This window comes from Oncorhynchus nerka, linkage group LG20, assembly GCF_034236695.1.
Source record: "Oncorhynchus nerka isolate Pitt River linkage group LG20, Oner_Uvic_2.0, whole genome shotgun sequence".
Classification (NCBI taxonomy): domain Eukaryota; kingdom Metazoa; phylum Chordata; class Actinopteri; order Salmoniformes; family Salmonidae; genus Oncorhynchus; species Oncorhynchus nerka.
Window position 1 is genome coordinate 54,751,009 of NC_088415.1, and position 118,061 is coordinate 54,869,069.

Here is a 118,061-nt window from a genome sequence, read left to right on the forward strand (position 1 = left end):
CAAGTCAAAATACATTTCTACGTAATTATCAGGTACCCTAAAATGTAATTAATCTATAATATTTCATAAGTAAAGAAGTATGTTCAATAGGAAAGTAAAATTAGCAGGTCTGTGTCCTCTTTGGCACGCGGGTACAGACTGATTTCCAACTCTGACTCCCAGTACCAAAACTCAAAATTCTTCCTCTTTTGGGAAGAAACAGGCCTGAAACCTTGAACAAAGACTGTTGACATCTATAGGAAGCCATAGGAATTGCAATCTGGGAGCTGGAATTGCATATGACCCATAGCTTTCTCAAAAAAAACGATTTTCTTTGGATGTTTTCCTCCCATAACAATTGACTTATAGTCTCATACATTATTTTAACATTTCTACAAACTTCAGCATGTTTTCTATACAATGGTACCAATTATATGCATATCCTGGCTTCTGGGCCTGAGTAACAGGCAGTTTACTTTGGGGAAGTCAGTCAGGCGGAAATTGGGGAAAAAGGACCCTATCCCATAACAAGTTTTAATCAGGACAACAGTTTTCAGGTGTGCTAACATAATTGCATAAGGGTTTTCTAATGATCAATTAGCCTTTTAAAATGACATACTTGTATTAGCTAAAACAACGTGCCATTGGAACACAGGAGTGATGGTTACTGTTAATAAATGGGCCTCTGTACCCCTATGCAGATGTTCCATAAAGAATCTGCCATTTAGCCATTTACAACATTAACCATGTCTAAACTGTATTTCTGATCAATTTGATGTAATTTTAAAGGACAAAAAAAATGGTTTTCTTTCAAATACAAGGAAATTACGAAGTGATCACAAACGTTTCAACGATAGTGTATATATATCTACAATATATACAGTTGAAGTCTGCATACTCTTAAGTTGGAGTCATTAGAACTCGTTTTTCAACCACCACAAATTTCTTGTTAACAAACTATAGTTTTGGAAAGTCGGTTAGGACATCTACTTTGCGCATGACACAAGTAATTTTCCAACAATTGTTTACAGACATATTATTTAACTTATAATTCACTGTATCACAATTCCAGTGGGTCAGAAGTTTACATACACTAAGTTGACTCTGCCTTTAAACAGCTTTGAAAATTCCAGAAAATTATGTCATGGCTTTAGAAGCGTCTGATAGGCTAATTGACATCATTTTATTTAATTGGAGGTGTACCTGTGAATGTATTTCAAGGCCTACCTTCAAACTCTGTGCCTCTTTGCTTGACATCATGGGAAAATCAAAAGAAATCAGCCAAGACCTCAGAAAAAAAATGTAGACCTCCACAAGTCTGGTTCATCCTTGGGAGCAATTTCCAAATGCCTGAAGGTACCACGTTCATCTGTACAAACAAGTGTACGCAAGTATAAACACCATGACCACGCAGTCGTCATACCGCTCAGGAAGAGACGCGTTCTGTCTCCTAGAGATTAAGGTATTTTGGTGCGAAAAGTGCATATCAATCCCAGAAAAACAGCAAATGACCTTGTGAAGATGCTGGAGGAAACAGGAACAAAATTATTTATATCCACAGTCAAAATGAGTCTTATATCGACATAACCTGAAAGGCCGCTCAGCAAGGAAGAAGCCACTACTTCAAAGCCACCATAAAAAAGCCAGACTACGGTTTGCAATTGCACATGGGGACAAAGATCTTATTTTTTGGAGAAATGTCCTCTGGTTTGATGAAACAAAAATAAAACTGTTTGGCCATAATGACCATCGTCATGTTTGGAGGAAAAAGGGGGAGGCTTGCAAGCCGAAGAACACCATTCCTACCTTGAAGCACAGGGGTGGCAGCATCATGTTGTGGGGGTGCTTTGCTGCAGGAGGGACTGGTGCACTTCACAAAATCGATGGCATCATGAGGTAGGAAAATGATGTGGATATATTGAGAAACATCTCAAGACATCAGTCAGGAAGTTAAAGCTTGGTCGCAAATGGGTCTTCCAAATGGACAATGACCCCAAGCATACATCCAAAGTTGTGGCAAAATGGCTTAAGGACAACAAAGTCAAGGTATTGGAGTGGCCATGACAAAGCCCTGACCTCAATCATATAGAACATTTGTGGGCAGAACTGAAAAAGCGTCTGCGAGCAAGGAGGCCTTCAACCCTGACTCAGTTACACCAGCTCTGTCAGGAGGAATGGGCCAAAATTCACCCAACTTATTGTGGTAATCTTGTGGAAGGCTACCCAAAATGTTTGACCCAAGTTAAACAATTTAAAGGCAATGCTACCAAATACTTTTGAGTGCATGTAAACTTCTGACCCACTGGGAATGTGATGAAAGAAATGAAAGCTGAAATAAATCGTTCTCTCTTCTTTTTTTCTGACATTTCACATTCTTACCTGACCTAAGACAGGGAATATTTACGAGTACTAAATGTCAGGAATTGTGAAAAACTGAGTTTAAATGTATTTGGCTAAGGTGTATATAAACATCCGACTTCAACTGTATATATTTGTTTATTTTGCTAAAAATGTGGGGCTCAAAACAGGTGCCCTGAATGATGGGTTGCCACTGATACGAATATACGTTGTCACAATACAATTGATTGGATCAAACACATTTAGAAGGAAAGAAATCCCACAAATTAATTTAAGGCACACCTGTTAATTGACATGCATTCCAGGTGACTACCCCATGAAGCTGGTTGAGAGAATGCGAAGAGTGTGCAAAGCTGTCATCAAAGCAAAGGGTGGCTACTTTGAAGATTCTCAAATATAAAATATATTTTAATTTGTTTAACACTGTTTTGCTTACTTCATGATTCCATATGTCCTATTTCATAGTTTTGATGACTTCAATATTATTCTACAATGTTGAAAATAGTAAAAAAATAAAGAAAAACCCTTGAATGAGTAGGTGACTGGTTCTGTATATCCAGTTCATTTGAAAAGTATTCAGACCCCTTGACTTTTTCCACGTTTTGTTACGTTAAAGCCTTATTCTAAAAATTATTAAATTGTAGTCCCCCCCATCAATCTACAAACAATACCCTATAATGACAAAGCAAAAACTGTTCGACATTTTTGCTAACTGATTTTAAATAAAAAACGGAAATATTCCATTTGAATAAGTATTCAGACCCTTTACTCAGTACTTTGTTGAAGTACCTTTGGCAGCGATTACAGCATTGAGTCTTCTCAGGTATGATGCCACAAGCTTGGCACACCTGAATTTTGGGAGTTCCTCTCCTTCTTCTCTGCGGATCCTCTCAAGATCTGTCAGGTTGGATGGGTAGCATCACTGCACAGCTATTTTCAGGTCTCTCCAGAGATCGACCGGGTTCAAGCCCAGGCTCTGGCTGTCCCAAAGCCACTCCTGCGTTGTCTTGACGGTGGGCTTAGGGTCGTTGTCCTGTTGGAAGGTGAAACTTTGCCCCAGTCTAAGGTCCAGAGGGCTCTGGAACAGGTTTTCATCAAGGATCTCTCTGTACTTTGCTCCTTTCCCTTGATCCTGACTATTCTCCCAGTCCCTGCTGCTGAAAATCATTCCCACAGCATAATGCTGCCACCACCATGCTTCACTGTAGGAATGGTGCCAGGTTTCCTCCAGACGTGACGCTTGGCATTCAGGCCAAAGAGTTCAATTTTGGTTTCATCAGACCAGAGAACCTTGTTTCTCGTGGTCTGAGAGTCCTTAAGGTGCCTTTTGGCAAACTCCAAGTGGGATAATCCTGCCTAACGGGCGGGCGGGTCGTCCTTGGGAAGGAGTGCTCAGTGCTGATGACCACGCCCACTGTATGTGCTTCCGGTGATGAGTTGGGCAGACCGCACCACCCTCTGGAGAGCCCTACCGTTGCGGACGATGCAGTTACTGTCCCAGGCCGTGATACAGCCCGACAGGATACTCTCAATGGTGCATCTGTAAAAGTTGTTGAGGGTCTCAGGGGCCCTCCGCCACTGCTGTGATGCCCACCAGACCACCCTGTGACCCAAACCTCTGACTCCTGCACATCCATCCCGGTAGCCATTTTGAATGCCTTGATGCCCTCATCTTCGTTATCTGCGTCCCACTTTACGGACAACACCCTTTTTAGCAGCAACGGAGTTACACGCTTGGCCCTAACCACTGCTCCATAATTGTTGGCTGTCAACCTCGATCTCGTCATGGTGTGCCAGTTGGGGTTTGTGCGCTGTCCAACTGTTGTCTGCCATAAAGCCTCCTTCTGCTCCACCGACAGCACCATGCCAGCCAGGATGCCTGCATGCCCCAGGTGCCCTTGTTTTTTAACAATGTTTGGTACAGACAGGGATTACAGTGAGGGTAGCAGTTGTTCTGGCTCAGGTTCAAGGAGACATACCATCCCACTGAACGTGCCCCGGAGACAGATCCTTAGACACTGAAGATTCTTCTCTCTGGGCTCTTCTGGACAGGTCCTCCACTGACTCAACCTGGTTGGGCACGGCTGGCTTCCTCCACTCGCATTCCACATCCGTATGGCCGATATTGTGAACAACCAAAATAGGCTGCATGGCTACACTTCTGAGCTCCACGGAGGCATTCGCATGTGGTAGAGAGAATCTGCCAACAGGAAGGATGTTAAGTGCCTTTCAATGCATGACTTTGAACACCTTCAAATGCATTTGTTGTAAGAAACGTGCTGTATAAATGCAGTTTGATTTAACTGATGACATTACAGCTGTAGAATATTTAATCAACTATCATTTTCAAATGAGGAAAACTTGACATATGTCAAGTGATAAAATCCTATTGTATTCAATTCAAAGTTTATGGAAAAACTGCAGTTTTCCTCATGTGAAAATGACAGTGTTATAGTGGGAAGGATCCTATAAATCAAGACTGTTTGAATGCATGTACCACTCCAAATAAATACATACTGTGCCTTTGAAGATTGATCTTTGGTCATGAAACTACAATGCAGGCTGGATGTCTAAAAAAAGTCAATTCAGACTGTTAATATATTTTTAGATTAATTCTCATCAATGACAACATTCTCGTACTGAGTTGTCACTCATCTAAGTCTGGTATCCGGTGTGATCTGGTTAAAGATTTTTAAATGGATTAAGTGTCTCTTTCCTTGTAGAATGTTGACAGCAGTATAGAACACGTTGTATTGCTAAGATGATTAACTTAATAGCTACACTCACCAACACAGGAATTCACTTTATCCCTCATGCTCGCCCTGACCAGACTGGTAAGTTGCCCCTCACTATAGCTGCACTTCTCCACATGGCCAGACTTATAGGGGTCTTCTCCCCTTTTAAATGCGCTTATGCTCATCCTTGAAAAATACCATAAGGTCTGAAATAGACACCAAAGTCGACATAGTGTACAAACAATTATCTAGGCAAAGTAATACAAAATGATTTTTGGATCTACTGCTCTGCTAACAAGCTAGCTAAAGAGTAGTCAGTGGCTAGCTAAGACGGAGAAATGGGACGGAAGAAGTTCAACACTTTACTCAATTCATTTCAGCACAGCACATGGATTCATCATGGATTGGGCAAGGGTCTTTGATCGTGCCGGTGAACGGTAGCTGACAGTGTCGGCTAAAAATGATGTCGGAACCATTCCGACTTCTGCCGGACCATACAGTTTGACGCGGCGTTAAAAGAGGCGTTAAAATAAGGCGTTGGCGGGACATATTACCGCATTCATGACTACTTTGGTCGGTTGAAAATAAAAGTACAGGCTTTGTTACCTGCAATACCTTTCAGATATTAAGAAAAGGCAGAAAAAATAGTTGGTGGCTTTTCGTCCTTGTTTGAAAGGGCTAATACTGCCATGCTACATACAGTCTAATCCCCTCTTGGCAACATTGAGAGCATTACATGAACCTCTCTTTTTATCCCACCACTCTTTCCTGATAAAGAAAATAGATCCCTCCTCTCCTCATTATCTCCTGGACTTCAGTTCAGTGTTAGAAACAGCTCTCTGGTAAGGATCAGAACAAAAACATAATTCCAGTTGTCTGTTTGTGTAGTGAGACCTCACATTAATATTCTTCCTCCTTTCCCCCAGGGCATCACACTCCTTTTGGACTGATACGTTGAAGGAGATGGTGTGTGTGGACAACTCCGGGGCAATGAACACTATAGCAGATCTCCTTCTTAGAGGCATGCATGTCCAGTCATTCATGTCAATGTACAGACAGACTGAGAGATTACATAGTCATTATACTGTCCTTTGTTGACCAGGCGGCAGTGAAAATGATGAACCTGTCTAAGTTCCCGTCTTTGTGTCTAATTATGTGAAAAGCTAACAATGTGTTGGCTTTAGTGGTGATGATGATGCTGTGTATACTTTCAGGTGCAACTTGACCTGGTGGTGGGGGACTTTTCTCTGTCAGAATTGGCCAGTCAGAAGGAGAGGGGAGATGCCATACTCACTCTGTGGAGAAAGACCAGCTCCTCCTGTATACAATCAGTAATATTACCAAGAATTACCCCAACCTCTTTTCTTTGAACTCTGTTCATGTTGAAGGTGTTGTTTGAAAATGAGACGAAAGAGGGCCTCCAGATACTTATGGATACCAGAAACGCACAACTTAAGGTCTCACTCTCTTTAACATATACAGTACAGTCACCCCCAAAATGATTGGCACCCTTGATAATTGTGTATAAAGTAAATAATACAAATACAGAGCTATATTGTATGCAAAAAAAAATGTGGGAACTATATTATGTTATACTAGCTAATACAACTGCTAAAAAAACTACTATCAAAAAGATAAGTGTCAAAATTTTTGCCACCAGAGACTCTGGGTTCGAGTCCAGGCTCTGTCGCAGCCGGCCGCGACTGGGAGGTCCATGGGGTGACGCACAATTGGTCTAGCGTCGTCCGGGTTAGGGAGGGTTTGGCCGGTAGGGATATCCTTGTCTCATCGCGCATCAGCGACTCCTGTGGTGGGCCGGGAGCAGTGCATGCTAACCAGGTCGCCAGGTGCACAGTGTTTCCTCTGACACGTTGGTGCGGCTGGCTTGGGTTGGATGCGCGCTGTGTTAAGAAGCAGTGCGGCTTGGTTGGGTTGTGTTTCGGAGGATGCATGGCTTTCGACCTTCGTCTCTCCCGAATCCCGTACGGGAGTTGTAGCGATGAGACAAGATAGTAACTACTAACAATTGGATATCACGAAATTGGGGAGAAAAGGGGGTAAAAAATAAAAACACATTTAAAAAAATGATTGGCACCTATAAAAATTATTTGAAATAAAAATCTGACAAAATAAAATCTGCATTAACATTGTACTTTTATAAATTATTCTAAGTTTAAGGAACTGTACTGTGGACTTCCATGGCTTCTTGTTTCACTGGTGTATAAAAATGAGGTAACACGCAAGTAAAATCCCTTTGTCATACATCACCATGGGAAAGGAAATTTACTCACAAATGAAGAGAGAAATGGTTGTTGACTTTCATAAATATGGCTATGGGTAGAGAAACCCACTGAAATGACCAAATATTCCACTTACCTTTATTCGGGCAACAATTTCAGAAGTTTAAAGTCCCTGGAACAGCAGAAAACTTGCCTGGTAGAGGACCCAAATAAAGGTAGTTGGGGAAGCAAAGAAAAGTCCACGGGCCACAGAGAATTACAGAAGAGAATTACAGAACTTGGTCGCATCTTGGGGACACCAAGTCTCATAAATCTACAATTACACACCACCTCCATGCCAATAAAAAAGCCTCTATTGACATCAACCAACAAATGTAAACATCTGAAGTTTGCTCAACGGCATTGGCACTTGGATTGGAACAGAGTGCTATGGTCAGATGAGACGAAAGTTGAGCTCTTTGGCCTCGCACACCAGCGGGTGGGATTGGTATCGAAAGAAGTATGCATATGCAGAAAGAAACTCAAAACTACATTCAAATATGGTGGTGGAACTGATGTTATGGGACTGTTTTGCTGTCACTGCTCCTGGGGCCCTTATTAACCTCTACGTGATCGGTGTGGTTGTTGCTAACGTGCGCTAGAATGACGTTGTTAGTAACATCCAACTTTCCCGGCCATAGACCTGTCTTATATGTGCGGAAAGCTTAAATTCGTGTTAATCTAACTGCACTGTCCAATTTACAGTAGCTATTGCAGTGAAAACATACCGTGCTATTGTTTGAGAGTGCACAACAACAAAACACTTTTATCACAGCACTTGGTTTGATACATTCACCTCTGAAGGTAAATAATGTACTTACATTCAGTAATCCTGCTCTGATTTGTCATCCTGAGGGTCCCAGAGATAACATGAATCATAGTTTTGTTTGATAAAAATCTATTTTAATATTCAAATGTAGGAACTGGGTTCTATAGTTTGAACCCCTGCTGTTTCAAGTTACATCAAGAATAAGCATGTCCTTGCTTCAGGTCCTGAGCTACAGGCAGTTAGATTTGAGTTTGTCATTTTACTCAAATTTTTAAACATAAAAAAAAAAAGGATCTAATCCTTAAGAGGTTTTAAGGTCAATAGCATCATGAACTCTACCAAGAACATTTTAGCCAGGAGGCTGAAACTTGAATAAAACTTGAATACAAGTTAATCTTCCAGCAAGACAATGACCCCAAGCACACATAAACATCCACATAGAAATGGTTTTGACCACAAAATCAAACTTTTGTAATGGCCATCTTAGTCTCCGGACTTGAATCCCATTGAAAGCCTGTGGTTTAAATTAAAGAGTCCATAAGTGAAGACTGAAGGATATCAAGGATCTGGAAATATTCTATATGGAGGAATGGTCTAAGATCTCTCCCAATGTGGTCTTCAATCTCATAAAGCATTATAGAAAAAGGCTAGGTGCCATTATCCGCGTAAATTATTATTATTACTTGTTATTATTTTTTGGGGTACTTTTTACCCATTGTTCTCCCAAATTGGGAGTTACAGTCTTGTTCCATCTCTGCAACTCCCATACGGACTCGGAAGAGATCTATGCGTCCTCGAAACTCGACACCGCCAAGCCACACTGCTTCTTCACACACTGCTCGCTTAACCCGGAAGCCAGCCGCACCAATGTGTTGGAGGAAACACAGTACAGCTGGCGACCGAAGTCAACATGCATGCGCCCGGCCCTAGAGCTCGATGGGACAAGGACATCCCGGCCGACCAAACCGTCCCCTAACCCGGACAACGCTGGGCCAATTGTGCGCCGCCACATGGGGCTCCCTGTTGCGGCCAGCTGCCACACAGCCTGGGATCAAACCAGGGTCTTTAGTGACGCCTCTAGCACTGCGATGCAGTGCCTTAGACCGCTGCGCCAGTCGAGAGGTCCCAATTATTATTACTTGTTAAACTGAATATTGTATTAGTATAAAATAATATAATTTTCCCAAAATGTTTTGCATACATTATAGCTCGGTAATTGTATTACTTATTATATACAGTCTTTTTTGCTCATCTTCATCAAGGGTGCAAATCAATTTGGAGGTGACTGTGCCTAGCCACGTACTTTTAATATCTAAATACATGATAGACATTGAAATTACTCTGTCTTATCCCAGAAACAAGAAAAGGCAGCCAATGACCCCAGAAGACTGCAGTATGTTATTACACATTTTATTACCACGTTTGAACACATTCTGATGTCTCATTTGCTAGTGTATTTCACCCAGTATTTCCACTTCTCTCAAACCTACAGCCCACAATCTATGCATACAAACACAAAAATGTATACGATTTATATATACTAAGTGTACAAAACATTAGGACCACCTTACTAATATTTGTTGCCTAACCCTTCGTCTACACTGATATTGCATGGGGCTACAGAGGGTTGTGTGGACAGCCCAGTACTTTCCGGTGGCCGAGCCCCCTGCCATTCAGGACCTCTATATCAGCGGTGTGAAAAGAAGGCCCGGAACATTGTCAAAGAGCCCAACCACCCAAGCCGTAGACTATTTTATCTGCTGTCGCACGGCATTCTTGTCAAGTCAAGTCTGACACCAACAGCTTCCATCCCCAAGCAATACGACTGATAAATACCTAACTAAATAGTTACACAGACCGAGTTTACCTGTCACGCCCTGACCTTAGTTTGATCTTTGTTTTCTTTATTATTTTGGTTAGGTCAGGGTGTGACGAGGGTGATATATGTGTTTTTTCCTGTCTAGGGGATTTGTTTGTTTATGGGGTTTTTCCAGTCTAGGTGTTTTTATGTCTATGGTTGCCTAGATTGGTTCTCAATCAGAGGCAGCTGTTTATCGTTGTCTCTGATTGGGGACCATATTTAGGTAGCCATATGCCTTGGATAGTTTGTGGGTTATTGTCTATGTGTAGTTAGTTGCCTGTCAGCACTTGTGTGATATAGTGGCACATTCGTTTTTGTTTCTTTGTTAGTTTGTTTAGTGTTTTTCCTTCATTAAAAGAAGAATGTATGCTTATCACGCTGCGCCTTGGTCTCATCAATATGACGAACGTGACAGAATAACCCACCAAACCAGGACCAAGCAGCGTGAAAAGGAGGAACAGCGATTAATGGGGAAATGGACCTGGGAGGAGGTATTAGATGGAGCAGGACCCTGGACACAGTCGGAAGAGTATCGCTGTCCTAAGGAGGAGTTAGAGGCAGCGAAAGCGGAACGGCGATACTACGAGGAGAAATACAGGAGAATAGAGGGACAGCGACGATATGATGGTACACGGCTAGCACGGAAGCTCGAGAGGCAGCCCCAAGATTTGTTTTGGGGGGGGTGGCACACGAGAAGATTGGCTGAGTCAGGTAGGAGACCTGAGCCAACTCCTCGTGTTTACCGTGGGGAGCATGTAACTGGTCAGGCACCGTGTTATGCAGAGATGCGCATGGTGTCTCCAGTGCGCTATTCTAATCTGGTGCACTCTAGTCCAGCTCCTCGCATTTGCCGGGCTAGAATGGGCATCCAGCCAGGATGCATTGTGCCAGGTCTATGTTCTGAATCTCCAATGCGTCTCCACGATCCAGTTTATCCTGCGCCTCCTCCCCGCTACTCGCCCTGAGGTGCGTGTCACCAGCCCAGTACCACTAGTGCCAACACCACGCACCAGGCTTCCTGTGCGCCTCCAGAGACCAGTACGCCCTGTTCCTCCTCCCCGCACTCGCCCTGAGGTGCGTGTCCCCAGCCCGGTACCACCAGTGCCGGCACCACGCACCAGGCCTACAGTGCGCCTCGGCAGTCCAGAGTGTCCGGCGACAGTACCCAGTCCAGAGTGTCCGGCGACAGTACCCAGTCCATAGCGTCCGGCGACAGTTCACAGACCGTAACCTCCAGCGACGGGACCCAGCCCGGGGTCTCCAGCGACGGGCCTCTGGTGATGATCCATGCAGTGAAGGTCCCCAGCCCGGGGTCTCCAGCGACGGTCCCCAGTAATGAGCCTCCGGCGATGATCCACGGGTCAGTGCTTCAAGGGCAGAGGGCTCAATGTAAAGAAGGGGGGCGGCGTCCAGAGCCGCCACCAAAGTTAGATGCCCACCCAGACCCTCCCATATAGGTTTAGGTTTGCGACCAGGAGTCCACACCTTTGGGGGGGGGGGGGGGGGTGCAGCTGTTTATCGTTGTCTCTGATTGAGAACCATCTTTAGGTAGCCATCTGCCTTGGATAGTTTGTGGGTTATTGTCTATGTGTAGTTGCCTGTCAGCACTCGTGTGATATAGCTTCACATTCGTTTTGTTTGTTTAGTGTTTTTCCTTCATTAAAAGAAGAATGTATGCTTATCACGCTGCGCCTTGGTCTCATCAATTTGACGAACGTGACATTTCCTTGTATCTCTATTGACCTTTTATTTCAGTTTTCTCTATGCAATCCCACAGGGCCCTACACACTCACACACTGTCTCCAATACACACGCAAACACCCACTCCATCATTTGCTCACTCACACATAATATGCACATTTATACTGACTCTACACACCCGCACACCAACTCACATGCAAGCTGCTGCTACTCTGTTTATCTTATATCCTGTTGCCTAGTCACCTTACCCTTATACATATCTACCTCCATCACTCCAGTGTCCCTGTACATGTAAATAGTATTGTAACTGACTTTTTAAACATTTCCTGTCTATATTATGCTTACTTTATTGTGTATTTCATATTTTTTTCACATTGATCGATATGGGAATCTGACTAGCATCTTCCAGAAAAAGTGTAGTTCGTCAGCCAGCTGGTTTATAATAATTTATTGTCCCGCTATAGAAATACCTTGTACAGGACTATTCTTAACAGAATTTGTAAGAAGTTGGGTGACTAAAAACAGATACGGAGGGAAGCTAAAGTCATTCCGCTACCCAAAAATAGTAAAGTCCCTTTTTCTGGCTCAAATAGCTGACCAAAAAAATGGTGTTTGACCAGATACAATGCTATTTCACAGTAAACAAATTGACAACAGAATTTCAGCATGCTTATAGGGAAGGACACTCAACAAGCACAGCACTTACACAAATGGCTGAGAGAAATTGATGATAAAATGATTGTGGGGGCTGTCTTGTTAGACTTCAGTGCAGCATTTGACATTGTCGATCATAGTCTGCTGCTGGAAAAACATATTTGTTATGACTTTACACCCCCTGCTATAATGTGAATAAAGAGTTACTTGTCTAACAGAACACAGAGGGTATTCTTTAATGGAATGCTCTCAAATATAATCCAGTTAGAATCAGGAATTCCCCGGGGTAGCTGTTTAGGCCCCTTGCTTTTTTCAATTTTTACTAACGACATGCCACTGTGTCACGACTTTTCCCGAAGTCGAAGCCTCTCCTTGTTGGGGCGGTGCTCGGCGGTCGACGTCACCGGTCTTCTAGCCATCATTGATCCATGTTTCATTTTCCATTGATTTTGTCTTGTCTTCCTTACACACCTGATTTCAAATCCCATTCATTACCTGTTGTGTATTTAACCCTCTGTTTCACCTCATGTCTTTGTCAGAGATTGTTTGTTATTCAGTGTTGTGTTTTTGTACTGGTGCGTGTCGGGTCCTCGTACCCACTTTGTTTATTGTTACATTTAGTGTTTGGAGTATGTTTCCTTTATTGTCATTAAATAACTCCATTACACAGTTTAATTCTCCTGCGCCTGACTTCCCTGCCACCTATACACAGGACTCTGACAGAATGACCCAACATGAAGTCAGCAGGAGAAGGTACTCCGGCCATGGAGGTGGAGGAGCGAGTCATGGAACACACGGAGATGATTGACAATCTGAGCGCCGCCATGGATCACGTTGTCCAGAATATGGACCGCTGGGAGAGACTGCGTTTTTTTCAGCGCCTCCACCAGTACAACCGGGGTCTCCCCTGAGCGCCCTTTCCCCGCCTGAACCTAGCAGGATCCATTTATCCCTGCCTTAGGGGTACGATGTTTTCTCCTCCAACTAAGCTTGTATCTGGCCACAGTCCACCCAGCTCCATAAGACCGTGAGAAGAGTTACGCCCTCGCCTCATGCCTCACCAGGAAAGGCCTGGAGTGGGCCAGCGCTGTGTGTGGAGAAGAGGATGCGGCGTTGGACCATTTTGAGGAGTTCACCCACCATTTCAGGACAGTATTCGACCACCCACCCAAAGGCAGAGCGGCGGATGAGCACCTCTACCATCTGAGGCAGGAGTCGAGGAGCGCACAGGAGTTTGCTCTGGAGTTTAGGACCCTGGCTGCCGGCGCTGGATGGAGAGACAGGGCCCTGATCAACCATTACCGCTGTAGTCTACGCGAGGACGTCCGTCGGGAGCTGGTCTGTAGAGACACCACCCTCACCTTCGACCAGCTGGTGGACATGTCCATCAGGCTGGACAACATGCTGGCTACTCTAGATCGGGGTCTGGTTGTTCCATCCTCCCGCACCTTCTCTCCTGTACCTATGGAGTTGGGAGGGATGGTGCGCAGGGAGACCGGAGGGGGTTCCCCCTCGAGCACCATATATGGTCGCAGAGGTCACACTGCTGGTCGGTGCCGTGTTGGTTCCTCTGGGAATCAAGGCAGCAGGCAGGGCATTCAGGCGTCACCCCAGCTGAGTAGGCACCATTCTCATCCAGAGCCCTCTGTTGCACATATGTCTGTCTCTGTCACTTTTCCTGAATTTTCCCTGCGTTCCCAGTATAAGGCGCTAGTAGATTCAGGCGCGGCTGGGAATTTCATTAATAAAAGTTTAGCTCATAGTTTAGGGATCCCCATTGTTCCTGTGGATATGCCTTTCCCCGTTCATGCCTTAGATAGTCGTCCATTAGGGTCAGGGTTTATCAGGGAGGCCACCGCTCCTTTGTGTATAGTAAAGCAGGGGGGTCATTGGTGCTAGGCCTACCTTGGTTAGCTTGTCATAACCCCAGTGTTTCTTGTTCACAGAGGGCTCTCACGGGGTGGTCGCGAGAGTGCTCAGGTAGGTGTTTAGGGGTTTCCGTTGGTGCTGCTACGGTGGAAAGTCCAGACCAGGTCTCCACCATGGGCATTCCCCTAGAATATGCCGATTTGGCTCTCGCCTTCTGTAAAAAGAAGGCGACTCAATTACCACCCGATTGACGGGGGGGATTGTGCGATAGATCTCCGGGTAGACGCTGCATTTCCCAGGAGTCACGTGTATCCCCTGTCCAAGCGGAGACGGTGGCTATGGAGGCATATGTCTCCGAATCCCTGCGTCAGGGGTACATTCAGCCCTCCATTTCACCCGTCTCCTTGAGTTTCTTTTTTGTGAAGAAGAAGGATGGCGGTTTGCGCCCGTGCATTGATCATCGAGGTCTCAATAAAATCACGGTGAGATATAGTTACCCGCTACCTCTTATCACTACAGTGATTGAGTGCTGCGATCCGGGTCGTCCCCGAGGCCGGTGTCGACCCGCGCATCGGGGGGGTACTATCACGACTTCTATCGAAGTCGTAGCCTCTCCTTGTTCGGGCGGTCGACGTCATCGGTCTTCTAGCCATCATTGATCCATTTTTCATTTTCCATTGGTTTTGTCTTATCTTCCTACACACCTGGTTTCAATCCCATTTATTACCTGTTGTGTATTTAACTCTCTGTTTCCCCTCATGTCTTTGTCAGATTGTTTGTTATTCAGTGTTGTGTTGTTTTTGTATTGGTGCGTGACCTGTCCTCGTACCCACTTTGTTTATTGTTACATTTAGTGTTGGAGTTATGTTTCCTTTATTGTTATTAAATAACTCCATTACACTCAGTTTAATTCTCCTGCGCCTGACTTCCCTGCCACCTATACACACGACTCTGACACACTGACTTTGAATAAAGCCAGAGTGTCTATGTATGCGGATGACTCAACACAATACACATCAGCTACTACAGCGACTGAAATGACTGCAACACTCAACAAAGAGCTGCAGTTAGTTTCAGAGTGGGTGGCAAGGAATAAGTTACCATAAATATTTCTAAAACTTAAAGCATTGTATTTGGAACAAACACTCACTAAACCCTAAACCTCAACTACATCTTGGAATAAATAATGTGGAAATTGAGCAAGTTGAGATGACTAAACTGCTTGGAGTAACCCTAGATTGTTGACTGTCATGGTCAAAACATATTGATGCAGTAGTAGCTAAGGGGAGAAGTCTGTCTATAATAAAGCAATGCTCTGCCTTCTTAACAGCACTATCAACAAGGCGGGTCCTACAGGCCCTAGTTTTGTCGCACCTTGACTACTGTTCAGTCTAGTGGTCAGGTGTCACAAAAAATGACTTTGCAATTGGCTCAGAACAGGGCAGCACGACTGGCCCTTGGATGTACACAGAGGTAATATTAATCATATGCCTGTCAATCTCTCCTGGCTGAAAGTGGAGGAGAGATTGACTTCAGCATTACTTTTATTTATGAGAGGTATTGACACTGAGCTGTTTGTCTAAACTACTGGCACACAGCTCGGACACCTATGCATGACCCACAAGACATACCACAAGAGGTCTCTTCACAGTCCCCAAGTCCAGAACAGACTATGGAAGGCACACAGTACTACATAGAGCCATGACTACATCCACATCAAGTAACTGACGCAAACAGTAAAACTTGATCTAAAAAAACAGATTAAAAATACACCTTATGGAACAGCGGGGACTCTGAAGCAACACAAACATTGGCACAGACACACGCAGGCGATAACATACGCACTATACATACACATGGATTTAGTACTGTAGATATGTGGTAGTCGTGGAGCAGGGGCCTGAGGGCACACAGAGTGTTGTGAAATCTGAATGTATTGTAATGTTTTTAAAATTGTATAAACTGCCTTAATTTTGCTGGACCCCAGGAAAAGTAGCTGCTTTGGCAGCAGCTAATGGGGATCCATAATAAATACAAATACAAATACTGTGGTATTCCAGTGAAAGAAGAACTTGCATATTTAGGGGTAACCATTACTAAGGATCAAAAGTCTAGAGGCTTCCTAAATTTGAACCCTGTTGGTTCCAAAATAATCTCCTATTGGTGAGCCAACTTGTAAATGCTGTTTTTTAAAACGTATTTATGAGGAATTCTTATCACTCTACAAGATCCCTGTAACACCTAAAGATTTTGCAATCGTTTTTGATCCCATTCCCAGGGGTGATGCTTTATTATTCAGGAACGTGTCCAGACCTGACCCTCAGAACGTACCTTTGATTACCCCTGTTGACTCACCACCAATAGGAAATATGTATTTTTCTTTTGGTTCATACAAAAACAATAGAGCCATACATGCATTGTTTCAACAGGATGTAATCTATCTATACCTCATGTCATGCATTACTGAAATCTTTTTATTGATAACATCTGTTGGAACATCTGTTGGAAACAAATGTTTGGATGTTGCCTCACACATACCTACTTATTAACAAAATCAAGGAAGTTTCTTTTAAATGATTCATACATATTATTCTGCCAACCACTATATGAAAAAGACAAACTCAAATTGTACCTTTTGTAACGACCACCCAGAGACAGTGTTAGATCTATTTTGGATTTGTATTCATGTAAAGAATCTGTGGCAAGACATCAGTCGATTTATAATTTATTATTTTTAGGAGATGTTACCCTATTATGGAGAGAGTTACTGCTTGGATTCTTTGACCTACAATAGAAATCATTTGTAAAAATCTTTTGGCCAAATGTAATATTCACAAAGGTACATTTACAGAAAAAAGTTGTCTTACTTTACAAAAATAAATGTAACAATATTTTAAGGCAATTTAATACTCTACCAACAAAAAAGCTGTTGAAATTATGAACGTGTATATATCCCTTATGTTAAACTCTGAGCGGCTGTTTTTGGCCCTGTACAGTGCCTGGTGAGTTTGGGTGGTACCAAACATATAACTTTAAAGCTACAGGCTACAGCTATAGTGACATAGCATTTCAAAGCTACAGGCCTTTGTCTTTTTGAAAATCGAACTCAAAACTTACTGCTGGCAATGTCAGAAGAATCACCCCCACCCTCCCAAAAGTGCAAACATTTAGTATGTGTCACGTTCTGACCATAGTTCTTTTGTGTTTTCCTTGTTTTAGTGTTGGTCAAGACGTGAGCTGGGTGGGCATTCTATGTTGTGTGTCTGGTTTGTCTATTTCTATGTTTGGCCTGATATGGTTCTCAATCAGAGGCAGGTGTTAGTCATTGTCTCTGATTGGGAACCATATTTAGGTAGCCTGTTTTGTGTTGGGTTTTGTGGGTGATTGTTTCTTGTCTTTGTGTCTATGCACCAGATAAGACTGTGTTCGGTTTTCACATTTATTGTTTTGTAGTTAGTTCATGTTAAGTGTCTCTTATTAAAGAACATGAACTCTAATCACGCTGTGTTTTGGTCCGCCTCTCCTTCCCAGGAAGAAAGCCGTTACAGAATCACCCACCACAACAGGACCAAGCGGCGTGGTGACAGGCAGCGGCAGCAGGAGCAGCGCAAGGAGGAATGGATATGGGATGATGTGTTGGACGGCAAGGGTTGCTACATTTGGGAGGAGATCCTGGCGGGAAAGGATCGCCTCCCATGGGAACCGGTGGAGGCAGCTAGGAGAGCAGAGGCAGCCGGAGAGAGGAGCCGGCGATACGAGGGAACACGGCTGGCAAGGAAGCCCGAGAGTCAGCCCCAAAAATGTATTGGCGGGGGGCACACTGGAAGTGTGGTGAAGCCAGGTAGGAGACCTGCGCCAACTTCCTGTGCTTGCCGGAGGGCGAGAGAGACCGGGCAGGCACCGTGTTATGCTGTGGAGCGCACGGTGTCCCCAGTGCGAGTATATCGGCCGGGCTAGAGTGGGCATCGAGCCAGGTGCCATGAAGCCGGCTCTACGCATCTGGTCTCCAGTGCGTCTCCTTGGGCCGGCGTACATGGCACCCCGGTTCGCCTGCACAGCCCAGTGCGGGCTATTCCACCTCGCCGCACTGGCAGGGCGACCGGGAGCATTCAACCAGGTAAGGTTGAGCGGGCTCGGTGCTCAAAAGCTCCAGTGCGCCTGCATGGTCCAGTCTAACCAGTACCACCTCCACGCATCAGCCCTCCGGTGGCAGCTCCCCGCTCTCGCCCTGAGCAGGGCGCCAGATGTCAGTTCAACGTTTAGTTTTTATTTATTTATATTTTTTTTTTATTTTTATTTATGTCAACTAACGTGAATTCAACATGAAATCAACAAAATATGTCACCATGGCATTGCATTTAGGGTAAAAGTTAGGTGAAAAAAGTACGAAATTCCCTTACGTTAATTACTTTTTGCAAATCCAATCAGTTTTCCACGTTGATTCAACGTCATCACAGGGAAACAACATTTTTGCCACTTTTTGCCCATTGGGCCTTATTTTGAGAGTGTACAGTCATGGCCAAAAGCTTTGAGAATGACACAAATATAAATTTTCACAAAGTTTGCTGCTTCCGTGTCCTTAGATATGTTTTGTCAGATGTTACTGTGGAATACTGAAGTATAATTACAAGCATTTCATAAGTGTCAAAGGCTTTTATTGACAATTACATGAAGTTGATGAAAAGAGTCAACATCGTGATAGATTGTAACATTAGCAGACCATTTTATGTATTTGGGTTCATAGTGCAGCTATGACTTATTTAAACAGTAATTTGTGTATTTCCAGAACTGCTATGGATTTTTAAGAATATTCATAGAGAAGGAGGCTTTTGCATTTTTTTGTTTTACTGGTGTTCCTTCATTTTCTATCGGACTCCCAGTCAGTTGGATCTTTGGTACTACGGTACTTAGCTCCGGCTTTATCCGTTTCTCTGAACAGATGTATTAAGTCAGAGCTAACCTGGGGCAGGTGATGGCCCTTAACTTTCACTGTTCTCCAAGGTGCATGTTTATCACATACTTTTGTGAATTCAGTGAGAAAGTAATCCCATGCATTTTGGGCTGGTGGGATCAGTTGGAATCTTTGCCAGTTTATGGATATCAAGTCTTAAATGAAATAATAAATAATTACATTTTTATATTGTCTTAAATTAGTCAATTTGGGTGGTGCTTTGGGTATCTTAATTTTCCAAATGGAGTAGATGATGGAATGATCACTGAAAGAACACCTGAATGTACACTGCTCAAAAAAATAAAGGGAACACTAAAATAACATCCTAGATCTGAATGAATGAAATATTCTTATTAAATACTTTTTTCTTTACATAGTTGAATGTGCTGACAACAAAATCACACAAAAATTATCAATGGAAATCAAATTTATCAACCCATGGAGGTCTGGATTTGGAGTCACACTCAAAATTAAAGTGGAAAACCACACTACAGGCTGATCCAACTTTGATGTAATGTCCTTAAAACAAGTCAAAATGAGGCTCAGTAGTGTGTGTGGCCTCCACGTGCCTGTATGACCTCCCTACAACGCCTGGGCATGCTCCTGATGAGGTGGCGGATGGTCTCCTAAGGGATCTCCTCCCAGACCTGGACTAAAGCATCCCGCAACTCCTGGACAGTCTGTGGTGCAACGTGGCGTTGGTGGATGGAGCGCGACATGATGTCCCAGATGTGCTCAATTGGATTCAGGTCTGGGGAACGGGCAGCCAGTCCAAAGCATCAATGCCTTCCTCTTGCAGGAACTGCTGACACACTCCAGCCACATGAGGTCTAGCATTGTCTTGTATTAGGAGGAACCCAGGGCCAACCGCAGCAGCATATGGTCTCACAAGGGGTCTGAGGATCTCATCTCGGTACCTAATGGCAGTCAGGCTACCTCTGGCGAGCACATGGAGGGCTGTGCGGCCCCCCAAACAAATGCCACCCCACACCATGACTGACCCACCTCCAAACCGGTCATGCTGGAGGATGTTGCAGGCAGCAGAACGTTCTCCACTGCGTCTCCAGACTCTGTCACGTCTGTCACATGTGCTCAGTGTGAACCTGCTTTCATCTGTGAAGAGCACAGGGCGCCAGTGGCGAATTTGCCAATCTTGGTGTTCTCTGGCAAATGCCAAACGTCCTGCACGGTGTTGGGCTGTAAGCACAACCCCCACCTGTGGACGTCGGGCCCTCATACCACCCTCATGGAGTCTGTTTCTGACCGTTTGAGCAGACACATGCACATTTGTGGCCTGCTACAGGTCATTTTGCAGGGCTCTGGCAGTGCTCCTCCTGCTACTCCTTGCACAAAGGCGGAGGTAGCGGTCCTGCTGCTGGGTTGTTGCCTTCCTACGGCCTCCTCCACATCTCCTGATGTACTGGCCTGTCTCTTGGTAGCGCCTCCATGCTCTGGACACTACGCTGACAGACGAACCTTCTTGCCACAGCTCGCATTGATGTGCCATCCTGGATGAGCGGCACTACCTGAGCCACTTGTGTGGGTTGTAGACTCCGTCTCATGCTACCACTAGAGTGAAAGCACCGCCTGCATTCAAAAGTGACCAAAACGTCAGCCAGGAAGCATAGGAACTGAGAAGTGGTCTGTGGTCACCACCTGCAGAACCACTCCTTTATTGGGGGTGTCTTGCCTATAATTTCCACCTGTTGTCTATTCCATTTGCACAACAGCATGTGACATTTATTGTCAATCAGTGTTGCTTCCTAAGTGGACAGTTTGATTTCACAGAAGTGTGATTGACTTGGAGTTACATTGTGTTGTTTAAGTGTTCCCTTTATTTTTTTGAGCAGTGTATAATCCTGTCAGGACATTTCACCAAGATCCAATCCACCAAAGTCCCATTATGAGTTTGTGGATTGACTCTAGTTGGTACTTTAATTCAGTAAAGTACATATTTTTAAAATAGTTTTATAATCCTTAGCAGATTCTTATTATCTTATCTTATTCTTATAACATGATCCATCCATTTGACCAATGCATTCAATTACTGTGGTGATCATATTGTTAATGGAGTCTACTTGGGCATTGGGTGGTCTGTAAATGTTACCATTCATCAATGACAGTTACATTATTTTAATATGTAACCCTGGATTTTTAACTCAGTGTCAGAAATGTTCCTACTCAACCATGTCTCTAAAATTGTTAATAGATCAACATCAAATCAAATCACATTTTATTTGTCAGATGGACCGAATACAACAGCTGTAGACCTTACAGTGAAATGCTTACTTACAAGCCCTTAACCAACAATTTAGTATTTACTAAATTAAACTGAATAAAAAATATTAAAAAATAAACATCTTGGTCAGAGCCTTGGTTACATCCACCCTGCTTGCAGAGATTTTTCGTCCCTGTGTGAAAGATTATGTGAGTCGGTGGTCTCAGTCTCTGCTCTGCCAGGATCCCAAGGGCTGACTGCATAGTTGGGCACCAGATCTTCCTCACTCCTCTCTTTGGGAACAGCCGTCTTCCATCAAGATATTTGTCGTTGGAGTCACACAGGATGACAATGTTGTCCTCTGTGTGCTGCTCTCGCTGTGTGCTGCTCTGGCTGTGTGCTGCTCTGGCTGTGTGCTGCTCTGGCTGTGTGGTACTCTGGCTGTGTGGTGCTCTGGCTGTGTGCTGCTCTGGCTGTGCGCTGCTCTGGCTGCGTGGTGTCTGGCTGGGTGGTGCTCTGGCTGTGTGCTGCTCTGGCTGGGTGCTGCTCTGGCTGTGTGCTGCTCTGGCTGTGTGGTGCTCTGCCTGTGCGCTGCTCTGGCTGGGTGGTGCTCTGGCTGGGTGGTGTCTGGCTGGGTGGTGTCTGGCTGGGTGGTGCTCTGGCTGGGTGGTGCTCTGGCTGTGTGCTGCTCTGGCTGGATGCTGCTCTGGCTGTGTGGTGCTCTGCCTGTGTGCTTCTCTGGCTGGGTGCTGCTCTGGCTGTGTGGTGCTCTGCCTGTGCGCTGCTCTGGCTGTGCGCTGCTCTGGCTGTGTGCTGCTCTGGCTGTGTGCTGCTCTGGCTGTGTGGTACTCTGGCTGTGTGCTGCTCTGGCTGTGTGCTGCTCTGGCTGTGCGCTGCTCTGGCTGGGTGGTGTCTGGCTGGGTGGTGCTCTGGCTGGGTGGTGCTCTGGCTGGGTGGTGCTCTGGCTGTGTGCTGCTCTGGCTGGGTGGTGCTCTGGCTGGGTGGTGCTCTGGCTGTGTGCTGCTCTGGCTGGGTGCTGCTCTGGCTGTGTGGTGCTCTGATGGTGCGCTGCTCTGGCTGGGTGGTGCTCTGGCTGGGTGGTGTCTGGCTGTGTGCTGCTCTGGCTGTGTGCTACTCTGGCTGGGTGGTGCTCTGACTGGGTGGTGCTCTGGCTGGGTGGTGCTCTAGCTGGGTGGTGTCTGGCTGTGTGCTGCTCTGGCTGTGTGGTGCTCTGGCTGGGTGGTGTCTGGCTGTGTGCTGCTCCGGCTGTGTGGTGCTCCGGCTGGGTGGTGTCTGGCTGTGTGCTGTTCCGGCTGTGTGCTGCTCTGGCTGTGTGCTGCTCTGGCTGTGTGGTGCTCTGGCTGTGTGGTGTCTGGAGTGATGCTCTCCATGGGGCAGGGGTTGAGAATATGTGTTTGTGTGCTAGTACTGTGGTTGTTGGGTGTGTGGCTGTCAACGCAGGGTATTGAATGCCTGCGTGCGATTCAACAAACATTCAAGAGGCACAAGCAATGAATTAAAAGTAAAAAAGGCACATTTGACAAACACATTTACAAAAGAATTGTGGCAGAGAAGTTGGGTCTAGTGAGAAACTTGTGTCTCACATGAGGTGCACTGAATATTGTAGGGATTGTTTCAGATGGTCCCATATGCAAGTAGAGGAGCAGATCTATATAGCAATAAAAAAAAAAGTAAGAAGTCTGTGTGCAGGAGTGCATCGTCATGATGAGTGGATAGCATGTGCAATGCAACCCTGCATATGAGTGTCTATTTTCATTTCATCACAGCATTGCCCCCAGTGCTGCTGAAAGACAATGTCTCTTTGAGTCTTTTCCCCTCCCTGCCCCTGGTTGTCTGCTGGCCCTTCCTTATCCCAGTGTCCAGAGATGTCCCTTCAAAGAGGCGAGCCATGAAGGCCATGCCGTTCTCTCTGATGTAGGACTTCCCAGCGAATGTGTAGAGAATAGGGTTGGCACAGCTGCTGATGAAGGCCAGAGCGGAGGTCACAGCACGACTGGACTGCCATATCATATATAGTCTGCAGAGGGAGGGATGCAGTTCATGTTGCCATTAGTCTTTTTACTGTCATTGTATGGCGGTGCTTATGTTATATTAAAATGGAAGGGGAAATGTTGGGTCAGTTGGTGAGCACTTACCTCTTTTTTGTTGCTGAATCGTCTTTCAAATGCTCAGCCACCACCTAGGAGAAGCAACCACAGAGCAAAACCTTTCCTTCATTCCTTCACTGTAAAATAGCACAACTTCCTGTGCTGCTCACCACATTCTGAGTGAAACGTCAAAATTAACCAATCCCATATGATCACACACCTGTATTATGTTGATGACGTGATAGGGCAACCAGAAGATGGCAAACATCACAACGATGGCCAGGATGAGATTCTCACTGCGGACCTTGCGATGGAATTTGGTCTGTCTGAGGCGTCTCAGGATGCAGACGTAGCTGCTCACTATAATCCCGTACGGAACCAGGAATCCCACGACAGTCTCAAAGGTGTACTGGAACACCAACTGAACATGAAAAATGAGGTAACGATTAACTGCTCACATGTAGTGACATCATAGTGGAATACCAGGCGTATGTGAACATGAATGAGTCTGTCATAACAAGATCTCGAGCAAAAATGTAGGATTGGTTAGGATTTATGATTTTAGTAGTCATATCATGACCGTACCTGTATCAACATAAATAACAATGCACTTAAACCAGAACAATATATTATGTACCTAACTCCGCTATTAACTTAATATTCACTTATCGCTTAAACTTACATGTTGAGGCATTCTGTGATCTGAGGCACAAACCCGTTGGGTTTTGTTCAGTTCGTCACGATCATCCCTCTGCTCCCTGAACACCAGAGCTGGGATAGCCATGAAGAACACCAGGACCCAGAGCACAACTATTGCCCGAACTACCATCTTCTTGCTGGCCAGGGCCGCTACCCGCTGGGGCCAAACCACTGCCACCAGCCTGTGCAGGCTCATCAGCGTGATGAGGAAGATGGAGGCATACATGTTCGTGTTGCACAGGTAAAACACCCCCTTGCACATGTAGGTGCCAAAGTCCCAGTTCCGCCTAGCCAAATAGATGATGAAGAAGATGGTGAGGCACATGAGGGAGCCGTCGGCGCACGCCAGGTTGAGGATGAGGATGGTGGTGACGGAGCGTCGGCGGGCACGGGCCAGGATACTCCAGATGATGAAGAGGTTCCCTGGAACGCCGAGGAGGAAGACCAGGCCCAGGATGAGGGCCCCAATGGCTGTGGTGGCGTTGTTACTCACAACGCTGGGATCCTCAACAGTGCTGTTCGAGAACAGGACATTGATGTCATCTTTGATCTCTGTGTCATTGAAGACATCAAGGAAGGGGATGGATGAGTCGGAAGAACGAAGGAAGTCACTGTCATTGGCCATTGGGATTGTTATTGATTCTGAGGGAGAGAGGTGAACAGAGAGAAAGAGAAAGTCATGCATAGTACTATTTGGGTGAAATTCGACCTGTTCTTATGAAGCTTGGATTTGGGAAGTGGCATCGAGCTTGATCTTCGAACCCAAGTTAGGTGTATTGTTTTGCATATTACATATTGTTTGCACCAATTGAATCCAAGTGCCAAAGGGTTGGACTACGGTTTGATTTGGGATTGGAGATACATAGCTCTCTCTATCTCCTACTACTCTTGTCTCCTTGCGGTAGACAATGTTTTTGCAGCACACATCAAATGTGATGCCACTGAATCAGGCAAAGCAAATATTCACATTAGGCCTCCTGGCCAACAGCACACTGGCAGAGCACTGAGACGGCATGCTAAAACATGCCGAATGTTAACACTGCTCCTTCGAAAGACTCTCTCTTTCTCTCACAATACTCAACATTGGCACAATCCTATCCTCCTTTCATCAAAGGCATTGTACTTGTCTTCCTCCATGTTGTACGTTCTGTTTCTAACTTTCTGTCAAGCTATGCAGAGGAAGGACACCAAATAATGGTTCACAGAAGTGGAAATCGTGCCAATCATCACACTAGTTTGACAGGCTATTAACAGGATAACAAGTTTCCCCTCTTCCAGTTATTTTAACAAAGAAAAAGGGGGGGGGGACTAAATTGAAGCAGTTAAAATTGTACTGTATTATAATTGTACTATATGCTGGTTGAATTGCTAGAAAGAATACAACTGTTCTTTGGGAATGTGAGAACATAAAACACACCCTACTTTCCAGACTACGGCACTGTAACAGCTTTAGTGTCTTTCAAAAGCAGATCCGTGTAGAGATGTGTAAACATGAGGAACCAAGGCAGAGTTAGGTCAACAGCAAGGAACACAGAACCACACAGAGACAGGAAGGGCTCACCAACACATGGAGAAGAGGGGGAGAGAGGAGAGAGAGAGATGGAACTTGATGCAATGAGAAAATACATGAAGAAAAGAGGAAAGAAATGTAAAAGTTTTGTAAAGAAATGAAAAGAGAATGGAAAATGAATGAGGAACGATTAAAAAGAGATATGGAGAGAGAGAGAGAAAGAGAGAGAGAGAGCGAGACAGAAAATGACAATGAGCATACAATGATAATACAGTATGTGCCAGATAAAAGTTCAGGAGATTTGCAGCCACTCACCTTATTAACCAATTCAGCATTTAGAGGATGATGAAGATGATGATAAAGAGCAATGGATCTGAGTAGGGCATGTAATTATGTGGTGGGATCAATTTTCTATTTTTCTATGCTCTCTTTTTGTTTCTCTTTTCTGACAGCTCGTATCCCAATCTCTCTCTCTTTCTGACAGTCTATGTTCTTCTTTACAACTGTTTTCCCCGATATTTTCCCTAAAAAATGTGCTGCCCCACGCTGTGAGGGGCAAGAGAGGTGTGTCCTAACACACACTCTCACTCTCTCACTCTCTCTGTCTGTCTGTCTGTCTGTGTCTCTCTCTCTCTCTCTCTCTGTGTCTGTCTCTCTCTCTCTCTCTCTCTCTGTCTGTCTCTCTCTCTCTCTCTCTGGACTAAATGTGCACCGCACTATGGGACTCCCAATCATGGCCAGTTGTGATACAGCCTGGAATCAAACCAGGGTCTGTAGTCACACCTCTAGTACTCAGATGCAGTGCCTTAGACCACTGCGCCACTCGGAAACCCAAATGATACTTCATCTGCTAGTGAAATGTAATAACAATTATGTTATTATGCTTGCAAAATTTGTAAAAAAAAACAATTGCTGTACAAATTGTTACAATCTTTAAACATTTCCCATTCTCATCCATCACGGTGGATATTTCTGTATCCCCAGGGTACCTATAAGAGTGTGTTGATGACGCAAACATACAATTTTCACAACCATGATCCACCAAAACCACACAAGCGCAAACATGTACACAGAAAGAGTGTTAGACACTAATCACACACAAGCACACACTTGCTCACAGAGCTCTGACACTTACCCAGGAATGTTGGTTATTTCCGGGGTAGGGCACAAGGTAAAAGGAGGACAGCAGAAGCAGAGACGGAAAGTTAAGGAGTGAGTGAAAAATGATACTCCCTTGTCCAGGTACATAAAGACATGGACCTCACCATCACACACACATTTGATTTCTTCAGAACTGACAGTTGTCAGTTCTTGTCTAACACACTCACCACCAAAACATGCATCCAGCCACTCTCTTTTCTGATTTTAGCTCTGTCGTTGAAATATAAATGTGTTATCATAAACACTTCCTTCCCCCTGGTGTTTGGATACACTGAATATATGATATGAGTTTTTAGCAGACACTCTTATCCAGAGCAACTAGGGTTAAGTGCTTTGCTCAAGGGCACATCAACATATTTTTTTGAACCTAGATGGCTCAGGGATTAGAACCAGCGACCTTTCGGTTACTGGCCCAACTCTCTTAACCGCTAGGCTACCTGCCACACTCTTTCATCTCCTATACCTCTCAAATTCAAATCTGGAACTCGAAGTCAGTTTTTTCATTCTTCCCCTCTAATCAGAGACTAATTTAGACCTGTAACACCTGGTGGGTGCAGTTAATTATCAGGTAGAACAAAAAAACAGCCGGTTCTCCGGACCTCCAGGGTAGGATTATAATACCCCTGCCCTGTACTGTATATATTCCCTTTCTGGGAATGTTATGGAAAGACTATTCCACCTTTTTACCACATGGTGGCAACATATCCACATAATTCTATCTTCCTCCGTCAATAAGTATGACATTCAACTGTTGACATCAGCTGAAACCCAGCCTGAGGATTTGACCCACATATCACCCTTCTAATTTGTAACACTCATTTGCCTCCCAAATAAAACGCTACTGATTATATCAATTCTAAAGAGCTCTTTTTTAATTTCTTGCCAAAACTCCATGAAGGCCATAATCCTACTAAATTATCCCAATCCCCCCTAATTTCAACTATAACCCTAAATAATAAGCAGTCTTTAGGCAATGCTCAATCTTGATTGTGCAACAACATTCACCAAATTTAACTATCTTAATTTGGATAAAAGATACCAGTACCCACATCCCCAAGAGTATGAACTATAGAAAGTGAGACACAAAAAAAAAAGTATCCAACTCCTGTATAGCATAATGATTGTGAGAACTGGAGGAGGGGTGAGTGACGGAGAGAAGGGGGGGGGATAGAGAAAGAGAGGGAGGGAGCATGTTTATTTAAGCTTTTCGTCTCCCGTCTCCCGTCTCAGACAGAGTGCAGACAGACTACAGAGGATAATCAGAAACAGATCTCGCAAGGCAAGGCGAGGAAGGGAGGAAGAGAGGGGGGGGGGGGGAGCCTGGGAGAGCTGGAGGAGGGAAAAGAGAAAGGGGGAGAGGGGTAATGGGAGGAGAAAGGGAAGAAAACAGAAGAGGGGTGGAGGCTGTCATGTAAAACACCACAGGAAACAGCCTGGCCTCTTCATGCTCTCTGAGTGACAGCGAAGCATCATTGTCCTTCTTGTGACAGAGAGCACTGGGACATTCAGTGAGGCCACAGCAGGGAAGAACAGCCCACCAGCCAAACATCTGGCTCAAGAGGGCCAGTTCATTACTTGTATTACACTCCAGTTGATGCCATTTAAAAAGTTTGGTGATGGGGGAGGGAGGGAAGGCAGAAAACGCCTGGAAATACAAGGATGTGATGTCAAACTGTCAGAGGAAATGTATGCAATAATCTACAGTATATGCCACATAACTGATTCATTATTTATGAGAACTTGGTAAAAAAATCTCAAAGCAAGCAAACCTCCTCAGCTCATGGACATAGGCAGGGGGAGAGGGGAGGGGGTCTCCTTGACTGACAACCCAAATGTCCTATGGAATTCCAGTAATGGTCCAACTGTGCTGAGAAACCCACCCAAAGGCAATTAAGGGTAAAGTACTACAAAAATATTTGATACACTTTTTTACTGGTCGAATAGAAGAAAGGATGGCGAGAGAGCAATAGAATGAAACACTGATAGCCTGTGATGGAATAGATAGATAACGGTCCGATCGTTTACGAATTTCAAAGAACTCAACGATATAGGCTAGCCTGCGCATAACATTTGTCTTCTCCAAAACTTCGAATGAAATAGATGAAGCGGTGGTCCAAAAAGATGTCTTATCGGCGGAAGACATTGTAAAAAGTTACAGAGAGAGTTTCTGAGCAAGAACGACCACAAGAACGAATGTTGGACCTACCCTTGAACGTATACATTTTGCGAAAACGTCGATGTTTTTTTTTTTAAAGGACCAAGGAAAGTATTATTATTATTGGATCACACTTAGGTAGATCTCAATCTTTTCAGCCAGGGTGCTCTCTTCATCAGTCTCTCTGATTTATTCCGCGTGCTGAGGGGATGGGGGCCGCTCCGGGTTCGGGCTGGGAGGAGGGGGAGTTCGAGTTCAAGTTGGTTTTTGAGGAGGACCCGCCGCGCCAACTCCGGGGCCCATCCCCGCTGCGCAACGCGGACCAGGAGCACACCGTCGCAGGGGAGAGGACAGAGAGCTCCCTGTCGCTCCCAACGTCGAGCAATACCGGTTAGAACACTTTCTTGGATAGTGTGTGTGAATGTGTGTGACAGTGAGAGAGAGATTGACAGAGAGAGAATGACAGAAAGGGGAAAAGAAGATGGTCAATGGTTCCCAATGTTGATGTCTAATCCACACTGTAGTTATTTGTCTCTGTGTGGTGTTTGTCATGAGAATTATTTAGTTTGACTTGATCTGAGTATGTTCATCATTGGTAAAAGTATGAGGCCTCCTGTTCTCTCTGCCCCCCCCTCTCTCTCTCTCTCTCTCTCTCTCTCTCTCTCTCTCTCTCTACCTGGATATAGATAAGTTATGTGTCTGGATGTAGGCCTAGTGTGTGCTTGTCTGCGTGTGGGGGATGTGTGTGTGTTTGTGTGTATGGAGTTTGCGTGCTGTGTATTGCATGCTTGTGCTTGCCTGTATGTTGTGTGATTGTGTGTGTGTGTGTGTGTGTGTGTGTGTGTGTGTGTGTGTGTGTGTGTGTGTAAGGGCAGCATTCAATGTGGTTCTAATCAGCTGTGCGTGTGAGTGAAGTTAACAGCTGCCATCTGGATTGAAACCTCAATCTCTGTTTACCGAGCCACACCACACCTCCCTCCCTCCGTTCTCCCTCCTTTACTTTCTCCCTCCCTCTCCTTCACCCCTTTTCTTCGAACCCCCCCCTTTCAGCTTTCATACACACCCCTCTCACCCACCCACGCATCTCTTTGCCGCCCACACTGGGCATAAAATAGTCCATACCACACCCTAGCCTTAAACGTACTACAAGAGAAGTTACCACGGTGCGTACTGTTCCTCTTCACTGCTGCACTAGGCTGACCAGTGATCCATAATGGACACTGGCCAGTGGTGGACACTGTGCTTTACAGTGACCCTAACTCCCTGGTACTGTCTACTGCACCACCACACCACAGCAGGGTAATGTTTAGTGTAATGTGCAGTTAAAACATCACTAAGGGACATTTCCTTACTTATTTTATTACCATTCATGAGAGTTAGGGGATACTTTTTCTAGTAGTAGTTTCACTCTTCAACGTGAATGTATTTGGTCTCTACTCTCTTAACAGTGAACTCAGTAGGATACAACTTACCATGTCAACTGTAACTGAGAGACTCCTGACACTTGTTCCACCTTTTGTGTTTGGTCACAGACAGCCACCTGGCTGCCACTCATGTAGGCCAGCCAATCGGCATCCCTACCCCACCGTCTTCTTCAGCCAGTCAAAGGGCTGGGATGCATTCCCCGCCCCCCAGGCGTGCCTTGGTGAGGGAGTTCAGCGGGACTTATGAGAGTCTTCCGGCGCGATCTGTACAAGTGAGTGGTTAGAGATGGGCCAGTTACTCTCCTGGTCAGTGAGAGTGGGACAGAGATGCTGGAAGCCATACCTGTCCTTACAGTATGGTCCCTACTGTACATGTCTCTATTGTTAACCCTATCAGTCCCGAGACCCCGGCAAAAATCATTTTACATGACTTTCATTTATCTGCATGTCTAGCTGTTATATTTAGCCTGACAACTAAGTGTTTTACCATTTCATTCTAAGGACAACAAGGGCTACAAGTACAACACAAAAAACATTTGACATAAACTGTTGCCTTCAAATGTCAACACAAAAAAATGTCCAAAGCAAAGCAACAATTAAAAAAAATCGAAATAATGCTGTAAGTACAGAAATGATTTTCTCAGTGGGAAATGAATATCCACCTAGTCAGTGACAACCGTGTGGAGTATGTGACAGCAACGATGTGAGCTTTTTACGGTATTATAGACACTATGTCCTTCAGATCTGCTATGATCTTCTATGTAGAAATACCCCTTACCTTCCAGCGACTCCTATGTAGCTTGTGAGAGTCATAGAGCAAAACATGTCCATGTTTCTGAGAGTCTCAGCTTTTCATAGATATGTTTAATAGTTTGTAGCTCTAACCATTCGGACTCTACAGACGTTTCTGTAAAAAGACCCGTCCCTGGACCGCTTCTGGGATCTGCCCTTGTCTCACAAACACCGCTCTAGCTTAGCCCCGGTTAATCACACAGACTAATGGTTGTTACCAACAGATGCAGTAGAAATAGACACATTCATTGGTACAAGAGGTCTGTAGCTCAAACGCACAATGTTAAAGGGGTTAGAAGTCCAAATCGCACCGGCGTTGGAGTGGGACTCACTGGGTCAATGTTCTGACATATGTCTGTCTGTATGTCTGGTTTTCTCCATCTCTCTCTCTCTCCCAGGTCTCAGAGTCCCGTGTGTTGGAGTGCCCTAGCATCCAGATCACTACTATCTCTCCAGAGGATGACACTGCCCCAGCAGGAAGTAACTACTGGGACACAGGAGGTGGCTGGGAGAGGGAGCGCCTCTACCTCCCCCTACTGGACCCATTCTGCTACCGCGACGGCGGCACCGGCACTGGGTCCCTGAGCCCAAGCCCTGCCTCCAGCCCCTCTTCTCGCGGCTGGCTCAGTCCTGCGTCCAGCTGTGATTCGCTGCTAGTAGAGGAGGAGGATCTCAATGAGGTCACTTCCCATTTCTGCCTGTCGCCCTCCTCCCGGCCAACCTCCCCGGGGGGTAAGAAGCGCAGGAACTCCCCCCTGGCCTCCCCCTGCACCTCCCGCAGGAGCAGCTACTCTGAGGACCACTCCTGTAACCAGGAGGAAGGAGACTCCACCTCTCAGTCACAGGGTCCCAACAGCAGCTTTGAGCTGAGCATCCCACAGAAGACCAGGAAGACGTCACTGGAGCAGGTCAGCTGGTGGTTTGTAGATCTTAAGTTCCATAGTTTGTTTTCATGCTCAACCAGAAGTCCCTGGCTTGTGTCCTCCAGGTTTCCCCCAGGGAGGTGGAGCAAGTGCAGGCTCCAGCCCATAGCTCCCACTGCCCACTCCCAGAGCCGCTGCAGCAGAGGAGAGAGGCCCCTTCCATGGGCATGGACTACCTGTCTGTGCCCCCTGCTCTGGGCTGGGGGAGGACCAGAGCCAGCGCCCACAGCCCTCTGTTCAGGTTACACAATGTGTTTATACAGTATCCCTCAATAGTGTGTTGCCATTATTATTCTTTGGGTGGCCAGGATGTTCCCCTCAGCCCCGCCCACACATCTGACTGGTCCATTGTTCTTACAGATCCAATGCTCTGCCACCACTTGATTGGCCTCTGCCAACTCAGTTTGACCAATATGAACTGCGTATCGAGGTGCAGCCCCGCCCACACCACCGAGCCCACTACGAGACGGAGGGAAGCAGAGGAGCCGTCAAGGCATCACCAGGGGGACATCCGGTTGTTAAGGTATAATAAGTAAATTATATTATTATGGTTTCAATCCCAAAATAACACATACTGTATGAACTGAGTGTACAAAACATTAAGCACACCTGCTCTTTCCATGACATAGACTGACCAGGTGAATCCAGGTGAAAGCTATGATCCCTTATTGATGTCACTTGTTAAATCCACTTCAATCAGTGTAGACGAAGGGGAGGAGACAGGTCAAGGAAGGATTTTTAAGCCTTGAGAAGTTGAGACATGGATTGTGTATGGGTGCCATTCAGAGGGTGAATGGGCAAGACAAAATATTTAAGTGCCTTTGAACGGGGTATGGTAGTAGTTGCCAGGCAACCCTAAATCCGTAAACATGGGCACCCTCAGATATTAGCCTGACCAACTTGTCCTCCAAATACACCTCTGCTGTTTTCAATCAGGATCTCAGCGATCACTGCCTCATTGCCTGCATCCGCTATGGGTCCGCGGTCAAACGACCACCACTCATCACTGTCAAATGCTCCCTAAAACACTTCTGCGAGCAGGCCTTTCTAATCAACCTGTTCCGGGTATCCTGGAAGGATATTGACCTCATCCCGTCAGTCGAGGATGCCTGGTCGTTCTTTAAAAGTCATTTTCTCACCAGCTTAAATAAGCATGCCCCTTTCAAAAAATGTAGAACTAAGAACAGATATATATACAGTGCCTTGCGAAAGTATTCAGCCCCCTTGAACTTTGCGACCTTTTGCCACATTTCAGGCTTCAAACATAAAGATATAAAACTGTATTTTTTTGTGAAGAATCAACAACAAGTGGGACACAATCATGAAGTGGAACGACATTTATTGGATATTTCAAACTTTTTTAACAAATCAAAAACTGAAAAATTGGGCGTGCAAAATTATTCAGCCCCTTTACTTTCAGTGCAGCAAACTCTCTCCAGAAGTTCAGTGAGGATCTCTGAATGATCCAATGTTGACCTAAATGACTAATGATGATAAATACAATCCACCTGTGTGTAATCAAGTCTCTGTATAAATGCACCTGCACTGTGATAGTCTCAGAGGTCCGTTAAAAGCGCAGAGAGCATCATGAAGAACAAGGAACACACCAGGCAGGTCCGAGATACTGTTGTGAAGAAGTTTAAAGCCGGATTTGTATACAAAAAGATTTCCCAAGCTTTAAACATCCCAAGGCTGTGCAAGCGATAATATTGAAATGGAAGGAGTATCAGACCACTGCAAATCTACCAAGACCTGGCCGTCCCTCTAAACTTTCAGCTCATACAAGGAGAAGACTGATCAGAGATGCAGCCAAGAGGCCCATGATCACTCTGGATGAACTGCAGAGATCTACAGCTGAGGTGGGAGACTCTGTCCATAGGACAACAATCAGTCGTATATTGCACAAATCTGGCCTTTATGGAAGAGTGGCAAGAAGAAAGCCATTTCTTAAAGATATCCATAAAAAGTGTTGTTTAAAGTTTGCCACAAGCCACCTGGGAGACACACCAAACATGTGGAAGAAGGTGCTCTGGTCAGATGAAACCAAAATTGAACTTTTTGGCAACAATGCAAAATGTTATGTTTGGCGTAAAAGCAACACAGGTCATCACCCTGAACACACCATCCCCACTGTCAAACATGGTGGTGGCAGCATCATGGTTTGGGCCTGCTTTTCTTCAGCAGGGACAGGGAAGATGGTTAAAATTGATGGGAAGATGGATGGAGCCAAATACAGGACCATTCTGGAAGAAAACCTGATGGAGTCTGCAAAAGACCTGAGACTGGGATGGAGATTTGTCTTCCAACAAGATAATGATCCAAAACATAAAGCAAAATCTACAATTGAATGGTTCAAAAATAAACATATCCAGGTGTTAGAATGGCCAAGTCAAAGTCCAGACCTGAATCCAATCGAGAATCTGTGGAAAGAACTGAAAACTGCTGTTCACAAATGCTCTCCATCCAACCTCACTAAGCTCGAGCTGTTTTGCAAGGAGGAATGGGAAAAAAATTCAGTCTCTCGATGTGCTAAACTGATAGAGACATACCCCAAGCGACTTACTGCTGTAATCGCAGCAAAAGGTGGCGCTACAAAGTATTAACTTAAGGGGGCTGAATAATTTTGCACGCCCAATTTTTCAGTTTTTGATTTTTTTAAAAAGTTTGAAATATCCAATAAATGTCGTTCCACTTCATGATTGTGTCCCACTTGTTGTTGATTCTTCACAAAAAAATACAGTTTTATATCTTTATGTTTGAATCCTGAAATGTGGCAAAAGGTCGCAAAGTTCAAGGGGGCCGAATACTTTCGCAAGGCACTGTATATATATATAGCCCTTGGTTCACTCCAGACCTGACTGCCCTTGACCAGCAAAAAAACACCCTGTGGCGGACTGCAATAGCATCGAATAGTCCCCGCGATATGCAACTGTTCAGGGAAGTCAGGAACCAATACACACAGTCAGTCAGGAAAGCAAAGGCTGGCTTTTTCAAACAGAAATTTGCAACCTGTAAAGTCCATGGAGAACAAGAGCACCTCCTCCCAGCTGCCCACTGCAATGAGGCTAGGTAACACTGTCACCACCGATAAATCCATGATAATCTAAAATTTCAATAAGCATTTCTCTACGGCTGGCCATGCTTTCCTCCTAGCTACCCCAACCCCTGCCAACAGCTCTGGACACCCCGCAGCTACTTGCCCGAGCCTCCCCAGATTCTCCTTCACCCAAATCCAGATCGCAGATGTTCTGAAAGAGCTGCAAAACCTACAAATCAGCTGGGCTAGACAATCTGGACCCTCTCTTTCTAAAATTATCCACCGCCATTGTTGCAACCCCTATTACCAGTCTGTTCAACCTCTCTTTGGTATCGTCCAAGATCCCTAAAGATTGGAAAGCTGCCGCGGTCATTCCCCTCTTTAAAGGGGGTGATACTCTAGACCCAAACTGTTATAGACCTATATCCATCCTGCCCTGCCTTTCTAAAGTCTTTGAAAGCCAAGTTAATAAACAGATCACTGACCATTTCGAATGCCATCGTACCTTCTCCGCTGTGCAATCCGGTTTCCGAGCTGGTCATGGGTTCACCTCAGCCACGCTCAAGGTACTAAACGATATCATAACCGCCATCGATAAAAAACCTTACTGTGCAGCCGTCTTCATCGACCTGGCTAAGGCTTTCGACTCTGTCAATCAACGTATTCTTATCGCCAGACTCAATAGCCTTGGTTTCTCAAATTACTGCCTCGCCTGGTTCACCTACTTCGCAGACAGAGTTCAGTGTGTCAAATCGGAGGGCCTGTTGTCCGGACCTCTAGCAGTCTCTATGGGGGTACCACAGGGTTTAATTCTCGGGCCAACTCTTTCTTTGTATATATCAACAATGTCGCTTTTGCTGCGGGTGATTCCCTGATCCACCTCTACGCAGACGACACCATTCTGTATACATCTGGCCCTTCTTTGGACACTTTGTTAACTAACCTCCAAACAAGCTTCAATGGCATACAACACTCCTTCCGTGGCCTCCAACTGCTATTAAACACTAGTAAAACTAAATGCATGCTTTTCAACCGTTCGCTGCCCACACCCGCCTGCCCGACTAGCATCACTACTCTGGACAGTTCTGACCTAGAATACGTGGACAACTATATACAGTGGGGAAAAAAAGTATTTAGTCAGCCAGCAATTATGCACGTTCTCCCACTTAAAAAGATGAGAGAGGCCTGTAATTTTCATCATAGGTACACTTAAACTATGACAGACAAAATTATAAGAAAAAAATCCAGAAAATCACATTGTAGGATTTTTAATGAATTTATTTGCAAATTATGGTGGAAAATAAGTATTTGGTCAATAACAAACGTTTATCTCAATACTTTGTTATATACCCTTTGTTGGCAATGACAGAGGTCAAACATTTTCTGTAAGTCTTCACAAGGTTTTCACACACTGTTGCTGGTATTTTGGCCCATTCCTCCATGCAGATCTCCTCTAGAGCAGTGATGTTTTGTGGCTGTTGCTGGGCAACACGGACTTTCAACTCCCTCCAAAGATCTTCTATGGGGTTGAGATCTGGAGACTGGCTAGGCCACTCCAGGACCTTGAAATGCTTCTTACAAAGCCACTCGTTCGTTGCCCGGGCGGTGTGTTTGGGATCATTGTCATGCTGAAAGACCCAGCCACGTTTCATCTTCAATGCCCTTGCTGATGGAAGGAGGTTTTCACTCAAAATCTCACGATACATGGCCCCATTCATTCTTTCCTTTACACGGATCAGTCGTCCTGAAAAGCAGACCCAAAGCATGATGTTTCCACCCCCATGCTTCACAGTAGGTATGGTGTTCTTTGGATGCAACTCAGCATTCTTTGTCCTCCAAACACGACAAGTTGAGTTTTTACCAAAAAGTTCTATTTTGGTTTCATCTGACCATATGACATTCTCCCAATCTTCATCTGGATCATCCAAATGCTCTCTAGCAAACTTCAGACGGGCCTGGACATGTACTGGCTTAAGCAGGGGGACACATCTGGCACTGCAGGATTTGAGTCCCTGGCGGCGTAGTGTGTTACTGATGGTAGGCTTTGTTACTTCCTTTTCCTAATAATTGCTCCCACAGTTGATTTCTTCAAACCAAGCTGCTTACCTATTGCAGATTCAGTCTTCCCAGCCTGGTGCAGGTCTACAATCTTGTTTCTGGTGTCCTTTGACAGCTCTTTGGTCTTGGCCATAGTGGAGTTTGGAGTGTGACTGTTTGAGGTTGTGGACAGGTGTCTTTTATACTGATAACAAGTTCAAACAGGTGCCATTAATACAGGTAACGAGTGGAGGACAGATGAGTCTCTTAAAGAAGAAGTTACAGGTCTGTGAGAGACAGAAATCTTGCTTGTTTGTAGATGACCAAATACTTATTTTCCACCATAATTTGCAAATAAATTATATAAATTTTTAAATCCTACAATGTGATTTTCTGGATTATTTTTCCTAATTTTGTCTGTCAGAGTTGAAGTGTACCTATGATGAAAATTACAGGCCTCTCTCATTTTTTTAAAGTGGGAGAACTTGCACAATTGGTGGCTGACTAAATACTATTTTGCCCCACTGTATACCTAGGTGTCTGGCTAGACTGTAAACTCTCCTTCCAGACTCATATCAAACATCTCCAATCCAAAATCAAATCTAGAATCGGCTTTCTATTTCGCAATAAAGCCTCCTTCACTCACGCCGCCAAACTTACCCTAGTAAAACTGACTATCCTACCGATCCTCGACTTCGGCGATGTCATCTACAAAATAGCTTCCAATACTCTACTCAGCGAATTGGATGCAGTCTATCACCGTGCCATCCGTTTTGTTACCAAAGCACCTTATACCACCCACCACTGCGACCTGTATGCTCTAGTCGGCTGGCCCTCGCTACATATTCGTTGCCAGACCCGCTGGCCCCAGGTCATCTATAAGTCTATGCTAGGTAAAGCTCCGCCTTATCTCAGCTCACTGGTCACGATAGCAACACCCACCCGTAGCACGCGCTCTAGCAGGTATATCTCACTGGTCATCCCCAAAGCCAACACCTCCTTTGGTCGCCTTTCCTTCCAGTTCTCTGCTGCCAGTGACTGGAACAAATTGCAAAAATCACTGAATCTGTAGACTTACATTTCCCTCACTAACTTTAAACATCAGCTCTCTGAGCGGCTAACCGATCGCTGCAGCTGCACATAGTCCATCTGTAAATAACCCACCCAGTCTACCTACCTCATCCCCATATTGTTTTGATTTACTTTGCTGCTCTTTTGCACACCAGTATCACTATTTACACACCATCATCTGCTCATCATCATCTGCTCATCTATTACTCCAGTGTTAGTCTGCTAAATTGTAATTACTTTGCTACTATGGCCTATTTATTGCCTTACCTCCTCATGCCATTTGCACACACTGTATATAGACTTTCTTTTTTGTCTATTGTGTTATTGACTGTACGCTTGTTTAGTCCATGTGTAACTCTGTGTTGTTGTTTGTGTCGCACTGCTTTGCTTTATCTTGGCCAGGTCGCAGTTGTAAATGAGAACTTGTTCTCAACTAGCTTCGCTGGTTAAATAAAGGTGAAATAAAATTGTTTAAAAAAAGAAGCCCTGTAGAACGCTTTCGACACCTTGTAGTCCATTCCCCGACGAACTGAGGCTGTTCTGAGGGCAAAAGGGGGGTTGCAACTCAATATTAGGAAGGTGTTCTTCATGTTTTGTACCCTCAGTATATATCTAAACAATAACTCTCTTTTCTGTCTCTTCCAGCTGACTGGGTACACAGAGAGACAGCCACTCTCTTTGCAGGTGTTTGTGGGAACAGCTGATGACAGGTCCATCCGGCCTCATCCTTTCTATCAGATTCACAGGTAGGCGACCGTGCGACAATACTACAGTGAATCTGTGATTGTATGTGCCTCCTCAGTGTTTTGGTGTGTTTTGGTATTTATTGTAAAAGCGTTTCTTCTGATCCTCAGGGTGACAGGGAAGATGGTGGGCACTGCCAGTCAGGAGAGCGTCCAAGCTGGCACCAAAATACTGGACATCCCCCTCAACCCAGATACCAACATGACTGTGCTGTGAGTAACAGAGAAACAAAGAGAATGGACACAAAAGGTTTGTATGGAGTAACAGAGTAGGCAGAAAGAGTAGCTTTCCTGTGTATGTATATGTGTGTGTACTAAGTAAGTGTGTAGATGGTATTTTGTACGGTGTGAGTGTGTGTCTATGTGGCGAATAAGACAGCCTTTCTGTCTCGCAGCATTGACTGTGCTGGCATTCTGAAGTTGAGGAACTCGGACATCGAGCTGAGGAAAGGAGAGACGGACGTAGGGAGGAAGAACACGCGTGTGCGCCTCGTGTTCCGTACCCACCTCCCCCTGGCCCCTCACGTGGCCCCGCCTGGACGGGTGCTGGCCCTGCAGGTCGCCTCCCTTCCTATAGAGTGCTGTGAGTAGCCAGCCAACAAACACAGTCAACTCTCCCTGTCCTGTCACTTTCTTTGAGTTTGTATTTTGATAAGGTATCATATTTAGCAATATCCTAGCGAATCATCTGTCTTCTCGTTCTCTCTCTGTGTCTCTCTATCTCTCTCTCTCTCTCTCTCTCCTCTCAATCTCTCTCCTCAGCCCAGCGCTCTGCTCAGGAGCTGCCAGTGGTGGAGTCGGTCAGTCTTACATCCTGCTCTGTGGAAGGAGGGGAGGAGCTACTGTTGGGTGGGTCTAACTTCCTGCCCATGTCCAGAGTGCTTTTTATGGAAAGAGGGACAGGTAATGATGTGTGTGTGTGTGTGTGTGTGTGTGTGTGTGTAAGCATGATTGTGTACAATTCTTCAATGTTCAATGTGCACCATCCATTAAATAAAGTATAATTGATATCCTTATTTACCAGATGGAAAGCTACAGTGGGAAGAGGAGGCACATGTTGACCGTGACAACAGTAGTGAGGTAAATAATATGTTTCTGGGTGTATGTGTGTTTGAGTGTGCGAGCATAAGTGTTCATGCACATGTACGAGAATTGTAATGTACATTGTTCATGTTGTCCTCCCCCAGTGCTTGCTGTGTGTGCGAGTTCCAGCCTATAGTGACCTTTCAGTGAGCCGCCCAGTATCTGTGTGCCTTTACGTCTCCAACGGGAAGAGAAAAAGGAGCAGCACTCACTGTTTCAAATACCTGCCCGGTGAGTCTCGCCTCACTTCATCCATCAGCCTCTCAGCTGAGACTGGAACTATCTTTGTTGTTTTTGGTTCATTTTGAACAATTCATCTCCATGGTATTTATCTACGTGGTCAGGGACCAGACTACATATTACCACTTATTTTTCACCCTCAGTCATGTTTAAAGAGGAGGACCCTCTGCTGTCGCATCCCTCTGCCTTGCCCCTGGAGGGGGTGACACTCTGCTCCATGAGGGGGCCCAGTAGGGTGGACAGCGGTGTGCACCGGGGGAATGATCCCATGCTCGAGGAGGGAGGACTGGCCTTCCACCTTCCCCCCTACCCTTCAGCCTGCTCTCCCCCCTACCCCGGCCAGAGCTACCAGGAGTACTGCCACAAGCCGGAAGCTGTGGAGGAGAGCAGAGGTTCTCTGTCGGAGAGACACGCCAGCTTTGAGAACTTGGAGCTGGGCTTCACTGAGCTACTGCCTCCCTTTTACCCCAGAGTCCCCCAGCCTCCCTCCCCCTCCCCTTGGCTGGACTCCCCATACCTGTCCTCTTCCCCCTCTCCCTCCCACTCCTCCTCTCTGAGTCCCTTCCCCTCCAGCAGCCCCATCTCCTCCTCCCCTCGTCCCCCCATGACTACCTCTCCCTTCCCCCACTACCCGTACCCTCATGAGGTCTGCCCCTCGCCTCCTTCCAACCCTAGCCCTTATCAGGACTTCTACCCACCACCGTACTCCCACTATGAGGTATGGGACCACCAGGGCAGGGGACCTGGGGAAAGGGAAGCTCAGGCTGGACCTAAAATGCAGGAGAGCCCCCTGGAATTTGCCAGCTCATCATCCTTTCACCACATTACATTAGAGGAAGGTGAGAAGTTTGTGGGAGGTTCTCATTGGTGTTGGTCTGCATCGATACAACAGTAACAATACATTTGTACCATGTTTGTTTGTATAGATTTATTGATACAGTATACAGCATGAATTCATATATAAATGTCTGACTGGTTGCTATGTCTTTTTGCCTGCAGTGAATGAGTTCATAGGAGAAGACATCAGATCCTTCCATTCGGGCTCACAGATGGACAGCCAACCGGGATGACAAGCTCCGTACTGTCCTGTCTTGTTCTGTTTTTATAGTATGAAGTGCGTTATTGATATCATATCACACCTTTTCCTATGCACTTGGTTTCTGATGTATTGCTCAAGTATGGCAATACTGAATGGGGATTAAATAAAAGGGCACGGTTGTAAGTATGATCGAAGGTCACTGTTACAGTTTATATAAGGGAGACTAATGTTTTGAACCTGTTTTCATTATAAATTATACAAGTAAATGTCTGTTATGGGTCTGTTTGTGTATATCGCTTTAGTGTGCTTGTGTGTGCTTAAATAGATTGCCTTTCTTTTCACCTGGGAGTCTAATATCTGTTATCACTGGAGCGAAATAAATTTAGCTCTGCCCAAAGCCCCTTGGTTGAGTGGCCCGAGTGAATACAGTCTGGACAGTATGGAGGAGGGTAATTGTTTCAGAGACGCTGTAGAAGGACAGATCTCCAGCCCTGTGATCCAGGTACACCCCTACCCTACTACAGGACTCAGGGGCAGGTAGTTTAGTCTCTATGTTGTTATGTAGGAAACTACAGGCTTCTTTGGTGCAAAGTAAACCCCAGTACTTATCATTGAGGCCAAACTGGGCTTTTGGACCAAAGCCCATCTTGCTGACGTTGTTGTAAGAGACTGCTATGTAGGCCTTCTTTCCTCTCCACTCTACCTCCCAGTTAAAGTGGGCCCCAGACAGACCATTCTTACACAGCACCTGGAGAATGTGGAACCTCTCTGGATGGTTGAGGCACAGTTTGGGTCCCTTCATTGTCACTTCCTGGTCTCCCTCAGTCAGGTGGATGTTGTAGAAGCCTATGTTTGGGTTTAGTGTGAGCTGACAGGAATCTGTGGAGAGAGGGGAGAGGGAGAAAACAGCAGATATGATTAGGATGTGTGATTGGTGTAGAATAGACCTTGTGCGATAACATAAATGTACAGTCGTGGCCAAAAGTTTTGAGAATGACACAAATATACATTTTCACATAGTCTGCTGCCTCAGTTTGTATGATGGAAATTTGCATATACCCCAGAATGTTATGAAGAGTGATCAGATGAATTGCAATTAATTGCAAAGTCCCTCTTTGCCATCCAAATGAACTGAATCTCTCAAAAATATTTCCACTGCATTTCAGCCCTGCCGCAAAAGGACCAGCTGACATCATGTCAGTGATTCTCTCGTTAACACAGGTGTGTGTTGACGAGGACAAGGCTGGAGATCACTCTGTCATGCTGATTGAGTTCGAATAACAGACTGGAAGCTTCAAAAGGAGGGTGGTGCTTGGAATCATTGTTCTTCCTCTGTCAACCATGGTTACCTGCAAGGAAACACGTGCCGTCATCATTGCTTTGCACAAAAAGGGCTTCACAGGCAAGGATATTGCTGCCAGTAAGACTGCACCTAAATCAACCATTCACCAAGAACTTCAAGGAGAGCAGTTCAATTGTTGTGAAGAAGGCTTCAGGGCGCCCAAGAAAGTCCAGCAAGCGCCAGGACCGTCTCCTAAAGTTGATTCAGCTGCGGGATCGGGGCACCACCAGTACAGAGCTTGCTCAGGAATGGCAGCAGGCAGGTGTGAGTGCATCTGCATGCACAGTGAGGTGAAGACTTTTGGAGGATGGCCTGGTGTCAAGAAGGGCAGCAAAGAAGCCACTTCTCTCCAGGAAAAACATCAGGGACGAATTGATATTCTGCAACGGGTACAGGGATTGGACTGCTGGGGACTGGGGTAAAGTCATTTTCTCTGATCAATCCCCTTTCCGGAAAAAAGCTGTCCAGAGAAGACGAGGTGAGCGCTACCATCAGTCCTGTGTCATTCCAACAGTAAAGCATCCTGAGACCATTTATGTGTGGGGTTGCTTCTCAGCCAAGGGAGTGGGCTCACTCACAATTTTGTCTAAGAACACAGCCATGAATAAAGAATGGTACCAAGACATCCTCCGAGAGCAACTTCTCCCAACCATCCAGGAACAGTTTGGTGACGAACAATGCCTTGATGGAGCACCTTGCCAGAAGGCAAAAGTGATAACTAATTGACTCGGGGAACAAAACATTGATATTTTGGGTCCATGGCCAGGAAACTCCCCAGAACTTAATCCCATTGAGAACTTGTGGTCAATCCTCAAGAGGCGGGTGGACAAACAAAAACCCACTAATTCTGACAAACTCCAAGGATTGATTATGCAAGAATGGGCTGCCATCAGTCAGGATGTGGCCCAGAAGTTAATTGACAACATGGCAGGGCAGATTGCAGAGGTCTTGAAAAAGAAGGGTCAGCACTGCAAATGTTGACTATGCATCAACTTCATGTAATTGTGAATAAAAGCATTTGACACTTATGAAATGCTTGTAATTATACTCCAGTATTCCATAGTAACATCTGACAAAAAATATCTAAAGACACTGAAGCAGCAAACTTTGTGAAAATTAATATTTGTGTCATTTTCAAACTATTGGCCACAACTGTATACTTTAGCAACAATGTGTCCTGGTCACCATAAAGAAAGAAATGGATGCCCAATTGAGTGAGATAGATTTTTGATATTAGATAGATTTTTGAAGTATTGCTCTGAGAGGACAGATACATTGTAAGAATTCCGATCTTGTCTGGGGCTCTGGTGTGTGGACAATCTCCACTGTATTGACTGCATATGGGAAATGTTCAATGAATAACAACAAACGGCTATCAACAATTATGCACTAATCCATTTCATAAAACGATTGAAGAGCAATACACATTTTTGTCAGTTTGATGAAATAGGTCATATACCACCGCCAGGTGGCAGGTAGTGAAGCTCTAAGTGAAGCTCTAAGTGAAGCTCACTCTAAGTGCTGGTGTTGAATATTTTACATATCAGTGTCGGACCTGCTCTTAGAATCTGTAACCAATTCTCTTTCCAGACGTCTTCCAGTCTCTCTGTTAGTTCAGAGGTGGCTTTTGACACCGCTCCAAAACAACAGGTCTGACCCATCGGGATGCTGGATATATCTGTAGTCCCAGGACTGGGGGGTAGGAATGGGCATATCTAGAGAGGGAACAGTGAGCGAAGGATACAAAATGATAGAAATTCGAAATCCAGATCAAAAACCATATAGTTTTATGATCAAATATACTTGAGGAAGCTGAGGAAGAAAGACTGAGCTGGAGAAGCTTTTATACACACAGGATCACATCAGATTCCTCCAATAGCTTCTCCAGCTCAGTCTTTCTTCCTCAGCTAAGCTACCTCTTACTCCAGTCTCCTCCTGGACTCTGATCGGCTCTCTCACCTCACAGCACCTCTAAGGAGTGAATCAGATCCCCCTCACTTTAAAGATCCTCTCAACGTCCTCCATTGCTGTCTGTGCAGAGTGCTGGTGGGAGACACAGAGAAGAGTCACAGCGATGATTAAACCTTTGCTTTTGCCAAGAACGTTCTGTGATGAACAGAGTTTCCTCCCTACATTGTGGCTCAGTGAACAGAGATTCCAAAGCCTCCCTCAGCTCCTGAACCTTCTTCTCTCTACCTGGGATTTTCTCCTGGGATTGGTCACAAATTCTCTCCAACTGTCTCTATTGAAAATAAAAAAATAGAGATCAGGACAGGCAAGCTGTGACTATCATGTTAAAAGATTACTACTGTAGATTTTAGACAGAAATGTACTTTGGAATTCCACAAGGGTTGTAAACGATGTTCTTCAACTCATATGCTTCTTTCTCAAGTCTATTGGTAACCATATGAAACTCCCTGAGGATTGATGTCTGCGCCCCTGCGGAAATCTAATTAGCATAATAAAAACATCACCATGAAAATATGTCCGTTTAAGATGAAGATGTCCGTTTTCTTTGCATTGGAATGCGTCTCAATCCACCACATCTGCATATGTGACACTTCCACATCTGCGGTGAAAGGTGACAGAGCTAGAGCGGTGTTTGTCAGACCATGAGACATCCCGAAAATCAGTCTTCTCACAAAATCGTCAGTAGCGTCCGAACGGTTTGGCCTACAAACTATTATGGGAAGATGAGAACACCATGGTGTTCTCTGTTTGGCCCTACGACCCCCCACAAGCGTCTTTGGACTCATCTGAAGTTGGTCCAGCTGATCTGCCAACTTCTGTCCGTAGCGTCCGAACAGTTTTGGCTACACACTAATATGACCCCTCTATGCAAAGGTGAGGCTCTCACAAACACGTACATGTCGGTTTTGTTCTAGGACAGGGCTCTCAAGACTCGTCTGAAGGTCTCCCAGTACCAGTCAAAAGAATTCATGGAAGTATACAGTATATGGAGACTGTTCACTGAGAGAAATAAAGGGTTAAATACATGTATTTTAAAATAATATGTTTCCTGATCTTTCTTCTATCTCTCAGATATAGGACACACACTTCAGATCAAACTTCCTTTAGATCATTTTTTGGGGGGGTGGGGGGGACTATCTGTTGTTCCATGTAGGCAATCTGTTATTCAATGCATTTGTATGGGCTAATAGCAGTAAGGCCAAAAACATTTAATCAAATATTTTTTTAAATATATTTTTGGAATACTTCAAGGGGTCTTAAAATTCTAAATCAAATAGCAAAATGATCCTTGGTATGACCTTAAAACTATTCCAAATAGCTTAGTAGAACCCCTCCCCCAGCTTAGACAGGGCTTAGACTATTTTAGTGTAAGAAATAAGGGGTTAAATACATGTAAAATGCAAAATGATCATTGGCATGATTTTCTGAAAACAATTCCATATAGTTTAAAGACCATGCATTTGATAACAGTTCTCTGACATTACATCTGTATGGAAATGCTTCTCTGTGTCTCTTTCTCCAGTCTGATGAAGAAATAGAGGATGCATGTTGAATCATAATCGGAGGGTGATGACAAATATTTACTTTCGCACACTTAGAGAACACACCCCCTTTACAAAGTTGTGCAACTAAGAAGAATAATACAGCACTCATATCCTCTGGTCCCTATGGGGTGTGTGAATGCTATGACAAGCCCCACCTGTCGGTCTGTCCTCCCTGCTGTAGCTGAGACTGTATCGTGGCCCCTGTGTTTATCCATCACACACAGCAGACAGACACCCTCCTGATCCCTGTGTCCATTTGACTTTATCCTTAAGGTATCAAACATTGAACGTTACTGCAGCCGATAGAAACACACTGAATAACAGATTCACTGCATGGAACTCCTGATCAATATGGCAGTAGATCTCCAGTAATCTGTCATGCTGTGCTGTTGCCACTGAGGTTACCTGTGACACTTTTGATAAAAACATACCACAGTGCATGTGTTATATAAAACACAAATCATCAGTGTCATTGATATTGCCATTGATATGAACAGTCATTTCCAACCAAACATCATTCAACTAAAACCCCCACCACAAGGGGGTAGCAGCATCCTCTGCAAATGATAACAGATGTGTTTCTAACGCCATTTGTTTGGTGGCAACAGCTGATATCAGGCTTATGATAAAGAGCCGTTGGGCTAACAGTGAGGCCATTAACCCAGAACCTGAGTGAGGTTGATATAAAACAAAATCCTCATAGGACACTAACTATAGCAAATCTGTTTTTGGGCTTTGGGGATAGAGAGTCGGATAGGGTCGGATAGGGTCAAGAAGACCTAAACGTGATAATGTGTAATGGGGATGTGATAACGACAAATGAAGAGTAGAGAATGGGGAAACAGGATCCACTTTTCTTTTCGCTTCACAACGTAGCAAGAAGGTATTAGTATTTCAATGATTGTACTTGACTTGTTTAAAGGTCTTTCTCGCGTCGGCTGCGGAGAACGTGATCACACAGTCTTCCGGAACAGCTGGTGCTCTCATGCATGTTTCAGTGTTATTTGCCTCGAAGCGAGCATAGAAGTAGTTTAGCTCTTCTGGCAGGCTCGTGTCTCTGGGCAGCGCTCGGTTGTGCTTCCCTTTGTAGTCTGTAATGGTTTGCAAGCCCTGCCACATCCGATGAGCATCAGAGCCGGTATAGTACGTTTCGGTCTTAGTCCTGTATTGACGCTTAGCCTGTTTGATGGTTCGTCGGAGGGCATAGCGGGATTTCTTATAAGCTTCCGGGTTAGAGTCCCTCTCCTTGAAAGCGGCAGCTCTAGCCTTTAGCTCAGTGCGGATGTTGCCTGTAATCCATGGCTTCTGATTAGGGTATGTACGTACGGTCACTGTGGGGATGACGTCATCGATGCACTTATTGATGAAGCCAATGACTGATGTGGTGTACTCCTCAATGCTATCGGAGGAATCCCGGAACATATTCAAGTCTGTGCCAGCAAAACAGTCCTGTAGCTTAGCATCTGCTTCATCTGACCACTTTTTTTATAGATCTAGTCACTGGTGCATCCTGCTTTAATTTTAGCTTGTAAGCAGGAATCAGGAGGATAGAATTATGGTCAGATTTGCCAAATGGAGGGTGAGGGAGAGCTTTGTATGCGTCTCTGTGTGTGGAGTAAAGGTGGTCCAGAGATGTTTTCCCTCTGATTGCAAATTTAACATGCTGATAGAAATTCAGTAAAACTGTTTTAAGTTTCCCTGCATTAAAGTCACCGGCTACTAGGAGCGCCGCCTCTGGGTGAGCGTTTTCTTGTTTGGTTATGGTGGAATAAAGCTCATTCAATGCTGTCTTAGTGCTAGTGCCAGCCTCAGTCTGTGGTGGTATGTAAACATCTACGAAAAATACAGATGAAAACTCTCGAGGTAGTCAGTGTGGTTTACAGCTTATCATGAGATACTCTACCTCAGGTGAGTTATAGCTTGAGACTTCATTAGATATTGTGCATCAGCTGTTATTTACAAAAATACATAGTCCGCCGCCCCTTGTCTTACCAGACGCCGCTGTTCTATCCTGCCGGTACCGTGTATAACCAGCCAGCTGTATGTTGATAGTGTCGTCATTTAGCAATGACTCTGTGAAGCATAAGATATTACAGTTTCAAATGTCCTGTTGGTAGTTTAATCTTCTGCGTAGGTCATCGATTTTATTCTCCAAAGTTTGCATGTTTGCTTGCAGAATGGAAGGAAGTGGGGGTTTATTCGTTCACCTGCGAATTCTCAGAAGGCAGCCCGCCCTCTGGCCCCTTTTTCTCTGCCTCCTCTTCACGCAAATCACGGGGATCTGGGCCTGTTCCCGAGAAAGTAGTATATCATTCGCATCGGGCTTGTCAGACTCGTTAAAGTAAAAAAAGGATTCTGCCAGTCCGTGGTGAGTAAGAGTCATAAGAGACGATAGCGGCAACATTATGTAGAAAATACGTAGAAAATACGTTTAAAAAACAAGTTACAAGCAACGCAAATAAACTAACAAAAAAAACAGTCGATTGGGGACACGTACAATGTCAGCCTTCTTCTCCGGCGCCTAGAGGTTGGAGTGGGTATTCTAGTGGCCACATTATTGTGCCAGACTCATTACGTCCAAAGTGGGAGTTGTTGCCCTCTCCTCTCCTGGTCATCTCTTCGTACGCCACAGCCATGTTAATGCCACTACCCCTCTACTCGGCCTCCCAGTAGTAGTGCCTTGACAGAGCCTCAGTGCACAGCACTCCAGTGATCAAACCTCTCTGGGTAGTCAGGACAGGAGTGGTCCTGGCCCTCACTGGCACCACCCTGTTCTCCTCAGACATAAGCTGAGCTGACAGGAATCTACGAGCTGACAGGAATCTACGAGGGAAGAGGATGGAGGGAAGGAAAGGAAAGGAGGAGTCAGTTTAAGTACAACACTAATATGAAAGGAATGGTAACAAGAGGATGAATAGAATCAACAGAACACTGCCACGATGAAGATTTAGCCCTGAGCTAAGACCAGATGCAGCACTCTTGTCATTAATGGAGTTGAAACTGACTTAAAGTATAATACGATCTCTGGTCTGATCTGGGGCTCTGCAGGAGTTTCACTGTGCCTGCTATGAAGGAATAAGAATTGGACTTTTACAGTGAGGAGTAGTAATGTTCTATAGAAAATTTTAGAATGACAGTGAAGTGTCCATTCTCACCTGCCCTAGATTTGTTGGGCCATTCCCCTTTGAACATGTCCTTCAATCTCTACCGACGTCACACTTTACCAAAATCCCCCAGAGGAACCAATGTGATTCTGGGTGTTTCTGTGAGTTCAGTCGATGTAGAGATTGACTGGCACTTCTAGAAACCAGGAGAGAGGAACGAGAAAACAAATACACAAAACAGTACCAGTCAAAAGTTTGGGGACACACCTACTCATTCAAGGTTTGTCTAACAGTTTTTGCTTTGTCATTGTAGCATATTGTTTGTAGATTGATGGGGAGAGGGGGGAGCTACAATTTAATCCATTTTAGGATAAAGCTTTAACGTAACAAAATGTGGAAAAAGTCAAGGGGTCTGAATACTTTTCAAATGTACTGTACATACAGAACCAGTAACCTACTCCTTCAAGGGTTTTTCTTTATTTGTACTATTTTCTACATTCAAAACTATGAAATAACACATATGGAATCATGTAGTAACCAAAAAAGTGTTAAACAAATCAAAATATGTTTTTCTTTTTTGATTCTTCAAAGTAGCCACCCGTTGCCTTAATGACAGTTTTGAACACTCTTGGCATTTTCTCAACCAGCTTCATCAGGTAGTCACCTGGAATGCATTTCAATTTAACAGGTGTGCCTTGTTAAAAGTTCATTTGTGGAATTTATTTCCTTCTTAATGAGTTTGAGCCAATCAGTTGTGTTGTGACAAGGTAGGGGTGATACACAGAAGATACCCCTATTTGGTAAAAGACCAAGTCCATACTACGGCAAGAACAGCTCAAATAAGCAAGAGAAATGACAATCCATCATTACTTTAAGACATGAAGGTCAGTCAGTCCAGAAAATGTCAATAACTTTGAATGTTTCTACAAGTGCAGTCGCAAAAACCATCAAGCGCTATGATGAAGAGGACCTCCACAAGAAAGGATGACGCAGAGTTACCTCTGCTGTAGAGGATAGGTTCATGAGAGTTACCATCCTCAGAAATTTTAGCCCAAATAAATGCTTTTATTTTTTTAACTAGGCAAGTCAATTTAGAACAAATTCTTATTTACAATGACAGCCTACCCTTGGGAAACCCAGAATACGCTGGGCCAATTGTGCACTGCTCTACGGGACTCCCAATCACAGCCGGTTATGATGCAGCCTGGATTTGAACCAGGGTGTCTGTAGTGACACCTCTAGCACTGAGATGCAGTGCCTTAGACCACTGCACCACTCGGGAGCTCTGCTTCACAGAATTCAAGTACCAGACACATCTCAACGTCAACTGTTCAGAGGAGACTACGTGAATCAGCCCTTCATGGTCGAATTGCTGCAAAGAAACCACTATTAAAGGACACCAATAAGAAGAAGAGACTTGCTTGGGCCAAGAAACACGAGCAATGGACATTAGACCGGTGGAAATCTGTCCTTTGGTCTGCACAGAGTAGGTGAACGGATGATCTCTGCATGTGTTTCCCACCTTGAAGTGTGGAGGAGTAGGTGTGATGGTGTGGGGGTTCTTTGCTGGTGACATAGTCAGTGATTTATTTAGAATTCAAGGCACATTTAACCAGCATGGCTACCACAGCATTCTGCAGCGATACACCATCCCATTTGGTATGTGCTTAGTGGGACTGTAATTTGTTTTTCAACAGGACAATGACCCAACACACCTCCAGGCTGTGAAAGGACCAAGAAGGATTGCTGTCTCTGGCTCCACACCCACTCACGCCTGGCCAAAAATACAGAACTGCAGACTTGATTGTGCCTCAGAAAAAGCACAGTGGGGAGGCGTCGTTGTATTCTCTGCCACAAGAAATCTCCCATCACCTGCACTACTTGTGCTGTTACCCTCTGCTTCACATCAGAAAGAGACTGCTATGGGACTTGGCAGCAGCAGCACAATCTGGTGTGGAGGACTGTGGGTGTTATAAATACTCTAATTGTAAATAGTGTGTAAATCATTTTTTCCCCCACTTTGTGTTTGGTTTGTGGTGTGTGCACTTATGACATTAGATCAGTGTTGGCTGCTAACTTGGCCCTTATCTTAAATAGTTCACTTCTATGTTGGGAGGCATTGAATCAGCATTCTTGTCGCGTCTCCTGTTAGTGCCTTTTATGTAGGGAAGATAATGATCCATCATGTATGACATTCCTGGGAGTTTGGAAACTTAAATGTTTTATTACCATAGCATTTTTGCATGTTCTCTATAGTTATGTAGTTGAAAATGTATCAATTGACCAATTTGGCCACCTGGGTACATTTGGGCAAACCCGTGAGGGACACCTGGGAGACTTCATACTAAATATTATGTTGCTCTCTCATTCTTGAATGTATCAGTCTGAAACTTTGCACACACACTGTTTCCCTGTTGTGGACACAATCCCCAGCTTCCTACCTCAATGTATTGCCTTTCTTTTGCATTTCAAAGATGACAAAATAAAAAGAAAAATCACGTTTTTTAGTTAAAAAATATATTTAACTGTAATGTAATATTCTCCTACATTAATTTCACATCTCCACAAACTTCAATGTGTTTCCTTTCAAGTAGTGTCGAGAATATGATGTATCCTTGCTTCAGGTCCTGACACAACTGTAGTAGGCCTGATTACCAACAATGACAAGGCAACCTACAGGAAAGAGGTGAGGGCCCTATCAGAGTGGCGCCAGGAAAGTAAACTCTCCCTCAACGTCAAACTAAATGAAGGAGCTAGCAGAGGGAGCATTAAAGACACTCAGAGCCTGCAATGGCATTACCATAATCTCTAGGCTGTGCCAAGTTCAACAAGATGCCCGCTAGACCGTAGCTTGCTTGGTCTGAGCTCATAATGAAGCCTGGCCCTAAATTGCAGGTGCTTTTGGGTGACAGAGGGAGAACAGTTAGGGTTAGAAGCACAATTCGACCTCAGGAACATTCCTGAGGTCCTCCCGATCCAGTGCAAGCCTAACCTTGACCGCGTGGCATTAACCCTTAACAGTTAACTACTCCTGGATTTTTTTGCCAAAGATATTGATTATCAATGACCAATGGGACGCCAGAAATAACACCTTTTACCGGTGCCCTGCTCCGAAAATCAAAGCTGTTCACTTCATGCATCAATATTTTTTGCGAGCCACAATGCACGCTCCTTTTGCTCTTTAGATACACACGATATCAACACCATACCACTCCTGGTTACTATTATTGCATCCACTTTTCCCAACGCCTTCTTCACCATCCTTGTGACTTCCAAAGGGTTTCCCAAATACACATCTTTATCCCCCAAAAATTGCTACAACAAGGAATGATTCATTTTTCCAAAACAATTTTTTCCCTTTTTGTTCCATTCTTGGACTTTTTTCGCTAACTGTACTCTACCGCTTTCAGCTTCAAATTACACTTCTGCTTCCGCCATCTCACAGTCCTCCTCCAATGCCAGTCGTGGCCCAGCACACAACTGATTTCTGATCCCTTATTCTTCTTCTTCTTCATCTTCTTTGGACTTTATATGGCGATTGGCAACCAACTAAGAATCGGAACCCATTTTCGCCTAAAATGACATACCCAAATCTAACTGCATGTAGCTCAGGACCTGCAGTAAGGATCTGCATATTCTTGATAACATTTGAAAGGAAACACTTTGAAGTTTGTGTAAATGTGAAATGAATGTAGGAGAATATAACACAATAGATCTGGTAAAAGATAATACAAAGAAAAAAAACACGATTTTGTTTTGTTTGTACCATCATCTTTGAAATGCAAGAGAAAGGCCATAATGTATTATTCCAGCCCAGGAGCAATTTAGATTTTGGCCAATAGATGGCAGCAGTGTGTAGGCAAAGTTTTGGACTGATCCAATGAACCATTGCATATCTGTTCAAAATGTTATATCAAGACTGCCCAAATGTGCGTAATTGGTTTATTAATACATTTTCAAGTTCATAATTGTGCACTCTCCTCAAACAATAGCATGGTATTCTTTAACTGTAATAGCTACTGTAAATTGGACAGTGCAGTTAGAGTAACAAGAATTTAAGCTTTCTGCCAATATCAGATATGTCTATGTCCTGGGAAATTTTCTTGTTCCTTACAACCTCATGCTAATCGCATTAGCCTACATTAGTTCAACCGTCCCGTGGACGCGACACTGATCCTGAAGCTGACTTGCCAAGATAAATAAAGGTTAAATAAAAAATATGACTGAGCTTATGTGTGACACGGGTGCAACTTTTACTGGGGACGGAGGGTGGCATGTCCCCCCCACATTCTGAAAATGCATTTAGTATCACATTGGAATATGATACAAAACGAGGCAAGGGTGTGCTTTAGGACCATGTGGACGCCTCCGAGTGGTCGGGTAGACTGTTTGGAGTCTTTATCCTATTGGATAAAAATAATATAACAAGAAGAAGAATCATGTCCCCCCCACTTCTAAATCCAAAGTTGTCCCCCTGGTGTGACATACTGTATACTCATGCTGGCCACACCGCTCGCATTCAAAATACATTTATACATACATGTTATTCAATAATTTCATTCAAACTGCTAGCGCTTGTCAACGAGCGTCTGCATAGCCAGGTGCTAAAACAGAACATAGTTCTATTTTTGACACTTGTCACACTGCAAGTCCCTCCTCTCCCATCCCCTCATTGGTTTTTAGGAGCAAATACCCACGTGGGTGATTGGAAGATGAACTGAGTTCCACACTCCAGTCCAGTTGGTGGTGGTGGTATTGCACCTTAAGAACAAATTATTATTTACAATGACGGCCTTCCCCGGCCAAACTCTAACCCAGACGACGTTGGGCCAATTGTGTGCCACCCAATCATGGCCGGATGTGATACATAGTCAGATAGTCTGAAGAGATGGAGATGCTTTGCACGTGGAAACATAGTGCCACATTCAAAGCAACTGCCTGAACCGATGGCAGACACCTGACATTCCTTACCCCAGAATGGACAAGTCACTCAGATCCCTGATACAGAGTTCACATTTTAATATGGGAAACAAAGTTCTATAGATTTATATATATCTTTTTAGAATTGTACCCCACTTTTTCTCCCCAATTGTTAGTAGTTACTATCTTGTCTCATCGCTACAACTCCTGCTCGGGAGAGACGAAGGTCGAGAGCCAACTAAGCCACAATGCTTCTTAACACAGTGCGCATCCAACCCAGAAGCACCAATGTATCGGAGGTAACACCATGCACCTAGTGACCAGGTCAGCGTACAATGTGCCCGGCCCGCCACAGGAGTCACTAGTGCACGATGAGACAAGGATATCCCTACCGGCCAAACCCTCCCGAACCTGGATGACACTAGGCCAATTGTGCGTCGTCCCACAGACCTCCCAGTCATGGCCGGCTGCAACAGAGCCTGGGCTCGAACCCAGAGTCTCTGGTGGAACACTGCGATGCAATGCTTTAGACCACTGCACCACCCGGGAGGCCTTAGTTCTATAGATTTTGATAGAAACTTACCTTTAACCTTAGTTGAAATTTAATTTAGTTGAAATGATATCCATCAATCCCAGTCTAGAAGGTGCCAAACATATTGCTTCCTTATAGTTTTCAGTCACAGGAATGGGCATAAGTATTCTTTGTGCACATAACATGCTTTCAGAAATGGCCATATTCTGTCATGGTTAAACAACTGAGGTTGAATGGCAAGAGATGATTGTTTTTCAGTCCTTACCTGTTTCTTGGTGCTTTGCGCTGTAGCTGAGTTTGTATCATGGCTTCTGTGTTCATGCATCACACACACAGACACACTGATCAGTACAACAGTAGTTCTACAAAAGCCTGTCATGATGAGAGTAGATTCGCTCCTTCAGCTGCATGGTCACTTCAACCAGGTCTATCCTTCCTTGGGGTAGGACATTCCTTGGGAGAGTGGAGGTGAGCTGCACAGTAAAGAGGCCAGAGACACCAGACAGGATCTGACTGATTTGAGCTGACCGATGAGGCAAAGATCAGATGCCACATCTCCAGCTCCAGCATATGGGCAGCTTTGACCAGAGGGAGCAGCTTAAAGTCCTCCTGTCTTCAGTTCCTCAACCAACTCAGCTAAAATTGTGTTTCTCTTCAGAATTGGTCTTGGAGTGAAGGTCTGTCTGCACTGAGGACAGCTGAAGATCTTTGAGGAGTCATCTTCACCCCAGCACCCCCTGATACAGCCCGTACAGTAGCTGTGTCCACTGGGGATAGCTACTGGTTCCTTCAAATTGAGTAGCAGAATTGCTCTCTATCCGAGGACCTGTTTGTGCCATTCTCTACCACAGAGGCAGAGGGAGATTGCATCAACTTCTCTGGAGCAGACTGTGGCATCTCATTTATAAACCAATATATATAAGGCAGCAACCCACAACCACACCTCCTACAGCAGTTTGGGATGTGGGTGGGATGCTTGTGTGTGTGTGTGTGTGTGTGCGTGTGTGTGTGTGTTTTGAGAGAGATCAGGAGAGAGATTGAGAAATAATCTTGGTGTTAATGGTTTACTTTTATAATGAACAAGGACTGTTGCGGAAAATGATAATCAAGTGAGAGAGACTACCTTGTTTTCTTCTTGAGGCAATGAGTTGTGGGTCACTCCTCTTTTCATTTTGCTGCAGCTAGCAACTGGAAGGAGTTCAACGAACACTTAAACTGGACAGTTTTATCTCAATTTCTTAATTCAGACTCAATCATGGACACTCTTACGGACAGTTGTGGCTGCTTTGTGTGATGTATTGTTGTCTCTACCTTCTTGCCCTTTGTGCATTTGTCTGTGCCTAATAATGTTTATACCATGTTTTGCGCTGCTACCATGTTGTGTCGCTACCATTCTGTGTTGTCACGTGTTGCTGCCTTGCTATGTTAGGTCTCTTTGGTCTCTCTTTATGTAGTGTTGTGTTGTCTCTCTCGCTGTGATTTGTCCTATATGTATATTGTATTGTAGCTAGAGTGGAACCATTCCTTTAAAGAAACACAGCATTAGTAGATACAGAAATGTCTTACTATTGTTAAACATTAACTATTAATATTAAACAACTCAAGTAAATATGTCATTTCTCCCTCACAGGACACAAGCACAAGTAAATAGTTACAGACACAAGAAGACTGGTCTTTAATAATATATCACATGGCTTTTATTGAACACTGGATTATATTCTCCCAAAACACTGATGTGGTAGAGGCACATTGTCAACAGGCACAGTGGAATAAAAAAAAAACTAAACAAAAGGACATGTCATGTATCAGTAACAGCAGGAAGTAGAGCCGAAGACAATGCCGCGAAAAGATCTCCCTCTCTATGACAAAGTGGACATTCTCATCCACGAGAGCACAGTAGTACAGTACTACAAACCAATGGGCCAGATTAAAGATAATACATGTAACTAACAACTTTCTTTTTTATTCTAAGATGTTTGTTTTTTTTAGAGCTCATCACCGACAGAGAATGAGTTAGAGCAAACAAGTGTCAAACAGTAAATGCGCATGACCTTTTGAATATAGTCTTTCAACATACAATAAACTCTTGACCAAACAGCTTGGCAGAATATGAAAATATATTTTTTAAAAATGTGAAAACAGGAATATAAAATCACCAAAAAGCTAGGCTAACACACAACTTAACATGAATTCCTAAACTTTAATTTTTTTCAAACTTTGGAGCAGTGTACACATGTTCCAGGAATTACTTAAGGGTTTGAATGCCATTTTTGTTGTTGTTACTTCTTAACTCCAAACTAGGCAGGTGTGAGTTGTTCTGTAAACTAAATATTACATCTACTAACAGTATTTCAATCATTTCTAAAAAGCCATGCTTATAAAAAAGACCATTCAAAGTTAAGATTGAACTATAGTAACATCAACATACTCAATAAATCCATCCCGTCTATGGAACGCTGTGTGTGTTTGTGTGTCAGATAATCAGAGATAAAACTAAAAAAAAATTAAAAAAATATCTGGTCCATCTAATCTGAGTTCTTGGGTCCATAACACCATCATTGTATAAGGATGTTTTCCTTTGCATGAAATACCACAGCAATTCCCTCAATGTATAGTCCTTCTCTGGGTGAGTAGGTGACCTCTGTCTGAACATTGATATATAAATGACGCAAAATACAGTAAGCAGTTTATTTCGTTACCTCTTCATTTCTACTCCTCAACCTCTCTCTACATTGTAATCAAATCAACTACCTCCCTCTTCCTTCCTCTTACACAGTAACAAACACCAGTCGGGCAGAGTAGATCAGGTCTGCCAGGTAGAGCACAAGGTTAACTGCGGTGAGCACAGCCACAGCCATCTGCCTGTCCCAGTCGCACAGCCCTGCATATCTGCCACAGCCATAGGGCCTGGAGGATCCCCCGTGCTTCTTGTCAAACTTAAAAATGGGCCAGATGATGGTGGCGGAGAGGTACATGGCGACAGCCAGAACGGCGTAGGCAGACAGGAAGCGGGCAAAGGGGAAGGGCAGGCAGCCGGTGCACTCACAGATACACAGCACTATAATGGCCGCTGACAGGATGAAACAGATGCAGAAGACGGCCAGGCACCACCTCAGTGCATCGTGTGAGTCGTAGGACACTGGGTCGCTGATGAAGACGAAGATGACGCAGGCTACAAAAGTCTCACACACCTTCAGCAGACCCGGGGCGGTGGCCATGTAACCTGCTACCTCTCCTGGCCTGGCTTTGCTGATGCTCACCTCACAAATGTAAGCGATGGTTGCCAGGCAGGAGAAGACGGTGGCCACAATGCGGTAGTTTTGAGTCTCGCTGCGGTAGGTCTGGCCCTTGAGGAAGTAGAGGGGGAAGATGATGGAGGCAGAGAGGCAGAGCAGGGAGGCGTAGCAGGCAAAGGTGATGGGGAAGTTCTTCCAGGAGACAGGGGCACGGGTCTGCAGGCCAAACAGCTCCACCAGCAGCACCAGCAGGGTCCCAGCGAAGCTGAAGGCCCAGCAGAACACACACCAGTCCCCTGTGCCATGGGAGAGGTTGGCCCCATGGACGGTCACAGCAAAGGCCACACAGGAGAACACCAGAGCACACAAACGCACCCAAAACAGGGGGTTGGAGTGCACCACTACTATCGGCATGATGGGATATGGATGATGCTTGACAACTAGAATGGGTTAGATTAAAGTGAAAGGCTGAATAGGCTAGAGATGAGATATTTATATGGAATACTGTAGGACTACTGTTCTTGGTGCATCGGGTGCAGAGGGATCTTCTAAGGAGACACAGAATTGAGAGCAGCTTCAGTAACAAAGAACAAATTAACAGAATGCATTCATATAAAAACAATAATGTTCTAATGGCAAGTCTTGATTCCATTATGGTTTTCATAAAACATTCGTAATGGTGTATCATATTTGACGACATGAGGGCAACAGTTATATTTTCTTTCCAATATCTCCTTGTAATTTTAACATAATAATGGGTGACAATACACAAAAGTTTATCAATTAAATCATGGATTTCGCATTTTAAAAACCATGTACAGTTGAAGTCAGAAGTTGACATACACTTAGGTTGGTGTCATTAAAACTTCAACCACTCCACAATTTTCTTGTTAACAAACTATAGTTTTGGAATGCCGGTTAGGACATCTACTTTGTGCATGACACAAATCATTTTTCCAACAATTGTTTACAGACAGATTATTTCACTTATAATTCACTGTATCACAATTCCAGTGGGTCAGAAGAAAACATACAATAATTTGACTGTGCCTTTAAACAGCTTGGGAAATTCCAGAAAATGATGTCATGGCTTTAGAAGCTTCTGATAGGCTAATTGACAACATTTGAGTCAATTTGAGGTGTACCTGTGGATGTATTTCAGGGCCTACTTTCAAACTCAGTGCCTCTTTGCTTGACATCATGGGAAAATCAGTTTTAATAACTCCAACCTAAGTGTATGTAACCTTCCGACTTCAACTGTATAAGAGGATGTGAAAGTATAGGTTCCTTCTTTTCATTTTCATTCTCTGAGAAGGCTTTATCAGCTGAGGGATTCCTGTTCTAAAAGTCAGTGAGTCAGTGTCACTGGACATGCATGCTTTTACCCCCCACCCCCTCTTTTCAGACAGGCGTGGTGCTGAGAGACCCCCACCCGAACTCACAGCCAATCTGTCATCAGTCACTAACAGTCTCATTATCCAGAGACACTCAGGCCTAAGTAACTATTGCTCCCTCCCACTCCCCCAAGCCACTCTCTCCTCCAGTCCCCTCCACAAATGGTAAAGAGTCTATGCTCCCAGATTACATAACGTAGGAGAGACTAAAAGAGACACACCTGTTTACATTAACAAAATGTCTTGTTCAAACAGCAGGGGACAGAGAGTGGGAGCAAGAGGGAAGGGATATGGATAGAGAGAAATAGAGGAAACAGACAGATGATAAAGATGTTAAACTATGGACAAACTCAAAGTGAGAGTGACCAAAGCAGTCAGTCAGAACAGGCTAGTTGAAGTAAGTAAAATGGGGAAATCCCTGTGCCTTAATCTCAGAAAGGCACACTTTAAACACAACGATGAAGAGGAATAGCAGAACAGTGAGTCACCTCCCTCTCTCATTCTCTCTCTCTCTCTCGTGCACCCTCCCTCTTGTAAGATTTTCCAACTCGTTTATTTATCCCAGCTATGCAGACTACTGCCGAACTGCTGAGTCAAAAGGTGCCAAGTCCCCTCTCCCGATCTCTCTTTTTTTCATATTTGACTATTTTACCTTCATAAATCTCTCTCTTTCTGTATCCCTCTCTTTTTCTGTCTCTCTATCAAAGAGAAACACTAATCACGTAAACCACTTAAAATAAACCTATGGGAGGAAGTAGTGGAAAAATCCATCCACTCCCAGCCATTACTTGGTACTTATGAAATCATGTTAGGAAAATGGGTAAGCCACCTTTTAGGGGGTGGCATGGAAAAGGCAGCCTTTCCTTTAGAGAGGTGCTTAAAATAGGCTCATAGGCTCACACATAGCCTGGACAGGAGGGGAAACAGGATATACAATAGCATACTTTTGCACAGTCACACACACACAAGCTTGAGGGTGAAGAGGGCAGGCTCAGTGTTTGTTTGAGGCAGGGGTCAAGAGCGTTGTCATGACACAACATGGTTAACTCGATTTCACCCTTAATCCAGATAAAGAGCCATAGGCTCCCAGACTGCTGGGCATAGACACAAGGGACTCTAGTCTGTCAGCTAATGATCCCACAATGGAGGGAGGGAGAAAGGGAGAGAGGGAGAAAAAGTGAAATAGAGGCACAATACAGTGATGTAAACTGGAGTCACTGAATACCATAATATTGAGATATTTTAGTCACTGAGGATGTGACAGAAATACCCTTGGCCCTGATGTACTGTATTGTTAAAACCAACGTGTCCAAAATGTTCACGTTGTTTCACCATGCTCCATAGGTGAGCTGGTCAGATGCAACAATATAGGGGGAAATATTTGTGTTATAACAAGTGTCCTGATCAATAGTAGGTACTATAGGAACGCCTGCACCCACATTCCCACAAACTACCAGAGCCCTCATAATCAAAATATTCATCTGAAATCGTTTCACTACTTTCCTGTTATTCTGACAGCCGTAGCCTACTGTTATCCTTCCGTTATTCTGGTTGCTCATTGACAACCACAGTCTGGGGTGGGTGTGACGCTCAATTGTGCCGCGCCCTGGAGTTTCTCAGTGTTCGAACAAAACGAGCGTATCCCCCCATCAAGTCATTCATATGAGGCAAAAGACATTTAAATGGCAAAACAGTTTTACAACACCGCAGAAGTTATTTTCGTGACTATCCCGGTGTCCAAAATACTTCTAGGCTATTTGATGTGCAAAAGGGATGTTTCAATTGCATAGTGTAGAAAGCTGACTATGAAAGATAAACAACAAAAACTGTAAAAGGCATGCAGTTAGAACGTGTTTAAAACTATAAAAGGCATGCAGTTAGGACGTGTTCAAAACTATAAAAGGAATGCAGTTAGGACACGTTACAACTGGTTGTACAATTTGTAGTCATCGTGTTGAAAAAAAAAAAAACTCTCGAATAGACCTCTATATTTCACAATCTCAAATATAACACTGTAACCCAAATGTATTACCTTTGTTACGTTGTGGCTGCAATATCCTCAGTTCTCTCTCAGGATCTCCAATCGAATGGGAGTTTGCAAGCGTAGCCCTCCTAGTCCGTTCTTCCTAGTCATAGTAAGAAAAGCACATCCACCCAGCTCCCCGCCCAGTGCAAACCAAATTAGGTATCAAATGTCGCCATCATCTTTCTACTGCGCGCCATCCCATCCCTCCTCCACGCAAAATTGCACTCGACTAAGTAGGCTAGTTTCTAAGATGAATTGATTGTACGTTTTCTGTAGGCTACAAGTGTGTTGCCAAATTCTAGAAGTCTGGATCTGTGCCTCCTCCATCAATAGGTCAGTATCTGAATAATCACTATATTAACAACCTGATATACACAGTGCCTTCAGCAAGTATTCACACTACTTTAGATGTTCCACATTTTGTTGTGTTACAGCAGGCCTGGGCATTTTCCATGGAGGGCCACATTAGAATATACTTTTGGCATTGCAGGCCAGAATCATATTACAGGATTATACATCTTGACAGATATATCTACTATAAATGACATCCAGATATGCTACTTATTTTACTTTTTTTAACATGCAGAAATAAACCACATCCATGTTCTCCTTTGGTAGATGGGTAACAAATAAAAAGCAGACATTGAATATCCCTTTGAGCATGGTGAAGTTATTAATTTCACTTTGGATGGTGTATAAATACAACCAATCACTAGAAAGATACAGGCGTCCTACCTAACTCAGTTGCTGGAGAGGAAGGAAACCGCTCAGGGATTTTACCAAGAGGCCCATGGTCTTAAACAGTTAAGAGTGTAATGGCTGTAATAGAAAACTGAGGATGGATCAACAACATTGTAGTTACTCCACAATACTAACCTAAACTACAGAGTGAAAAGAAGGAAGCCTGTACAGAAAACAAACTATTACAAAACATGCATCCTGTTTTGTAATAAGGCACTAAAGTAAAACTGTTAAAAATGTGGCAAAGGAATAGACTTTATGTCCTTATGTTTGGGGCAAATCCAACACAACCCATCACTGAGTGTGATGAGTGTCAATCTTCATATTTTCAACCATGGTGGTGGCTGCATCATGTTGTGGGTATGCTTGTCATCAGCAGGGACTGGGGATTTTTTTTAGGATGACAATAAACAGAATAGAGCTAAGCATAGACAAAATTAATGGAAGAAAACCTGGTTCAGTCTACTTTCCAGCAGACACTGGGAGAAAAAAAATTCACCTTTCAGCAATAACCTAAAAGACAAGGCCAAATATACACTGGATTTGCTTACCGAGATGACATTGATTGTTCATGAGTGGCCTAGTTACAGTTTAGACTTAAATCACCTTCAAAATTTATGGCAAGACTTGAAAATGGCTGTCTAGAAATGAACAACTAACTTGATAGAGCTAGAACAATTTTTAAAATAATAATGTGCAAATATTATACAATCCAGGTTCTTAGAGACTTACCCAGAAAGACTCACAGCTGTAATCGCTGCCAAGGGTGATTCTAACATGTATTGACTCAGGGGTGTGAATACTTAGGCTGAATTAGATATTTCTGTATTTCATCATCATCAATAAATTTGCAAACATTTCAAAATACATATTTTCACTTTGTCATTATGGGGTATTGTGTGTAAATGGGTGAAACAAAATCTATTTAATCCATTTTGAATTCAGGCTGTACCAACAAAAAGTGGAATAAGTCAAGGGGTATGAATACTCTCTGAAGGCACTGTAAATTAATGAAAATAATTACAGGTTTATTAATTCAACTGATTGTCATTTAGTTATTACAGTTTCATTTGGCATAATGGTTCATATTTATAGCAGGCAATGTCCTTCAAATGGTATAATATTACATCTGTAACCTATAACAATATGTTATCAGTCAATGGCTACCAAAAAATTATTTTGCAGGTACTTCTTTGTTGTCGTTGACATTATTTGTATATGTTGCTAAGAAACAGAGACAGTTCCCATGGAAACCACTATTTATTTACTCCCCTAATGACTAGTTTCTCAGAAACAGACTGAAGGCATCTGAAGTTTTACAATGCTGCACCACAAGTATGCAAGCACGCACACAACACACTCTCTCTCACACACACACTGGTGCCTGTTTGCAACTAAGGACTATGTCCACGAGCCCTCAGAACACCTGAGCCCTATACTACTAATGTAGTTTAAAGTTTTATTGTCACGTGGCACACAAGTGCAGTGAAATGCCTCTGGCAAGTTCAACTTTGGATTTCAAATTTATATTTAATTTAACTAGGCAAGTCAGTTAAGAACAAATTCTTATTTACAATGACGGCCTACCAAATAGAAAAAGGCCTCCTATGGGGATGGGGACTGGGATAAAAAAAAAGAAGAAGATATAGGACAAAACACACATCACAACAAGAGAGACACCACAACACTACATAAAGAGAGACCTAGAACAACAACATAGCATGGTAGCAACACCACATGACAACAACATGGTAGCAAGACAACGTGACAGCAGCACAACATGGTAGCTGCACAAAACATGGTACAAACATTACTGGGCAGAGACAACAGCACAAAGGCAAGAAGGTAGAGACAACATTACATCATGCGAAGCAGCCACAACTGTTAGTAAGAGTGTCCATGATTGAGTCTTTGAATGAAGGGATGGAGATAAAACTGTCCAGTTTGAGTGTTTTTTTGCAGCTCGTTCCAGTCACTAGCTACAGCGAACTGAAAAGAGGAGCGACCCAGGGATGTGTGTGCTTTGGGGACCTTTAACAGAATGTGACTGGCAGAACGGGTGTTGTATATGGGCTCCCGAGTGGCGCAGCAGTCTAAGGCACTGCATCTCAGTGCTAGAGGTGTCACTACAGACCCTGGTACGATTCCAGGCTGTATCACAACTGGCCGTGATGGGGAATTCCATAGGGCGGCGCACAATTGGCCCAGTGTTGTCTGGGTTAGGGTTTGGCCATCACTGTAAATACGTATTTGTTCTTAACTGACTTGACTAGTTAAATAAAATAAAAATGTGGAGGATGAGTGCTGCAGTAGGTATCCCAGATAGGGGGGAGTGAGGCCTAAGAGTGTTTTATAAAAAAGCATCAACCAGTCAATCAATCAAATTTATTCATAAAGCCCTTTTTACATCAGCCGATGTCACAAAGTGCTGTACAGAAACCCAGCCTAAAACCTCAAACAGCAAGCAATGCAGGGATAGAGGCACAGAAAAACTCCCTAGAAAGGCAGGAACCTAGGAAGAAACCAGGCTATGAGGGGTGACCAGTTCTCTTCTGGCTGTGCAAGGTGGAGATTATAACAGTACATGGCCAAGATGTTCAAACACTCATATATATGACCAGCAGGGTCAAATAATAATAATCACTGTGGTTGTAGAGGGTGTAACAGGTCAGCACCTCAGGAGTAAATGTCAGTTGGCTTTTCATAGCCGATCATTCAAGAGACAGCAGGTGCGGTAGAGAGAAAGAGTAGAAAACAGCAGGTCTGGGACAGGTAGCACGTCCGGTGAACAGGTCAGGGTTACATAGCCGCAGGCAGAACAGTTGAAACTGGAGCAGCAGCGCGACCAGGTGGCAGGTGGACTGGGGACAGCAAGGAGTCATCAGGCCAGATAGTCCTGAGGCATGGTCCTAGGGCTCAGGTCCTCCAAGAGAAAAGAAAGAAAGAGAGAATTAGAGGGAGCATACTTAAATTCACACAGGACACCGGATAAGACAGAATGAATACTCCAGATATAACAGACTGACAGCATAATTACTGGAGGCTGAGACAGGATGAGGGGGGGTGAGACACTGTGGCCCCGTCCGGCCATAACCCCGAACAGGGCCAACCAGGCAGGATATAAATAAAATAAATATATTTTAAATATAACCCCACCCACTTTGCCAAAGCACAGACCCCACACCACTAGAGGGATATCTTCAACCACCAACTTCAACCAGCCGAGTATAGCCTACAAAGATCTCCCCCACGGCACGAAGGGGGGCGCCAAGGGGGGGGCCAAGGGGGCGCCAAGCCGAACAGGAAGATCACGTCAGTGACTCAACCCACTCAAGTGACGCACCCCTCCTAGGGACGGCATGGAAGAGCACCAGTAAGCCAGTGAGTCAGCCCCTGTAATAGGGTTAGAAGCAGAGAATCCCAGTGGAGAGAGGGGAACCGGCCAGGCAGAGACAGCAAGGGCAGTTAGTCGCTCCAGTGCCTCACCATTCACCTTCACACCCCTGGGCCAGACTACACTCAATAATAGGACCTACTGAAGAGATGAGTCTTCAATAAAGACTTAAAGGTTGAGACCGAGTCTGCATCTCTCACATGGATAGGCAACCCATTCCATAAAAATTGAGCTCTATAGGAGAAAACCCTGCCTCCAGCTGTTTACTTAGAAATTCTAGGGACAATAAAGAGGCCTGCGTCTTGTGACCGTAGGGCAACGACCCCAAGCAATAGGACAACGACCCTAAGCACACGGCCAAGACAACGCAGGAGGGGCTTCGGAACAAGACTCTGAATGTCCCTGAGTGGCCAAGCCAGAGCCTGGACTTGAACCTGATTGAACATCTCTGGAGAGAACTGAAAATAGCTCTGCATCAACGCTCCCCATCCAACCTGATAGAGCTTGAGAGGTTCTGCAGAGAAGAATGGGAGAAACTCCCCAAATACAGGTGTGCCAAGCTTGTAGCGTCATACCCAAGAAGACTCGAGGCTGAAATCGCTGCCAAATGTGCTTCAACAAAGTACTAAGTAAAGGTGTCTGAATACTTATGTAAATGTGATATTTTTGCTCATTTATAAAAAATAAAAATAAAATGTCTAAAAACCTGTTTTTGCGTTGTCCTTATAGGGAATTATGTGTAGATTGATGAGGGAAAAAACTATTTAATCAATTTTAGAATAAGGCTGTGACGTAACAAAATGTGGAAAAGGTCTGAATACTTTCCGAACCGTAAATGGATGGGAGAGCTTCCTACTGCCTGAGTTATGTTGTTGATGTAAATTGAGAAGAGCCTGGGGCATAGGATCGAGCTTTGGGGTACTCCCTTGGTGACAGGCAATGGCTGAGACAGCAGATGTTCTGACTTTATACACTGCACTCTTTGAGAGAGGTAGTTAGCATGCCAAAGATCCTCAGAGACACCAATAGTCCTTAGCCGGCCCACAAGAATGGAATGGTCTTCCGTATGAAAAGCTTTGGCCAAGTCAATAAAAATAGTAGCACAACATTGCTTAGAATCTAGGGCAATGGTGACATAATTGTGGACCTTTAAGGTTGCAGTGACACATCAATAACCTGAGCGGAAACCAGATTGCATAGCAGAAAGAATACAATAGACTTCAAGAAAGCCAGTCAGTTGATTAATGACACGTTTTTCCAACACTTTTGATAAACACGGCAAAATAGAAATTGGCCTTTAAATAAAGGACAAACTGTGGCTGCCTTCCAAGCAATGGGAACCTCCCCAGATAGGAGAGACAGGTTAAAAAGGTCAGAGATAGGCTTGGTGATGATAGGGGCTGCAACCTTAAAGAAGAAAGGATCTAAACCATCTGACCCAGATGGTTTTTGGGGGTCTAGTTTAAGGAGTTCCTTTAGCACCTCGGACTCAGTGACTGCCTGCAGGGAGAAACTTTGTAGCGGGGCAGGGGAAGAGGGAGGAGCATCGGGGCTAATCGCATTAGAAGGGGTAGGAGATGAGGAAATGTTGGACGGGAAATGAGGCATGGCTGAGTCAAATAGGAATCCTGACTTAATGAAGTGGTGATTAAAGAGCTCAGCCATGTGCTCCTTGTCAGTAACAACCACATCATTAACATTAAGGGACATGGACAGCTGTGAGGAGGAGGGTTTATTCTCCAGGTCTTTAACCGTTTTCCAGAACTTCTTGGGGTTAGACCCACAGAGAGAGAACTGCTATCACGAAAACGGCTCACCTTTTCTGAGGACCAATTCAAATCAGATTCCGTCCCTCTTGCAAAAACTGCATCCTCATCCACATCATTTGCGGAATTACAACTGATTCAATATTTTGAATCTGTTTTTGTGTGCTAAAAAGTAGTAACGTTAAAATCACATTACACATTTTGTAATGACAAATGCATTTGAAACTTCATGCACAGTAAAACTTTTGTATGACTTATTATTTTATTTATAGGAGTTGGGAAAAAGGTGCTTGTGCATTGATAATATCATGACTTTCCAGTCCTGAGATGGAGATCGGGCGTGCCGGCTAGGCTAAGGTCTTAAGTTTTATGATGGTCATAAATACCTTCCCTTGCCAAGCAGTATGGAGGGAGAGACCTAAGTAGAACAAAGGATCATCTCCTGCCAAATCTCCTGCATCCCCAAAATTTGAGAATTAAACAATATTTCTATTTGTTAGAAATGGTCAGCGGAGACTAAAATAACCCTCAAGTTAAATTTGTTTTTATGTTGCGACATCATGAAAGACAGTATAACCACATAACTGTATCTCTGTCCTCACTTCTCAATTATGAGGTTTGCATCTGAATGAATGTTGTATAAAATTAATGATTAAGTATCAGAATACTTTTGAAAATATAGAAATGTAACTAAAGTCTTCTAAATTAGAATTTTTTTTTTTTATGTAAAGTTTATCCAGTCAGTAACCAAGCCCACGTGAGCACAGACATTATGCCAAACATAATGGAACACCCTTTTTCCCCAAGTGTTTAAAAGGACTTGCTGAAGAATTGACATATTAGACCAGTTACGTGCAGCGCCAACTGAATACGTTACAAATGGTTAAGAAATCTACCACTCTATAGACCAAGCAGACTAAGGTGTGAGCCAGATGTTGCAAAATGGTTTAAAACTACAACTCCACCAAAGGACAAGACCAGAGAATGTGAGAACGCTAATCCCCACGTTGAAATGGTTACATCTACAGAACAAGCCGAATGTTGCAAAATGGTTATAAACTATCGATCACTACAGAAGAAGCAAATCCTAGATGTCGCGTTATCAGTCTGCAGCTGAAAACATACGTAGCCCAGGAAGAGAACACCGGAAACCTCTGAAGCATTCTAACGAGATCAACTATAAGAACTACTGTAAAAGGTATGTCGAAGTATCAATTCTTACCACCACCACGACTTCTACCTAAGGACATGGTGATCTCTGGTGACTGAACCAGAGTCATACACCCAACATCTCCGAGACCAAAGGATTTCGACGATCAAGGCCAGCTCAATCGTAAATATATAAATTGCATTCTCTTTTTCCAAATGAGCAGTTATTAGAGTGCTTAAGATTTTGTATTTTCGTGAGCGCAGCTTCCCAATGTCTGATAGAGTAACTCCTTTGTCTCCCTTTCTCCCCCCTTCTCTCTCTGAATTCGCCACCGTGTTATAACCACTGTCCTGTTTTGTTAGTCTTCTAGAGACTGTTTACTGTATGTTGTTAGTGTGTATTCTGTAATTGTTTAATTAGTTAGTAAATACATAATTGACCTAATTTGTGTATCGCTGATTCATCCATAAAGTAGGGTTCGTGCAGACTACAAGAAAGTATGACGTTCAGAATGTCCGATGAGGTAATAATACCTTAATAAGTGACTGTCGATAAGATATGAAAATATCTGAAGAGAGTTCAATTCGGGAAATAGTAACTCTAAACATCATTTTTCCGTGGTGCCCCGACTTCATAGTTAATTCATGTTTACATGATTAGTTTAATCATGTAATAATTACACAGAGAATTTATTTGATAATATAACAGTCTTCACTTTAACAGTCAAGACACGACAATAACCACACCAAAGCACAAGCTAATAAAATAAAGTCCATTTTACATGATAGCCTGCTGAATTTGCAAGACAACTTTTCTTTCATTTCGATTTTGGCACAAATGAAAATGTGCTACCGACTTGCCCATGGATTGATGTTTCAGCTATAGAAATAAGAATAAATAGAAAGGACATCTCCACTCAAGTCAATGATGTCGTAATGGGTGGACTGGCTGCCATTTTGAGTGTACCCATGCCAGGAAGTTAAAGCAGGAAGTGTACCCTTCAATCTGTGCTGTGCTATCAGAGCATGCACAGACCAGCTGGATGGTGTGTTTACAGACACATGCAATCTCTCCCACCATTGTTCCTGTACCCAAGAAGACAAAGGTAACTGAACTAAATGACTATCGCCCCGTAGCACTCACTTCTGTCATCATGAAGTGCTTTGAGAGGCTAGTTAAGGATCATATCACATCCACCTTACCTGCCACCCAAGACCCACTTCAGTTTGCGTACCGCTCCAATAGGTCCACAGGCAACACAATCGCCATCACACTGCCCTATCCCATCTGGACAAGAGGAATACCCATGTAAGAATGCTGTTCATTGACTACAAGCTCATAATTAAGCTTGAGGCCCTGGGTCTCAACCCTGCCCTGTGCAATTGGGTCCTGGAATTCCTGACGGGCAGCCCCCCCAGGTGGTGAAGGACCCACAAGGGTCCGTGCTCAGCCCCCTCCTGTACTCCCTGTGTAACCGGTGTGAAATGGCTAGCTAGTAAGCGGGGTGCGCGCTAATAGCGTTTCAATCGGTGACGTCACTTGCTCTGAGACCTTGAAGTAGTTGTTTCCCTTGCTCTGCAAGGGCCACAGCTTTTGTGGAGCGATAGGTAACGATGCTTTGAGGGTGTCAGTTGTTGATGAGTGTAGAGGGCCCCTGGTTCGAGCACAGGTAGGGGCGAGGAGAGGGACGGAAGCAAAACTGTTACCTGTTCACCCATGATTGCGTGGCCATGCACGCCTCCAACTCAATCATCAAGTTTGCAGACGACACAACACTAGTAGGCTTGATTACCAACAACAACGAAACACCCTATAGGGAGGAGGTGAGGGCACTCGGAGTGTGGTGTCAGGAAAACAACCTCTCACTCAACGTCAACAAAACAAAGGAGATAATCGTGGACTCGCAACAGCGCCTCTTCAACCCCAGGAGGCTGAAGAAATTGGCCTTGTCACCTAAAACCCTCAAACTTTTACAGATGCACAATTGAGAGTATCCTGTCGGGCTGCATCACCGCCTGGTACGGCAACTCCACACCCATAACCGCAAGGGCTCTCCAGAGTGTGGTGCGGTCTGCACAACGCATCACCGGTGGCAAACTACCTACCCTCCAGGACACCTACAGCACCCGATGTCACAGGAAGGCCAAAAAGATCAACGACAACCACCCGAGCCACTGTCTGTTCACCCTACTACCATACAGAAGGTGAGGTCAGTACAAATGCATCAAAGCTGGGACCGAGAGACTGAAAAACAGCTTCTATCTCAAGGCCATCAGACTGTTAAACAGCCATCACTAACACAGTGAGGCTTCTGCCTACATACAGACTTGAAATCACTGGCCACTTTAATAAATGGATTACTAGTCACTTTAATAATGCCACTTTATTAATGTTTACATATCTTGCATTACTCATATGCATCTATTGCATCTTGCCTATGCTGGTCGGTCATTGCTCATCGATATATTTATATGCATATATTCTTATTTAATTCCTTTACGTAAGGAATTAAATACTACTATTAGGTAGTTGCTGTGGAATTGTCAGATTACTTGTTAGACATTGCTGCATTGTTGGAACTAGAAACACGAGCATTTTGCTACACTCACAATAACATCTGCTAACCATGTGTATGTGACCAATAAGATTTGATTTGAGTCAACTCAACTGACATTACAAAAAATACATTCCATTGCATGAGCCACATCAGTTCGCATCATTTGAATTAACATTCTACATTACCATGGCAATCCAGCATCAGTTGCTAAAACTGATGCTGGATCGCTACCAGCACCTGCCCTCACTACTCTGGACGGTTCGGACTTAGAATATGTGGACATCTACAAATACCTAGGTGTCTGGTTAGACTGGAAATTCTCCTTTCAGACTCATATTAAACATCTACAATCCAAAATTAAATGTAGAATTGGCTTCCTATTTCGCAACAAAGCATCCTTCACTCATGCTGCCAAACATACCCTCGTAAAACTTACTAACCTACCGATCCTTGACTTCGGCGATGTCATTTACAAAATAGCCTTCAACACTCTACTCAGCAAATTGGATACAGTCTATCACAGTGCCATCCGTTTTGTCACCAAAGCCCCATATATACTACCCACCACTGCGGCCTGTATGCTCTCGCTGGCTGGCCCTTGCTTCATATTCGTTGCCAAACCCACTGGCTCCAGGTCATCTATAAGTCTTTGCTAGGTAAAGCCCCGCCTTATCTCAGCTCACTGGTCACCATAGCAGCACTCACACGTAGCACGCGCTCCAGCAGGTATATTTCACTGGTCACCGCCAAAGCCAATTCCTCCTTTGGCCGCCTTTCCTTCCAGTTCTCTGCTGCCAATAACTGGAACGAATTGCAAAAATCACTGAAGATAGATGGATAGATATGAGTCATACTAATTTTAAGCACCAGTTGTCAGAGCAGCTCACAGATCACTGCACCTGTACATAGCCCATCTTGTAAATAGCCCATCCCAATACTGTTATTATTTTTTTGTGCTTCTTCGCGACCCAGTATCTCAACTTGTACATTCATCTTCTGCACATCTATCACTCCAGTGTTTAATTGCTGAATTGTAATTATTTTGCACTATGGCTTATTTATTGCCCTACCTCCCTTAACTTACCTAATTTGCACACACTGTATATAGACTTTTTTCCCATTGTGTTATTGACTATATGTTTGTTTATTCCATGTGTAACTCTGTGTTGTTGTTGTTGTTTGTGTAGCACTGCTTTGCTTTATCTTGACCAGGTTGCCGTTGTAAATGAGAACTTGTTCTCAACTAGCCTACCTGGTTAAATAATAAAATAAATAAAATAATTCCAAAATACCATGGACATTATTGTATCACAATTCCAGGCAGCCATTGCAAGTGTACCCATGAGTTTACCAGTCAATTGCCAGAGTTAGAAGCCCATTCTATTCATTCTTATTTCTATGGTTTCAGCATAGAGCCCCACAGTGGCGGTGTAGTACTACCCATAAAACCTAGCGGTTAAACAGGGAAATGGTTCTAATAGTTTTTACACCATTCATTTTCCCGATAGGGGATTTTTAGAAACACTTCAAATAAGGACTGTGTTATGTGTAGGCTAACCCTGGCGTAACTTTTTGATAACCATGTAAATCTTTTTCGAACAAGACTACTTTTATCAGTATATTCGACTCTATTTACTCTTGGATTCAGAAATGCTAAATAGCATCTAAGTAGACATCATGCAAGATTACAAATTAATGCATGCTGCTTGCTGCACGTCATCTCTAGATGACACCTACTAACAGGTATTGTGTCACTTAACTTGCCCAAGACAGTTTACAGAATTGTCCATTTAAAGAAATGTAGACAATTTATTAATTGCTACATTTACGCTAACATTAGATAGTTAATCCAGAGATTCATACATTTGCCTCGATTCAGCAGTCTCGTCCAGATCATCATGGCGCTTATACTTCACGATAGCCACATTAGCAGCTAATTAGCATTTCATTTGTGTGGGGGTAAATAGACTAATATATTTATAAGTCAACCTTGTAAATGTCTCTCGGACAAGTTATCAAAACGCCACTCCTGAGTAAGCCTTCACGAAACACAGCCCTTTAAGTGTTTCTAAAATCCCCTATGGAAAAAACGATTGGAACCATTTCCCGTTTGACCGCTAGGTTTTATGAGCATTATGACCCATACTGTGTGACACTATTGTCTCAATGAAGAGTTTGGCTTTCGACAAGCAAACGCAGTTACTTACTTACAAGCCTGCTATGAGTTATGCTGCGTTCAAAACTGGGAACTCTGGAAAAATACGAGGTCAAGTCATGACGTCAGTGATCTTCAGGTCCGAAAGTTGGAGCTCAATAAAGAGGCCTCAGTTCCCGAGTTGGAATTCCGAGTTGGATGACCGTTCAATTCGATTTTTCCCAGTATTCCATTGTTTTTTCGCGAGTTCCCGGTTGTTTCGAACACACTGAAGTCGGACATTTCCGAGTTCCCAGTTGTTTTGAACGCGGTATACGGACGAGCAATATCCACGGTCAGAGCATGGTAGAAGGGGACTTTCTAAAAACACGCCACTTCGATACATCTACAACCAAAGTGACTTTATAGCAGGTTAGGAGAGCATTTTCGCCAACCCTTTTCCTAACCTACCGGTATGTGATATTCATCATTAGGGTGGATAATTGTTATTTCACATTCAGGCATAGACTGCTTTTTCCATTTCTTGAAGGTCATTTTCCATTCTCTCATGCCTCTTAGTGCTGAGCGATTCGTGCTTTTGAGGTCGGCTCGATTATTTTGAAAAACAATGTTTTTTGATTTCGGTTTTGATTATTTGCATTGAATGCTGTATTCAACACAGAATAAATCCATTAATAAATGTCCCATGATGGTGGTGACTGCCCATTTACTGCTTATCACTTATTAACCATCATGTATTCACATTACTTTAATAAAATATTTCAGTTGTGTATATTAGGCTACATTTGTTTTATTTGATGACAATTATTTCATTCCAAGTCATCACCTCAGCTCTATAGAGCTGCCGCCTTTTGCTGTCTGACAAATTCACTATGTTGTAGTTCTTCAAAGTAAATAACGCATACTTTAATGATTTCTGAACTATGAATCACTTAGATCATGTATTTTCAGATCTCTCCGTACGTAGCAGGTATAAAAGAAAAACATCGGATAAGTAGATGTGCAATGGATTATGGTCATTGTATGCCATAGCAGGTGCTCCGAATGTTTTGTGTATAATTTGTCATCTCTGTCACCTCAAATAACATGACGTCTGAAAAGGTCCAGATGACACCAAAGAATGGACATATTCACTGATTTGGAAAATAACTGATATTCATTTAGAACTGACAGATTAACCTTAAATGGTATGAGCTCACTGGTAATACTAAACATTTACATTTGAATAAGATTAAACAGCTAAAATGATGGGATGTATACATAGGCTATTGGTAAACTTGTTTGCTGTTTTAAATGTATTGAACAATTCTACAAAGCTGCTATTGATATTCAATTTTTGACTATCTATGATTTGACATTCATCATTTTGGAACGAATGTGTTATTCTTATTCGTCCCTCCCACTGCAAACCTAGCTGTGCCGCGTTCAGAACAAATAGGAACTGTGAACTCTGACAAAACATTTTATACTCACGTCATTTTACTGCGTCTACGGCACAGTTGTTTGGATAGAGAAGATGGCTTCAGGGTCAGCCGGACAAGACACAGAACTGGATGAGTTATTGGACAGTATGATTTTACATTACTCCCTGAGTGAAGTGTGATTGTTATCAATCCTGCCAAAAGATACATTCATTCAAGTATTGTGTAAAACGTGGATCAACGCGCCTTGTTAGCTAGCTAACTTTAGCTAGCTTAGATGGTGGAATTTTGTTGGACCTGCATGCCAAGTCCAAAACGAAAGCCAGGCATTATCTCACAAAATCTCATGCCTTTTGCTGTTTACAACGGGGTCATCATTAGCATTACAACGCCACCGCAGTATATATGATATCATAATTTGTCGTTCGCTTTGACCCCGATTTGACAGAAATAGAACGGCATCAAATGTGGTTGCAAGTTAAACTCAAGCTGTCCTTGAATTATTATTATTTGATTTTGTATGGTTTACAGCTAGTGTGATCTGGATTGTCAGACAGCTCTGTCATTGTTTATGTCAACTGGATAACCAATTTGAATTCATAATATATTGCATACTAGTAACCAATACCACTTTGTATAGCCGGCTGCTAGACTAGAGACTACTGTTATCTTAATAGCGGGAATGCAATTACCATATCATAATCTGACGTTTTTAATAATTCCAGTAGGTTGGTGAAGTTGTACTCCTAACATCAGAGATGGTAATGGTGGTAATGTATAAAACAATTGGGTATCTGAAGTAGAAGTAGTGACCTCATCATACTGAGTTTGATAATCAACTAATACATGACTGTATTGCACATTGACCCCGACGTTGAAGAGTTGACCTTTGTCCTCTAGCTACCTGCTCAATCTCTTCACCTTGTCTTGACCTGCTCCTGCTAAATGCTGATAACTGTGCCACAACATCTCCACTTCTACTGTCTTTCCTCTATTAAAGGTGCGCTCGATGACTTTGAGAAGACAAACTCGGCCACCTTGGGCCCAGACCCTGCTGCTGCCTTGGCTCCCCCACCAGCCAAGGGCAGTGAGGAGAAAGTAAGTGAATATTTTCCCTGGTTTCTAGAATGCCCCCTAGCTTCACCAATTGCCTGGTGCTTGCTTATAAGAAACTCTGGTTGTTGGTGTTCTGATTGTGGTACAGAAGGTATCTTTCAGTGTCTCCTCAATGTCTGTCAACCCTTCCCTATACATTTCTATCTGTGAATGCGGGAAGATCAATTGACCAAGAGTTTGTTTACCTGTTGATGCAAATCTCTCTAGCTCCCTCTACTGGAGGACAGTCAGTTCTTCGAGGCACTGTTTGAAGGTGAGATGGCCTCTCAGGCAAAGGAAGAGTGGGAGAAAGCCATGACTGAACTCGCACAGGAAGAACCTGAGCTGCTGCAACACTTTCACAAATTGTCAGAGGCAGCAGGGAAAGTTGGTAAGCATATCCACATATTTTCAGTTCTGTTTTTACGTGCCCGTCTGTTTTTATCCATGTCAGTTTTTTCCCCCTGTGTTTTGCGGAGATGTGTATGTGTGTGTGTATATATATATATATATATATATACTGCTCAAAAAAATAAAGGGAACACTTAAACAACACAATGTAACTCCAAGTCAATCACACTTCTGTGAAATCAAACTGTCCACCTAGGAAGCAACACTGATTGACAATAAATTTCACATGCTGTTGTGCAAATGGAATAGACAACAGGTGGAAATTATAGGCAATTAGCAAGACACCCCCAATAAAGGAGTGGTTCTGCAGGTGGTGACCACAGACCACTTCTCAGTTCCTATGCTTCCTGGCTGATGTTTTGGTCACTTTTGAATGCTGGCGGTGCTTTCACTGTAGTGGTAGCATGAGACGGACTCTACAACCCACACAAGTGGCTCAGGTAGTGCAGCTCATCCAGGATGGCACATCAATGCGAGCTGTGGCAAGAAGGTTTGCTGTGTCTGTCAGCGTAGTGTCCAGAGCATGGAGGCGCTACCAGGAGACAGGCCAGTACATCAGGAGACGTGGAGGAGGCCATAGGAGGGCAACAACCCAGCAGAAGGACCGCTACCTCCGCCTTTGTGCAAGGAGGAGCACTGCCAGAGACCTGCAAAATGACCTCCAGCAGGCCACAAATGTGCATGTGTCTGCTCAAACGGTCAGAAACAGACTCCATGAGGGTGGTATGAGAGCCCGACGTCCACAGGTGCAGGACGTTTGGCATTTGCCAGAGAACACCAAGATTGTCAAATTCGCCACTGGCGCCCTGTGCTCTTCACAGCTGAAAGCAGGTTCACACTAAGCACATGTGACAGAGTCTGGAGACGCTGTGGAGAACGTTCTGCTGCCTGCAACATCCTCCAGCATGACCGGTTTGGCGGTGGGTCAGTCATGGTGTGGGATGGCATTTCTTTGGGGGGCCGCACAGCCCTCCATGTGCTCGCCAGAGGTAGCCTGACTGCCATTAGGTACCGAGATGAGATCCTCAGACCCCTTGTGAGACCATATGCTGGTGCGGTTGGCCCTGGGTTCCTCCTAATGCAAGACAATGCTAGACCTCATGTGGCTGGAGTGTGTCAGCAGTTCCTGCAAGAGGAAGGCATTGATGCTATGGACTGGCCCGCCCGTTCCCCAGACCTGAATCCAATTGAGCACATATGGGGCATCATGTCTCGCTCCATCCACCAACGCCACGTTGCACCACAGACTGTCCAGGAGTTGGCGGATGCTTTAGTCCAGGTCTGGGAGGAGATCCCTCAGGAGACCATCCGCCACCTCATCAGGAGCATTGTAGGGAGGTCATACAGGCACGTGGAGGCCACACACACTACTGAGCCTCATTTTGACTTGATTTAAGGACATTACATCAAAGTTGGATCAGCCTGTAGTGTGGTTTTCCACTTTAATTTTGAGTTTGACTCCAAATCCAGGCCTCCATGGGTTGATAAATTTAATTTCCATTGATAATTTTTGTGTGATTTTGTTGTCAGCACATTCAACTATGTAAATAAAGTATTTAATAAGAATATTTCATTCATTCAGATCTAGGATGTGTTATTTTAGTGTTCCCTTTACTTTTTTGAGCAGTGTATATTTTGTTTTACAGGTACTGATGTAGCCTCCCAACAAGAATTCACTTCCTGTCTCAAAGATACCCTCAGTGGATTGGCTAAAAATGCAGACAATTTACAGGTAGTTCAGATTATTATAATTTGGATGTTTTTTTAATAAGTAATGAAAGGTTTGGTTATTAACACGCTTGGACAATGTTCTGAAAATATTGACCATTGGTGGAATTTCCCTTTCTTTGTACTTCAATGCATTTCAGACTGTTCTCGTGTTTTTATTAATCAGAGTGCAGGATTGGCTGGAGAGGATTTGGCAAAGACTCTGGAAGGGCTGGATTTGGATGAGGATGGAGAGCGGGACGGGCAAGATGGAAACATCATGCCGATCATGCAGTCCATCATGCAGAATCTTCTCTCCAAGGAAGTGCTCTACCCGTCTCTCAAAGAAATCACTGAGAAGGTTAGTGTGTGTTTTTTCTTGGCTTATGTTTGGGTTTTCCCTCAAATTATACTTATTCTTATTTTTTTATATACCTTGCCCTTTACCCAACTTTCTAACTGGATAACTGATTGTCATTCACTCCTCATGCAGTATCCTGAGTGGCTGAACAGCAATCGTCAGTCCCTCCCCCCAGATCAGTTCCAGCGCTACGAACAGCAGCACAGGGTCATGGGAGAGATCTGCAGCCTGTTTGAGAAGGAGGGAGATGGGGAGAATAGCTTTGAGAGCATTCTGGAAATCATGCAGCAGGTGAGACAAATGTGCATGAACTGTTGGTTGTCATCCATACTGATGGTTTCCTGTGTATGGATATTGATTGAATTATTATCTGAATTTTCAGCTACAAGACCTGGGCCAACCACCCAAAGAGCTGGCTGGTGAATCAGTATGTTTCTCCTCTCACTTGCTCTCTCTTTCTTTGTCTACCAACCTATCTTTATTAGTGCAGTTGTGGAATAACGTTAAATTGATCGCCTTATCTGTTTTCCCCCATCAGCCACCTGGCCTAAACTTTGACCTGGAATCCTTGAATCTCTCAGGAGCCTCTGGGACTGGAGCTGCAGATCAGTGCTCGATCATGTGATCTCAGAGCAGCCAGTTCAATTGATACACAGGCTAGGGCCATGTGCTACCGGGCTGACGAGGGAGGACCATCAATCACTATAGCAGAAGGAGGAGAACGAGACTGTTTGCACTGCTCTCCTCCTAACATATGTTTCTGTGTCAAAATAGACGAGCACTGTGAAGGGTGGCAAAACAAACCAATGTGACCACACCCTTCGGTAACTCACTGATCATTACATAACTGATTTTTAAGTAAATTGCTTTGGTTTGTCATAATAGGCTCTTCCAGGTCATTTATAGTACAGGTAGTACCATTCCCACGCACAGCTCAATTGACTAGCACTTGACTTATCTGGCAGTTTTTACACTCACCACTGTTTAGCCTAATGAGTACTGAAACTGGTTGAACTGCCCTGTTGGTTAAAACAGTGCCTTGCACATTTTTCTTCAGAATTTGAGAATGTTCATTACTGTTACTCTTACAGCAGGGATATTAGGTTTCTCTGTTGTAAGAGTTGCTGGGTGAAGATTGAGTTGTATCATGGGGCTGCGTGCCTAACAAAGGTTGTTGAGTCAGTGTCACGGTTTCACTCATCAATAAAGTAACACTAACACCTCGGGTTGATTCAGGTTGTTTCTGACCACTGGTTTAGATTTACAAAATGTGTCATTGAATTATTTAAGGAAAAGAAAATGGAAGAGTTAAACTTGCCTCCTCCTAATTTCATAACATAATCACAAGACGGCTAGCTGATTTTAGAGACTTTACCTGGGTTCTTGGTTAGTTATATCTTACCAATAGCTGCCATGTTGTACCAGAAATGGTAAACTGGTCTGTGCACATGATTTGACCTCTAGTTTTTCATGTTGGTTCAAAAGTCATTGTTATATCGATAAGAGTCCACAGCCGCAGAGCCAGTCATGCAGCCAATTGGGGCTTCCGAGTGGCGCAGCGGTCTAAGTCACTGCATCTCAGTGCAAGAGGCCTCACTACAGTCCCTGGTTCGAATCCAGGCTGTATCACATCCGGCCGTGATTGGGAATCCCACAGGGCGGCGCACAATTGGCCCAGCGTCGACGGGGTCGGCCGTCATTGTAAATAAGAAATTGTTCTTAACTGACTTGCCTAGTTCAATTTTTTTAAATTAGGTGTTTATAAGGGACATTATTGAAGTGTTTAAACCGGTTAGTTCGTTTGGGGCTGTGGTTAGCTCATTGGCACTCTGACTAGATGGGTTCGAGTCGTGATGGGGCTAAAGCCAAGGTCAGTCAGCGACCGTCGGGGTTACGACGGCCCCAGGGTCATCTGTCCAGCAGTAGGACCACAGACACCACTAAGATTGTTAACTTTTTGAGTACTGAAACCACCTTTGCTTTTTATGTCGCTACAATTTATGCCGACATTGTGAAAAAAGGGTGTGTGACACCAACGTGACCACAATCTTGAAATAGGATTTGTGCCTTCAGGAGAAAATACTGTGTTTTGCACGATTATATTGAAACCGGTACCACTACCAATATGTGACCTTGCTTTGATCTAAAGAAAAGTAATACAAATTATGATAATATATAGTATTTGTTTTTTAAAGCGACAGATACAAATAAAAACATTTAAAACCTTTTCTGAGAACCTTTACAGGTGTGGATTTTAAGTGATGTGCAAAAAATGACTTTTCCCAGTGGCCTTTGCTGTGGGCACAGTGATAGTAGTGTTAGAGATACTGTGGAAGTACACCCCCTCGTGTTTGCCAGTATATTGCTGTTTCTTTAGTTTAGACTGAGTGGAGTGGAGTGACCATGACATTCCTTATATTTCATATGCCAACATATGCATTGACTGTATTTTAGGGAGTAGCCTTAGTTAGTAATGATTTTCATCAGTCAAATTGGGTGACTTCATTAGACTACCTGTATGTCCTCTTCCATGCCCTACATCCAGACATGTCCTGGTCATAGAATGTATTGGCAGCTGGCATCTAGGGCGGATCACCTCAAACAATGTGACTTACTTAATTTGCATCACTTGTGGTAAACATACATCAGGTTGATAGACTCATGGAACAGCAGATAAGAAGAGGAGTGTGATAGAAATAACAGAGAATATATAGGCTTCCCATTTGCATATGGCTGTGAGGGGAGATGAAGGTAGCCTATTATTGCCACATGTTACTGCAAGAGGAAAATTAAAAAATGACATGTCAGAGCTGATAGACTCTGTTCAGGACTGGTGTCGTTCATCCAATTATTTTTACCCGATTAGCTACATGTCTTTCCCCTGTCATCATTCAATCATTTTCCTGAATATATTGTATAAATAAACTAACACTGTGTAATATCCACTATATATACAAAAATATGTGGACAACCCTTCAAATGAGTGGGTTCGGCTAATTCAGCCACACCCGAGCACACAGCTATGCAATCTCCATAGACACACATTGGCAGTTGAATGGCCTTACTGAAGAGCTCAGTGACTTTCAACGTGGCACAATCATAGAAGGCCACCTTTGCAACAAGTCAGTTCGTCAAATTTCTGCCCTCCTGGAACTGCCCGGTCTACTGTAAGTGCTGTTATTGTAAAGTGGAAACATCTAGGAGAAACAACGGCTCAGCCACGAGGTGGTAGGCCATACAAGCTCATAGAACCGGACCACCGAGTCCTGTACTACGCAAAAATCATCTGTCCTTGGTTGCAACACTCATTACAGAGTTCTAAAACGGCTCAGCCACGAGGTGGTAGGCCATACAAGCTCATAGAACCGGACCACCGAGTCCTGTAGTACGCAAAAATCATCTGTCCTTGGTTGCAACACTCATTACAGAGTTCTAAACTGCCTCTGGCAGCAACGTCAGCACAAGAGCTGTTCGTCGGGAGCTTCATGAAATGGGTTTCCATGGCTGAGCAGCCACACACAAGCCTAAGATCACCATGCGCAATGCCAAGTGTTGGCTGGAGTGGTGTAAAGCTCGCCGCCATTGGACTCTGGAGCAGTGGAAATGCATTCTCTGGAGTAATGAATCACGCTTCACCATCTGGTAGTCCGGCGGAAGAATCTGGGTTTGGCGGATGCCAGGAGAACGCTACCTGCCTCAATGCATAGTGCAAACTGTAGTTTAGTGGAGGAGGAAATATGGTCAGGGGGTGTTTTTCATGGTTCGGGCTAGGCCCCTTAGTTCCACTGAAGGGATATCTTAACCCTACAGAATACAATGACATTCAAGACAATTCTGTGCTTCTAATTTTGTGTAAACAGTTTGGGGAAGGCCCTTTCCTATTTCAGCATGACAATGCCCCGTGCACAAAGCGTGGTCCCTACAGAAATGGTTTGTCGACATTGGTGTGGAAGAACTTGACTGGCCTGCACCTGACTTCAACCCCATCAAACACCTTTGGGATGAATTGGAACGCCGACTGCGAACAAGGCCTAATCGCCCAACAGCAGTGGCCGACCTCACTAATGTTCTTGTGGGTGAATGGAAGCAAGTCCCCGCAGCAATGTTCCAACATCTAGTGGAAAGCCTTCCCAGAGGAGTGGAGGCTGTTATAGCAGCAATGGGGGGACCAACTCAATATTAATGCCCATGATTTTGGAATGAGATGTTCGACGAGCAGGTATCCACATACTTCTGGTCATTATAGTGTATATTATGAAATAAACTAACAACGTTTATGAATAAACAAACCAACTCAGTTTGTTTTCCTTTTGTTTTATGCTCTGTTCAGATCTGAAGAAAGATCATTGCTGGTTGAAAACACTGTAAATAGTGAACATGGCTGACGTTTTACATTGTCCCAACCAACTGTGCTATTATGTTATTTTTTGAAAGTTTTGTGTAACTTATTTTTAATTATTGTGTACATAATGTTGCTGCTACCATCTCTTGTGACCGAAAAATAACTTCTGGACATCAGAAAAGTGATTACTCACCGCGGACTAGAATAAACTTTTTCCTTTAACGAGTCCGACGAGAAGGATATCCTGCTTTCAGTGGAACAGGCCCAGATCCACGCCTTTTGCGTGAAGAAAAGAAGCCGGAAAAGGGGACACAGATCGGGGATCCTTCTGAGAATCCGGAGGCGAGTGACTAAACTCCCACTGACATCTGTTCTTCTTGCTAACGTGCAATCATTGGGAAATACAATTGATGACCTACTATTAAGATTATCCTACCAATGGGACATTAAAAACTGTAACATCTTATGTTTCACCGAGACATGGCTGAACGAAGACACGGACAACAAAGAGCTAGTAGGATTTTCCATGCACCGGCAGAACGGAGACGCTATCTCTGGTAAGACGGGGGATGGGGGTGTGTGTCTTTTTTGTCAATGACATCGCGCACCAGCTGTTTAATATTAAAGAAGTCTCGAGGTATTGCTCGCCTGAGGTAGAGTACCTTATTTACCAAGAGAGTTCTCATCTGTATTATTCGTAACCGTCCATTTACCACCACAAAGCAAAGCTGGCACTAAGACCACTCTCAACCAACTTTATAAGGCCAAAAGCAAAGAAGAAAATGCTCACCGAGAAGCGGCACTCCTGGTGACCGGGGACTTTAATGCAGGCAAACTTAAATCAGTTTTACCAATGTTTTACCAGCATGTCACATGTGCAACCAGGGGGGGAAAAACCCTAGACTACCTTTACTCCACACACAGAGATGCATACAAAGCGCTCCTCCGCCCTCCATTTGGCAAATCTGACCATAATTCTATCCTCTTGATTCCTGCTGACAAGCAAAAACTAAAGCAGGAAGTATCAGTGACTCGCTCAATTTGGAAGTGGTCAGATGACGCGGATGCTACATTACAGGAATGTTTTGCTAGCACAGACTGGAATAAGTTCTGGGATTCATCCAATGGCATTGAGGAATACACCACCTCAGTCATCGGCTTCATCAATAAGTGCATTTATGACGTCGTCCCCACAGTGACTGTACGTACATATCCCAACCAGAAGCCATGGATTATTGGCAACATCCACATCGAGCTAAAGGCTAGAGCTTCCACTTTCAAGGAGTGGGAGACTGATCCGGACGCTTATAAGAAATCCCACTATGCCCTCAGACGAACCATCAAATAAGCAAAGCGTCAATACAGGATTAAGATTGAATCCTACTACTACACCGGATCTGACGCTCGTCGGATGTGGCAGGGCTTGAAAACTATTACGGACTACAAAGGGAAATCCAGATGCGAGCTGCCCAGTGAAGCGAGCCTACCAGATGAGCTAAATGCCTTTTATGCTCGCTTCGAGGCAAGCAACACTGAAGCATGCACGAGAGCACCAGCTGTTCTGGATGACTGTGTGATAACGCTCTCGGTAGCTGATGTGAACAAAAACTTTTAATCAGGTCAACATTCACAAAGCCGCTGGACCAGACGGATTACCAGGATGTTTACTCAAAGCATGTGTGGACCAACTGTCAAGTGTCTTCACTGACATTTTCAACCTCTCCCTGACCCACAACTGCGTGGCCAGGATTTGCTGAGGACACAATCACCGACAACGAGCAGTTGACATACTGCTCGTTGTGACCTCAGCAAACGTAATGATGGTGTTGGAGTCATGTTTGGCCATGTGGATGAACAGGGAATACAGGAGGGGGCTAAGTACACACCCCAGAGGAGCCCCAGTGTTAAGGATCAGCGTGGTAGACGTGCTGTTGCCTATTCTTACCACCTGGGGGCGGCCCGTCAGGAAGCCCAGGACCTCCTCCTATAGGGATGAGACGACCTATAGGCAGGAGTTCGGAGAACTGGCAGTGTGGTGCCAGGACAACAACCTCTCCCTCAATGTGAGCAAGACAAAGGAGCTGATCGTGGACTACAGGAAAAGGCGTGCCAAACAGGCCCCCATTACCATCGACGGGGCTGTAGTGGAGCGGGTCGAGTGTTTAAAGTTCCTTGGTGTCCACATCACCAACGAACTATCATGGTCGAAACATACCAAGACAGTTGTGAAGAGGACATAACAAAACCTTTTCCCCCTCAGGAGACTGAAAAGATTTGGCAGAAGGTCCTTCAAAAGGTTCTACAGCTGCACCAGAGTGTATCCTGACCGGTTGCATCATCACCTGGTTATGGCAATTGCTCGGCATCTGGCCGTAAGGCGCTACAGGGGGTAGTTCAAACGGCCCAGTACCTCACTGGTGCCAAGCTTCCTGCCACCCAGGACCTATATAGTAGGCGGTGTCAGAGGAAAGCACATAATATTGTCAGAGACTCCAGTCACCCACGTTATAGACTGCTTTCTCTGCTACTGCACAGCAAGCGGTACCGGAGCGCCAAGTCTAGGACCAAAAGGCTCCTCAACAGCTTCTAACCCCAAGCCATTAGACTGCTGAACAATTAATAAAAATCGCCACTAGACTATTTACATTGACCTCCCCCTCCCTTTTGTACATAGCTGCTACTCACTTCACCCCCACCTACATATTACCCTCCTGCACACTTACTTGGTACCAGTGCCCCCTGTATATAGCCTCCTTATTGTTGTTCTTATTGTTACTTTTGATTTTAGCCTACCTGGTAAATATTTTCATCTTCTTGAACTGCACTGTTGGTTAAGGGCTTGTAAGTAAGCATTTCACGGTAAATGCCACATGTTCAATGGCTCAAATGGATTAATTCACATGATTGAGGTTTTGTGTGAGCTATATAAACGATAATTGTGAGGAAAGGTTGATGCCACAGAATTAATACAGTACAACTCATTGGGATACAAGCCCCACCCGTAGACTGTAGTAGTGACTCCATCACTGCGCCGTGGCGTGGAGCTTTTTGCATCAGCTGCAAAGACCTATGTGTATGAACTTTATTGTTCCCAAGCAAAAAAACATTGCACCAACAGGTCGACGTGTCAGGAAATAGTCGGTGCAAGTAAATGGGCTAAAGAAGGGTTGGGTAACAGTCTACGAAAAACAACAGTTTTAAAGACTTTAAAAAATACATTTTCAGCGTGAAATAAATATAGCTAGCTAACGTTGGTTGTCACCGCTTTCTTACGATGTTGACCAAATTCGAGACGAAGTCGGCCCGTGTGAAAGGTAAGTTAATGCCGTTAAGTTAGCAACCTGTGTTAGCTAGTTAACGACGTTGCCCATGTTAATGTAAAATGTTGCTATCTTTAGTCGTTGTACATTTACAAGACATATTTATTGATTATATTAGCAATGCCATTGTCACGATCTCTAGATTCTTCATGACTTCGCTAGCTAGCTTCTTCCCTCTGATTGCAAGGAAACGAATGCTATCTTCGCTAATGCTAACGACACTACATGACCAAAACACATCTCGATTTGTTCAAACTTATGGGCGATAAAACAGTACCAGTCAAATGTTTGGACACCTACTCATTCAATGGTTTTTCTTATTTGGTTCCTAGTTTTTACATAGTTGATGTCTTCACTATTATTCAACAATGAAACAACATATGTAATCATGTAGTAACCAAAAAAAATGTAAAATCAAAATATATTTTATGAGATTTTTCAAAGTAGCCACCCTTTCCCCTGATGACAGCTTTGCACACTCTTGGCATTCTCTCAACCAGCTTCACCTGGAATGCTTTTCCAACAGTCTTGAAGGAGTTCTCACCTATGCTTATCCTTTACTCTGCGGTCCAACTCCCATCTCAACTGGGATGAGGTCAGGTGATTTGATGCAGCACTCCATCACTCTCTTTCTTGGTCAAATAGCCCATAAACAGCCTGGAGGTGTGTTGGGTCATTGTCCTGTTGAAAACAAATGATAGTCCCACTAAGCGCAAACCAGATGGGATGGCATATTGCTGCAGAATGCTGTGGTAACCATGCTGGTTAAGCGTGCCTAGAATTCTAAATAAATCGCTCACAGTGTCACCAGCAATGCACCATCACACCAACTCCTCCATGCTTCACGGTGGGAACCACACATGCGGAGATCAACCGTTCACCTACTCTGCAGCTCACAAAGACTTGGCAGTTGTGTCCAAATGTGAGATTTTTGGTTCCATCAGACCAAAGGACAGATTTCCACCAGTCTAATGTCCATTGCTTGTGTTTCTTGGCCCAAGCAAGTCTCTTGTTCTTATTGGATTTTTTTAGTAGTGGTTTATTTGCAGCAATTTGACCATGAAGGACTGATTCACGCAGTCTCCCCTGAACAGTTAATTTTGAGATGTCTGTAACGCATTTATTTGGCCTGCAATCTGAGGTGCAGTTAACTCTAATTAACTTATCCTCTGCAGCAGAGGATACTCTGGGTCTTCCATTCCTGTGGCGGTCCTCATGAGAGCCAGTTTTATCATAGGACTTGATGGTTTTTGCGACTGCACTTGAAGAAACTTTCGGTTTTTCAAATTTTCAGGATAGACTTACCTTCATTTCTTAAAGTAATGATGGACTGTAATTTCTCTTTGCTTATTAGAGCTGTTCTTGCCATAATATGTACTTGTTCTTTTACCAAATAGGGCTATCTTCTATATGCCACCTCAACCTTGTCACAACACAACTGATTGATTGGCTTAAATGCATGAAGAAGGAAATAAATTCCACAACACCTATTAATTGAAATGCATTATGAAACTGGTTGAGAGAATGCCAAGAGTGCAAAGCTGTCATCAAAGCAAAGGGTGGTTACTTTGAAGAATTTCAAATATAAAATAGAAACGGAACCCTGTCTTTCAAAGATAATTTGTAAAAATCCAAATATCTTAAAAGATCTTCATTGTAAAGGGTTTAAAACACTGTTTCCCAACAATTAATGAACATGCACCTGTGGAACAGTCATTAAGACACTAACAGCTTACAGACGGTAGGCAATTAAGGCCACAGTTATGAAAACTTAGGACACTAAAGAGGCCTTTCTACTGACTCTGAAAAACACCAAAAGAAAGATGCCCAGGGTCCCTGCTCATCTGTGTGAACGTGCCTTAGGCATGCTGCAAGGAGGCATGAGGACTGCAGATGTGGCCAGAGCAATAAATTGCAATGTCCGTACTGTGAGACGCCTAAGACAGTGCTACAGGGAGACAAGACGGACAGCTGATCGTCCTCTCAGTGGCAGACCACGTTTAACAACACCTGTACAGGATCGGTACACCTGTGGGACAGGTACAGGCTGGCAACAACAACTGCCCAAGTTACACCAGGAACGCACAATCCCTCCATCAGTGCTCAGACTGTCTGCAATAGGCTGAGAGAGGCAGGACTGAGGGCTTGTAAGCCTGTTGTAAGGCAGGTCCTCACCAGACATCACCAGCAGCAATGGTGGGTTTGTGCCCATAGGTGACGTTGTTGCTGGTGATGTCTGGACCAGTTCTCTAAATATGCTTTGTTATACAATTTTTAAAGGTCAAATACACTGCATTTTAAACAGCCAGCAATAATCTAATAAATTCAGAGCTTGTGTAATTATACCTAGGCTGAATATATGCCTTCCAAACCATAAGACCCACTAATAATTTTGATTTTATTTATTTTTGCAATCACTGATCTGGCTTTTAGTTCTGTATATAAAAATCCCCTTTTACAAATGTAACTAGAACAATCCATAATGCACATACAGTTTTAGTGACTCAGGCATTGTGTGTGTATGTTTTGAACATGGCATCCGATCTCAGAAATCTGACTTCAGTGCATTCAAGACAACTGATAACTTGGGGGAAAAACTAGCTCCGATTGGGGCTAATATTTTTTGAGAGCGGTCATCCAACTCAGAATTTAAAATCTGAAACTAGGGTATCTTTCTAGAATTCCGACCTGAAGATCACTGACATCGTTCATCGAGTTCCCAGTTTCTTGAAAGCACCAATAATCATTGATTGTGTACTTGATGACCATGTTGCCATTCATTGATGTCATAGCTAGTAGACACAGGTTGTATAACTAGCTAGTCTCCCTAGGCAAACTTGTTACCGCCTACAATGTGTCAAGCTTTGCCAAGGGGCGGGTTTACAAGACTAGTAAGTCAACTTTCTAAAACCATTTATTTTCCATAGGGCTGAGTTTCCACCCTAAGCGGCCCTGGATCCTTGCTAGTCTTCACAATGGAGTCATCCAGCTGTGGGACTATCGAATGTGCACACTGATTGACAAGTTCGATGAACATGATGGTAAAATGAGTTTTGTAACAAATTTCAACAACAAAAAAATGTAAGAATTTGATCCAGTTTGATTGGTTATTGATTATGATGTTTGTGTTTTTATTGTAAAGGCCCTGTCAGAGGAATTGATTTCCACAAGCAGCAGCCTCTTTTTGTGTCTGGAGGTGATGACTACAAAATCAAGGTTAGACTTATTTATATTAGGGATGTGAAAAATGTACAATTTTGCTTAACTCTTAAACTGCCATTTAAAAAAAAATAGTTTTTCCGTTAAAATTATAAGGAAAAAAATCATACAATTCCATGTCAATTCACAATGCAGAATAATGGTCCTATTACATATGTGTATATACCCTTGAAAGCGCTACGACATGTTTGTTTGTCTGTAAGAGCATACAATGGCTTTTTAACATTAGAACAGCCTGACCTTTCAGCCTATTAGTACCCGCTAGAGAACATTGCTAACGTTGTCCCCTTTAGCATACGCATCAGATGCATATCAACCCGCAAAGTTGCGAGGATATTCTTGGCCCAAGCAAGTGATATTTGGAAAAAGAGCTGCACCTCTTGAATTGAGTTATTTGACAGAAGTTAGTGTCACAGAAAGTGCAGAATATGTTATTTTTGATACTATATATAAATCAAAAAGTTTCACATGCATGTGACTGAAGGAGGATTTGATAAAGTGATGCAGATAGACTGGCTTCGTTTGCTTCCCCTCACTCATCAACTCAGTCAAAGATATGTTTTGCATTATTCCAAAGGCCTCTACTGCAACATAGGACATTTTTGTTTCCCTTACAGTAAATTTAATTCGTAATAATAGAATTATGGTAAATAAAACAGTCCCGTAAAGCTTATTTTAACAAAGTCAAATGTAAAATAAGATGATATCGTCCTGCCAGGCACTTGGTCAAATTATTTGCCATAAACATGAGTGCCAATGCTGATTAAATAGGCATAACGCAAACTCATCGTTACACTATTGTTCTAAATTAAATCAACCTCTTGATCCTCCTTGTCTGTAGATGGTTTCAAAGCGCCACTGAATGGGCATTTTACTTGTCTGTAAAGGAATGCCGCTTCTGAAGCAGGACTAACGTCCATTACTAGGCGACCAGAACTGTCAAACAAATAATCTCAATCTGCCTGCACACAGCCTGTCTACTTCTTACGGGCAGACCACTCTTTCCTAAATTAAATTCAATGTTATTGGTCGCATACACACGGTTAGCAGATGTTAATGCGAGTGTAACAAAATGCTTTAAAGTTAATTAAATACTGTGACTTACCAAGACGTTTAGTAGAAAGAGAACACCCCTTCTGCTAGGAATCGACTCCTAAGATTCAGTGTTTTTGAAACGGAGGAGACTGATTAGCTTCTGTAATTTAGAGAACACAAACACTTGCATCTCCAAGATGGCATAGCAGTCAGACGTATTTTGTCCTCGTCTTGTCGTGTCCCGTATATATATTTACAACTTTCTTCGCATACCTTTTTATATATATATTTTTATTTTCCATAAACTCATCTTCAAAATACTCTCCTGCAACCCGCCTCACCAATTTATATTTATAAAAAAAAAAAAAGTATTATTTACCTCAAATCTGTAATCCTCCATAGAAGCTAACCAGAAGCTAGCCAGAAGCTAATCCAGAAACTAGCCAGAAGCTAGTTTGAAGCTAATCAGAAGCTAGTTAGCTTCTTTACTGTCTAATCGTTAGTATTCAGCTAACCACGGTTTGTGATCATCAGCTATCCTTTAGCTCAAAAATCTATCGGCAGTTTTGTGCGGACCGGAACATACCGGACCTAATTTTATTTTAATTTTATTTAAAAAAAATTCTCTCTGTGTCCCCGGATTTCAACCGCTAACTATGGACATTTATACCTGGATCTCGCAGCTAGCTAGCTGCTATCCGTGTGACTATCGTTTACGTCGATTCCGGAGCAAACATCAATTATTCCGGAGCTAGCCAGCTGAAGAGTTCCATCAGTCACTCCTGGGCTACAATCACTTATCCGGACCCGTTTTACTGCCAACGCGGAGCCCCACCGGGCCTTCACAACTGGACTACTGACGTTATCTGCCCGAGGGAGTTATCCAGTTGGCTCCTCCGTCGCGACGTTACCTGAACGCCCATCTGCGGTCCGCTAATCGTTAGCTGTCTTATCGGCTGCTACCTGAATAGACCTATCGGACAATTTTCTGGGGCCTCTATAACTATATCTATTGGGGTTTTTTCGAATTGGATTGATCCCCTCTACCATACGGAACCCCACTAATCCTATCGACGGAAACGCAACGAGGTGGCTAAAAACATCCTATGCTAGCTTGCTACCGATGGCCCGGCTAGCTGTCTGAATCGCCGTGACCCCAACCAACCTCACTACTCACTGGACCCTTTTGATCACTCGACTAAGCATGCCTCTCCTTAATGTCAATATGCCTTGTCCATTGCTGTTCTGGTTAGTGTTTATTGGCTTATTTCACTGTAGAGCCTCTAGTCCTGCTCACTATACCTTATCCAACCTATTAGTTCCACCACCCACACATGCGATGACATCTCCTGCTTTCAATGATGTTTCTAGAGACAATATCTCTCATCATCACTTAATACCTAGGTTTACCTCCACTGTATTCACATCCTACCATACCTTTGTCTGTACATTATACCTTGAAGCTATTTTATCGCCCCCATAAACTCTCCCATTTACTCTCTGTTCCAGATGTTCTAGACGACCAATTCTTATTGCTTTTAGCCGTACCCTTATCCTACTCCTCCTCTGTTCCTCTGGCGATGTAGAGGTGAATCCAGGCCCTGCAGTGCCTAGCTCCATTCCTATTCCCCAGGCGCTCGCTTTTGATGACTTCTGTAACCGTAATAGCCTTGGTTTCATGCATGTTAACATTAGAAGCCTCCTCCCTAAGTTTGTTCTATTCACTGCTTTAGCACACTCTGCCAACCCAGATGTTCTAGCTGTGTCTGAATCCTGGCTTAGGAAGACCACCAAAAATTCTGAAATGTTCATCCCAAACTACAATATTTTCAGACAAGATAGAACTGCCAAAGGGTGCGGTGTTGCAATCTACTGCAAAGATAGCCTGCAGAGTTCTGTCCTACTATACAGGTCTGTACCCAAACAATTTGAACTTCTACTTTTAAAAATCCACCTCTCTAAAAACAAGTCTCTCACCGTTGCCGCCTGCTATAGACCACCCTCTGCCCCCAGCTGTGCTCTGGACACCATATGTGAACTGATTGCCCCCCATCTATCTTCAGAGCTCGTGCTGCTAGGCGACCTAAACTGGAACATGCTTAACACCCCAGCCATCCTACAATCTAAGCTTTATGTCCTCAATCTAACACAAATTATCAATGAACCTACCAGGTACCTCCCCAAAGCCTTAAACACGGGCACCCTCATAGATATCATCCTAACCAACTTGCCCTCTAAATACACCTCTGCTGTCTTCAACCAAGATCTCAGCGATCACTGCCTCATTGCCTGCATCCGTAATGGGTCAGCGGTCAAACAACCTCCACTCATCACTGTCAAAAGCTCCCTGAAACACTTCAGCGAGCAGGCTTTTCTAATCGACCTGGCCGGGGTATCCTGGAAGGATATTGATCTCATCCCTTCAGTAGAGGATGCCTGTTTTAAAAAAAAAATGTCTTCCTAACCATCTTAAATAAGCATGCCCCATTCAAGAAATGTGGAACCCGGAACAGATATAGCCCTTGGTTCTCCCCAGACCTGACTGCCCTTAACCAACACAAAAACATCCTATGGCGTTCTGCATTAGCATCGAACAGCCCCGTGATATGCAGCTGTTCAGGGAAGCCAGAAACTATTATACACAGGCAGTTAGAAAAGCCAAGGCTAGCTTTTTCAAGCAGATATTTGCTTCCTGCAACACTAACTCAAAAAAGTTCTGGGACACTGTAAAGTCCATGGAGAATAAGAACACCTCCTCCCAGCTGCCCACTGCACTGAAGATAGGAAACACTGTCACCACTGATAAATCCACTATAATTGAGAATTTCAATAAGCATTTTTCTACGGTTGGCCATGCTTTCCACCTGGCTACCCCTACCCCGGTCAACAGCACTGCACCCCCCACAGCAACTCACCCAAGCCTTCCCCATTTCTCCTTCTCCCAAATCCGTTCAGCTGATGTTCTGAAAGAGCTGCAAAATCTGGACCCCTACAAATCAGCCGGGCTAGACAATCTGGACCCTTTCTTTCTAAAATTATCTGCCGAAATTGTTGCCACCCCTATTACTAGCCTGTTCAACCTCTCTTTCGTGTCGTCTGAGATTCCCAAATATTGGAAAGCAGCTGCGGTCATCCCCCTCTTCAAAGGGGGGGACACTCTTGACCCAAACTGCTACAGACCTATATCTATCCTACCATGCCTTTCTAAGGTCTTCGAAAGCCAAGTCAACAGATTACCGACCATTTCAAATCTCACCATACCTTCTCTGCTATGCAATCTGGTTTCAGAGCTGGTCATGGGTGCACCTCAGCCACGCTCAAGGTCCTAAACGATATCTTAACCGCCATCGATAAGAAACATTTACTGTGCAGCCGTATTCATTGTCAGTCACCACATCCTCATCGGCAGACTCGACAGCCTTGGTTTCTCAAATGATTGCCTCGCCTGGTTCACCAACTACTTCTCTGATAGAGTTCAGTGTGTCAAATCGGATGGTCTGCTGTCCGGACCTCTGTCTCTATGGGGGTGTCTCTATGGGGGTGCCACAGGGTTCAATTCTTGGACCGACTCTCTTCTCTGTATACATCAATGATGTCGCTCTTGCTGCTGGTGAGTCTCTGATTCACTTCTACGCAGACGACACCATTCTGTATACTTCTGGCCCTTCTTTGGACACTGTGTTAACAACCCTCCAGGCAAGCTTCAATGCCATACAACTCTCCTTCCGTGGCCTCCAATTGCTCTTAAATACAAGTAAAACTAAATGCATGCTCTTCAACCGATCGCTGCCTGCACTTGCCCGCCTGTCCAACATCACTACTCTGGACGGCTCTGACTTAGAATACGTGGACAACTACAAATACCTAGGTGTCTGGTTAGACTGTAAACTCTCCTTCCAGACCCACATCAAACATCTCCAATCCAAAGTTAAATCTAGAATTGGCTTCCTATTTCGCAACAAAGCATCCTTCACTCATGCTGCCAAACATACCCTTGTAAAACTGACCATCCTACCAATCCTCGACTTCGGCGATGTCATTTACAAAATAGCCTCCAATACCCTACTCAACAAATTGGATGCAGTCTATCACAGTGCAATCCATTTTGTCACCAAAGCCCCATATACTACCCACCATTGCGACCTGTACGCTCTCGTTGGCTGGCCCTCGCTTCATACTCGTCGCCAAACCCACTGGCTCCATGTCATCTACAAGACACTGCTAGGTAAATTGGCCCCTTATCTCAGCTCGCAGGTCACCATAGCATCACCCACCTGTAGCACGCGCTCCAGCAGGTATATCTCTCTGGTCACCCCCAAAACCAATTCTTTCTTTGGCCGCCTCTCCTTCCAGTTCTCTGCTGCCAATGACTGGAACGAACTACAAAAATCTCTGAAACTGGAAACACTTATCTCCCTCACTAGCTTTAAGCACCAACTGTCAGAGCAGCTCACAGATTACTGCACCTGTACATAGCCCACCTATAATTTAGCCCAAACAACTACCTCTTTCCCTACTGTATTTATTTTGATTTATTTTGCTCCTTTGCACCCCATTATTTTTATTTCTACTTTGCACATTCTTCCACTGCAAATCTACCATTCCAGTGTTTTACTTGCTATATTGTATTTATTTTGCAACCATGGGCTTTTTTTTTGCCTTTACCTCCCTTATCTCACCTCATTTGCTCACATCGTATATAGACTTGTTTATACTGTATTATTGACTATATGTTTGTTTTACTCCATGTGTAACTCTGTCGTTGTATGTGTCAAACTGCTTTGCTTTATCTTAGCCAGGTCGCAATTGTAAATGAGAACTTGTTCTCAACTTACCTACCTGGTTAAATAAAGGTGAAATAAAAAAATGTTTCCTAGCAACCGACAGAGAGCGAGGGGGGGGGCACAATATAGGCAGATCGGCCACCAGGCAGACAGAGTCAGAACCATAAACTAGGCCTATCTATCGGCAATCAAAAGTTGTATCTCGCATTAAAATACTGTATTTAGCCATTTCTTGGCCTCCAATATCTCGTAACTTCAGTAAAGTAGGGCCTATCATCAATGAACAGGCTAGGATATTCTACACACAACAGACTGAAGACGGAACACCCACTCTCATCATTAGCGAAGAGAAAGAGCAAGCGAGCCAGCTGCACCTGTGATTTACATTTTGTGAGGGGGAAAAAAACAGTTTTCCATTAGGGATTTTTCTTAACGTTAAGGATCCCAATTTCTGTTGAACGTTTAAACATTTACACTCCTAATTCATACACCCTCACCTTCTCCCTCATTTGTTTTAGCAGAGAATACATCCTAAAACATACTGGGAAACTGTGATGTCACTGCTCTATTAATTGTTTATCTCCCTTTACCAGGTGTGGAACTACAAGCTGCGGCGTTGCCTCTTCACTCTTCTTGGACACCTGGACTACATCCGCACCACCTTCTTCCATCATGTGAGTCCTTTCTCATTTTTACATACAAAGTGGCTAGCCTACATCCATTCTGTTGTCACTTTTGAATGTCATGTTTATCCCTTAGTTTCATGTTCTGGTATAGAATGACATATAGCCCTAATGCGTTCTGAAACCCTTTCCTTTCTCCAGGACTATCCCTGGATTCTGAGTGCCTCAGATGACCAGACCATCCGCATCTGGAACTGGCAGTCCAGGACATGCGTGTGGTAAGTCTGTGCCTGAGCTAAGAGTTGGCACCTCACTCAAACGCTTGCATGTGTCTGTTTTTCTAATTGTAAATGATGATATCATTTTTTTGTGTTTCTCCTCTGCAGTGTCCTGACAGGGCATAATCACTATGTGATGTGTGCTCAGTTCCACCCATCTGAGGACCTGGTGGTGTCGGCTAGCCTGGACCAGACTGTGCGCGTGTGGGATATCTCTGGTGAGATCGTGGGGATGGGACTCAGGGTAGCGGGTGGGGGTGAGGTTTGGGGAGGGGACTGGGTGGTATGGAAAGGAAGCCAGGGACAGGACATGTCCTGAACCCCTTCCTCTCCACCTTTGTAGAAAAGGAATCGCTATGGGCTCTTAGCAGAAACACCTCTCTCCTTAGTTGAGATGGACAGGTGAATAGAGAGATTGAAAAGGATATCGTTTTTAGAATAGGGGAAGAGGATAATGAGAGCATAGCTATGAACGGAACTAAATACCTTTCAGTGAGAAGAATTGTAGAGCAAGGTAGTAAAATGAGCTAAGGTAACACTTTGTTAGATGGTGAGAGAGAGAGAATATGGGAGAGGTGTTTCTGTGCTTCTGCATGTTTAAATATCTATTTGTCGTCTGATTGTGTTTGACTGTCCTTCCATCATTCTTTTACTCTTCTCATATACTAACCCATTTTAGGTATCTAAGTTTCCTACCTCATTCTCAACTCACACACACCACATAATTCTGTTCCTCCTTTGGTAGATCAGTGTTGGCATGCATGGCTTCAGTGACTTCTCATAACCAAATATAATTGTATTTGTCACATGCTTTGTGAACAAAAAGTGTAGACTAACAGTGAAATGCTTAGTTACGGGTGCCTCCCAACAATAAAGAAAAATATAGAATAAATAATAACACAAGGAATAAATGCACAATGAGTAACAATAACTTGGCTATATACACAGGGTACCAGTACTGAGTAAATGTGCAAGGTTATTGAGGTAGATATGTACTGTAGCTCACAATCCTGTGCAGCTGGGAGGTGTGGATTTCCCGTATTTATTCTCACTATTCTGTGTGCATGAATGTCCCAGATTACATGATAGCCAACCGCTGTCTCCAGGCTCAGTTGGCCGTTACCATTTCACCTCTCAAATACCCTAAGTGAACTAGGCATCAGTGCCGTGCTACTACTCACTATTAACTGCTCCCATTGATGATAACGCATCACCTCGCAAACTTACCAATTGTTATTACCCTTTACTAATAAGTCATATATATGCATGATATAATGCTCTACCTGTGCAGTGCGCAATGTCTCCACGGCACAGTCAGTAATACTGTAAGTAGCCATAACATCCTCTTTCAGACTTTCTCAATATCATCTTTGCATTTCCTGATCAATGCTGGAGATTACATTAACTTGTAATTGATAGGTTTGTTGGTCAGTAAGCATGAACTCTTGGCATGACTCAAACCTCAAAGCAGCAGAAAGATGTTTAGTTTGTAGTAGTGTCTAACCCAAGCATGGACTCTCCAAAATACTACTCACCCCTCCTGACATTCAACGCCCAATCAGAGCACCTCTTTACAACCCCAACCACCAGCCCATCAGCCAAGTCCATCCCTTCCCATTTACACCTGTGTCACCTGTCCCCATGCTCTCCCTGGAAACATCAACACCTGAACATGGGTTCCTAGTGCAGTTCTCCTTCATGAATCCTCTTCCTGATCCTGTTGGCTTATTTGTTCACCACATGATTTCCCTGGGCTAGCGACACTGACACAAACTGTTCCCTCCATATTAAGTGTGTGTTCTGACTCGAGTCCTGGACATCATCTTTTTTTGATTGTTTAATTGTGATCCAATGACGGGGAACTGGGATGCTCTTTGTGTGTTGGTGATTAATTAACCCCATCATGGCTGTTTTGAAGTGCCGTTAAAAAGAGATGGTAGTTCCTGGACTCGAGTTAGGACCACACTGAGAAAACAGGTTGTGTTGTTGCTTTTCAGTGCCTGTGTGTGTGTTCCAACAGCTACGTTTTTGTGTTAGAGCTCTCAAATCATGCACTGCCTTTCCTCTCACTGATGGTATCTCTGAGTGTATTAACGTGTGTCAATCCGTCTCTTTCTCCCTCCCCTGTATGTGGGTTCCCCTGTGTAACGTGAATATGGATTCCCCTTGTGCGTGGTGCTATGTTTGTTGGTTCCAGGTCTGAGGAAGAAGAACCTCTCTCCCAGTGCCGTGGAGACTGAGGTGCGAGGCATCTCTGGCGTCGATTTGTTCGGCGCTTCCGATGCCGTCGTCAAACACGTGCTCGAGGTGAGTCATTGATGTATGTTGAAAGTAAAGTCAGTGTTTCCCCTAGGATATTTTTCAACAGTGGTTACAAAGTTAGCGTGGGGGCTGTGGTAGTAGTGGTTGTGGTTTTAGAGGCCCTCTTGGCCACAGAGACATGTTGCCGTTTTAGAGCATATCTCTTGCAATTCTACACATTTGCCATGTTTTATGCTTTGTTCTTATTTAATCTAAGTGACTCAAACATAATAAAATCAATGGGAGCTCCATGCCATGACTTTAAAAAAAATCCCTTTCTGTAGTTTTCATTTTGATTGTTAGGTCTCAAAGATGGTCTTATTTAAAAAAATATATATATATGTATATATATATATATATATATATAGCTCCATTATCTTTTCTACATAATTTGTGTCTGGTTTTACGTTTACACTGAAAACGTTTTTACCATCCTTAAAATTAAAGTATTCACACCCCTTTACTTTTTCCACATGTTCAGCCTGAATTTAAAATGGATTCCATTTTTATTTTTTTTGTCACTGGCCTACACACAATACCACCTAATGTCAAAGTAGAATAATGTTTGTAGATTTTTAAAAAACAAATTAATGAAAAGCTAAGTTGTCCTGAGTCAATAAGATTTCAACCCCCCTTTTCAGGAGTGAAACAAGTCACGTAATAAGTTGCTTGGACTCACTAGCCCTCTTTCCGTTGGCTTGAATGTAATGATCAAATTCAAGCTGGGCCAGCGCAGCCCATTTTCACAATTGCTGCCAGCTCGATTAGAATTCGGGCTGGTGATGCCGTTACTATGTAACCACCAGCTGATCACTGCTGGATGCTGACACCAAGTTTAGCTAGTTCATCTGGGCTTGTTGCTGTTAGCTAGCACATGGACAAGCAGTACTGCACTAGTCAGACAGGACATGAATTACCACCATAACTGGATCCTTCATTCATTTTTGCATTACACAAACTTTTATGAGAACAGTCAGCCCTCAAATGCTAGCTACCTAACGTTAGCTAGCAAATCGTAATTGTTAAGGACTGGGGAGTTTTTCAGGATAAAAAAAGAAACAGAATAGAGCTAAGCACAGGCTAAATCCTAGAGGAAAAACCTGGTTGTCTGCTTTCTACCAGACACAGAGAGATGAATTCACCTTTCATCAGGCCAATAACCTTAAACACAAGGCCAAAGCTACACACACACACACTGAATAAAAATATAAATCCACGTGAAGTGTTGGTCCCAGATTTCATAAACTGAAATAAAAGATCCCAGAAAATATGCACATGAAGGTTTTTAATTTAAATGGCACATTTTTTTTAGGTCCTTGTTAATAACCACTTGGGAGCCAGGCCCACCCACTGGGGAGCCAACTCAGCCAATCAGAATCAGATTTTCCCCACAAAAGGGCTACAATACAGACAGAAATACTCCTCAGTCTGCGGTTGTGAGGCCGTTTGGACGTCATGCCAAATTCTCTAAAATGACGGAGGCAGCTTATGGTCGAGAAATGAAAATGAAATTATCTTGCAACAGCTCTGTTGGACATTTCTAAAGTCAGCATGACAATTGCACATTCCCTCAACTTGAGACATCTGTGGCATTGTGTTATGTGACAAAATTGCACATTTTAGAGTGACCTTTTATTGTCCACAGCACAAGGTTCATCTGTGTAATGATCATGCTGATTAAACAGGCAAAGGAGAAAAGAACGTTAAGTCTATGCAATCCCAGGCCCACCCATGTCTGTGCCCCTGCCCAGTCTTGTGAAATCCATAAATTAAGGGCCTAATGAATTTATTTCAATTCACTGATTTCCTTATAGGCCGGCAGGGTAGCCTAGTGGTTAGAGCGTTGGACTAGTAACCGGAAGGTTGCAAGTTCAAACCCCCAAGCTGACAATGTACAAATCTGTCGTTCTGCCCCTGAACAGGCAGTTAACCCACTGTTCCTAGGCCGTCATTGAAAATAAGTATTTGTTCTGAACTAACTTGCCTAGTTAAATAAAATAAATATGAACTGTAAATCATTGAAATTGTTGCATATAGCGTTTTATTTTTGTTCAGTGTGTCTATCTAGATCTCTCTCTCGTATGTGTGTGTGTATATATATATATATATATATATATATATATATATATATACTGCTCAAAAAAATAAAGGGAACACTAAAATAACACATCCTAGATCTGAATGAAATATTCTTATTCAATACTTTTTTATTTACATAGTTGAATGTGCTGACAACAAAATCACACACAAATTATCAATGGAAATCAAATTTAGCAACCCATGGCGGTCTGGATTTGGAGTCACACTCAAAATTAAAGTGGAAAACCACACTACAGGCTGATCCAACTTTGATGTAATGTCCTTAAAACAAGTCAAAATGAGGCTCAGTAGTGTGTGTGGCCTCCACGTGCCTGTATGACCTCCCTACAATGCTCCTGATGAGGTGGCGGATGGTCTCCTGAGGGATCTCCTCCCAGACCTGGACTAAAGCATCCGCCAACTCCTGGACAGTCTGTGGTGCAACGTGGCGTTGGTGGATGGAGCGAGACATAATGTCCCAGATGTGCTGAATTGGATTCAGGTCTGGGGAACAGGTGGGCCAGTCCATAGCATCAATGCCTTCCTCTTGCAGGAACTGCTGAAACACTCCAGCCACATGAGGTCTAGCATTGTCTTGCATTAGGAGGAACCCAGGGCCAACCGCACCAGCATATGGTCTCACAAGGGGTCTGAGGATCTCATCTCGGTACCTAATGGCAGTCAGGCTACCTCTGGCGAGCACATGGAGGGCTGTGCGGCCCCCCAAAGAAATGCCACCCCACACCATGACTGACCCACCGCCAAACCGGTCATGCTGGAGGATGTTGCAGGCAGCAGAACGTTCTCCACTGCGTCTCCAGACTCTGTCACATGTGCTCAGTGTGAACCTGCTTTCATCTGTGAAGAGCAGAGGGCGCCAGTGGCGAATTTGCCAATCTTGGTGTTCTCTGGCAAATGCCAAACGTCCTGCACGGTGTTGGGCTGTAGGCACAACCCCCACCTGTGGACGTAGGGCCCTCATACCACCCTCATGGAGTCTGTTTCTGACCGTTTGAGCAGACACATGCACATTTGTGGCCTGCTGGAGGTCGTTTTGCAGGGCTCTGGCAGTGCTCCTCCTGCTCCTACTTGCACAAATGCGAAGGTAGCGGTCCTGCTGCTGGGTTGTTGCCCTCCTACGGCCTCCTTCACGTCTCCTGATGTACTGGCCTGTCTCCTGGTAGCGCCTCCATGCTCTGGACGCTACGCTGACAGACACAGCAAACCTTCTTGCCACAGCTCGCATTGATGTGCCATCCTGGATGAGCGGCACTACCTGAGCCACTTGTGTGGGTTGTAGACTCTGTCTCATGCTACCACTAGAGTGAAAGCACAGCCAGCATTCAAAAGTGACCAAAACATCAGCCAGGATGCATAGGAACTGAGAAGTGGTCTGTGGTCACCACCTGCAGAACCACTCCTTTATTGGGGGTGTCTTGCTAAATTGCCTATAATTTCCACCTGTTGTCTATTCCATTTGCACAACAGCATGTGAAATTTATTGTCAATCAGTGTTGCTTCCTAAGTGAACAGTTTGATTTCACAGAAGTTTGATTGACTTGGAGTTACATTGTGTTGTTTAAGTGTTCCCTTTATTTTTTTGAGCAGTGTATATATGGCATCCCAGGTCTATGCCCTATATATTTTAATATATATCCGAATTTTCAATATAGTATCCTATATGCCCGTCTTTGGAGAAGCAGAGCGGTGTGAGCTGAGCAGATCACTGAAATTAATACATATTTAATTAGTAGGTCCTGGAGTTTGTACTGCCCAAGATTAGCTCTGAGCTGTCTGAGGGCCAGCTATGAGCCATGTGAGTTTTCCTCTCTCTAAAGGGTCACGACCGTGGGGTCAACTGGGCCGCCTTCCATCCCAGCATGCCTCTCATCGTCTCAGGGGCTGACGACCGGCAGGTCAAGATCTGGAGGATGAACGGTGAGTGTGTTTAACTGGATGATGTATAGTCTTACTATGTACAGTGCTTTCAGAAAGTATTCACACCCCTTGACTTTTTTCACATTTAGTTGTTACAGCCTGAATTTAAAATGTATTAAATTTAGTTTTTGTGTCGCTGGCCTACACACATTACCCCACTCTGTGTGCAATAATAGTATTTTACATGATTTTTGAATGCTTACCTCATCTCTGTACCCCACACATACAATTATTTATAACTTGATTGTCTTACTTTCTCCTACCTCTCCAGAGTCCAAGGCATGGGAGCTGGACACCTGCAGGGGCCACTACAACAACGTGTCCTGTGCTGTCTTCCACCCCCGCCAGGAGCTCATCCTTTCCAACTCCGAGGACAAGAGCATCCGTGTGTGGGACATGTCCAAGAGGACTGGCGTCCAGACCTTCCGCAGGGACCACGACCGCTTCTGGGTGCTGGGCGCTCACCCCAACCTCAACCTATTTGCTGCCGGTAAGTGACTAACGTATAATGATAACAATTAATCAAATTGATATGGAGCTTTTTATTGTGCTCAAAGTATATTATATTGTAAGGCAGATGGTGGTATTCTTGACTCACCTCCTAAGCAGATGGGCACACATACTGAATATTGTTGCACTTCATTTCACTGTTTGTCAGTGACAGTGTGTTGTTGAAGACATTTGTTAATTAGAGGTGGAGTGCGTAACCAGGCTGTTTGTCCTCCAGGTCATGACAGTGGTATGCTGGTTTTTAAGCTGGAGCGTGAGCGTCCGGCCTACGCTGTGTACGGAAACATGCTCTACTACGTCAAGGACCGCTTCCTGCGACAGCTCGACTTCAGCAGCAGCAAGGACACTGCCGTCATGCAGCTCCGCAGTGTGTGTGTGTGTGTGTGTGTGTGTGCATGCTCATATAACACTGCGAAGTCTGTATTGTCCTTTAACTGAATTCTGAAGGATGAGACTGACTGCTTGCGATTTTCTAAAAGAATGTGAGAGGTCAGCTGGTTTTCTCATGATGTGATTTCTAACCACTGTTCTGTTTTTCTACTAGTGGGTCAAAGTTCCCAGTGTTCAGCATGTCTTACAACCCCGCAGAGAATGCTGTCCTGCTCTGCACTGTGAGTCTCGCTCTTAAAACAAACTTGCGTACACATAATAGGTTATACAGTCATGTCCAAAATTATTGGCACCCTGAGCAGACTATACAATAAATAATACAAATGCTGAGCTATATTGTGTACTTATAAAATTGGGAAATTATATCTATTTTATACTAAGACCATTGAGAGATTTTGTCTTTATTATTTTTATTATTTGTAACCCAGTTTTCATTACCTCACCTTTGCGAGGATAACGGCACTGAGCCTTTTTCGAAAATGTTTTATGGGATTGGAGACAACATTGGGAGGGATCTTAGACCTTTCCTCCATACAGAACCTTTCCAGATCCTTGATATCCTTCGTCTGTGCTTACGGCAGTGTTGTATGTAGTGCTTGAGACCGGTCTCGAGACCACAACTTATCAATTATGTAGTACAATAGAGAAATCATGCACAAAGTAGCCTACACAATCGCCAAGCACGTGAAATATATTCACATGCGCTCCGCACAAAACCTAGTTTCAGCGGAATATCATCTGCAGGCAGCAAGAGTGTGGAGCATGGAGCAGCTCACAGAAGAATGACATCGGTAGCCGGTAGAGTTGGAAAGACGTTTCAACTTATATCTACCAGTACACGCTAACTAAGCCTGCAATTGGTATGCAAACCAGGTATTGGAAAAGCTGAGTCTGAAGTGTTGGTTAGTAGGCTATTTGTGATGCACAATTGTCATTATGCCTGTTTGCATCAGGGGCGTAGACATGGATGGGCCTTGATGTGGTGGTTTAAGCGGTGGACTTAGACATCACCTTTTTATTTCTAGAAACCGTGTTATTTTAGGGAGTGGAAATCTGATCAATCTATAAAAAAAATAAAAAAATTTCACACCGGGTGCCTTTCCGTATGGGAACTTTTTGGCAAAATTAGAGTATACCCACTTCTACAGACGCCACTGCATTAGAGCCAATGGAAAGACAGCAGTCACACATGATATTAAAGGATAAGCAGTCCATAACTCAGACATAATAAGCCAGTAGGTCCCAGTCATAAGAATACAAAAACACAACCATTAAGGATTTCCCAATCAAAATGTACAACTATTACTTCCCATTGAAAAAAACATTTCACGCAAAGTAACCGGTGACCTTAAGTTTACAGTGGAACTGACAGCGTTTGAACTACTTTGTCTGTTTCATATCTGCAATCATATCAGTCAATATTTGAATATATAAATATCAAATTCTCTGTTTCTGCTACAAAACCAACTTTATAAGATGTTTTAAAAATAGGTTATATTTGACTCCGTGTTCCATGACGTACACTAAGGCATTGTTGGCAGGATAGATGGATGCAGTTCAATGCATGATTAATGTAATGCACCACTACATGTCTATTAATTGTCAAAACGCACGACCGCTTTCCTACTCTGCATTAGTATACGTAATTCCCAAACATTGTAAGTATTCATAACTTGAAAATGACCATATCTAAGTTTAATTCTTCCTGGGGGTGTATATGAACAGATGTGCCTAAAATGCTGTCAGTTCCACTTTAAATGCAACAATGTTTCACACACAAGCTATTTTCAAAGAGATGACTAACATCAAAATGCGCTGCAATAAACCCAGTTCCACTCACCAGATGATCATTTGAAACTTAACTTCTTGTTTAAAGTTATTCTTGAAAAGGGAGAAGCTACCAAATTAGCAACAACATCCTCTTTGATCACCTACTGCAGCCGCTACAAACTAGCAGAAAACAAAAGCTAACTAGCTAGACCATGGGAAAACTACTCGCTATTGTGCAGTGACCTGTTGGCCTTCAATTTTAAATATGTTTTTATACAAATGGTCCCACTCAGGGCCTCCTGAGTGGTGCAGCGGTCTAAGGTACTGCATTGCAGCGCTTGAGGTGTCACTAGTGTACCTCATTTGCACATGCTGTTTATAGATTTCTACTGTATTATTGATTGTATGTTTGTTTATTCCATGTGTAACTGTTGTTGTATGTGTAGGAACGGCTTTGCTTTATCTTGGCCAGGTCGCAGTTGCAAATTAGAACTTGTTCTCAACTAGCCTACCTGGTTAAATAAAATAAATAAAACTATAGACCCGGGTTCGATCCCGGGCTGTATCACAACCGGCCATGATTGGGATTCCCATAGGCGGAGCATAATTGGCCCAGCGTCGTCCGGGTTAGGGGAGGGTTTGGCAGGGGGGGGCTTTACTTGGCTCATCGCGCTCTAGCGACTCCTTGTGGCGGGCTGAGTGTCTGCAGGCAGACCTCTGTCGTCAGTTGAACGGTGTTTCCTCCGACACATTGGTGCGGTTGGCTTCCAGATTAAGCGGGCTGGTGTTAAGAAGCGCTGTTTGGCGGGTCTTGTTTCGGTTGAAGCATGACTCGACCTTCACCTCCCAAGCCCGTTGGAGAGTTGCAGCGATGAGACAAGATCGAAATTGGGGAGGGAAAAGGGGGTAAAATACAACAACAAAAATAACTGTCCCACTCATTTAAGTCAAAATGTTATTGGTTGAGATCACTGTCACTCTAAAATGTTGCCCTAATACAGTTGAATGGCAGATGCCTTTATCTAGCTCCTGATGGCCTAGCCAATGGCTGACTTAGCTAGCTAGATTTATCTCCACAGAGACGGCAAAGAAAAATCCTCATTTGATCTTTTTCTCTCTTCAGTGTTAACCTTTCCAACACTAACTGAAGCGATTAAATCAGAACATAATTTTAAAAATAATTCTATAAATCCTAAACTCTTCTCTGAAGGTGTAGAAGGCCAATTGTTCCCCACTGTGTTTGGGTTAGTAATAATTTTTAGTGGCTCTATTTTCTCTGTGCATGCATTTTTTTCACTTCTGAATGTCTAAAGAATCCATTTCTTAAATATGAACTCAAAAATACTGGACATTTTGAACTCCGTTCTTGACTCGGACTCGATTTGCTCCAGTCTTGGTCTTGAATCGGTCTCGCTTTAGGTGGTCTCGATCACAACACTGGCATATGGACTGGTCTCTTCAGTTCAAACCACATGTTTTCAATGGGGTTAAAGTCTGGAGACTGAGATGTCCACTACAGAATTTAGATTTTGTGGTCAATTGAACAATTTCTTTGTTTATTTTGATGTGTTCTTGGGATTCTATTTCTAATACTCGTTTTGATGAGCTCAATGTATCCAATCACACTGCGTCTGCTGAGACAGACAGGTCGAGTAGCTATTCAGGTGAGCCCCTCTCCAAGGGAGCCACTTCCCGCCAGCTGGTCATTCTCGCCTCTTCCTTGCGGAAGTGACTGCATTCACAAGAACCTCTCCTCAGCACAACTAGATTCCTGTCTTCTTGCTGAACTGGTTTCATACGAACCAAGATGTTAATTCCTAGGCCTGCAATCCCGTTAACGGGATCGATATGACAACAGCCAGTGAAAGTGCAGGGTGCCAAATTCACAACAACAGAAATCTCATAATTAAAATTCCTCAAACATACATGTATCTTATACCGTTTTAAAGGTAACCTTGTTGTTAATCCCACCACAGTGTCCGATTTCAAATAGGCTTTACAGCGAAGGTCACCACCAATCGTTTGTGGTGCTTAACAACTCACAGCTAAATTCAGCCATTTTTCCAGCCAATGAGAGGATTCACAAAAAGCACAAATCGAGATAAAATTAATCACTAACCTTTTGATGATCTTCATCAGATGACACTCATAGGACATCATGTTACACAATAAATGTATGTTTTGTTACGTTCACTAGTTCCAAAAACATCTGGTGATATTGCAGAGAGCCATGTCATTTTACAGAAATACTCATTATAAATGTCGTTGAAGTCAATTGTTAGACATGGAAATATAGATATACCTCTCCTTAATCTAACCGCTGTCAGATTTAAAAAAAAACTTTACGGAAAAAGCAAACCATGCAATCTGAGACAGCGCTCAGAAAATAAATAAATTGATCCGCCATGTTGGCGTCATCAGAAATCATATTATAAATATTCCCTTACCTTTGAAGATCTTCATCAGAATGCACTCCCAGGAATCCTAGTTTCACAATAAATGCTTGATTTGCTTGGTCAGTAGCTTCAGCCCAACATCACATAAACACACATACTCCAACTGACACTCACAAGCTCCTGATTAACCGACTATTAGCTAAACAATGTTTTTAATGTACTTATTATTAATTTTATCCTTATTATGTCTACTGTATCTCCAATAAGCTACTCAGGAAATGGCTAAGAATAGCCCATATTAATATATGTAGGCTTCAAAGAAATAATTTATTAAATGTCTATAGCGATTTTCTGAACTATCAAGGTGCTTCAAAAGCAAACAAACAAGCAATACATCATGAGTAGCCTAACTATAGTTAGGTGAACCAATAGAGAGGCCAAGTCTTTGACTGTATGCATCCTCCAAGGATGTAGAGGGACAGTTCATGGCTTGATCATGGGAAGGTGGTCAGAGAGATGTTTGATGAAGAGTCTGGTGATGAACATGTAGAGGGCTACTCTGGGAATCAAACAGTGACATTTTTTTGCATGTAAATCTTGGTGAGATAAAAAAATATATATATGCATGCTACAACACAACAGTAAACAATACATGAATTGCACTATAACGGTAACAAACGGTGCCCACAAACTGTTGGGGCCTACTTAAAGCTGTCTCAACAGCAGAGTCCCAACACCTTTACACTGCTATACCTGGCTGTCAGCGGAGCCTTGTCTGGCAGCCTTTAAAAATAAAAAATGCTGGTATGGCTGGCTTGCTTAAACAAATGTGGGTTCTACTGACAATTGAGATGTACAAACTTTGGCATAAGGGGACGATGAGCAGATAAGAGGCAATCCGCAATTTGAGCGAGCTAGGACGGACGTAGTCAGCAACTTTGTTCAGCACTTTTGAAATGTACATTATTATAAATGTACATTATTCTCTCTGTACACCCAAGTCAGAACCACATGATAAATAAAGGGGGCATATAAGCAGACAATGAAATCGCTTACAATATTCAATGATGACATTTCTCTAAAACAGGCTATGGGCTACATGTGCACCACCAACAGTTAACAGCTTACTACACAAGATACATTTAGTATTACTTTCTTAGCTACCGTATACATATCTCCCTGGCATATTACATAATTTATGCAGCAGCATACAAGACATTTTTGCACTCCCCTTGTTGTGCTGTATTCACTTTAACAGGAAGGTGGCGTGGCGGTCCTTGTGTGGGCAAATTTTGTCATCAAAGTCTGGCATTCTCTGGATTTATGGTGCTTTCAAGACAACTGGGATCTCTGAAAAAAACAATGTTGAATCATGATGACTTCAGTGATCTTCGGGTCGGAGCTCTAGAAAGCTCCGACTTGCAATTCCGAGTTGGAGGACCGTTCAAAACTTATTTTCCCAGTCTGAGTTCCCAGTGGTCTTGAACGCACTGTAGTCAGATTTCTCAGTTACGAGTTTCCAGTTGTTTTGAGTACGGCAGAAGTCATGCTGGATTGACAGCATGGCCAATGTTGAATGTTTATCCTTTTAAGCTTGAGAAAAGAGACATTTAAACCCAGACTTGGCACCACACACCCTCTCCACTGAACAGCAGGCTAGTGATTGCTTTACAGTGCTTTGTTAGCCACTGATTCCTTCCAAACCACTCATTGTTGATTTTGCGATTTCTAACTTGTTGTGTAATGTTTATGGCCGATGTGCACCGATGCGTTTTATCTTCATTATTTCTCTTGATATGACAAGGCTGGAAAATGATTTACCAGTAGATTGTCGACTTGATTCATGATAATGACTGCTAGTTAAGATTTTGAAAGTATGGACTGATCATATCAACATCCTATCAACATTAATCAAAGCTACTGTAGATATGATTTCATGTCATTTTGTCTGTGGCCAATGACCTTGAGCCTTCTTGGATGGGCACTTCTAATGTAACTATGGCAGCACACAAGGGCCTTGAGTTTTTGAGCTCTACTCTTAGATTTTGCAGTGACGTAGTGTCCCTATGGGTGACAGAACACTGAGCCAATCACGGCTCAACTAGAGAACATTACCAACCCCTACGCTCCGTATTTTCTGCTGTCTGCCCCACCACAGAAAGCACAGAGCTAGGCTGAAACACCTGCATTTTGGAGCTGCCTTACTGATGTGACCTGTATTAATGCCAAAATAACATGCAAACTGGTACACCAAATAATGATTTTATTTTGTATTATTTTAACTAAACAGGTGGGGCGCTGTCATGGTCAAGTCATATTGGCAAAGTTGTTGTGAAAATGGAGAGCAGTATGTCTGTTATAAAAAAAGATGTTCTGCGTTTTTGATTCAAATCAACTATACTAGATGTTCCAACGGTCTGCACCAATGACTTGTCGGCTATGCGTGGAAGCCAGTAGATGCTTCATGTCTTTGTTAGTTAATGGTCCATTTCTGTGAGACTGGCAGTTATTTGCTTGACAATCACTGGCTGACAAAATGTCATGACTGCCACAGCCCTAGGCTTTACTATCATATAGCACAATGTTTTATGGGTACATAATCATGATAGGACAAAAGTTGACCTCACCCAACCCTACATTCAACAAATGTAAACTCCACTTGGCTTGAAACCGGTGCTATGGTCAGGTGAGCCCTTTGGCCACGCACACGCTATTGTATTATTTATTTGATAGTCTTTTTTGCTCATCTTTATCGAGGTTGCCAATCATTTTGGACCTGACTGTACTTACACATACAGTGCCTTCAAGTATTCACACCCCTTGACCTTTTACACAATTTGTGTTACAGCCTGAATTTAAAGTGGATTAAATGTAGTTTAGTCACTGGCCTACACACAATGCCCCATAATGTCAATGAAATTATTATTATTTTATTTAAAAAATTACAAATGAAAAGCTGCGTTCTACCAGACACTGAGAGATGAATTCACCTTTCAGCAGGACAATAACCTAAAACACAAGGCCAAATCTACACTGGAGATGCTTACCAGTTGCCGAGTTACAGTTTTGACTTAAATCTGCTTAAAAATCTATGGGAAGACCTGTAAATGGTTGTCTAGCGATGATCAACAACCAATTTGACAGAGCTTGAAGAATTTTGTAAAGAAAAAATGGCAAATGTTGCACAATCCAGGTATGGAAAGCTCTTAGAGACCTACCCAGAAAGACTCACAGCTGTAATCGCTGTATTGACTCAAGGGGTTGAATACTTAATCACAATATTTATTTTTCATAAATGATAACATTTGTAACAAATGTTTCTTCCATTTTGCCATTATTTTGTGTAAATTGTTGACCAAAAAAAAGACAATTAAATCCATTTAATCCCACTTTGTAACACAACATAATGTGGAAAAAGTCAAGGGGTGTGAATACTTTCTGAAGGTACTGTACATACTCATCATTTAGACCCTTTCTTTAGTTGTTGAAAATGTATTGACGTGTCTCTTCTATTGCAGAGGGCAACTAACCTGGAGAACAGCACCTATGACTTGTACTCCATCCCCAAAGAGAGCGACTCTCAGAATCCAGATGGTAAAACTACACTCTTATTCTCTCTTTTAACGAGATGGCATCTGTGAAATGTGAATGCATTTCCAATTTCATATCTTGCTTTTTAGATGATTTAATAACCCCACTAAACCCATGTTAATTCTTTCTCCCCCTCCTGCAGCTCCTGAGGGGAAAAGATCCTCTGGTCTGACTGCAGTCTGGGTCGCCAGGAACCGGTTCGCTGTTCTGGACCGCATGCACTCGGTAAGTGTGTGTGTGCACATGATTAAATAGCATGTATTGTCTGGACCAATGGCTGTAGTTATTCTAAATATGGTTACAGTACAGTTAAGAGGTCAGAGGATGACTAGTAATGATGGTGAACCCTGCTCTCCCTCCAGCTGCTGATCAAGAACCTGAAGAATGAGATTGTGAAGAAGGTACAGGTACCTAGCTGCGAGGAGATCTTCTATGCCGGGACGGGCTCCCTGCTGCTGCGCGACGCAGACGGAGTCACCCTCTTTGACGTGCAGCAGAAACGCTCGCTGGCCACCGTGAAGATCGCCAAGGTCAAGTATGTGGTCTGGAGCGCCGACACCAGCCATGTTGCCCTGCTGGCTAAACACGGTATGTACTGAACACACCCTAAACACACATCTTATCAGTCTTTTCATCTCGGGTTTTGCTGCCAAGATTTTCTCCCTACTAGTTGTTTTTCCAACCTTTCACAGATTCTCTCTCTCTCTCTACCTGTTGTCAACAACCTATCCTAAATGTACACCCTATCTAGCTGTTCACTCGCTTTCTAGTACCCCCAGATGTTAGCCTTCCTTTACCTGTTAATAAACCTAATTGTCTGCTTGCCCCGGCAGCCATTATGATCTGCAACAGGAAGCTGGAGAGTCTGTGCAGCATCCATGAGAACATCCGTGTGAAGAGTGGAGCCTGGGATGAGAGTGGAGTCTTCATCTACACCACCTCCAACCACATCAAATACGCCCTCACCTCAGGGTAAAGACACACCACTACTGCACAAGACAACGCTCTAGTGACTAGTTTGAGAGAGGAGAGCAGTATCCAACTTTTCTAATCACACTCCACTCCTCTTTCTGTAGTGATCATGGTATCATCCGGACTCTGGATCTGCCCATCTACGTAACCCGGGTCAGAGGCAACAGTGTCTATTGTCTTGACCGTGAGTGCAGGCCCCGCGTGCTGAACATTGACCCCACGGAGTACCGCTTCAAACTGGCCCTGGTCAACCGCAAATATGAGGAGGTGAGGAGGAGGTCATTTGATGCTCCTTCTCTCTTTTCCCTTTCTGGAGTTACTTTTTGACTGACTCTGTTTGACCCCTGACCTCCTACAGGTGCTGCACATGGTGCGTAACGCCAAGCTGGTTGGCCAGTCCATCATCGCCTACCTGCAGAAGAAAGGCTATCCGGAGGTTGCCCTGCACTTCGTCAAGGATGAAAAGACCCGCTTCAGTCTGGCTTTGGAGTGTGGAAACATTGAGGTGGGTTTGAGACCCCAGGTTTCATTCAACATCTCTGAGAGACCGTCTGTGTGAAACACTGTGTGGTGTAATCTGCCCTCCGATCCTGTAGGTGGCGTTGGAGGCTGCCAAGGCTCTGGATGAGAGGGGCTGCTGGGAGCGGCTGGGCGAGGCGGCGCTGCTGCAGGGTCACCACCAGGTCGTGGAGATGTGCTACCAGAGGACCAAGAACTTCGACAAGCTCACCTTCCTCTACCTCATCACCGGCAACCTGGCCAAGCTACGCAAGATGATGAAGATAGGTTAGACAGATAGAGAAGTGTGTTTTGTTTCAGACCAATAGTGCTTGTGTTTGTCAGAGTTTTTGACTGACAAGTGTTTGATCACTGTGTTGCAGCTGAGATCAGAAAGGACATGAGTGGACACTACCAGGGTGCTCTATATCTGGGGGACGTCAGCGAGAGAGTCCGCATCCTGAAGAACTGTGGCCAGAGTGAGTCTTCTTAAATGAACACACACCTCTTACTCTCTCTTTCCAACTTCCTCAATGTTTCTGACATGGGACTCTTGTTTGTGGTGCTTTTGGTCTAAACTGCTTGTTAACTCTGTGGCTGTCTTCCATTTGTAGAGTCACTGGCATATCTGACTGCTGCCACCCACGGGATGGACGAAGAAGCGGAAGCCCTGAAAGAGACCTTTGACCCAGAAAAGGACACTGTCCCTGAGGTGGACCCCAATGCCCAGCTGCTGCAGCCGCCACCTCCCATCAACCCCCTGGATACCAACTGGCCCCTGCTCACTGTGTCCAAGGGCTTCTTCGAGGGAGCCATTGCAGCCAAGGGTGAGTCCCCTGCACGGACAGCACATTTTGTGTTAGCCATTTGGGACTAGCCTGGGGTAGTGTATTGTGTCGTGTCAGCATATTTGTTGTGGGGAGTTGTTTCATTTGTTTTTTATTGTGGGTGTTGCAGGGAAGGCTGGTCAGATGGCTGCAGACATGGATGTTGATGCCCCAGGAGGAGAGGGCTGGGGAGAGGACGCAGAGCTTCAGCTGGATGAGGGTGAGTCCCTCTCAAAAAATCCTTAAATGAGGTGACAAGACTTTAGATTGCCACTATCTTACCCCATCTCTTTCTATGTTTCTCTCATTTATCTCCTCTCTCTATTTATTTGTATATTTTTTTTAGGGGATAGATCAGCTTTATAATTTCAGATAGATTGTAGCTTCCGTCAATGTAATTTTCTGCATCACTTCCAATCCCCCACATATTTCTTTTGCAAATATACAGTACCAGTCAAAAGTTTGGACACACCTACTAATTCAAGGGTTTTTCTTTATTTTGACTATTTTCTACATTGTAGAATAATAAAAAGTGTTAAACAAATCAAAATATTTTAGTTATATTTTAGATTCTTCAAAGAAGCCGCCCTTGCCTTGACACTTTTTTGGTTACTACATGATTCCATATGTGTTATTTCATAGTTTTGATGTCTTCACTATTAAGCTCCATTCAACCCCTCCCATCTATTAACACCATCCATATTGGATTTCTATTTGACATCTCTTTCTTTCCATCAGATGGTTTCATGGATGCCCAGGATGGATTAGGGGAGGAAGGAGGTGCCACGAAGGAGGAGGGAGGAGGCTGGGAGGTAGAGGAGGATCTGGACCTGCCTCCAGAGCTGGTGAGATGATTCTCTTCCTTAACAAGAAATCTCCACTCTTTGGTTTAGCAGGACTCATAGCATGACTGATGACTAGTCAGTCTGAGAATGTTGCCTCTTCTCTCTCCCACTAGGAGTTGCCAGCTGGTGCCGGAGTAGGGGCTGAAGATGGTTTCTTTGTCCCTCCTACCAAGGGCATGAGCCCCACCCAGCTGTGGTGCAACAACTCCCAGCTCCCTGTGGACCACGTCCTGGCTGGTTCCTTTGAGACCGCCATGAGGGTAAGCTCTCTCTCTCTCACACACACACACACACTGGCCTTTTATACAGGTTTATACTTTATACTAGTCTCTCTTTCTTTCTCTTTTTAGTTGCTCCATGACCAGGTTGGGGTGGTGCAGTTCGGGCCCTATAAGCAGCTGTTCATGCAGACTCTATCCCGCGGGAGGACATGCTACCTGGGCCTGCCGTCTCTGCCCTGCCTGCGTGGTAACCCGCAGAGGAACTGGAAAGACTGTGGGGCCAAGCAGGGGCTGCCCGCTGTGGGTCTTCGTCTCTCAGATCTCATTGCCCGCCTGCAGCAGTGCTACCAGCTCACCACTGCCGGCCGCTTTGAGGAGGCCGTTGAACGCTTCCGCACCATCCTGCTGTCTGTGCCACTGCTGGTGGTTGACAACAAGCAGGAGATCGCAGAGGTACGTAGACTTGTTTAGACTAAGGTTAATCAAGTGTGGGCCTGATGGTAGTGGTGATAACCTGATTGAGGTCACTGTCTCTCTTAGGCTCAGCAGCTGATCACAATCTGCAGAGAATACATTGTTGGCCTCACCATGGAAACGGAAAGGAAAAAGTTGCCTAAAGACACATTGGACCAGCAGAAGAGGCTGTGTGAGGTATTGTCATTGTGTTTCTTACCTACTTCCCAACTGAACAATTAGTCCGCAATCTCCCTATTCATTGAGGAGCTCACTACCCATTGATTTTAAAAAAAAAAGATTGTATGTGTTGTTTTTCCCAGATGGCAGCTTACTTCACCCACTGCAGTCTCCAGCCAGTCCACATGGTCCTTGTCTTACGTACAGCACTAAATCTATTCTTTAAACTGAAGAACTTCAAGACAGCTGCCAGTTTTGCCCGTCGTCTGCTTGAACTAGGACCCAAACCAGAGGTGGCACAGCAGGTAACAAAGTGTGTGTGTGTGTGCTATGTCCCTTTATACACATTAAATTATTTCTATATATTCACTGTCTCTTACCTTCTCCGTCTCTGTATTAAAGACACGCAAGATCTTGGCAGCATGCGAGAAGACGCTGACCGATGCCCACCAGCTGAACTACGACCCCCACAATCCATTTGACCTGTGCGCTGCCTCGTACACGCCCCTGTACCGTGGACGCCCAGTGGAGAAGTGTCCCCTCTCTGGGGCCTGCTATTGCCCCCCCTACAAGGGCCAGGTCTGCAGGGTCACACAGGTCAGTCAAGAGAACTGCCCTACTGTGTTGTCATGTACAGAATGCCCCTCTATTTAGAAGTGTCCCGCTTTGATATGAAGTTGTATTAATTGCTTTGTAACTGAGTGTTAAAACATATTTTAGATGTCCTCTCCTGTCAGTGGTATCGTTGACCGTTAACCTTCTTGTTTTCAAGGTGACTGAGATCGGAAAGGATGTGATTGGTCTGCGTGTCAGCCCTCTGCAGTTTCGTTAGAGGACGTGAAAAGGACCAGGAATGGGGAAGAACGACATTGATCCATTCAGCGAAACACATCCACACTTTATTCTATATACACACCGTTTCTTTCTTGGATTAGATAGAAGAAAACATCATTAATGAGAGAAAAGGGTTGGTAGGGTGACATACAATTTATTGGTGAGCAAATGTTATTTTGATGTTAAGCCTTTTTATGTTTCTGACTGACTGCCTGCTTTACCTTTCCTGTGATGCTGTACTTGTGAGTGTTATATCATCTCTGCTCCAACGTTTGAGAATTGTTGTTTTATTAGAACCCTACTAGACAAACCTGTCCGTCTCTTTCTGACCTGTAAGCCCCATAAAATGAATAATACAAAATGAGCATCACTGCTTTGTGTAACTTGTTAAATCAAATAAAAGCTCTACAACTAATTTACTAATATGTGGCGTACACAATTCTGTAATTTCACAAGTGTCATTCACAAGTTTCAAGTCCTGGTTTTCAAACATGGACACCCCAAACAATGCTTTGACAGCTCTGGATCAAAGTCATGTTCTGCTAATGTCGCAAGTACAACATGAAAGGGACAAAGTGGTGCAAATAAAAGTTGTCTTTAAGACCAAATGGCCCAACATTTAAATATCATTTCTTCCTTTTCCCCAGAGGAACAGGTTGAATCATTCATATGTAGAAATCATTGCCATTGTATCATTTTGAGGAACCATCTTGGGAGTTTTCAATGTGTATTTCTGGTAATAGGAGAATGCATACCAGAGATTGGATATGCCTTTTAAACAATGGAGGACGGCTCATAATAATGGCTGGAACAGAGCGAATGGAATACCATTGCCGTGTCTTTGGCTATGCCGGATTAAGTGATATGACATGCTATTCTATAAAATAATTTCTCCGTAATTAATATTACCTGATTAAGCTAATCAAGTAAATGTAATTAACTAGAAAGTCAGGTTACCACAAAATGTTTATAGAGCTGTTATCTTCCGAATAAACTCTTAAAGACCTAGTCATCTTTTACATCAGTAGCAGTCAATATTTAATCGTCACTTTAATTCAGTCTCATCTGAAAGTTGTAAATTCTTGGTTATCTTCACGAACCCTGGCTAACAAGTTGAATCAGCAATGCAAAATTGGGTTTAATTATTTATTTACTAAATACCTAACTAATCACACAGAATTACACATACACATAATTAATCATAACTTTATTACAAATTACGTCATAAAGGAAAACGTCCCTAGCGGGCGGAACAGATATGACCGCTTGTTACACAAGGGAAAAGGGCTTGGGTTGAGTGAAGGAGCGGGAAGAATGAGGACCAAATGAAGAAGCTGTGCTATCGTAAATACAGTATCTTATGCATTCTAAATTACCGCCCTTTTGGAAAAGGAAAATGCAATAAATATCTACTCTGAGCTGCGCTTCAGTAGGTTGGTGGTAGATGGAAGGCCGTGTTGTCTCTGGTGGTCAATTGGGTACGTTGTAGTAACGTCGTTGTGTGATAGACGGGATACTCTGTCTGTTTCTTCCTAACCCTCATTTGCAGCTGCTGTTGCTATAAGTCAACGGCTAGGAGGTATCACTTCTGTAGTGAGTAAGAGTTCAAAGTTCATACCATTCGCAACCAAGGCTCACGCTGATGTTGGCTTCGTTCTGTAGTTATCTGAACCATTCTGACATTGGACAGTCGTCCTCACATCCTCGGAACAGGAGGTTACATTGTCGTCAAAGCTTTATATAGGAAGGGAGAGGAGGGCGTGTTTGAAAAGTGTTATAGCCCATGTCCCTTCACAGGCACGGGCCACTGATTGAGCATAGCCCTGACCTTATGAAAATCCAAATCTCACATTTTAGAAGCTAAAATCCGATTTCATCCCATCACGAATCATTTCATATTCAAACATTTAAATTGAACAATAATTCCATGTGAATCCGATAACTGATGTGTAGACTTTCCACAGTAGACTTTGTCATCTTATCATTGATGAGAATGTCTCAGATGACAACCGAACTGACATCATATTCATTAAGTACCACCGCATATGTTCAATTGGTCGGATTACCAGAATATAGTTTATTCCCCCCACCTTCTGATGTTCCCAGAATCTCTATGTTAACCAAAGGGGTTTGCAAATGTAGCATCAGTAGGGTAGAGAGAGGAAAAAGGGGGGAAGAGGTATTTATGACTGTCATAAACCTACCCCCAGGCCAACGTCATGACAATGCCACAGGATGTTTTTGTGCTGGTCAAGGGCACTCAGGTCTGGAGTGAACCAAGGGCTATATCTGTTCCTGATTCTACATTTTTTGAACGGGGCATGCTTATTTAAGATTGTGAGGAAGGCACTTTTAAAGATTAACCAGGCATCTTCTACGCAAGCAATGAGGCAGTGACCGCTGAGATCCTGGTTGAAGACAGCAGAGGTGTA

At 43.8% G+C, this 118,061-nt stretch overlaps 5 protein-coding genes across 5 annotated transcripts; 3 read left to right on the forward strand and 2 right to left on the reverse strand.

The window, feature by feature from the left end:
• Positions 1 to 21,372: 21,372 nt before the first annotated feature.
• Positions 21,373 to 26,376, reverse strand: LOC115101733 (leukotriene B4 receptor 1-like). Its single transcript, XM_029621201.2, has 5 exons — positions 26,007 to 26,376; positions 24,165 to 24,823; positions 23,703 to 23,903; positions 23,531 to 23,574; positions 21,373 to 23,412 (listed from the first exon to the last, which is right to left on the reverse strand). The coding sequence occupies exons 2-5, from the start codon at positions 24,804 to 24,806 to the stop codon at positions 23,148 to 23,150; spliced, it is 1,152 nt and encodes a 383-aa protein (XP_029477061.1). The 5' UTR covers positions 24,807 to 24,823; positions 26,007 to 26,376; the 3' UTR covers positions 21,373 to 23,147.
• Positions 26,377 to 28,587: 2,211 nt separating this feature from the next.
• LOC115102796 (nuclear factor of activated T-cells, cytoplasmic 4-like) lies at positions 28,588 to 41,666 on the forward strand. Its single transcript, XM_029623098.2, has 13 exons — positions 28,588 to 29,397; positions 30,540 to 30,703; positions 31,622 to 32,131; positions 32,212 to 32,387; positions 32,507 to 32,669; positions 38,937 to 39,037; positions 39,146 to 39,247; positions 39,430 to 39,617; positions 39,797 to 39,937; positions 40,059 to 40,114; positions 40,222 to 40,348; positions 40,501 to 41,196; positions 41,357 to 41,666. The coding sequence occupies exons 1-13, from the start codon at positions 29,217 to 29,219 to the stop codon at positions 41,425 to 41,427; spliced, it is 2,676 nt and encodes an 891-aa protein (XP_029478958.1). The 5' UTR covers positions 28,588 to 29,216; the 3' UTR covers positions 41,428 to 41,666.
• Positions 41,667 to 56,482: 14,816 nt separating this feature from the next.
• On the reverse strand, positions 56,483 to 61,586 carry LOC115102797 (myeloid-associated differentiation marker homolog). The gene is made up of 2 exons (XM_029623099.2): positions 61,472 to 61,586; positions 56,483 to 58,593 (listed from the first exon to the last, which is right to left on the reverse strand). The coding sequence occupies exon 2, from the start codon at positions 58,457 to 58,459 to the stop codon at positions 57,578 to 57,580; it is 882 nt and encodes a 293-aa protein (XP_029478959.1). The 5' UTR covers positions 58,460 to 58,593; positions 61,472 to 61,586; the 3' UTR covers positions 56,483 to 57,577.
• A 13,017-nt stretch (positions 61,587 to 74,603) lies between these two features.
• Positions 74,604 to 79,448, forward strand: LOC115102798 (peroxisomal biogenesis factor 19-like). The gene is made up of 8 exons (XM_029623101.2): positions 74,604 to 74,796; positions 75,650 to 75,747; positions 75,973 to 76,135; positions 77,802 to 77,887; positions 78,050 to 78,223; positions 78,356 to 78,514; positions 78,606 to 78,650; positions 78,762 to 79,448. The coding sequence occupies exons 1-8, from the start codon at positions 74,745 to 74,747 to the stop codon at positions 78,846 to 78,848; spliced, it is 864 nt and encodes a 287-aa protein (XP_029478961.1). The 5' UTR covers positions 74,604 to 74,744; the 3' UTR covers positions 78,849 to 79,448.
• Positions 79,449 to 85,663: 6,215 nt separating this feature from the next.
• Positions 85,664 to 116,048, forward strand: LOC115102799 (coatomer subunit alpha-like). The gene is made up of 28 exons (XM_065005603.1): positions 85,664 to 85,879; positions 88,813 to 88,926; positions 89,028 to 89,101; positions 95,517 to 95,597; positions 95,748 to 95,824; positions 95,933 to 96,042; positions 98,022 to 98,131; positions 102,043 to 102,142; positions 102,414 to 102,632; positions 102,870 to 103,018; positions 103,195 to 103,263; positions 110,727 to 110,802; positions 110,942 to 111,024; positions 111,162 to 111,387; positions 111,633 to 111,771; positions 111,876 to 112,038; positions 112,130 to 112,276; positions 112,368 to 112,557; positions 112,653 to 112,748; positions 112,884 to 113,096; positions 113,227 to 113,316; positions 113,835 to 113,941; positions 114,055 to 114,201; positions 114,292 to 114,615; positions 114,703 to 114,813; positions 114,939 to 115,100; positions 115,198 to 115,392; positions 115,568 to 116,048. The coding sequence occupies exons 1-28, from the start codon at positions 85,840 to 85,842 to the stop codon at positions 115,625 to 115,627; spliced, it is 3,672 nt and encodes a 1,223-aa protein (XP_064861675.1). The 5' UTR covers positions 85,664 to 85,839; the 3' UTR covers positions 115,628 to 116,048.
• Positions 116,049 to 118,061: the final 2,013 nt, after the last annotated feature.

Coding starts and splice junctions, on each gene's coding strand:
- LOC115101733 (XM_029621201.2), bottom strand. CDS start 24,806: ATGGCCAATGACAGTGACTTCCTTCGTTCTTCCGACTCATCCATCCCC. Junction 23,904..24,164: donor ATCACAGAATGCCTCAACAT/GTAAGTTTAAGC, acceptor TTTCATGTTCAG/TTGGTGTTCCAGTACACCTT. Junction 23,413..23,530: donor GATTCAGCAACAAAAAAGAG/GTAAGTGCTCAC, acceptor CTCCCTCTGCAG/ACTATATATGATATGGCAGT.
- LOC115102796 (XM_029623098.2), top strand. CDS start 29,217: ATGGGGGCCGCTCCGGGTTCGGGCTGGGAGGAGGGGGAGTTCGAGTTC. Junction 39,618..39,796: donor CTCCCTTCCTATAGAGTGCT/GTGAGTAGCCAG, acceptor CTCTCTCCTCAG/CCCAGCGCTCTGCTCAGGAG. Junction 40,115..40,221: donor ACCGTGACAACAGTAGTGAG/GTAAATAATATG, acceptor GTCCTCCCCCAG/TGCTTGCTGTGTGTGCGAGT.
- LOC115102797 (XM_029623099.2), bottom strand. CDS start 58,459: ATGCCGATAGTAGTGGTGCACTCCAACCCCCTGTTTTGGGTGCGTTTG.
- LOC115102798 (XM_029623101.2), top strand. CDS start 74,745: ATGGCTTCAGGGTCAGCCGGACAAGACACAGAACTGGATGAGTTATTG. Junction 75,748..75,972: donor CCAAGGGCAGTGAGGAGAAA/GTAAGTGAATAT, acceptor AAATCTCTCTAG/CTCCCTCTACTGGAGGACAG. Junction 76,136..77,801: donor AGAGGCAGCAGGGAAAGTTG/GTAAGCATATCC, acceptor TTTGTTTTACAG/GTACTGATGTAGCCTCCCAA.
- LOC115102799 (XM_065005603.1), top strand. CDS start 85,840: ATGTTGACCAAATTCGAGACGAAGTCGGCCCGTGTGAAAG. Junction 114,616..114,702: donor ACAAGCAGGAGATCGCAGAG/GTACGTAGACTT, acceptor TGTCTCTCTTAG/GCTCAGCAGCTGATCACAAT. Junction 115,101..115,197: donor AACCAGAGGTGGCACAGCAG/GTAACAAAGTGT, acceptor TCTGTATTAAAG/ACACGCAAGATCTTGGCAGC.